The sequence below is a fragment of the Drosophila novamexicana genome, unplaced genomic scaffold (genome assembly GCF_003285875.2).
Source record: "Drosophila novamexicana strain 15010-1031.04,08,12 unplaced genomic scaffold, DnovRS2.1 tig00000387-arrow-pilon, whole genome shotgun sequence".
Taxonomy (NCBI): domain Eukaryota; kingdom Metazoa; phylum Arthropoda; class Insecta; order Diptera; family Drosophilidae; genus Drosophila; species Drosophila novamexicana.
Window position 1 is genome coordinate 555,388 of NW_020824800.1, and position 138,389 is coordinate 693,776.

Sequence of the window (138,389 nt, forward strand, 5' to 3'; positions counted from 1 at the left end):
CAAATCTCATCCGATTTCCACGAAGTTTGGCTTTTTCTTCATGGTTTTCCCTCTAGATTAATCTGGCATTCAAATCTCGACACCGATTTTTTGGTCGAAATTCATGTCCAAATCTTACCCCAAGATTCGTATATAGACATGGGTCAAAAATTACCACCCCCATAACTCGGCCAAATCTCATCCGATTTCCACGAAGTTTGGCTTTTTCTTCATTGGTTTCCCTCTAGATTAATCTGGCATTCAAATATCGACACCGATTTTTTGGTCGAAATTCATGTCCAAATCTTACCCCAAGATTCGTATCTAGACATGGGTCAAAAATTACCACCCCCATAACTCGGTCAAATCTCATCCGATTTCCACGAAGTTTGGCTTTTTCTTCATGGTTTTCCCTCTAGATTAATCTGGCATTCAAATCTCGACACCGATTTTTTGGTCGAAATTCATGTCCAAATCTTACCCCAAGATTCGTATATAGACATGGGTCAAAAATTACCACCCCCATAACTTGGCCAAATCTCATCCGATTTCCACGAAGTTTGGCTTTTTCTTCATGGGTTTCCCTCTAGATTAATGTGGCATTCAAATATCGACACCGATTTTTTAGTCGAAATTCATGTCCAAATCTTACCCCAAGATTCGTATATAGACATGGGTCAAAAATTACCACCCCCATAACTCGGTCAAACCTCATCCGATTTCCACGAAGTTTGGCTTTTTCTTCATGGTTTTCCCTCTAGATCAATCTGGCATTCAAATCTCGACACCGATTTTTTGGTCGAAATTCATGTCCAAATCTTACCCCAAGATTCGTATATAGACATGGGTCAAAAATTACCACTCCCATAACTCGGCCAAATCTCATCCGATTTCCACGAAGTTTGGCTTTTTCTTCATGGTTTTCCCTCTAGATTAATCTGGCATTCAAATCTCGACACCGATTTTTTGGTCGAAATTCATGTCCAAATCTTACCCCAAGATTCGTATATAGACATGGGTCAAAAATTACCACCCCCATAACTCGGCCAAATCTCATCCGATTTCCACGAAGTTTGGCTTTTTCTTCATTGGTTTCCCTCTAGATTAATCTGGCATTCAAATATCGACACCGATTTTTTGGTCGAAATTCATGTCCAAATCTTACCCCAAGATTCGTATCTAGACATGGGTCAAAAATTACCACCCCCATAACTCGGTCAAATCTCATCCGATTTCCACGAAGTTTGGCTTTTTCTTCATGGTTTTCCCTCTAGATTAATCTGGCATTCAAATCTCGACACCGATTTTTTGGTCGAAATTCATGTCCAAATCTTACCCCAAGATTCGTATATAGACATGGGTCAAAAATTACCACCCCCATAACTTGGCCAAATCTCATCCGATTTCCACGAAGTTTGGCTTTTTCTTCATGGGTTTCCCTCTAGATTAATCTGGCATTCAAATCTCGACACCGATTTTTTGGTCGAAATTCATGTCCAAATCTTACCCCAAGATTCGTATATAGACATGGGTCAAAAATTACCACTCCCATAACTCGGCCAAATCTCATCCGATTTCCACGAAGTTTGGCTTTTTCTTCATGGGTTTCCCTCTAGATTAATCTGGCATTCAAATCTCGACACCGATTTTTTGGTCAAAATTCATGTCCAAATCTTACCCCAAGATTCGTATATAGACATGGGTCAAAAATTACCACACCCATAACTCGGCCAAATCTCAACCGATTTCCACGAAGTTTGGCTTTTTCTTCATGGTTTTCCCTCTAGATTAATCTGGCATTCAAATATCGACACCGATTTTTTGGTCGAAATTCATGTCCAAATCTTACCCCAAGATTCGTATCTAGACATGGGTCAAAAATTACCACCCCCATAACTCGGTCAAATCTCATCCGATTTCCACGAAGTTTGGCTTTTTCTTCATGGTTTTCCCTCTAGATTAATCTGGCATTCAAATCTCGACACCGATTTTTTGGTCGAAATTCATGTCCAAATCTTACCCCAAGATTCGTATATAGACATGGGTCAAAAATTACCACCCCCATAACTTGGCCAAATTTCATCCGATTTCCACGAAGTTTGGCTTTTTCTTCATGGGTTTCCCTCTAGATTAATCTGGCATTCAAATCTCGACACCGATTTTTTGGTCGAAATTCATGTCCAAATCTTACCCCAAGATTCGTATATAGACATGGGTCAAAAATTACCACCCCCATAACTCGGCCAAATCTCAACCGATTTCCACGAAGTTTGGCTTTTTCTTCATGGTTTTCCCTCTAGATTAATCTGGCATTCAAATCTCGACACCGATTTTTTGGTCGAAATTCATGTCCAAATCTTACCCCAAGATTCGTATATAGACATGGGTCAAAAATTACCACCCCCATAACTCGGCCAAATCTCATCCGATTTCCACGAAGTTTGGCTTTTTCTTCATTGGTTTCCCTCTAGATTAATCTGGCATTCAAATATCGACACCGATTTTTTGGTCGAAATTCATGTCCAAATCTTACCCCAAGATTCGTATCTAGACATGGGTCAAAAATTACCACCCCCATAACTCGGTCAAATCTCATCCGATTTCCACGAAGTTTGGCTTTTTCTTCATGGTTTTCCCTCTAGATTAATCTGGCATTCAAATCTCGACACCGATTTTTTGGTCGAAATTCATGTCCAAATCTTACCCCAAGATTCGTATATAGACATGGGTCAAAAATTACCACCCCCATAACTTGGCCAAATCTCATCCGATTTCCACGAAGTTTGGCTTTTTCTTCATGGGTTTCCCTCTAGATTAATCTGGCATTCAAATCTCGACACCGATTTTTTGGTCGAAATTCATGTCCAAATCTTACCCCAAGATTCGTATATAGACATGGGTCAAAAATTACCACCCCCATAACTCGGCCAAATCTCAACCGATTTCCACGAAGTTTGGCTTTTTCTTCATGGTTTTCCCTCTAGATTAATCTGGCATTCAAATCTCGACACCGATTTTTTGGTCGAAATTCATGTCCAAATCTTACCCCAAGATTCGTATATAGACATGGGTCAAAAATTACCACTCCCATAACTCGGCCAAATCTCATCCGATTTCCACGAAGTTTGGCTTTTTCTTCATGGTTTTCCCTCTAGATTAATCTGGCATTCAAATATCGACACCGATTTTTTGGTCGAAATTCATGTCCAAATCTTACCCCAAGATTCGTATCTAGACATGGGTCAAAAATTACCACCCCCATAACTCGGTCAAATCTCATCCGATTTCCACGAAGTTTGGCTTTTTCTTCGTGGTTTTCCCTCTAGATTAATCTGGCATTCAAATCTCGACACCGATTTTTTGGTCGAAATTCATGTCCAAATCTTACCCCAAGATTCGTATATAGACATGGGTCAAAAATTACCACCCCCATAACTTGGCCAAATTTCATCCGATTTCCACGAAGTTTGGCTTTTTCTTCATGGGTTTCCCTCTAGATTAATCTGGCATTCAAATCTCGACACCGATTTTTTGGTCGAAATTCATGTCCAAATCTTACCCCAAGATTCGTATATAGACATGGGTCAAAAATTACCACCCCCATAACTCGGCCAAATCTCAACCGATTTCCACGAAGTTTGGCTTTTTCTTCATGGTTTTCCCTCTAGATTAATCTGGCATTCAAATCTCGACACCGATTTTTTGGTCGAAATTCATGTCCAAATCTTACCCCAAGATTCGTATATAGACATGGGTCAAAAATTACCACTCCCATAACTCGGCCAAATCTCATCCGATTTCCACGAAGTTTGGCTTTTTCTTCATGGGTTTCCCTCTAGATTAATCTGGCATTCAAATCTCGACACCGATTTTTTGGTCAAAATTCATGTCCAAATCTTACCCCAAGATTCGTATATAGACATGGGTCAAAAATTACCACACCCATAACTCGGCCAAATCTCAACCGATTTCCACGAAGTTTGGCTTTTTCTTCATGGTTTTCCCTCTAGATTAATCTGGCATTCAAATATCGACACCGATTTTTTGGTCGAAATTCATGTCCAAATCTTACCCCAAGATTCGTATCTAGACATGGGTCAAAAATTACCACCCCCATAACTCGGTCAAATCTCATCCGATTTCCACGAAGTTTGGCTTTTTCTTCATGGGTTTCCCTCTAGATTAATCTGGCATTCAAATCTCGACACCGATTTTTTGGTCGAAATTCATGTCCAAATCTTACCCCAAGATTCGTATATAGACATGGGTCAAAAATTACCACCCCCATAACTCGGCCAAATCTCAACCGATTTCCACGAAGTTTGGCTTTTTCTTCATGGTTTTCCCTCTAGATTAATCTGGCATTCAAATCTCGACACCGATTTTTTGGTCGAAATTCATGTCCAAATCTTACCCCAAGATTCGTATATAGACATGGGTCAAAAATTACCACTCCCATAACTCGGCCAAATCTCATCCGATTTCCACGAAGTTTGGCTTTTTCTTCATGGGTTTCCCTCTAGATTAATCTGGCATTCAAATCTCGACACCGATTTTTTGGTCGAAATTCATGTCCAAATCTTACCCCAAGATTCGTATATAGACATGGGTCAAAAATTACCACCCCCATAACTCGGCCAAATCTCAACCGATTTCCACGAAGTTTGGCTTTTTCTTCATGGTTTTCCCTCTAGATTAATCTGGCATTCAAATCTCGACACCGATTTTTTGGTCGAAATTCATGTCCAAATCTTACCCCAAGATTCGTATATAGACATGGGTCAAAAATTACCACACCCATAACTCGGCCAAATCTCAACCGATTTCCACGAAGTTTGGCTTTTTCTTCATGGTTTTCCCTCTAGATTAATCTGGCATTCAAATCTCGACACCGATTTTTTGGTCGAAATTCATGACCAAATCTTACCCCAAGATTCGTATATAGACATGGGTCAAAAGTTACCACCCCCATAACTCGGCCAAATCTCATCCGATTTCCACGAAGTTTGGCTTTTTCTTCATTGGTTTCCCTCTAGATTAATCTGGCATTCAAATCTCGACACCGATTTTTTGGTCGAAATTCATGTCCAAATCTTACCGCAAGATTCGTATATAGACATGGGTCAAAAGTTACCACCCCCATAACTCGGCCAAATCTCATCCGATTTCCACGAAGTTTGGCTTTTTCTTCATTGGTTTCCCTCTAGATTAATCTGGCATTCAAATATCGACACCGATTTTTTGGTCGAAATTCATGTCCAAATCTTACCCCAAGATTCGTATCTAGACATGGGTCAAAAATTACCACCCCCATAACTCGGTCAAATCTCATCCGACTTCCACGAAGTTTGGCTTTTTCTTAATTGGTTTCCCTCTAGATTAATCTGGCATTCAAATATCGACACCGATTTTTTGGTCGAAATTCATGTCCAAATCTTACCCCAAGATTCGTATCTAGACATGGGTCAAAAATTACCACCCCCATAACTCGGTCAAATCTCATCCGATTTCCACGAAGTTTGGCTTTTTCTTTATGGTTTTCCCTCTAGATTAATCTGACATTCAAATCTCGACACCGATTTTTTGGTCGAAATTCATGTCCAAATCTTACCCCAAGATTCGTATATAGACATGGGTCAAAAATTACCACTCCCATAACTCGGCCAAATCTCATCCGATTTCCACGAAGTTTGGCTTTTTCTTCATGGGTTTCCCTCTAGATTAATCTGGCGTTCAAATCTCGACACCGATTTTTTGGTCAAAATTCATGTCCAAATCTTACCCCAAGATTCGTATATAGACATGGGTCAAAAATTACCACCCCCATAACTCGGCCAAATCTCAACCGATTTCCACGAAGTTTGGCTTTTTCTTCATGGTTTTCCCTCTAGATTAATCTGGCATTCAAATCTCGACACCGATTTTTTGGTCGAAATTCATGTCCAAATCTTACCCCAAGATTCGTATATAGACATGGGTCAAAAATTACCACCCCCATAACTCGGTCAAATCACATCCGATTTCCACGAAGTTTGGCCTTTTCTTCATGGTTTTCCCTCTAGATTAATCTGGCATTCAAATCTCGACACCGATTTTTTGGTCGAAATTCATGTCCAAATCTTACCCCAAGATTCGTATATAGACATGGGTAAAAAATTACCACCCCCATAACTCGGTCAAATCTCATCCGATTTCCACGAAGTTTGGCCTTTTCTTCATGGTTTTCCCTCTAGATTAATCTGGCATTCAAATCTCGACACCGATTTTTTGGTCGAAATTCATGTCCAAATCTTACCCCAAGACTCGTACATGGACATGGGTCAAAAATTACCACCCCCATAACTCGGGCAAATCTCATCCGATTTCCACGAAGTTTGGCTTTTTCTTCATGGTTTTCCCTCTAGATTAATCTGCCATTCAAATCTCGACACCGATTTTTTGTGGCATTCAAATCTCGACACCGATTTTTTAGTCGAAATTCATGTCCAAATTTTACCCCAAGATTCGCATATAGACATGGGTCAAAAATTACCACCCCCATAACTCGGTCAAATCTCATCCGATTTCCACGAAGTTTGGACTTTTCTTCATGGTTTTCCCTCTAGATTAATCTGGCATTCAAATCTCGACACCGATTTTTTGGTCGAAATTCATGTCCAAATCTTACCTCAAGATTTGTATCTAGACATGGGTCAAAAATTACTACCCCCATAACTCGGTCAAATATCATCCGATTTCCACAAAGTTTGGATTTTTCTTCATGGTTTTCCCTCTAGATTAATCTGGCATTCAAATCTCGACACCGATTTTTTGGTCGAAATTCATGTGTAAATCTTACCCCAAGATTCGTATATAGACATGGGTCAAAAATTACCACCCCCATAACTCGGCCAAATCTCATCCGATTTCCACGAAGTTTGGCTTTTTCTTCATGGGTTTCCCTCTAGATTAATCTGGCATTCAAATATCGACACCGATTTTTTGGTCGAAATTCATGTCCAAATCTTACCCCAAGATTCGTATCTAGACATGGGTCAAAAATTACCACCCCATAACTCGGTCAAATCTCATCCGATTTCCACGAAGTTTGGCTTTTTCTTCATGGTTTTCCCTCTAGATTAATATGGCATTCAAATCTCGACACCGATTTTTTGGTCGAAATTCATGTCCAAATCTTACCCCAAGATTCGTATATAGACATGGGTCAAAAATTACCACCCCCATAACTCGGCCAAATCTCATCCGATTTCCACGAAGTTTGGCTTTTTCTTCATGGGTTTCCCTTAGATTAATCTGGCATTCAAATATCGACACCGATTTTTTGGTCGAAATTCATGTCCAAATCTTACCCCAAGATTCGTATCTAGACATGGGTCAAAAATTACCACCCCCATAACTCGGTCAAATCTCATCCGATTTCCACGAAGTTTGGCTTTTTCTTCATTGGTTTCCCTCTAGATTAATCTGGCATTCAAATATCGACACCGATTTTTTGGTCGAAATTCATGTCCAAATCTTACCCCAAGATTCGTATCTAGACATGGGTCAAAAATTACCACCCCCATAACTCGGTCAAATCTCATCCGATTTCCACGAAGTTTGGCTTTTTCTTCATGGTTTTCCCTCTAGATTAATCTGACATTCAAATCTCGACACCGATTTTTTGGTCGAAATTCATGTCCAAATCTTACCCCAAGATTCGTATATAGACATGGGTCAAAAATTACCACTCCCATAACTCGGCCAAATCTCATCCGATTTCCACGAAGTTGGGCTTTTTCTTCATGGGTTTCCCTCTAGATTAATCTGGCGTTCAAATCTCGACACCGATTTTTTGGTCAAAATTCATGTCCAAATCTTACCCCAAGATTCGTATATAGACATGGGTCAAAAATTACCACCCCCATAACTCGGCCAAATCTCAACCGATTTCCACGAAGTTTGGCTTTTTCTTCATGGTTTTCCCTCTAGATTAATCTGGCATTCAAATCTCGACACCGATTTTTTGGTCGAAATTCATGTCCAAATCTTACCCCAAGATTCGTATATAGACATGGGTCAAAAATTACCACCCCCATAACTCGGTCAAATCACATCCGATTTCCACGAAGTTTGGCCTTTTCTTCATGGTTTTCCCTCTAGATTAATCTGGCATTCAAATCTCGACACCGATTTTTTGGTCGAAATTCATGTTCGAATCTTACCCCAAGACTCGTATATAGACATGGGTCAAAAATTACCACCCCCATAACTCGGGCAAATCTCATCCGATTTCCACGAAGTTTGGCTTTTTCTTCATGGTTTTCCCTCTAGATTAATCTGGCATTCAAATCTCGACACCGATTTTTTGGTCGAAATTCATGTCCAAATCTTACCCCAAGATTCGTATATAGACATGGGTCAAAAATTACCACCCCCATAACTCGGCCAAATCTCAACCGATTTCCACGAAGTTTGGCTTTTTCTTCATGGTTTTCCCTCTAGATTAATCTGGCATTCAAATCTCGACACCGATTTTTTGGTCGAAATTCATGTCCAAATCTTACCCCAAGATTCGTATATAGACATGGGTCAAAAATTACCACCCCCATAACTCGGCCAAATCTCATCCGATTTCCACGAAGTTTGGCTTTTTCTTCATAGTTTTCCCTCTAGATTAATCTGGCATTTAAATATCGACACCGATTTTTTGGTCGAAATTCATGTCCAAATCTTACCCCAAGATTCGTATATAGACATGGGTCAAGAATTACCACCCCCATAACTCGGTCAAATCTCATCCGATTTCCACGAAGTTTGGCTTTTTCTTCATGGTTTTCCCTCTAGATTAATCTGGCATTCAAATCTCGACACAGATTTTTTGGTCGAAATTCATGTCCAAATCTTACCCCAAGATTCGTATATAGACATGGGTCAAAAATTACCACCCCCATAACTCGGTCAAATCTCATCCGATTTCCACGAAGTTTGGCTTTTTCTTCATAGTTTTCCCTATAGATTAATCTGGCATTTAAATATCGACACCGATTTTTTGGTCGAAATTCATGTCCAAATCTTACCCCAAGATTCGTATATAGACATGGGTCAAAAATTACCACCCCCATAACTCGGTCAAATCTCATCCGATTTCCACGAAGTTTGGCTTTTTCTTCATGGTTTTCCCTCTAGATTAATATGGCATTCAAATCTCGACACCGATTTTTTGGTCGAAATTCATGTCCAAATCTTACCCCAAGATTCGTATATAGACATGGGTCAAAAATTACCACCCCCATAACTCGGTCAAATCTCATCCGATTTCCACGAAGTTTGGCTTTTTCTTCATAGTTTTCCCTCTAGATTAATCTGGCATTTAAATATCGACACCGATTTTTTGGTCGAAATTCATGTCCAAATCTTACCCCAAGATTCGTATATAGACATGGGTCAAAAATTACCACCCCCATAACTCGGTCAAATCTCATCCGACTTCCACGAAGTTTGGCTTTTTCTTCATGGTTTTCCCTCTAGATTAATATGGCATTCAAATCTCGACACCGATTTTTTGGTCGAAATTCATGTCCAAATCTTACCCCAAGATTCGTACATAGACATGGGTCAAAAATTACCACCCCCATAACTCGGTCAAATCTCATCCGATTTCCACGAAGTTTGGCTTTTTCTTCATGGTTTTCCCTCTAGATTAATCTGGCATTCAAATCTCGACACCGATTTTTTGGTCGAAATTCATGTCCAAATCTTACCCCAAGATTCGTATATAGACATGGGTCAAAAATTACCACCCCCATAACTCTGCCAAATCTCAACCGATTTCCACGAAGTTTGGACTTTTCTTCATGGTTTTCCCTCTAGATTAATCTGGCATTTAAATCTCGACACAGATTTTTTGGTCGAAATTCATGTCCAAATCTTACCCTAAGATTCGTATCTAGACATGGGTCAAAAATTACCACCCCCATAACTCGGCCAAATCTCATCCGATTTCCACGAAGTTTGACTTTTTCTTCATAGTTTTCCCTCAAGATTAATGTGGCATTCAAATCTCGACACCGATTTTTTAGTCGAAATTCATGTCCAAATTTTACCCCAAGATTCGCATATAGACATGGGTCAAAAATTACCACCCCCATAACTCGGTCAAATCGCATCCGATTTCCACGAAGTTTAGCCTTTTCTTCATGGTTTTCCCTATAGATTAATCTGGCATTCAAATCTCGACACCGATTTTTTAGTCGAAATTCATGTCCAAATCTTACCCCAAGATTCGTATATAGACATGGGTCAAAAATTACCACCCCCATAACTCGGTCAAATCTCATCCGATTTCCACGAAGTTTGGCTTTTTCTTCATGGTTTTCCCTCTAGATTAATCTGGCATTCAAATCTCGACACCGATTTTTTGGTCGAAGTTCATGTCCAAATCTTACCCCATGATTCGTATATAGACATGGGTCAAAAATTACCACCCCCATAACTCGGCCAAATCTCATCCGATTTCCACGAAGTTTGAACTTTTCTTCATGGTTTTCCCTCTAGATTAATCTGGCATTCAAATCTCGACACCGATTTTTTGGTCGAAATTCATGTCCAAATCTTACCCCATGATTCGTATATAGACATGGGGCAAAAATTACCACCCCCATAACTCGGCCAAATCTCATCCGATTTCCACGAAGTTTGAACTTTTCTTCATGGTTTTCCCTCTAGATTAATCTGGCATTGAAATCTCGACACCGATTTTTTGGTCGAAATTCATGTCCAAATCTTACCCCAAGATTCGTATCTAGACATGGGTCAAAAATTACCACCCCCATAACTCGGCCAAATCTCAACCGATTTCCACGAAGTTTGGCTTTTTCTTCATGGTTTTCCCTCTAGATTAATCTGGCATTCAAATCTCGACACCGATTTTTTGGTCGAAATTCATGTCCAAATCTTACCCCAAGATTCGTATATAGACATGGGTCAAAAATTACCACCCCCATAACTCGGCCAAATCTCAACCGATTTCCACGAAGTTTAGCTTTTTCTTCGTGGTTTTCCCTCTAGATTAATCTGGCATTCAAATCTCGACACCGATTTTTTGGTCGAAATTCATGCCCAAATCTTACCCCAACATTCGTATATAGACATGGGTCAAAAATTACCACCCCCATAACTCGTCCAAATCTCAACCGATTTCCACGAAGTTTAGCTTTTTCTTCATGGTTTTCCCTCTAGATTAATCTGGCATTCAAATCTCGACACCGATTTTTTGGTCGAAATTCATGCCCAAATCTTACCCCAACATTCGTATATAGACATGGGTCAAAAATTACCACCCCCATAACTCGTCCAAATCTCAACCGATTTCCACGAAGTTTGGCTTTTTCTTCATGGTTTTCCCTCTAGATTAATCTGGCATTCAAATCTCGACACCGATTTTTTGGTCGAAATTCATGCCCAAATCTTACCCCAAGATTCGTATATAGACATGGGTCAAAAATTACCACCCCCATAACTCGGCCAAATCTCAACCGATTTCCACGAAGTCTGGCTTTTTCTTAATGGTTTTCCCTCTAGATTAATCTGGCATTCAAATCTCGACACCGATTTTTTGGTCGAAATTCATGCCCAAATCTTACCCCAAGATTCGTATATAGACATGGGTCAAAAATTACCACCCCCATAACTCGGCCAAATCTCAACCGATTTCCACGAAGTTTGGATTTTTCTTCATAGTTTTCCCTCTAGATTAATGTGGCATTCAAATCTCGACACCGATTTTTTGGTCGAAATTCATGTCCAAATTTTACCCCAAGATTCGCATATAGACATGGGGCAAAAATTACCACCCCCATAACTCGGCCATATCTCATCCGATTTTCACGAAGTTTGGCTTTTTCTTCATGGTTTTCCCTCTAGATTAATCTGGCATTCAAATCTCGACACCGATTTTTTGGTCGAAATTCATGCCCAAATCTTACCCCAAGATTCGTATAAAGACATGGGTCAAAAATTACCACCCCCATAACTCGGCCAAATCTCAACCGATTTCCACGAAGTTTGGCTTTTTCTTCATGGTTTTCCCTCTAGATTAATCTGGCATTCAAATCTCGACACCGATTTTTTGGTCGAAATTCATGTCCAAATCTTACCCCAAGATTCGTATATAGACATGGGTCAAAAATTACCACCCCCATAACTCGGCCAAATCTCAACCGATTTCCACAAAGTTTGGCTTTTTCTTCATGGTTTTCCCTCTAGATTATTTCGGCATTCAAATCTCGACACCGATTTTTTGGTCGAAATTCATGTCCAAATCTTACCCCAAGATTCGTATATAGACATGGGTCAAAAATTACCACCCCCATAACTCGGCCAAATCTCAACCGATTTCCACGAAGTTTAGCTTTTTCTTCATGGTTTTCCCTCTAGATTAATCTGGCATTCAAATCTCGACACCGATTTTTTGGTCGAAATTCATGCCCAAATCTTACCCCAACATTCGTATATAGACATGGGTCAAAAATTACCACCCCCATAACTCGTCCAAATCTCAACCGATTTCCACGAAGTTTGGCTTTTTCTTCATGGTTTTCCCTCTAGATTAATCTGGCATTCAAATCTCGACACCGATTTTTTGGTCGAAATTCATGCCCAAATCTTACCCCAAGATTCGTATATAGACATGGGTCAAAAATTACCACCCCCATAACTCGGCCAAATCTCAACCGATTTCCACGAAGTCTGGCCTTTTCTTCATGGTTTTCCCTCTAGATTAATCTGGCATTCAAATCTCGACACCGATTTTTTGATCGAAATTCATGTCCAAATCTTACCCCAAGATTCGTATATAGACATGGGTCAAAAATTACCACCCCCATAACTCGGCCAAATCTCAACCGATTTCCACGAAGTTTGGCTTTTTCTTCATAGTTTTCCCTCTAGATTAATCTGGCATTTAAATCTCGACACCGATTTTTTGGTCGAAATTCATGTCCAAATCTTACTCCAAGATTCGTATAAAGACATGGGTCAAAAATTACCACCCCCATAACTCGGTCAAATTTCATCCGATTGCCACGAAGTTTGGCTTTTTCTTCATGGGTTTCCCTCTAGATTAATGTGGCATTCAAATCTCGACACCGATTTTTTGGTCGAAATGTCAAAATTTTACCCCAAGATTCGTATATAGACATGGGTCAAAAATAGTTTTCCCTCTGGATTAATGTGGCAATTGAATCTCGACACCGATTGTTTAGTCGAAATTCATGTCCAAATCTTACTCCAAGATTCGTATAAAGACATGGGTCAAAAATTACCACCCCCATAACTCGGTCAAATTTCATCCGATTTTCACGAAGTTTGGCTTTTTATACCCTGAACCCATTAAAAATGGATATAAGGGTATATTGTATTTGTGCGAAAGCCAAAAATGTAACAGGCAGAAGGAAGCAACTCGACCCCATAAAGTATATTTATTCTTGATCAGCATAAATAGCTGAGTCGATCTAGCCATGTCCGTCTGTCTGTCTGTCCGTCCGTCCGTCCGCCCTATAAGAGCTAGAGACTTGAAATTTTAGATTTAGATGCTCCTAGCTCCCGCGCAGATCGAGTTTGTTTCCGATAATCGATAACGTACTCCGTTTCCAAGCAGTTTTGGTAAATAATAAGAAAATCCCGTTTCATAATTTTAGCATTTAAAATAGGCGCATGTGTGAAACCTAAATCTGCTAATAATACCATGCAGTAAGTTGTCTATATTGTTGCTTTAATTTATAAAGGATACGATTTTTTGTTTTTAATATAAGTTAGATAAGATCCATTAAGTAATAGGTAAATAAAGGTATTATTACACGATGGATTAGAGAGAATAAGTAGAGAATTATCTGGCTCTTAACGTAGACCATGTAAATATAATCATTTTTGTACACGAGTTAATCGTAACTTGAGTTGCACGAAGTACATGCAGTACGATTCTCGAACTCGCCTGAGACCTCCGCATCCCGAGAGCACAGTTAAATGCCGTTGCCGATCTCGGACTCAACATAAAGTCAACCATTAGGAACATCGTGGCTACTAAATAAGGATGTCTTTAAGTTGTAAGAAAACACTTTAGTCTCTGAGGGAGAAAATGGAACTTATTATCGGTGACATTTACAGTAAGTTGGGCTTATAAATTATATTCGGATGGGTCGATTCCGATAAATTTAGGAATACTATGGAATTGGTTACAAAATACATAAACTAGAGAAAATCACTTTATATTGCCTTGTACATACTGATGCTATCAATCGGTTTAGAAATTGTAAATGAAAATTTCGGCAAGGCATGTGCACACATATATTTATGTGCATATGTTCTTCTTTTAATTCTATAGAGGAATAGTTAATGCGATTTTTATGCATACTGTTCTGTGGTTATTTCATAGTTAAGAGCCGATGACAAATGGTTGGCTTTAAATATATTTTTTATTTTCCCGCGAGTAAGAAACAGGTGGAAAGTAATGTCTAAATATAAAGATAAAGTCGAGTATTATCTACTAGTCCTACTTTTTAAGCACAAGCTCTTAACACAAGCCTCTAACACAAGCCTCTGGTCCGGACTTCTAGCAACTGATGTGAAAATTGTAAACTACCAATGTACAGTTTTATAGCCAAAAGATAAACATCAAATGTGACTTTTTGACTGTGACATAAAAACTTGAAGAATGCTCCATACACACTTAATTTTCAGTACTTGCACATTTCAATACCCTGTAATCATAAAAAAGGGTAGCTGAAACCCATGTAAGAATCATGTTTACGATTTGAATTTAATTAATTAATTATGAGAACTGAATATCAAAAGCCTTTAACAAATTCCAAATAGGGAATGGAATAGAATAAGTGGGTAGAATGGTTCATTATAGTATAGATAACATAGGGTACAATACTCGCGCGCATAGGGTATATCCGAGTTGAGCACAGTCAACAAAAAAAATTATTATATCTGGTGAATTTTTAAGCACAAAACCGAACGCATTTATACGGGTGGAGGGTGGTTGAATACAATTTTGGGGTAAGCGTTACCTTTTGACGTTCTTAATCTATCAATAAAAGTAAATCAAAGTCAACCCCCAAACCAATGAACGCATCACTTCAAGAGGCATTTCCTGTTTTAAATTGAGGTAGCATCCATATGGCATGTGTGAATATGCTGATATCCTGGGATATGGCAAATAGCATGCTTTTTTTTTTTGCCTCAATAAATTTCCCTTGTCTTGAATTCACTTCTATCCTCTGTTAGGTATGTGTGCTAAAAAGTGTAATTTTAAAAAGTCATAATCGCAGATAAGTGCGGTTTCATTGCCCACGCAAATGCGAGTCTGAGCTATTCATTACAACGGCTGCCACATAAGGGCGGTTATATATCACATATTATATTATCTGAGTGTGTGTTAGTATCTGTTTGTCTGGCTAACAATTTTTTGCACAACTTTTGCCTATAATCTCACCCAATGTTCTGCACAGCCCCGGAAAAAAATTGACGGCATACCAATTTCGTTTATTCCACGTCCATTGTTATTGACATGGTATATGTTGGTATTAAAAGTTATTGAAAAAACTGCTGACAAAAGAAATATAAATATTTACCCAAAGTACTATTTAAAAGAGCCCCACGAAGGATATATATATATATATATAGGTGAACAATGCACAATTGACGAAACGACGTAAGCTTCTGTCGAATGCAAATTATTGCTCTTTGATGTTGAAGGGGATTTTTTATTTAAAACGATCATAAGGACGCAAAGTTAAACAACAGTAAATTAATTAAACTTAGTATAAAGGGTTTAGAAAAACCATAGGAATAATTACACTGTCACAAATATTGCCTTTTTTTCGGTTATGCTACAAAAAAACGGTTAGCTTGTTTTTAATATGAGCCCACAAACTTTGCACTTCCCTTTTCAAATCTTATTGACAATATTAAAGAGCCTACGCCAATAGAGCTCCCAGCAGAGACTCTAGGCACTTCAATACTGAGCATAACAGATGTACAGCTAACCCTGGTATCTGTGCCCAAAATTGACTACAACTGAGTCAACCTGCAATGCCCCAGCAACCGCTAATAAGTCTTCCTATAGTTAAAAATACTACCTACTAATTCCTACTTTTAGCAATAGTTACGGGATTCGGTATTTGGATGCAAGGGGAATTTTCTGAAAAAAATAATTAATAATTGCTTACTCCGATACAAACCAAAATATTTCGAGGTTAATTAATTTGTATGTAAAGCTTTTAAAATACATTTGAAGTCAACAGGACAAAACTAAATCCTTCGCCCATGACCATTAACCAAAAGGTGTGAAACATGCCTCAAATAAATTTTTATAAAGATTTTTAATATGATTAAAGCTGAATAGATGGTGCTAATAGAATATATACTAATTCGTGTGTACTAATATAGATCAAATCATATAAAACTACAGTACAAATTCTGTTCTGTGGTGCATAGAGTTTGGGCAGTACACTAATCACAAATGGGTCAGTCATTTTGGGCAAATATTTATACATTTATAGCTTGTGCCAACGTATACACGAAGGTAAGTAAAAGTTTTGGCCAGAATGTGTAAGTTTTTTCCGATCCCTAATGTCCAAATATGAATAAAGCGTTAGCATAAACCTATGATTTTTTTTGTGGGCACATGCCGTATAATCGATTTAAATATAAATGAATATTTTAACACGTTTTTGTAAAATTAATGAGCTCGACAAATAGCTCCCTAACAGACGAACAAAGGCCTCCGTATAGGCCTGGGCTCATTTAAATTTAAATCCACATGTGTGCGCTTCGTGCATTTAATCTTAATTAAAAACCGGTTTTTCGAGTTCTGTTGTTTTCTCTCATTTTTGGTGGCTTAGCTCCAAAGGTTTGCCAAGAAGTGTTCAGAGTATTGCTGTGGCAGTATAACCCGAGTCATGTCCTTAACGTGGCACATTTATTTAGTATTCATCATATTTCTGATTTATTCAGTCCAAATGAGCACACGTATAAATGTTTATAATTACACACCGAAACTAACATACACGAACATACGCATGGGTGCGATGTATAAATAATAATCCCTGAAAGCATTAAAGGGGATGGTTTCAGTCGCGTGAATGGTTACGTATGTGTTCATACGAAACTGATGGGGTTTATTTAAGTTTAAACATAAACCTGGTGACTCCTTGTTATAATGCTTTACGTAAAGTGAATAGCATGTAGCCATTTATGATGTTTCAAAAGAGAAAGTTTTATCAACTTTATTATCGAACGGATAATGAAAGCTGCACTTAATCAATCTAAAACTGTATACTATATTCGACTGTTTATTCTGGCTGGCTGACTGACTAATTGGTGTTCAACGTCCAATGAAAGGCGAAAGATATAGGAAGCTGAGTAAAGCCTGTATGTAACGTAGGTTAACTTACGTTTAGGTGTGGCATTGAAAAAGTGCACCTGCACCAGTTACGAATCGTGAAAATTCGGTTAGATTAAACTTTCTTGTATACCATTTAATCGACTTCAAAATAAGTTTAATATATCTTTATGACATACCGAGGACACATTTTCTACTTCATTTATCACGTAGAAAGACACATATGACTGTAATAGATTTGGTACATGACATGTTATTGCCAAAAGGAACATCTCGAAATCAAATTCAAGCCATTTTCATTGACAAGGTGGAGAACGCCTAACTCCCTGACGAGACTTCCGTTTCTCTCAGACTCCATCACTCCAACAATTGCATGCTCATTTTGCGGCTGTGCAGCACTTAATTAAATCATAAATAAGCATAAAGCGACGCATCGACAATTAAACAAACATAAAAACAAACCAAGTGGCAATGCCCTCAGCCTCACAAGCAAAACAACCACAAACGGAAAATTGCGCACTCAAATGACCAAAACGCATTCAATATTGCATTTAATTAAGTCAATTCTCGTCCAGCCCTGTCACAAAAGCCATTGCATACTTTTTGGATTTGAGGGTATTTCGCACGGCACGAAAATCTTCAAGAGAGTCCCTTAGCTTAGCTATGAAAGTTATATATATATATATATATATATATATATATATATATATATATATATATATTACTACTACATACAGATTTAGAAATTGCGCAACGATATTTTGTGAAGGCTTTTTCCATTTGCTTCAACCGATAATTTAATATTCCAACCGAATACGTCAACTATACATTGTATTTCTGAAATTTATCAGGGTAGTAAAGCTTCGCTGTAGTAACTGAAAATTGCTAACGTTTTGATTTTACCATCGCAGCAGGGAGATGCACGGTGTAGAACTGATAATGATATGTGGAAGAGAATGATAATAATGACAATGTTACAGCTGAAAACGGCTCTTTCATCGACCATTGACCACTGGCTCGGTTACAATGTTTATTTTAATTACTGAAATTGCATTCGAGTGCCAACTGCCAATTGACCAGGCGCTTGATAAGGTCCAATTCCCACTCCTCATCTCATCTATCCCTCTCTGGGTGCCACTCTCTTGTTGTGTTTGCATCCGCTGCATTGTTGTTGTTGCATTGCATTGTTTGAGCTTCCCCCCGACATTGATGCATTTTACCTTCATTTAAGTTTACATTTGGTTTGGCTTCACCCGTTTGCCTCCGGCAAGCACCAGTGCCAATTCGAACCCAGCTCCATATATCAAAGTTTGTGCAGGTAAAATGCCGCCGCGCAATAGCTGGGAAATGTTATGAGTGTCATCATCAGCATCAACAACAGCAGGGGCAGTTGAACATTCGCCAGCCGTCATTATCTATGCAAGCGCATCAGTTGGGAAGGTAACTAGGGTTGCAACGGTCGGGATCCAGTCTGTTCTTCGTCAGCAAGCACGCGCCTAGTACAAACACTTCGCAAACAGAAATGAAAGCATAATATTGAACGCTTCCAATAGTAATAAGGAAGGGCGAGCGCAAGTTCAGAGACGCCCCGCAGTTTTTAGAGTAAAGACTATGCTACTAACGCAGTTTGAAATTTAAGACCACGAATTTTCGCGGGCAAGCATCTAAAAGCTACAAGAGAAAACAGTGCAGTCGGGAGCATATATCAACTTTCAAATAAAATGGTATAATAGTCTTTTGCCAACTTATTTAACAGAGGGAAAATTCGTTGGTGATGATATTGAAAACTACAAAATGCATCACATTGAAAATATATATTCTTGTATATGATGCTCAGAACAGTTTTATCATTGAAAATCGATCAAATATTATAATAGTTTTGTGCAATTTTCTGTACGTAATAGACAGACTGAGACTTCTCCGACCCTAAACACGTATTCATTAAGTTCTCATGTAGAGCTTCAAATATAAGTTTCAAGCAAATCGGACAAAACCTTAAACCAAGAATAATATTTTCGGATTTAGATGCCAAATTGATCTAGAGGCCAAACCATGAACAAAGTCGCAAACCTTGTGAAAATCGGATGAGATTTGACCGAGTTATGGCTTGGGAAATTTTGGCCTATGTCTATAAAGGATATTTGAGGGTATAATTTTCACATGAATTTGGACCAAAAATAGTGTTGCCAGATTTATATGCCAAATCGATCTATAGGCCAAAACATGAACAAATACGCATATCTCATGAAAATCGGGTGAGATTTGGTCAAGTTATGGGGGTGGAAAATTATGACCTACTTATGTCTTTATAAGATATTTGAGGATACCATTTTCACAAAAATGTTGAGATAGAAAACAAAATTTTGCCGATCTTGCAGAAAGATATGCAAAGAAATGAAGATCTATCGATATTTTATCTATTTTCTATAAAATTAAGAGAGAGGAAGAGCTCGTTCTGATAAAAAAATATATGTACCTAAAGGGTTCGGAAATATCCTCCTTCTGCTTCCTATGTCTGAATGTGTTTACATTGTCAAGCTGGGTACAGGGTGACACTTAGTCGGGCACTTGTAGCTAGAATTATTTTTACTTGCGTCCCTCTCTCCTTTTGTAAAATCTGATTATAATTAAAATGAATTTAAACTCTTTACATGCCGCCAGAAAAGATGCTTTGATATGCAAATTCCGCTATAAAGTTTTGTTTTGCTTGTTTCACTTTTAATGCATAATTCAAAAGTAGCCACTAGGCGCTTCAGTCCACCACAAGGGTTAAGCATCGCGGACTCTACAACATATTTCATATTTCATGGTTTCATGCCCAAATAAATGCAATGAATTTCATCAATTGACTTGATGTGCACACTGACGTCGTCAGAGCTGTCATTACCGACGTGGCAGTCGCTTTAGACTCTACCATTTGCATATAAATTGGTTTTGGGCCCGTGTTTGGTATATTTATACTCTGTAAACAAAAAGGGTATATTGGTTTTGTGGTCTTGAATCTAGAAGCTGGCGGCTTTCATATATCCAAGCCTGAACAAGACGAACCGATATCTTCCATAGTTTTAAAACTACTAAAACTTAATTTTATGGAAGCGAAAAACAAAACTTATCTTCAATTGGAGTATTGCACAGTCGGTTACACCCGATTGCAAACGTTCTTACTTGTTTTAGTACACTTTTTGTCAACTGCTTATCGGTTTGTTGACATCTGTTTGTTGTTGGCATTTGCAGGACAGAGTATTATCAATGGACCCATTTTTAATTGCCACAATTTGCGCTTAAACGGTTTGGCAATTCAACATGGCCTGCAGCAGGCTTCGCCGACACCCATGGTGACAATTATACTCATACAGAGCAATGCAAAGAAGCCCATGTTTGGCCGGCCCTGCCCTCAGGCTTTCACGCTTTTTGGCCTTTAAACGCAACGACAACATAAATAAAAAAAATATTACAAAAATTCCATCTGGATATCAAATCAAATTTTGAATATGAAACAAAATCCCTTGTCGGGATTGCGCGACTAAGAGATGCCTTGAACCCAGCGCCGAGCTGCCAACTTCTTTTGCTTGTTGCATAAAATTAAACAAAACCTTTTTCGATATAAAAATAAGTATATATAAATATATATAGAAATATATACTCTTGCCATGCCGCAATAAACAACAATGCATTATCTAGTTTTGAGCACTAAATAGGCATTCAAACTTGCCATTGTCAACTTTAGAACTAAGTTCATGTTCTTCATTTCATACTTTCATTCAAGCACAGTTTGAAAAATCCCCAACCATCTGCACGAAGCTTTGTAAGAAAATTTCATTTAAAAAAAAAAACGTAGAACGCGTTTTTAAAAGCATACAGTCGGGGGACTCCAAACAGTATATAAACGACAATGGCTGGGGGTGACATTATTTTTCATGTCGATGCCTAAAAAGACCAAAAGTCTTAGGCTTTCAGTGGTTCGCAACGTTTTGTTTGCCCTGCTGATTCTTTGCATATCTGATGCCAGTCGACCTACCGTCTTCCCCCAAGGGCAGGTGATGCTGTTGCGTTTTGTTTCTATTGTCATCAAGTGAAATTGGCTTTTAATGTTGCCGCAGAGATATCTTAAGAATAATTGTTTTGCGTGTTTTTCTTGATTTTTTCGTTCCTGCTGGCCCCGCAGGTGTTTTTTATGTGAAGCTGCCGCGATTTTTAGAAACATTTTATGTTTGTTAAGGGTAATACTTCTGAACGGTAAGAAACTGCTTGGAATGTTTTAATTGTACAAAGGTGCTAAACTTTTTACTAATAGCACTTTTGGAGAGTACCTTGGGTTGGAACACCAACTAGGTACAAATTAATTTAATTGCGAACTTCAGGACCATAAGGATGAATTATAAATAAGGGCAATTTATATGAATAAGTGACAACCTACAACTGATGATAGGAAGCACCTATTGACTCCTCTAGTGCTGTTCAATTAATTAAATTCGCCATAACTTGAGGTCTATGGAATTTTATGCAAAATGTTATGTCTTACAAAAGTTGGAACTAGGCTTAGAATTATGCCATGTCGGACATTCGTTGTCATTGTACTCGTTCTTCTCACTTATACCCTGGATTAATTAAATATAATAAGCATAAATACACTTGAACATTTAAGCAAAGCTTTCCCTTATAAGCCTTACCAATGTGATAATAATAGAAATTCCACTCGAAAATGTGCTATGTTCCGGGTATCTGCAAATCAATTCCTTCCTACACCCTTTTCTTCTACCTACAAATCGACCTGAGTGCAGCTAATTCATTGACTACAGTTGAACACTATTTTGGCAATTTTAAATAGTCACCTAAAAAAGTTGGTTTTTTTTATTAAGCGAGTAAAACTATATTAGCACTGACCATCTTCAACAATAGATACTATATGTCAGACAGTCATATAGGTAAGTTATAAAAAAAATAAAGTATCATCTCTACCAATTTCACATTGTTCCACCCCATAGCCATGAAATTGCTTTCCGCTTGACGCTCCATTCTTGGCCTGGGCTACAAGAATTGTTATCAAGCGCCAAGCGACCCATATAACTGCTGGTCTCGGTGGGAGGGGGGCTTATGCTGAAGCGCCGACGGCAAGAGCAAAAAAATCGCCGAAGAACAGACGCAAAAAAAAATATTTTTTTAAAAGCCAATGCGCAAAGTGGGAAATAAAAGGTTTCGGGGTGGGTCTGCATTTGGTTCAGGGTGGGTTCGGGCTTGTCCCAGGCTTGCCAGCGCCTGCAGATAGGCACAATAATTGTATCAAAAGCATATTTTCCATTCTAGTAGAACGAATTTTATGCCTTTTCAATAAACATTAACCGATTTTGGTATTTTTTCATAAAAGACCAACAACAACAGTAAAAGCACATACCTCACCAACCAAATAGAAATCAAGTATAAATGATCTCGTTGAGAGCGCTCGACTAGAAGTTATCCTTTGTGGAGATCCCAGGTTTTATCACATAATGGAATCATATTGATTAGCTAATCCTCGGCATTACTTGCCAGATAAGTTGTCTAAGTCAATTAGGCATTCCGGGTACTATTCTTAGGTTAATGTATGATATTATTACTCGAAGGCAAAAGTAGTCAGGACTATTAATTACTATGTGTAGGTACAGGGTATAAATATGGCTATCCGCTGGCGTTAACAGCCCAAAAATATGCAATGCTTTCGTGCGGCAATCATTCATGCGTTCATTATTTCATAGACTACGAGTTGAGCGAGTCGCATGCCCAGCTCATCCCCATATATAAATACCGTTGAAATATTTTGATTCCTACTTCATGTACAGGAATATGCAAACTTAGGAACCCAAAACAAAAATGGCAATCAATGAGTTGGAAATATTTTTGTTTTTTTCTATTAGCCAAGCTTTGTTTGTATCTTTTTCTTCGCTTTTTTTTTTTAAATTAATATTAAATTTCAAAACAAAATAATAACGCATGAATGTATATTTTTTTTCCTACATAAAGGTATTTTTAATATTTCCCATTGGAAATTGATTAAAAAGGAAACAGGCAAAAAGAGGTATCTCCGACTTTATAAGGCTTATATATTTTTGGTTAGCATCAATGTTTATCTGTTTGCCTGTCTGTCAGTCCTAAGATCTAGTGATTATTCCCCACGCATATCAAATTTGTTTAAAATGATCGATAACTCACTGAAATATATAATATTCATTTTTGATCTTGGAGCTTATAAGACTAAAGACGCCACCTTTAGGAAGTATGTTCTTGTAGAAAGTAGACAGATCTATAATATTTAATTTCTTGGATACATCCCCCGTTCCGCCATAAATCGTATAAATAAACTTTTAAATGTAAGCACACATATTTTTGGCTTATATGCGACACTGCACTTCACTAAACTTTTTTGTTTACCATCAGTTGGGCCTAAAACTTATTTTTATCAGTTTAAGATCAATACAGAAAGAACAGTGAGTTATTTATCAATTATCCTTATTACAATCAATAAATTACAATAAAATAAAATCAATAAAAAACAATCTAGGGAAGTAAACTCCAGAAATACGCTTCACAAGCCTAGGAGCTAATCAAAATCAAAGGCTTTAGGAAAAGCAGAATTAACAAGGTTGAAAAATTGCTGAGGATTAAACAAAGTTGCAAAGATTAGATTAAAGACGTCTCATATGTTGATAGCCAAGCACAAGAGATGTAGTTAGCTTTTTGACGCCGCAACGAATGTTGAGACGCCACTAGTAGGAGGAGGTAATAAAATCGGAATACGATTTTTCTTTTGGTTTTACATGCTTTTGCTTGAACCTTATCAATAAGGTTGTCTACATACGTCTGTGCATCGATTTAGCAACTTTCATGTTTTGCGGCATAGTTCAATCTTCTCCACGGGTGATGCCTACTTACATTGGCGCAATATAAAGATGTAATAGCAACACCCCACATAATTATGCTTCCCCTGCCCTGCGCGTTTTGTAGACGTCGCATCGATTTTGTTCTCAAGTTACGCTAGCTTTTGTTTACAGAAGAATTATGTTTAATGAGAGACCCCGCCGTCGTCCTTGTCTATTGCTGTTACCCTTGTGCTAGGGTTGAATCGCGCGGCTGGGCTACAAAACTGACAATTATAATTACAAGGTCTTAAGTTTTTCGTGAAAATTATTATTTTAATTATGGTTTGGCGGAGCAACAGTAAAAACAGGGTTGTAATAAAATCCTATATATTTATGGCCCACATCGAGTGTAACACAGATCATAAATCGCTCAATAATAAACATAAATATATGTATGTGTATTGTATATCGACTTTATACGATTGTCTCGCTAATAAAATCGAAAAAATCCTGCACAGTAAATAATCTAATCAACTGGCATAATCAGTTTTTATGGACCAATGCTGACCAGTTCGAAACAATCATAATAATTTTTCATATGAACTGAGTTTTATTTGCACGTCGAACACGTTGATAATTTTTATTTGCCGTTTCGCAGTCAACGCCAACACAAGAACTTGTATCTCCTTTGCAAATAAAATAAATTTCAGCTGTACTTTTATTTTCCGTGTTGCTAAAACAGTCTGAGTAATAATCATTTATTTAATGTGTCCCTCGTTTGTTATTTCTGCTGACCTTTTCCGAAACGACGACTGGGCTTAGACAGGACAGTCAGCAGATGGTCAAAGTTAGATTGGACACTTGCGCAATTTGCGCGTAATGAATCTAATTGAGTTTATCAAGTGGCTACATAATCTTCCCAAGACCCAAAAGTAACTGGTCCCGCAACATTAAACAGAGAGTCACGGACACTACGTTGACGAACACGTCTAATACAAATATGTATTTTTTAAGCGATTAATTTTGCTGTATATACGAGAAATTAATTTGCAGAGGTTCACTTGATTTTGCCACAAATAATGTACTATATAATAAGAAGTAAAATGAAGAAGAAGGTGACATCTCCAACCACATAAAATATATATACACCATATATATTTTTTCCACTTGGCACATACGAGCTTGACAGCATATTATAGAGCATTATATGAAGAATACGTCAAAAAAAAAGTATGGTATAGAAAATGTTCCTGTTATTCAAGACATCATGTCCAATTTCGGCAATTTTGGAACAATAAACTGGAAATAAAGATGTACTATAAAAGTACCACGACCCATATATCTAAACAAACAAGTATTTCATTTTCGACATGACAAAAGTGTCCATTCTTGCCTATATACCTTTTGAGCAGAGAGTAACATTTATTGATAGTAAAAACGTTAATTTTGTTTGCCTTTAACATGATGACAAATATTACTTTTCGACTTTTTCGCCCTCATATGTGTCACCTGTTTCATACGAAAGAAATTATCATGTAAAGGCTAACAACTCAATGTTGTTGGCTAACCAACTGTCAGGGTAAGCTCTGAGTATGAAACCGCAAGTGCCCTTTTTTTTACAAATTCGATAACAAGAAGTAAGCTCATTTGCCAGCTATAGAAACAGAAGCATCCATTAAGTAGCTGATTACAATTCAACACATGCTTAAAAACAATTGACATAGGCAATTAGAAAAATTACTGTGTAATTATAAGTAGCAGACCACAAACGTTTGCAGAGACAGAACAACTCGGGAATATGGCATATCGTTATGGCCTTTTCTGCTTTCAATAGGATGGGGAATGGACACAGACCTCGTCCTGGCGATGAAAGCAGTTGTCCAGTTGACCGCAAAATGTGCCATAAAATTCAAGTCAATTTTATGCCAGCGGCAAGGCATTGAAATCGAAAAGTGAAGCGTATTGAATGCCAAATTGAAATTAAATTGAAATTTGATTGGACTTAGCCACAAAACGAGACAGCAGACCCGCAGGCAAGCTTGGGGGCTGACAGAAACGGCTGTTCACAAAATTGTTGCAATTAAATAAACATAAAATGTCAGCGACTTGGAAAATAATGCCAATAACTAAAACACCGTTTCGGATCGGAGGCCGTCCACCGAAATGGGTGCCAAGCACTCGCTACAGTTTGGGAATTCTTGCGGTCTTTTTAAACAAACCGCAGGTGTTGCATACATTGGCCAGCTTTGCATTAATTATGATGTTTTGTGCAGCATGGAACTCAGCTCCGAGGGTGTGCAAACTATTTGCAGCATAAGCCACCATTGTCATGGTATGAAAATTGTACCATACTTTGGGCCAAAGTAATTTTATTGCCATGCACAGGAAGCTGCATAGACGACGCCATCGTCGTCATCATAGTGCTATGGAGTCATGGGAGCATGCTTCGTGTGACCCGTAAACTTTACAGTTTCTTTGTTTGGACTTAAACCAACGAGCTTACAGTTATTGTTATACCCTGACCCCATTGAAAACGGGTACGAAGGGTATGATGGCGAATATCTATGGAGTTGGCAGAAACGTCTCTATAAAGTATATATACCTGATCAAGACATCGAGACCTGAACCGAAGTAGTATATGCGATTCTGCGTCTTTTTTCATAATATTTATCGCTTTAAGACAAAAGTATTTAAGCATATTTTTAAACTTATATGAGGAAGATTCATATTAAGAACATTTTTTAAATAAAATAAAGTTAAGCAAGAAAGCGTTTCCCATAGTACAGGGCATTTTGGAATTTGTATAAAAGGAAACTAGGATCAGGGTATCTGCTAGTCAGGCACTCCCGACTAGAGTTCTTTTCAGTGTTGTTGCTGTGGCAAATTTGTTGCTGTTATTATTATTTTAGTTGGCTGCTCTACTAGTTTTTGGAGTCAGACGGCGTGTGGGGACCGTAACTGAACGAAGAAAGGCCGCATAAAATGTTATTGTAAAAAACTATTAAATTTCTCAAGAGATGAAAATATGATTAAAATCGATTTATTAAAAGCCACCGTTGTTGTCGTTGCTGTACCAAAAAGGTCCTGCACGTATATACAAACATATGTTGCCAAAAACTTTATGCCAGAAATAGGCAAAGGGCTCTTTCACTCAACTACTCATTAAAGACCGAAGATGTAACTGTTGCCGAGTGAGCACTGTGGATACGTAATACTACAGTTCAGGCCATAATCAATATCTAAGTAACTCATCGATTATTATCATCACTATTCGTAGTAGAATACTAAATACAAAAACTAGAAATAACTTTTCCGTTCCGTCAGGAGGCTAAGAAGGTGAACTTTTGCCCGGGTACTCTCCCTCTGTGTATCTGCCACCTGATAGCTGAGATGAGTCTAATGTAGAAAATAAAAGGATTGGCAGTGCACTTTTTGGAAAGTTAGTGCTATCTTAAGAATGAACCTGGCCGTATCGACTCACCTGCTAACTGCATTACACATTTCGTGCCAAATTATAATACTATATATTGTGGCTAAAATATAATGCATTAGCAATGTAAATTGTCGCATACAAAATGGTTTGGTTTCCCCACTGTGCATCAAGCATTGGCTACGCCCTCACGGTTCGAACAACTTGAAAAACAAATTTACTATGTACACTTAATGTCTAGACAAAGCCTCCAATTACCTTATCCGATTACACGAAGATTTTCGCAGGCAACCCAACGTAACCCGTTGACCCGGCATGCCTCGTATTACTGTCGTCCCTTTGGGCCCAACTCACTCGTTGTTGACGTCATCAAAAATGTTTCAAATTATTTTAGGCAAAAGTAATAGTCTCAAACCTGGCATGCCAAAAATGAAAAGGAGTGAAAAGCACTTAAGTGCCTCGGCCAGGACTTGGATTTTTAAATGAAGTGCTGCAGTGATCGCGTCGTCCTTGCTATTTCCGGTATTGTTTTCGTTGTCCCATTTTGCCCCCATTGCGTCTGTCATGCTGCAAGCAGGTGTAAAGTTAAATCATAAAATGAAATTAAAATAAACCAAAGCCGAGCATAGCAAACGTAATGAAGTGGCCAAAATGAAAAAGGATTTTCTTTGCTTTCCCGCGAGTCCGGGTTAAAAACGTTGTGCATAATTAGCTTAGCATAACATGTTTTTTTTACTTTTCAAAGAAAAATTAGTTGAAAAATTCATAAACGGAGGGCGGGTATGGCAAACCCTTTACAAATTTTATTATTGGCCTGGCCGAATAAAAAAAGGTAAGCAAAGTAGCAAAAAAAATCGCTGCATATTTCACCATATTGCAATATTATTTATTAAAATTCTTATTTACTACGCAAGAATGGCACCGTAACGCAGCTGGATATTTAAATTGGATATAACCACATGCATAAAGCTAATAATAATTATATCAAAGGAAATTGAAAGCCAAAAAGCCAAAAAAATAGTTACATTACGATTTGTGGGCCTAATTTCCCATTACATGTAAAAGTCCATTTCTCAGCTTGCAATCGCAATTGTTCCCGACTGAAATAACGATTTTTACGTACGATTTGGTAATGAACCAAAAAAATTAATTTCTAGTTTCAAGGTCATTCCCAAGCTTTTTTATGAAAAAATATTTAAGTCGTTTCGGGAAAAGGACAATCGTCCAGCTGAGATGCTTACTTGTGCCTGTTCCATACATTTTTACAGTCACCCTTGTACCCAATTTCAGAGTTTTAGACACAGGAGTAGATATCATGTTCTGGAATTCGAACCAATATAACCTAAATTTGTCGTTAGTTATGTATGTGCTCAAAAAGAAAGCGCAGTTATCTTCAAAGTGGCTTAAATTGAGTAGCCTTGCAGACTACCGGGATTTAAACACCGTATTGGAATCCTTTCTATATGTTTACTCCAATTAGATTCATACGTGTTTGGCTAATTAGATTTGATGCAGACACAATTAACATTTTTTTTACAATGCCCTAAAAACTAACGTATTTTCACACTGATTATATTAATGACAGCAATGTTAGAAATGTTTTCCAGCCAATGCACACGATATCCATTGAAAGATGAAAAAATTTCATTAGGTCAAAAGTTCAATTTTAAATTGTTATTTTAAATAATCAACGTATAAGAATTTTGATGTGAATAGAACTTATTCGTCTTTAAGCCAACAGAATTAGCCAAACAAATGATGCAAGAGAAACCAAATGCCAAGCACAGTCTCCACCACGGTCGGGCAATTAAACGACGCCCAACCAAGCTGCTCCCACTACTGGCTGGCGTTTCCCTCAGGCTCTTCAGCAGTGCACGCAGCGAAGCAAACGGAAAATTCATTACAAACAAATTAACAAATAAATCAAATTTCAATACGAAAATTTGTGTTTGCGAAAACAATTTTGAGTGGGGTTCCGGAAGCTTGTTGTATGGGGTATCACAAATCGCATGCCACGCCCAAACGCTTCGCACATCCCAAAAAATAGCGATGGGGCACAACTGACAGCCGGCAAATCGTCTAAAACTGTGGCTGAAGCTTTCCACTTGAGAAATCATTTGTCTAAATTAATTCCTGTCGTTTACATTTGCCAGAACAGAACAGCAACAAAAATCAAAGATTAAGACAAACATTTACTACTTCCAACCCACCACCAAAGGGACGAAACAAAATTGATAAAACCGGCAGGCCTTGCCTCGAAGCTGTCCAACTCTTAAGCTGTAAATGTTATGGTGCCGCTTGCTGTTGCCTCACGCCTTCCTCTCCATGATAAATGACATGATGCGCATTTGTTGGATCAACATTTTGCCGCCGTCGCGTTAATAACTCATTTGAAAATTCCGCCGACAACGTTGCATACGTACATTTTTGCCCGAAAAACAATTAAAATTGTTGCCGTGTTCAGCTTCAGGTAGCGGATAATTATAAATGCTAAATTCTATATTGTATGATATCCAAGAGTAACAGGATTTCAACCCTTTCACAGCCCCAGCTTTCATAGCGCCAGAGTGGCACGAACTGCTCGCTTCTGCCTTCGCTGCAATATTTTTGAGAGCTCATATCACGTGGAAGTCACGCTGGCAGCAAAAATTAGCGTAGTAGTTGGGTGTGAGGGAATTCTTTTCAATAATTAGTATGTCAAAAACAGGCATTACTTAGAATGCACACAGCGATTAGATAATCAAGCTGACTCCGAAACTGGAACATTTCAATAATGTATATGCCATGTGATTTACAAATATATTATACGGAAAGCAAAAGGAAGAAATGAAGAAGGAGTGCTCTGGTCAGGAGATACTCTGAACCTTTTTCTACCAATATCAGAAGATTTAGACACAACTACTTAATAGGCACAAATCTATAGCAAACTAGTGTTGTCCTTCTTCATTAGCCCATTGCTCTTTTCTTTCAGGACGATTACATTTATCTGCTTTCTCAAGACCTACCAGGAATTATCGCCCCTTATTCCTACGTACGTGCAAGACAGATTATGCTCCCCCCATCAGGTCAGGAATTTCTCCCTCTAACCTATTTACATAATATAACTTATCTCTTAATATAAGTTAAAACTATATTATAGATTCCTATCTATATTATGTCTGTATTATATAACAATGACGCTCAATAACTTTACTTTTCAATAACTTCAACTATACCCTCAATCCATTGAAAATGGACAAAATGGGTATAAATGTTCTTGATGCGCATCCGCATTACCCGCATCTGACCTACAAGATTTGTTTGAAATACACGATTTCGATGTCGAATTTATCGATTGCTCAGAAACGGAGAAAGTTATCGAAAAGCGGCAACAAAAACCTAATATCCTTTTTAGCCATTTTCAATGGATTCACGGTAAAACAATTTGCTTAAAATTCTATAATATTAAGAGTTTATTTTTAGCTACTACATACATACATTGATCAAGCTATCTATCCTATTCTATTCTGCCCTGCCATCTAATGTCTTTTTATTTAACGCCTTTTGTATTAGAAGTCTCGCTAAACACATTGCGTATAAACTCTGGCGACTTGCGGGCATAGGCAACGACTAGTTTATAAGGCGATATAAATCGATCTTCTAACCGATCTTTTTCGCAATCGATTTTCTGATCTTCTTTGAGGTTCATAGAGATAACAACGTCAACAAAATCATCCAGGAACTCCTCGTGCAAGGACTTTGGAATACGCTCCAGGAAAGGGCAAACGGCCTTAACATTGTCTGAAAACGTAAGTAAATTTATAAAATAATTAAATCAAACGAAAGGGTACCAGTCTCACCTTTTAATGTGCGCACACCCTCGTAGACAAAAACCTCGCTGCGTAGCTCGACACTGCGATAAACGAAGCCGGCTTCGTTTAAAAGTTTATCGAACTGATTGACAGGATCGTCGCTATAATGCAAGGGGGAAATGAACTGTTCCACATCCTGCATAAAACTAGCCCATTTTCTATCAGTTTGCAGCACCTTGTATACTTCATAAACTGGATTGGTGGCCAGAAAGACAAGTAAGCAATCGCCACCTTCATTTCGCAGCAAATTGTAAATGTTATGCAAAGCGGTCTGCAGATTCTGTACCCAATGCAGGCAGTAAAAAGATGTGACGTGATCAAACCGGCCCTTGAGCTGATCAGGCAATTGTTCACAGCCAATGTCCAGGACTTGAAACTGCGTTCGTGCGTAACGCTCGTATAATTTGTTTGCATAACCCACCATCTTTTTTGAGACATCAGTGCCAACTAGCATCTCATAGTTCTTTGGTAGAAGTGGATGCACAAAGTCCATTAGCACATTTCCTGGTCCGGACCCAACATCCAACAAACTGTCCTGCCCATCGGAGCGCCACTGAAGAATGGTGGCGTACTCATCCAATATGAGCTTCGCATCGTGACGCTGCACCTTGTTGGCGCGTTGGTAGAGCGAGGCCAGGTTCATTGCGCCCACTGATATCGGAAGCATGAATACACTGCTTTTATAGCCGTTTTTAGATGCGCAGAGAGAGAATAGACAATGTCGTCAGCGATCTGTCGCAGCTTTGGTGACATCGCCGCTCAATGTCGGTTTATTTTTGAAGCTTCGAGTGAAACAAGTCTGCTGCCCTGTGTTATTCTCTAATGTTTTATATCTCTCAAATTTCAAACCAAACTAAATTTGTATAAGATGCACGCAGTTTTGTGAAGTTAGAAGACAATTTTCAAAAAATTCCCGTAAAGGCATAGTATTATGTTTGCTTTTTTTTCGGGAATCAGTGAACGTTGTAATTATTTTATAATTTATTTATTAAATTATATTATATATATATTATTTATATTAAACAAACTCGTGGTTCTGATGTTTCGATGGCTACGAAAATTCAGATAAATAACTTTGTTAAATATTTGTACTATACAAATACTTATATTATAAAATAATTAAACTGTGTGAGCATGGAAAAAAGACTTCACGAACTTTCAAGATATTAAATATTGTTTACTTTCTAATTTGTAAAAATGTTGAAAAATTTGTTCAAATAATTAATTAATTATATTAATTAAATAAATGATGTGGAGATTGTCAAATTGACATGAAAGCAAGGAACTACGGATATCTCTGTCTACACGGCAAATTCGGAGAAAAACGAGCTAACTGATCGAAAGTATAAATACTAAGGTGTAGGAATATATCCCTGGCAGTGGGTACAGGGTATAACATATAAACCTACATAATCTAATCGATTATTGATGCACAACGCTAAACATCACAATAGAATGGGCGACCTCGTTAGCTTTGTTACATTGAAAATCGGACAAAACAGTTCAAGTTCTAGGTCACTTGAGATTACCAACGCTTCCTCTTGACAAACTCGAGCCACGTAACACCCCATTGAAATGTAAATCGCCCTATTTACATATGTACTTTTTCGACACTCGCTCATAAAGTGAGACAAGTATCAATGTTGCAGTCCGGTACAGCCGACTACGTAATACTCGATCACCGTCCAGTAACAGGTTAAAACTGGCCATCCGCCAAATTAATTAAGCCATATTGACTTTTCTGATTTGCTCAGGAGCTACATTTTAAATTTGGCTCTTAGACTTGGAAAGATAACGATTGTCTCGAGACTAGGCAAGAAACTGACAGAGACATCGATTGTCATGGCTTGCCTGTAGACGTGGCTTACAAATTTTAAGCTACTCTAAAGATGGATCCCAAAATATGTTGTCTGTAACCAAATCAAAAATCAGATCTTCATTAAAGATCGATCCAGAAGGAGAACGTGCAAACTAGAAAAACCAATAGCTCTTCATTAATTTTGCGGATTATATAAAAATAGGTAAGAAAAGCCAAATGCGATATGTTATGCTCTTTCAACTAGTTCACTTCCACTTCCATTTTTTATGAAATTAATAAGTTTTGGTATTCAAACCAAGCATATCTCGAATATGAGAAGAGCCAAGGGCACCAAGTATGGTATGTAGGCACTACGATAGCATACACAGATCAAAATAAATTTCAATGTTCGACAACCCCCCGTGGCTTACCCAAAATTACAAAAAAAAAAACTCCTTTTGTGTTTGTGCATTGGGTATGTACGGCTATTCTTAGTTAGGAGGCACCAAATCTATACAGTTCAATCACCTTTTTTAAGGTACTGTAGGTCGTTCTATTTTAGTCCTTACACCAAAAATAATATTTCATATATATTGGTATGATTTTACTTCGACTTTACATTTCACCCTATTTGGCACTCGAAGCATAAATTCATTAAAACATTCCATTTGCCTGTAAATGCATTAGTGTAATTATTGTCGAGCTCCGCATACCGTGAGTTATGCTTATCTGCCTTCAAATATGTCACATATGATGACGAGGACCGCGTTTGATGTACGATACTAGAGTAGTGGAGCACCCGCCAGCAGAGTGACATCAAAAAGCCTTTGTCTTTGTTTCCCCATTTATGCATTCCTCGCGATGCTTAATGTATGGGCGTTACAGCTAGTTAATTGTATTCTGGGCAATGATAGAAGTGTTCTCTTAAAGGGGTTTTATGGAAGATTCGTTTTGGTTGGCTGCAGTACTAAAATTAGCTGGAGCTGTTGAAAGGGGTTCCGTGAAACGTATTACCTATTAGAAGCTGCATAATCTGATTTTGGAAGCTGTCGATATCTGGTAATAATATTTTTATCTCTATACATATAAATAATTCCACCGCACGCTTATTTCTCGCTGAACTCTTTTTGCTGGTATTGTCGACCAAAACTAACTTATATAAGTTAATGCCAATTTTTTGACTAAGCAGTAATGCTTACAGAATAATTCAAGAATAATGAAATCTAGTAAAATTATCTCCCATGAACAAACAGCTCTGGAATAATCGATTCTAAAATTTTATTCAGTTTTATTTACTTTGCAACAGAACTAAACTTTCTGTTAGTGCGTTTGATGAAACTGGTTAATGTTCCATAGTCAAATGGCAATTTCATATTTAAGAGTGAAGTATACAAAATATAATAATTTAGATGAGGAAATCTAGGTAGCAGGCAGCAAGCAACATCTTTTAATATTTTATGTTTATATATTCTTCAATTTGATAACGAGCTGCATGGAAATGTTCCCATGTTCGCATATATGCTATGTTTCTTTTAATTTTGTATCTTAGACTCGAATGCTCTCATTCAAATCAATCAAAATTTAGTGTCAATCCCGTAGCCGTAGCAAGTCAATTAATTGTTGGGCCCTTTTTTTTGGGGCGGTGCGGAGTACAGCATATATGGTATGAAGTTAAAATAAGATTACTGTAGGAATAGTGTTTGAAACTTTTGAATAAAGTTCAGAGTATCCCTTGTCACGCACTCTCGACCTGAGCCCTGTTGATGTTGTTGCTCATATTGTTGCACGCACAAAGTCGATAAACAAAACAAGAAATGTGTAACAAAAGGGTTGAGATTTCCTTCTAAGGTTTATAGTTTTCTGTGCATAAACGAGATTTTAATGTTCCATAGGGGAATTCCAGCTATATGCATAGAGGCAGCGGGTGAGCCCAAAGACAGAGGGTGGACATGGATTTAAAATACAAAGTAAACGGTGATTTGTTGATATTGATTAGTGCGAACTTGCCATAAGGGTAACGAAACGAGACCAGGGGAGCACGGTTGCGTAGCAGAGACAGATGCTCCTTGTGTGTATCTTAGGAGGAAGCCACAACTTGATGAGTATTTAAAAGTTTTCCATTGTGTGTTTGATGAATATTTAATTAAGCATAAAAGAGCACGAGCCAGACAGTAATAGCAGGAGGTAGAAGTAAAATGGGCAACGATAAAAAAACACAAAAGTAAAACAAACAAATCAATTTACGCGTTTTTTAATGCGTATCTGCGAAAAGGACAACAAGTATTGATTGCATGATAGATTCCTTCAACTATATTATTTTATAAAACTGTTATCATCAGCTCATACACACAATCTATTGAACAGAGACAGAAAGTGTGCTTATTAATTCATTAAAAATTACTTGTGTTGTGTTCTTTGGGAGTGGAAACAGAGTGTCTGGTTGAGAGGAGCCTGCGAGTGCAACATTTGTGGAGGGAAATAGATTTTTTTTGGACTGTTCATTAAAAGTAAAACAAAAAGAAGCAAAAGGGATACATTAGCCACAAATAGCCAAAAGCGTGCGAATGTTAATGGCAGTCCATACCCGCAGCCATTTCATATACGGTTTCACAATTCTTTGTATATTAATTTGTTTTCTCTTTGTTTCGATTTTGTGGCGCTGAAAATTAATTAAAAATTACATGAATGAACGTTGAAGGATAATGAGCCCCTAAGCTGATTTTGCCCTGGAAATATTTTAAGAAAAAACTGTCGACTGCGCGCCAAACGAAAACAAAGGGAGGCAAAAAAGTACTTGCCACGTACTCAGCTGCTATACAGGTATTCGGCACAAGCAGCAAATAAGAAAGAAAAAAAAAAGAAGAGCAGCAGCGAGGCGTTTTGCTACGTTACCCTTCCCGAGAATATTATACTGCTGTTACGCATTTATACAGTCCTCTTCGTTTTTATAGAGTATATATCTTTGATCAGTATCAATATAGTCAGTCATATTGCGTTGGTTAAAATGAAAATTGGAAATTTACTTTTAATTAGAGTATTCCAAGTTTCTTTTACCAAATCAGATATGCACATAATAAATCGAAATAGCATTCGTTATGTGTCCGCAAGGGTATTCGTTGCTCGACAACGCAAAGATAGATGTTCTTTGTTGTTTTTATTTAATATCGACGAAGCATCGAATAAAAGGACTGTTTGGGCATTGAGGGGAGCGAAAAATTGAAAAATTCTCTTTTGACGCACAAAAATATTTTTATAAAATAATTAAGTTTGCTTTTTGTTTGCTGTAAATTATTTTTAACTGTGTGTGAAGGAAACAATCAACTTTCAGTGGCGATTGTCTTGAAGTGAAATTAAATCTGATAACGATACCTATCTGAATTTAAAAATTCTGTCCGTAATTCAAACTAACAATGCCATTTCATTGCAAACCAGAATGCACCACATAACTTTAATATATTTCAGTAGATAGTATTAATAGCATTGGTAGCAAATGCTTTAATATGTTTGTCAAAGTAACCTCGCTTTCAGATGGGTTAACAATGGACTGCCGCACAGTATCTAATCTTAAAAGACGAGTCCGACTGGGACAAGGGTTTGACTATATCAAAGTCTCTGAGTAAAGAGCTTTCAGTGGATATGAGGTGCAGCTTGGCATATATAACTCATGCGTCTATGACTGAATGCGTGTTATGATACCCAAAAAAAGTTTGAGTTGTTTAAAAAACATCTGAAAACAGATCGGCGATGATCAAAGAGCATATCAAATCAAGAGGCTCTAGTCGAAAGTTCCCGACAAGTAGATACCCTGAACCCGCTGAACCCTAAAGAAAATATTTTCGTAATAAGAAATGAGAAATGTCATATACATGTGCATACGTACACTTATATACACGTCGTTATCATATTATAGAATGCACATAATTATGATTATTATTATTTTTTGATTCTCCTTACGAACAGTAAATAAATCACATAAAATCAAATTTCAGCAATCCCAACACATAAGTATTACCAATAAAGGCGTTATGCCATCGAGCTTGTCCAATACAAAATAACTATAAAACTGAATCGAAAGCCAATTAAAATAGAGGGCTTGCTTAAAGGCTTTCCAACCATTGCCCTTACATTCAGAGAGTCATTAAAAACTTTAATTGAAAATATCACATTATTTTTCAGTTAACGTCAGCAGAAAAGGCTAAGTCACAATGCCAGCTATAGACAGGGCATTCTGACTATAAAGTCAGCTTGCAACATACGCCTTGAAAGACATGCTCGGATGTTGGATGTAAGATTACGCTATACGTAAATAATCCAGAAACCGAAGTATTTTTTTGAGTCATGTTCTTTTTGACAAGAACAAAAAAAGCTCTCTTCAGCTAACAATAAGCAATATAAGCAATATATTTAAGGTATCAGGACAATATTCCAATATTAATCAGAATTTGCTACTATAAAATTATGTAAAATTTTAAAAACGTTTACTGGCTTTTAAAAATCGTAAAAGCTTGCTTTCTTATAACGTATACTGCATATATCATATCATATTTAGTATTTTAAAATAATACAAAATCTGTTTTCCAACACGAGTACGTCGTATCACGCGCCCAATTCCCAATATGGATACACATTGCATACATTTATGTACATCAATAGAGAAACAATGACTTTCATCTAGAGTATGAAAAAACCTTGTGCACAAGAAAGTTACCCAATTAAAATTGTAATGATGTGGCGTTTTCAGAAATTGTCTTAGACAGAAGTTGTCGCCAGTTGCTGGTAAAAGAACTTCGTTGTCGTAAAGTAGCTGATATGGCATTAAAACGGCAACACGTCTAAATGGAGACGACATAGGCATTAAGGATAAACAAGGATTCAGAGTGGACACAGCACAAACACACACACACTCACAGTTGAGACATACGATGAAACCCAACCCTTGGACACCCCCAATATTCCTCTGCATAGTTTACAATCTTATTATCTTTGCAGGCATCTCAAGCCCGAACACACGGAGCTGGTCCCAAAAATATACACCACATCTTGCAAGGCAATTAAAAACCTTCCACAGGCGTTGATGTCGTTTTGCCCCTTTTCGGTTATTTGCTGGCATTGTTATCGCCCTGCCCTTTGGCTGATTATGTGGTGTTTGAGCATAGTTTATTTAACATATTTTGCATAAAATTCACTTTTCATAAGAAAATTACAAGCTTTGCTACCCGGCAAAATAGTAAATAGCTGGGCTAATAGTTTTACTCTTTCCTCACCTTTGGCTAAAATTATGTTTAATCACGTTTTATTTTCCACGCTGTTTAAATCAAAATTACAAATAGAGCTTGGTAAATATGTAATTTTCACAATAATAGTTGGAACTAGCTCCTCGCTTACAATATTTGCATTTGAATATTCTTCATTTTCTTACATACAATAAGAACTGATATTACATGCATAATTAGTTCTTGTTAATTTCTTGAAATATTCAAATTATTGGGAGAAATGGATTTTCTGGAATGTGTTTGAAGTTTGTTGGAAAAAACCTTCCAATTTTCCACTTATTCTTTGGATTGAAGAGTTTTGAAGATAAATATAATTCGGATTAAACGAAAATCTTTTACCTATAAAAGTCCTCAACTTTTCACAAAAATAACCAAAATGTTCCCAAATTTGTGAAAGGTAAGCTTCCCAGCTCTGTCTAATTGGACTGTACGTCGAGACATAGCTCTATGCCTAGACTAGCATGCATTCGCGCGCTGCCACGCCCTTCCCAAGCATACTTATAACCTGAACCCATTGAAAATTGGTAAAGAGGGTATATTTGTTTTCGATAAAAATCGAAAGCACAAATTTTGGGAGATCTCGAAAAATATGACTAGCCGATCATATAATCGATACATTAATAAGGTTGAACCGGTCAAGAGTACTAATTTGTGGGATTTATCTATCGGTTAAACACATTTGTACAACATATATATACCCTTTTCCCTTGTTAATGGGTTCAGGGTATAAAAATGAGTGCTCTCGAATATAATTTTAATATACTGTTCATGGAATATGTTTGTCGTAAACTTGAATCATTGATACTCTCTTATCTAAATTAGCATATCTTTATAAATATGTATTTGTACAACCGACTGACTGATGGGAAGTCAACGCCAAATCAACTTAAAAAAAATCCACACAGACAACCCCAAACAGAGAGAGAGAGAGAGAGAGAGAGAGAGAGAGATCTCGGTCCAAGTTAATCTAACCCAACCAGAAGCCAGACCCAGCAAATCCCATAAAAAGCAGCTCAATGATATAGAAAAATAGATAACGCAAAATTTGCAAAGCATCATGGTAAGAAATCGCAAAAAAAAAATACAAAAAGAGGGAAAGAAATAAGAAGCGTGTCAAAAAATCAACTTTAAACTAAGCCGCAAAAACACTCGAACGGAGCGTCGTCAAGTGAATAATGGGCAAATCCGCAAAGTAAATATGACACATCGCAAAATGGCATTTGGTGATAAAACGGAACACGCCTTGCGACAGCATAATGTCAGCGACAGTCGCATATTCACATCGCACATATTCAATACAAAGGTGTTTGTTTGACAAGTCTCCAGTCTCGTCTCCAGCAAGGGGTTACTCTTGGTTATTCAATTTCACCCTCTCAGTCCCCCAGCGATGAGTATCAATAAAAAAATTGCTCCGCTGGGCATAAGCATTGGCTAAAGTATGTTGATAATGTGAGTGGGGTACCGTTCACCCACACCTACATACACACATATAAACATACAAATTTTTTTGGTTTTTATGCTTAGAAAAGTGCAGCGCAAATGTACATTACATGTACGTACATACACGCACACATATGTATGTATGCATACAAATGTGTGTATTTGTGTGGGTGGGCGAGCAGCCTAAAGAGCTTAGGACCGCTCTCTTTGTTTTGCAATTTATGACTTTCTGACATTAAATCTGTATTTGAGTACAGTGTGCCATTCGATGTGCATTAAGGTTCAATAATCATAAAAATAAAAATATATATATATATACATAACCTACGTCAATTAACCCTTCACACAAGAAATCAAAACACAGCAGAGTTGACAGATGCTGGCACAGAAATCACAGTCACCGGCAATTTCAATGTTCTATGCACGCAATATTAACGTCACATAAATCTTGGCAACACTACTACTAAGTCGCTATTAAGTGAAATTGACCACATATTTTATCTCATACGCACACGCAGACCGGCACCAGACAATTCTGTGCGGGCAAGTTGGGGGTTGGCACGTAATTGGTGCGACAGGCGCATAAAGCAATCTGCGACTAAAATATATGAGACCTCTAACTGGACACATGAAATTAACTAACTGAAATGCCGCAAAAAGAACTTGGCTTGTATAAGTGTGCATGCTTTAACCTAACTCAACTAACCGCGCTGTGTTCTATACCAGCCAGTTAATTGTCAGCCAGCAAAAGTAAGCGCTGCCAGATCAAGCAAATTACATGTTTTTTTGTTCATTTGCAGCGCATAATATTTTACTTTAAATATTGAAATGCATATTTATCTAATGGAATATCGCCCAACGAACTTTGCTTCCTAGTCACTGATTGTGTTTACAATCAGTTTTATATAAAAATTAACAAAGTAGGCACGCATGGTCAAGTGCACTATTCAGCGAACGATCATTTAAGCGTTTTAAGATAATGATGAAATTCAAATGCTGACAAATATACTTTACAAACAAAAGTCAAAATGAAATCTGTTTTGTAGTGTAAAATTCGATATATATAATATTATAGTACAAAAAACTAACCTGCGCTTTGCTGTTTAACCCAAATAACAAGAAATTAAGTAATGTTGCAGATTTAACACTTTTTAGCTGGTGCATTAAACAAGACTTAAAAACCGAAGTGTTTACACATCATTTACTCAATTGGCACTGTAAACACGTCAGTTCTTTTGCCAACAGAATGCACCATTCATGTTATTTAAAAATGCTTACGTTTCTGGGTGCCCACAGCTGTATATAAATGTTAGTGTTGGCTAAATCTCACTTAATACACCCGCAAGCGAGTGACGTGTAAGTCGGCGATTGCACTTTACGTTTCTGCAAACAAATTTAAAGAAGCTAAGAAGTTTAATAAAATAAAACAGCTCATCCAAAAACAACAATGATTCAATTGTTATATGCGTGTAAGTAACTACCCCAATCGAAACTATATGTATTTGTAATCTTTACCTAAACTTACCAAAATTAATAACCAATACGCCCACATAGCTGCGAGCATATTGTTGCTCGTTTCCGGCAGCGCCAGCGCATTTTATTCACCTTCCGACAACGTTGTGGAGCTGACACCGTCGAACTTCAATCGCGAGGTTGTCCAGGACAACGCCATATGGGTTGTCGAATTCTATGCGCCTTGGTGCGGACACTGCCAGAGCCTGGTGCCCGAATACAAGAAGCTGGCCGAAGCGCTCAAGGGCGTTATTAAGGTGGGTTCGGTCAATGCCGATCAGCATTCCGAACTTGGTGGCAAATATAATGTACGTGGCTTTCCCACGATCAAAATCTTCGGCGCCAATAAACAATCGCCTACCGATTACAATGGGCAACGCACAGCTAAAGCGATTGCAGAGGCCGCTCTGGCTGAGGCCAAGAAGAAGGTTCAGGCCGCTTTCGGAGGCGGGGACAGCAGCAGTAAGAGCCGCTCCTCGAGCTCCGATAGTGACGTCATCGAGCTAACCGAAGATAACTTCGACAAACTTGTGCTGAATTCCGAAGACATTTGGCTGGTGGAGTTCTTTGCGCCCTGGTGCGGTCACTGCAAGAATCTGGCGCCTGAGTGGGCCAAGGCTGCCAAGGAGCTAAAGGGCAAAGTCAAGCTGGGCGCTCTGGACGCGACGGCACATCAAAGCAAGGCGGCCGAGTACAATGTACGTGGCTATCCGACCATCAAGTTCTTCCCAGCCGGCTCGAAAAGCTCCAGCGATGCTGAGGAATACAATGGTGGTAGGACTGCCTCTGAAATAATCAGCTGGGCTAGCGATAAGCACACGGAGAATGTGCCAGCGCCAGAGCTTGTGGAGATAACCGATGAATCAACTTTCGACAGTGCTTGCGAGGGCAAACCCTTGTGCGTGGTCTCTGTTCTGCCTCATATTCTAGACTGCGACGCCAAGTGTCGCAACAAGTTCCTGGACACTTTGCGCATCTTGAGCGAGAAGTTTAAGCAAAAGCTTTGGGGTTGGGCCTGGGCCGAGGGCGGTCAACAGCCAGCTCTGGAGGAGTCTTTGGAAGTTGGTGGTTTCGGGTATCCGGCCATGGCGGTTGTCAACTTTAAGAAAATGAAGTTTTCCGTGCTAAAAGGCTCCTTCTCCAAGGATGGCATAAATGAGTTCCTGCGCGACATATCCTACGGCCGTGGCCATACGTCACCCGTTCGCGGAGCCAAGAAACCAGCTATCATCAGCGTCGACCCTTGGGACGGCAAGGACGGGCAGCTACCCACCGAGGAGGACATCGATCTGAGCGACATTGATCTGGACGATGATGTCAAGGACGAACTGTAATGCGGCTTGTTAAACCGAATTAACTCTTCAACAAGACTGCAGTTCATGCTCAATTTTCCAGCTAGCCAACCGATTAACTTAATCTTCTCTAATACTAAGTCAGACAGCGTAACTAAATGAATAAACACTAATCTTTTTATAAACAATAAACGTGTGGTTTGGAAAAATTGTGGGTGGCGTTGGCGGCAATATTTATTTGTCTAAAATGTTAAGTAAAACACAAGTTGCAATATATGGCTTTAGCTAAAAAAAACAATATTGGCCAAGATTATATGAAACATTTATCTTACATGCAAGTATCATTAGGTAAATAAGGTACTAAATGCATCAAATCTTTCAAAATTGCCGCTATGCTAAATGCATAAATTTAAATCTAAGGGTATATATGAATAAAATCAGTATAAGGTGTGTTTTAAGTACAACCAGTGAGCAATTGTTTACTTTAGACTAATTCTAGGGGATCTCTCAAAAGAAAGTTCCCCAAAATCGTGTTTTAATTTCGAGATAAAGATACGCCAGATTGTAAGAAAGAAGCGTGACTTGAATTGTTTTTTCTTATGGTTTTGGTTTTGGGCCGCAACCTGATGAATGTCAAATACCTGTATAAAATCGTGTCTGCTGTCCCCAGCATATATATGTTTGTGTTCTTTGCAGTCATTCTATACGTTAAAAGATACATATATCTGTCAATGATTTAGGCAAGTTGATGATTATGCTTTTGGTCCACGGGATAGTTTTCTATTGACTGTATAGAACGTGATGTGGCTGCCGTGATTGTGGACACGTCCATGAAGCGGTATTTCTTATCCTCGCGGCACAGCAGAGGATAGCACATGATGCCATAGTAGAACGCCAGAGAGATCACAATGCACGTGAATATTATGGCGATAATGCCGAATGTCGAGAAACTCGACTTGCTGTCCAAATATTCCTTGGGCGTTTGAGGAGGCGGCGTTGTCGTCGTTGGCGTCGATGTTGACGCACGCCGATATCCTTGACGGTAGCCGTCCACGTTGGAAATTAGACAAGCGGAGGCTGCGTATATGACAAAGCAATAAAAATGGTGAACGGATTCATTTGGATACACAAAAATATTAAAATGCGTTACTCACCTACAAGGAGCAGGCCCAGCATATATAAGTTACAGTGGCGGAACATTTTCAATGGGGTAAGTACTAGTAGTAAATTAAGTACGGACGCAGGCGCAGTTATACACAAAAGCGATAAAACAGGCGTAAACAATGAAAATGAATATATTTTACCACGCATTACTATCGATACTTCAAAAAATTCACTTTTCGATACTATGTGCCATCGCTAGCGATACCTTTTGTTATCGACAGTATCATTGAACTAAGAGTTATTGTGCTAGTTGAGTTTGCGTGTGCACTTAATTTGTGGAAGTTGTTATAAAATCATTGAACAAATTTATACAAATAACAAAAGTTAAATCTTTTTTATCATATAAAACCACGCCGTACACTATACGACAAGAATGTACGGCCTTAGAGTTATCTAAAAAATTCTAAAGCAAAAATTTGACGCGACGGCGACGCTAATTTTTAGCTGTATTGTCGTGAGCATAGCAGAGGCAGACAACAGCAAGTTTTTAAATTTGCCATAAATAAAACGATTTCAGCATTTAAACGTAATCTGAGAAATAAATTCAACGCAAAGTATGCGACAAAAAAAGGTACAGTGAACATTTTTTTTGCTTGTCAATTCGATTGTCGGCAGCAAACGGCAGCACAAAACGGGCTCAAAAAGAAGCACAAACACAAAGTGAACAGGAAAGAAACGAAGCAACACAAGAGAAAGAAAGAGAAACGCTATTTGGTTGGCATAGTGGTGGTCGTTGATGCTTGTGAGTACATCTCTGTGTGTGTGTGTGTGTGTGTGTGTGTATGTGCGAATGCGTGTGTGTTTGTGCATGTGTAGTTTATGAACATAAACAGTAATATATTTACATATTTAGATCAGTAAATGCTGGAAAAATGTCACATTTGCCATTGGATGCGCGGGCTATACTTCAGCACCTAAATGAATTGGGCTATAGAAATATATCTGCCGAACAACTACGTGAATTTTTAAAAGGTAAGACCATTCACACCAAACAAACTAAAAGCAGCAGTTCCCGCCATAGCATGTTGTCTTTATGTGTGTGTGTGTAAATGCAACGAACTTTTCAGTGTTATTTAAGTTAGAGTACGTTTATTTTTTTCTGTTTTCGTTAATTTTTATGAACGATTCGTCACCATTTGTTCGTATTTTCTCGTTAAGTAGAAGAGAAACAAGCGACGGCGACGAAAGCTCGTAGCTGTGTATAATGAAAATTGAGCGAGTATTACTCGTAATTTGTAAATAACAGCAGAAATAACGAACAATTTTTTGTTTAGACCTCTTGTGTACTTGAAGCGTATACGTATACATCCAGATGCATACACGCATGCATGTATTTGTGTACACACATACATATGTACATTCTATTGCAAGCGTTTTAGAGCAAGACATTTTGTGGTAGCTACGTCTCGCTATGTCGCTGCATGTGTGTGTGCGTATTTGAATGAGAGTGAATATGTTTCGGTCTCCATGGCATACGAAATATGTAAAAACATTCACACAGCTACGTGTGCATATGTATGTACATATGTATTTTTTTTTTAGTAGTTATTTTCTGTGGTTTAGCAGCTTCATCCACAACTTCATGCGTCTGACCGCACATTGCAACTGTGCATACATGTGCACGTTTCGTTGTCTGTTTTCTTGCCTCGTTTATGTTTTATTTATTTATTTTGTATTTTTTTTTTTATCTGTTTTTCGATTTCTGTGTTCCTATTGCTCTGTGATGAAAGAAATACGCGATTTTGTCTTTCCACTTTTTGCTTCTAAAAGTCAGCAACAGAGCCTAGTAATCGATTTGTAGCAATATTTTTTGTATGTCTTAAACATCTCTAGTACTGTTAAAATGGGTTAAAAATTCACGTTGTGAATCAGCTGCTGAAATTAAACAAGATGCCAACGTGTGCTCTTTATTCTGTTAGCAAAACGATCGACATGAAATGGTTGGCAGTAAACCCTGCTCACACATACCTATAAAACGTTTGTGTGCTGTATGCAATATATGTGTACATATATGTGTGCTTGTGTTTGTGTGTACATATGCAGACGACCGGTGCAAATTGGGGAATATAAATAAATACAAAAAAAAAAATAATAAAGACAAACTAAGCTCGACATTTGCTAATAATGACTGCAAAACAACAAAAGGCAAAAAAGAGTTTTCAATTGAGTTGTAACGAAACTTATTAGTGTTTTTTTTTTTAGTTATTCTTCTGTTCTTGATTTATTTCAGTTCCATCATTTATGGGGTAAATAATTGTTGATGCTGTAGACTTTGTAGACAATTTTGGAATTGGGTCCACAGATTGCCAAGTTACAAATCATTTAAATATATCTGTTTTTCTGAATCCAAAGCCATTATCATAGATAAACAATTCTTGGAGTTCATAAGCGAATGTATCATACAGTAATTTTTGGTTCTTACCGCGACCTACCGCAAATTAATTGAGTGAGGAAATCCAGCTGATGCAATTATATAGACCCTCCCCTCTCCATGGTTTTCTGAAGTACATCATAAACAAAAACTCAGAAGGACATTCGAAAGTTAGTTAATTAATTTGATTATTTTTGCTGAAATTGTTAAGTTTATTATTTTTAAGAATTATGTGTTGGTTTATATACGAAGTAGACAATGAAATTAAATTAAGCAACGCTCAATTTTTAAATTAACTTCATGAAATGTGTCCTTTATCAACAACTGATCTAATTACTGTTCAAAAAGAAACAAAAGACATGACTCGCTGATTTATTTTGAATATATTTTGTCTTTAATTTCTTTGCCTTTGAAACTGCAACAGAAAAGCATGTTCGGGTTGCTTATTGGCAATAAAAGGACAATAAAGGACGAGCAAGGTTTATTTTAATGAATTGAGCACCATTTTGATCACCTTGGAAACCTTGAGAATTCTTGAGAATCCTTGAGAATCATACAACTTGTCTGAATTGCACTCATATACGAAAAAACTCGAAAAAAACCTTATTGAACAAGAGTCGTTATATAAAGACAAATTCCATAATGACGAAAAGGTAAAACATGTTTTTTAAGGATGATGATAGTTGATAGTTGGTTGGTGGCTGCTGCTATATGTAGGCTTAAAGCGTTTCAAATTAATTAATACATTTTCAATTTATTTATATCTAATTCTTGGTCCACCAAATTCACATCACAACAACAAATGCAGCTTTTTTGCGCCTAAAGGTATGCAACCACAGTCGGATAAGCAAAGTGCTAGCAAAAGCAATCTCGCAACAGCAAGAGCAAATACTCAGCAGCAGCCCCAGCCAGAGCGTCAGCAACATCCTCATCAGCGCTCCAAAGTAAAGGTCATCAAGAGCAAGCGTCCACTCTGCCACTTTAAGTTTTATTTGGATATTTGCGATCATCAGCTAGCCAAGCGCATTGAGGCGGACATCAAGGCGCTTGGGGGCACCCTTGAATTCTTTCTCAACGACAGTATTACCCATTTCATTACCGATAAGGAAAAAGGCTCGTCGCTTGCAATTACTGATGCTCGCAAGAACACCCGTAGTCAGCTGGGAGCCCATTTAGCACAACCCGCACTTAACTCACCTCAAACGCCGAATACTCCAATCACAACAGTCCATGATAATGGCATTGGCCTACAGCGCAGGACTCGGCAAACTCGTGCCGATGCTATTCTGAGTCGTGTGCGTGCTGTACAGCTGAGCACATCAATCCAAACTGAGCTGCCACAACAGAACCAGCAAAATTATCGCAGCAATACACCAAGTAGCAGCAGGCTTTCACTTGCAACATACACCGTCTGGCAGACAGAGTACGCCCTACGCTTCTTTCAGCGTATTCAGACCGAGCTACGTCAGTATTTGAAAGCATCTGGCACCTTAGGTGGAACACAGACAGGTGGTTCGGCTAATATTCACCTAAAGGGTCATTTTATCAAGATCGAGTCCATCAAACGAAATCACCGACCATACTATCACCTACTTAAACAGCCCGAGGAGTGGCCTAAAATTGATTTGAGCAGCGAAGACAGTGCCTTTCGTTTACAGACCAAGGCCTATGTTCAAAGTATGACACGTAAGTCTCCAGGCTCACGGACTTCGCAACGTCAACAGGATAAAGATCTGCATCACCCACAGACGGTGCCTTTGCAACACGCTGTCGTTCAAGCGCTCAAAAAGCCACCGGTTTCTGTGCATACGCCAGACAGTCCTCGATCACATTGTAGAGAGTTAAAGGAATCCAGCGACAAGCAGTGCGGTGTGTGCGAGATTTGCAAGATCGAGTACGACACGTTAACTACACATTTGCAAAGTAAGGAGCACGAATTATTTGCCAAAAACGTACACAACTTTGTGGCCCTCGATACGCTTATTCAAGTGTCGGCGAGTGTAAACGGCTTTCTTAAAAGAGAACAGCAGAAGCATCGTAAATATTTGAGGAAGGAATCGGAACAAGCTGACGCAGAGATAAACAGCGATATGGAAGTTGATGAGCTTCTCAGCAATAACTCTATTGCCTTTGCCACAAAATCACCTAATCAATCCGATTCCAATGCAGCTCAACAAAGTATTAGCAGTGGCAGTAATAATAATAACAGGCAACGCCCGTCTCCAGCGTTACGTGAGAAATCGAAGCGCATAACTAAGGGCAAGCATTCCTCGGAAAAGTTCAGAGCTACGGCCAATACGTCACCCAACCAGCAGACACCTTCACCCGTTAAGAAAATTACGACACCCTGTAGCCTGACAGAGTTGCAGCGCGTGGAGGAGACGGTCAACAATGCTACAACAGCTGCTGCCACTCCCACCAACCCGACGCGGCGTAAGACGCAGAATTCGGTTTTGTCGCCGCCAATTCGCGCAATGCTGCCGCCATCATCTCTCTACAAGGTGGTCGAAGCTAGCGATGCAGTAGCCACGTCACCTCGTATTAGGCGCGGAGCTACTAATGTCTCTGGCAACGTAATGGACTCGCCCTCGTTAATTGTTAAATTCCAGAAAGTGCGTCAATCTGAGCTGCAGCGGCTCAACGGTGAGGCCGAAAATTTCATGTTCCCCAGAACGACAACTCGCAGCAGTAGCGAGCTGCCTACAGATGTCGATCGGCAAACGACCTCAGATGCGCGGGGTCACCACGGCATTTCCTCGCCCAGCTTGGACAGTACCAGCGAAGTGGAGGTGGTGCCAAGTTTGACTACAACAACCACACCTGTCAAGCTGCAAAATCGTGCCACAGCCGTGGGCAGACGACGCAAAGGCACGGCAGCAGCCCCACCGTCACAGATGCAGACTGCGCTTGCGCAGCTGCAGCGCCAGCTGTCAACGGGTAGCAGCAGCAGCAATGGCGGTGGTGGCCAACAACAGCGCTTTCCGAACGCCCCCATCCAGCCAGAGATGCAACCGCAACTGCTAAGCCAGCGACAGACTACGGCCACGCGTAAGAGTAGCCGCATGGCGACTGCTATTGTGACAGCGGCTACGACCAGCAGTCAACTGCAGTTACGCCGACGAACAGAGTCGACGCTCAACGTGAGGCGCGGTGGCAACTTGGAGGATCGGGTGGGGGAGCAACCGGCAAAGAAGGATGATATCCGTCAGGAATCAGATGAACCAGAGGACGAGGAATCAAACGATGAGTCAAGCTCTTCTGGCAGTGATGAAGACTATATAGCTAAAGGAAAGTTGCGCTTATCCCTGCCTACACTAAATCGATTTGATACTCGTGAGGAACGCGCTGCGAGACGCTTATCGCGGTTGACAATCAACATTAATCGAAGTCCTGGGGAAAAGCATCAGCTCTCTGTGTCGCCGTCAGCAGAGAAAAAGTCACCTGCACGACGATGCAGCAGGAGCCGAAAGCCTTCGATAGCCAAAGCGAAGCAGTGTAAACAGCAGGTGACGCCACCGGCAGCGACAAAAAAAACGTTGACAACGGAGCTTATCTTTGATTGTAGAAAAAGTGAACGATTGCAGAAGCTGCGCTACGCATTTGAGAAGTCACCGGACGCTGATTTATGGCATCGTGTTTTTCAGCGACAAGATGCTGGCGAGGAGCAGTACTACAGTTACTATGGATCCACGCGCTACTGTAAGCTTCCCTACGAACTGGGTCCCATACCCATGGACAGCACGAGCTCACACAACTGCACTCTATGTCGCGGTCAGCAGGCTCAGCGTGATATAGACTTAAAGCCGCAATCGTCGTTGCGGTCCATTAAGATAGAGCGGCAACGAGATATCCTGGAAACGGAACAAATTGCCGCACAGTCTGACAGCAATCAAACCGCCGCAACTACTACATCTACAACGACGTCATCAATGTACAGGCATAAGAAAATGCACCTGCTGCAGCGCTATCAGCAGGAACAACAACAACAGCAGCAGCAGCAGCAGCAACATACATTGAATACTGCTATACTGCCAGCCAAATGTGATAGCAAGGCCAGCACACCAGAGCTGCTGGAGCGCGAGTTTGCAGCGCTGGGTGAAAATACACAGGTTGTGGAGCTGGTACGTGCCACATCCACACAAAGCAACTCGAGTAGCAGCTGCAGCAATAGTCAAAATAGCAGCGCAACTTGCCGCAACAAGCAGTTGGCGAGAATTGCTGAGCTGCCGCCACGTAAGTCACCAAGGGAGCATGCATCCACACTGGCCTTGGTAAGTTGTATTATACGTCAGCGACAGGATTCACAGAGCAAGACAAACTCGGAGGTAGACGAACCGTCGGCGGCACCACCTGCGAATTTAATTACGCCCGTGCTGAAGATGCCTTTGAAGCAGGAGCCAGTTGCGTCCGTTGCGTCGACTTTAACTTCTCACAACACGCGTTCACAAGCTGCCACGCCAGTGGAGGAACTGCGCTTCGCCACCGAAATAAGTGAGACTGTAAAACGTATGCGACGTGGACAAAACAAGTATGATACTCTGCCACCTACTCCATCATCAGCGCCAGCACAAATACCCCCGCCAGCCAGATGCCGCCGGCCGACAGCAGCAGCAGCGGCAGCGGCAGCTGCTGCCAGCTATTCTAGTCGACTTCAGTTTCCCGAAAGAGATATAACCACAAGCGTCATGTTGAGCAAGCGAAAGCGCCGCCAGTTAGCGGCAACGCCTGCTATGCGCCTGCCTCAACAGCAGCCACCGGGAATGGCCCAAGTAGCTGGCGTTCGTAAGCTTCCTAGTAAGAAGGGGCAACTGGAATATGAAATGGAGGCCAATGCTCTGAAGACATTGGATGCGAATATCGAATATGTCAATCCACTGCTAATCTCCTGGCAAATTGATAAATATCTGGAACTGACCGGCCGGGAATATGATCTTAGTGCGGAAGAACAACTCCCGCTCTTACAGCCAACTGCTCGATATTGTGAGGATGTTAATTTTCCTTCCGATGTGCACACGCCCCCACCTACAGATTTCTGTTTTACCAGTGAATTTGATCTGTGCGATTTGTTGGCTGCAAGTGCTGGAAGTGAAGATGACGAAGAAATCTCTGCTGCGCGTTCAGGTTGCCGGAGAAACAGTAGAATGAATTTGTATTGTAGTTACCAGCGTAAACGAAAATGCCTCAAATCGAATCGCACGGGTTGGCCCAGAGCTCAACGGCGTCGAGCGACGGTAATAACAAATTCGAGAGTGCAACCCAGCGAACGGGTCAGTTTCCGTAAATTGAATATAAGGGAGTCCCATGGCGTGCAAAAGCTTCAGGATTTAAAACAGGAACCTTTAGAAACTGAGGAAGAGCAGACGACAACGACTACAACCACAACCACAACGACCGATAAAGAGATCAGTAAGGAACAAGACGATGATAATTACGACGACGGCAGTGGTGGATCGGGAAGTAATGGAAGGACTGCTGATAAAGAAATCCATGCTCGCGAAGTTACTGCGATGACCCCTCCGACCACAGATGTGGAGGAACAAGTGCGATGCAGGGACCTTTCGGGCGATGAGGCTGCAGCGAGTGCGGACAATGAAAGTCAAGCCGATGATGACGATGATGAAACAATGGCTGATTCAGTTGATCAGCTGCGTGATGGTAAGGTAGAAATAGAAGCAACCGATGCGGATGTCGAAGAAGATGATGGTGAAGACGACTATGACGATGCGTTTGAAGACTCTTACGGTGGCGAGCTCACAAATCATGATGAACAGCTTACCGTGCAAAATTTCGCTCAGTCATTCGCTGATGAGCCGCCCGAGAAACGTATTCGCATAATCTCCGAGTCACCCGCCAAAAGTTTAGATGAGAACCATTCGCAAAAAAAGTCTTTGCTCGCAATACAGACCTCTAACGGATGTTGCCTGACTGTCACCTCCACTCCAAACACGCAGCAATCTCGCCAACAGCAGCAGCAACAGCAACGCCGCACGCCACAGCTGAACGGCAGTCTGGGCAGCTGCATTTCTCCAAGCGAAAAGCTGGGCGATAATTCTGACGTGTTTACCGTATCATCCGACGGTCTGGAAACCGACATGGACTTAAGCAACACTCAAGCCGGTGACTCACTAGAACATTGTTCCCATCAGCGGTTGCAGCAGACAACGCCCAAACGCAAGTTTGACATCTCAAAGTATGCGCCCCCCAACAACGCCATGGCCGCCAGCAGCTGTGCCGCCGAGGCGGCTACTGCGGCGGTCAAATCGCTTGCCATATCGCAGTTTCTAAAAAAGGAGGTGCGTGTTACATGCCGGCGACTTCGAGCGCCCTTTCGCCGCTTTCGATATCGTCGCTGATCATCTTTATTGTCGTCATCATTGTCATTAAAACCGTCATTAGTTTAAGTGAAAAAATTGTAAATTCTAAAGAACGGAGTGTTCAAGAAAATTGTTCATTAGGTTATCATAGTCCCTCCATGAGCTGTCATTACGGCATCTGATTCCTGATTCCTCGTCCTCTGTCCCGCTAATGTACATTATTATACATTCATATTCATTGTATTGATTGTTCGAAACTTTATATAATTCCACATATGCAGCTACTTCCCTGACATACTTAGGTATCCAAAACCACACACATAATTAGCATAATTTAAAATGCAATGTCAGCAACATACGTAAGATAAGATAAGTTTTTAGCTTAGAAGAAATTCCGTACTCTTTGATGCGCCCCCTAGCCGACTTCCCAATAAAGAAAATGAAGAAACGATGCGAAAATACAGACATAAATTAGAATTAGCAAAAGTATAGAACGATTAGATTAATAAAAAATTAAAAAAAGAAAACAGTACATTTCGTTTTTAAACAATATCAACTTGATGCTCAAATTATGTATAACACGAATATAAAACCAAAAGCAACTGTAAAAAAAAATAATCAAAGAGTACATTAAAAATATACAATTAAAAATATACAATTAAAGCGACTGCATTTCATTACAAAATTGCTAACATTATTCAAAAGCCTGATTGTCCTAATTATAAATTCTTTGATCCCATCCAGACTTGCGCAGGCTTATTAAATATGAAGAACGTTTGGCGACGAACTCGAAGGAGGACTATTTCAGCAGCCTTTATAAACGCGACACCATAAGTTCGCGCGCAAAAACGGCCGACAGGGAAAAAGAGAATGTACCTCATCAGATTGATAAAGACAAAAGTAAGCAGCAAAACTCGGATGATGACAAGGAACGCCTCAACAGTGGAAAAGCCGCAACGGACACCAATTTGAAGCTGGCAACCTTGTTTCGGGAACAACTTTTGATAGATGAATCAAAAGAGCCGCCCAATTCCAGCAACTGTGCACGTCGCAGTCGCAGCAAAACAAAGAATGGTCCATCCACTAGCGAGGCTTGTCCCAACCAGGACACACGGATCCCACATCAGTCTAAATTGCGTAAATCTCGACCGCGCAGTAATAGCCGCCTTTCAGCACAGGGTATGATACTCGAAATAGAACCTGTTTTTTTGATTTTGATTTTTCTAAAGTTTGTAATCAGGCTAAGCACAAGCGAAGCGATCCTGTGGCCTTGTACCAGTACTATCAGAACGAATGGAGCCATTTCCGTGACCGAATTCCAGGCGAAAACTCCCATACAGACCTACGTTGGGAAATACGTCACAAGCTTATTCCCAAGTAATACATCTACCTTTTTTTCCCCAAATAATATGTAACTGCCGTTAATAGAATATACGAAACATGAATGCAAAATAAACTATGAAAGATGATGTATTTTCATTAACTACTAAGTACATGTTGACCTATCCCAAATTCGTTCACAATTGTTCATCTTAGTGTTTATATTGTCTTTGGTTAACTGAACCCTGAACTGCTTTTGAGCATATGTCACAGCTTTTAAGAGCTAGAGACGTTTAGGATGCAGGTTCTCTCCAGTGAATACATAAATCCCTAATATATAACTTCTTAGAATCCATACTACTTATACCATGGTCAATGGCCCGAGATGGTTGGGTCGGGTACCCGAATACTGCGAACAGTTTGGTAAGGAATATGACCCTCTGCAGAACGTCTCCGCTAAGGAACGTGCATCATTAAAATTTCGTTTTCTTATAGACTAATTCTGGTTTAATTCTGGTTTTTCTTATAAACTAATTCTGGTTTACAGTATCTACAAATTTCGGGTGTGACATCTCGTAGAGCTATACATTTTCTTATGTTTCTGTATGAGCCAGCCGATATGGCCATGCGTTAAGATTGGTTGAATAAATTTCTTATAGGCAAGTGAACCTAATTTGATCAGTTAAGTACTTTTTGTTTAAAAATGAAGTATGTAACTTATATGATATTTGCAATGATGACGTATTTACAATGATAAGTTGACTAGTCCAATCTAACTTAACTTAAGGCAGCCTAGGCAAAAAGAAAAATTCGTTCTCTTGGAAAATCGTATTTGTAGCCCTTAAAAGGGCTTTGTTGAAAAACAAATTCCATTATTCGAAATTTGCATATGCTGAGGAGCAGTTGGCAATTTCAAATTATTTCTTCGTTGCAGATGCAGTCTTCGCTTTTGGCTTCTTGACAGCAGTTTTCTTCGGGGTCGTAGCCGACACGACTTTTTTCGGTTTAGCACTTGTGGTCTTAGGTTTTGGGGTCTTTGGCTTTGTTGCGCTTGACTTAGCCTTTGCTGTTGTGGGCTTGGCCTTTATGGTTCCCGTTTTCTTCGCATCCTTAGCCTTTGCTTTGTCCGCCTTCTTTTTCTCAACAGTCTTTTTGGTTGCTGCGGATTTTGATGGCTTTTTATCAGCGGCACCAGGGGCTTTCTTCGTGGTAGACGTACTACTCTTCTTTTTAGTTGCTGCTGCCGCCGAAGCATTCACCTTCTTAGTTTTCTTCTCGACAGCGGAGGCCTTTGGCTTGGGATCCTTTTTAGCGGATGCAGATAGTTTGAACGAACCAGAGGCACCCTTGCCCTTTGTTTGGATCAGCTTTCCATTCGCAACCGCATTCTTTAGGTACTTCTTAATGAACGGGGCTAGCTTCTGGGCATCGCACTTGTATGTAGCACCGATATATTTTTTAATTGCCAGAAGGGATGAGCCACCACGTTCCTTTAAGTTTTTAATCGATGCATCTACCATTTGCTGAGTTGGTGGGTGCGATGGAGGAGCTGCTGACTTCTTTGACTTTGGTGTGGCGGCTGCTGCCTTTTTAGTAGCCACCTTTTTCTCGCCTGAGGCTGCTTGGGCAATCACAGGAGATGCGGACGTTGCAACTGCGGAATCAGACATCTTAACTTCACTTTATTCTTTCACTGTTCACTGTTCACTTGTACATTGTCGAAACTTATTTCTTGGTCACCCGTTTGCGTGAGAATCGAGGAGGACGGCGGTACGAGAATGTTTTTGGTATTGAACGTTTGTTACTCGATGCGTCGTCATTACATGCTTGTTAAATGGCCATTTACAAAAGTTTATACTTGGAAATCGTTTTAAATGTGAGTTGGAATGTTTTGTTTAATATTCAAACAATACAATATCAATTATTTAGTGTATTTAACATGATTTTATGATTTTTAATTGCCAGTCAAAGTTTAACTTTGAGTCTTGGCGAAAAAGGTTATCGAACAAAAAACACAATTATTAATAAAAATATAATGAAACTTGAAATATTTTTCATTTATCTACAATATTTCAACAATTCTTTAGTCAAATTTAACTATTAATTTAAATATATCTTAAGTCTACTATTTTAAATATCTATTTAACATAACCCTTAGGTGTTAAAATCAGGCAAGTTTACAATGAAATCAATATAAAAACGCTTCAGACAAATCTAATTTTGTCTTTAATATTATATGTATATATTAAACAAAACGGAAATGAAAATTATTCCATTTAGTTAAACAAATAATAAATTTAATTAAATCCAAACTAATAATATATCATGCGACATCCATATGAGATTTCTGTGTAGCAAGAAATCCATCAGACCCTCAGTTGAAAAGATTGTTCCATTTATTTAAACAAATTGTAATTATAGTTGAAACTAAAGTAATAAAACATCATGCGAAATCCATATGACATTTTTGCGTAGAAAGAAATCCATGAAACCCTTAGTTTATTTTTTTTCGTAATTCAGGATATATCAGTATCTCTTGGAACACAATTCATTGTGTGTTGAGGCCCAAACCAAGTGCTTTATACAGATTATCAGAAAATCATCTATACATCTACATATATTATGTCGTTGGAATATAATGAATGAATTTTCGGTTGAGCCAAAAAAATATGCATATGGATTTAACTTTAAGATACAATGAGGTAAAGCAAATATTGTAATGCCATATTTGTTTATTGCCCCTTTTTTTAAGGCTATTTAATATAATGTTGTATTAGGCGACCTTTAAATTTCATAATTGTTTCTTTGTTCAAGACAAAATGAAAATGCAGTTTGTTTGAATTTCAACCAATATGTTTCGGCTGTACTTCGGTATTTAATATATTGATACGAAAATAAGAATCTCCTTTCTAAAAATATTTGGTGGTCCTGAAAAGGACCGATTTGTCGGATATTTATGTATTAGGGACGAGGTAGAACTTAAGCGCGCTCTCCTCGAATACGTCTGGCCAGTTGAATGTCCTTGGGCATGATGGTGACACGCTTAGCGTGGATAGCACACAAGTTTGTATCTTCGAATAGGCCAACTAGATAGGCTTCGCTAGCTTCCTGCAAAGCCATCACAGCCGAGCTCTGGAAACGCAAGTCGGTCTTGAAGTCCTGAGCAATTTCGCGTACTAAACGCTGGAACGGCAACTTGCGAATAAGCAGTTCCGTGCTCTTCTGGTAGCGACGAATTTCACGCAGGGCAACAGTGCCTGGCCTATAGCGATGAGGTTTCTTCACACCACCAGTTGCTGGAGCACTCTTACGTGCTGCCTTAGTAGCTAACTGTTTCCGAGGAGCCTTTCCTCCAGTTGATTTACGAGCAGTTTGCTTAGTACGAGCCATCTTTCTTTTACAATTCTAACTTTACACAGTCACTGTTCAAAACACAATAATCGTGTGTCTCGTTTGTGTTTCGCTTATATAGAAAATGAGTAATAAGTTAGAAAGAGAACGATATATTCGTTGTTCGTCGTTTTGCACAATATGTTACGAGGATAGTGTGTGAGCGAGATGGAAATATGTTTTTACTCGCTCGTGTTTTTGATATTTTTGGTATAAATATAAGCGCTGGCCGAAGAGCTAGCATTAGTATCTCTGTGGCATTCGTGGTGTAAAGTGAAATAAAAAGTAAAAAAGTGAAAAATGACTGGTCGTGGTAAAGGTGGCAAAGGCTTGGGTAAAGGAGGCGCCAAACGTCATCGCAAAGTGTTGCGTGATAATATCCAGGGCATCACGAAACCAGCTATCCGCCGTTTAGCTCGTCGTGGTGGCGTTAAACGTATTTCTGGTCTTATTTATGAGGAAACTCGTGGTGTTCTAAAGGTTTTCTTGGAGAATGTTATCCGTGATGCGGTCACATACACCGAGCACGCCAAGAGGAAGACAGTTACAGCCATGGATGTTGTTTATGCGCTGAAAAGGCAAGGCCGTACCCTATACGGTTTTGGCGGTTAAGAAAAGAAAGTAGAAAGTAGAATTGAAACCAATCGGTCCTTTTCAGGACCACCAATCCGTTTTATTAAGAGATCAAAAACATTTAATTCAACCTTCATGAAACGCGCAAGCACAGATCATATGATTTTCTAAAACGTGGTGGGTGCTGTCAAGCGTCAAACGTTTCTCCATCTCAGAATCAACCGCTCCCGACACTGCTCCAGCAATCGACCAGAATCACCGATGTTGGCTTGTTTTACATATTTTGTGCTTGTTTTTAGTCTACTCCAAACCAACCACCCCAAAGACCGCATTGGACAAGAGAATATTGCACATATTTATTGACTAGCATGATGACTGTACTTTTGAGCCCTAAGATGTACTGTGTATTATTGAATCGATTCCTTAAGCGAATGAAAATACAATCTCTTTTTTGACATTTTTGGTCGTCCTGAAAAGGACGTTTGGTTTGGTTTCGACTATTTACGCTGTGAACTAGCAAATTATGCCTTCTTTTCCGTCTTCTTGGGCAACAGAACTGCTTGGATGTTGGGTAAAACACCGCCCTGGGCAATGGTGACGCCCGAAAGCAGTTTATTTAACTCCTCATCGTTACGGATGGCCAATTGCAAATGGCGAGGGATAATTCTAGTTTTCTTGTTGTCGCGCGCAGCATTGCCAGCCAACTCCAAGACTTCAGCGGCCAAATATTCCATAACGGCAGCCAAGTAGACAGGAGCACCGGCACCAACACGTTCAGCATAGTTGCCCTTACGAAGGAGGCGGTGAATACGACCAACGGGAAACTGAAGACCAGCGCGGTTAGAACGCGACTTTGCCTTTCCCTTAACTTTTCCACCTTTACCGCGACCAGACATTTTCTTATTTTCTTTATTTCGCTGTTTCACTGTTTACACACAAATATGTTTCCTACATCCATCGTGACTATCATATTTATACTTTTTGCAACTAACCACTTCTTCAGTTTAGAGTGGAGAGTATAACGGTTTGTTAACATGAAAGCGTCGCTCGAAAAAAGTATATATGCTAAGCTACTTTAGGGTGTGTGTTAAACATTTGTGAAGTGAATTAAAGTGAACGTTTGTGAATAATAATGCCGCCGAAAACAAGTGGAAAGGCAGCCAAAAAGGCTGGTAAGGCGCAGAAAAACATTACCAAGAATGACAAGAAGAAGAAGCGCAAGAGGAAGGAAAGCTATGCTATCTACATTTACAAAGTGCTCAAGCAGGTCCACCCTGACACCGGCATTTCGTCAAAGGCGATGAGCATAATGAACAGCTTTGTTAACGACATTTTCGAGCGTATTGCTGCCGAGGCCTCCCGTTTGGCTCACTACAACAAACGCTCGACTATTACCAGTCGGGAAATCCAAACCGCAGTACGTCTTTTGCTGCCCGGCGAATTGGCCAAGCACGCTGTCAGTGAGGGAACAAAAGCAGTCACAAAGTACACCAGCTCCAAGTAAAGTTCAGCTATATGTGTGCACATGTACGGAAAGCAAACAAAAGCAAAAGGCCCTTTTCAGGGCCACAAATCTCTTTTTCATGGAATTAAAAATATTTAAAAATCCAAACAATATATATGAATATTATTTGTTTTGTATTATTATTTGTTTGTACTGTTGCGCTTTTCTTATATATAAAATATAAAATAAAAATGTCTAAACAATTATACTCTGCGATCTTTAGAGGAGTGTTTGAATAAATTTCTTATTGGCAAGTGAACCTAATTTGATCAGTTTAGTACTTTTTGTCTAAAAATGTTTTATTTTGCGGTGGAATGAATGAGGAAAGAAGTATGTAACTTATATTTGCAATTGATCTAACTAACTAACAATCTAACTTAACTTAAGGCAGCCTAGACATTTCATTTTTATATTTGCTGATGCAAAAAGAAAAATTTGTTCTCTTAGAAAATCGTATTGGTAGCCCTTAAAAGGGCTTTGTTGAAATACAAATTTCATTATTCGAAATTTGCATATGCTGAGGAGCAGTTGGCAATTTCAAATTATTTCTTCGTTGCAGATGCAGTCTTCGCTTTTGGCTTCTTGACAGCAGTTTTCTTCGGGGTCGTAGCCGACACGACTTTTTTCGGTTTAGCACTTGTGGTCTTAGGTTTTGGGGTCTTTGGCTTTGTTGCGCTTGACTTAGCCTTTGCTGTTGTGGGCTTGGCCTTTATGGTTCCCGTTTTCTTCGCATCCTTAGCCTTTGCTTTGTCCGCCTTCTTTTTCTCAACACTCTTTTTGGTTGCTGCGGATTTTGATGGCTTTTTATCAGCGGCACCAGGGGCTTTCTTCGTGGTAGACGTACTACTCTTCTTTTTAGTTGCTGCTGCCGCCGAAGCATTCACCTTCTTAGTTTTCTTCTCGACAGCGGAGGCCTTTGGCTTGGGATCCTTTTTAGCGGATGCAGATAGTTTGAACGAACCAGAGGCACCCTTGCCCTTTGTTTGGATCAGCTTTCCATTCGCAACCGCATTCTTTAGGTACTTCTTAATGAACGGGGCTAGCTTCTGGGCATCGCACTTGTATGTAGCACCGATATATTTTTTAATTGCCAGAAGGGATGAGCCACCACGTTCCTTTAAGTTTTTAATCGATGCATCTACCATTTGCTGAGTTGGTGGGTGCGATGGAGGAGCTGCTGACTTCTTTGACTTTGGTGTGGCGGCTGCTGCCTTTTTAGTAGCCACCTTTTTCTCGCCTGAGGCTGCTTGGGCAATCACAGGAGATGCGGACGTTGCAACTGCGGAATCAGACATCTTAACTTCACTTTATTCTTTCACTGTTCACTGTTCACTTGTACATTGTCGAAACTTATTTCTTGGTCACCCGTTTGCGTGAGAATCGAGGAGGACGGCGGTACGAGAATGTTTTTGGTATTGAACGTTTGTTACTCGATGCGTCGTCATTACATGCTTGTTAAATGGCCATTTACAAAAGTTTATACTTGGAAATCGTTTTAAATGTGAGTTGGAATGTTTTGTTTAATATTCAAACAATACAATATCAATTATTTAGTGTATTTAACATGATTTTATGATTTTTAATTGCCAGTCAAAGTTTAACTTTGAGTCTTGGCGAAAAAGGTTATCGAACAAAAAACACAATTATTAATAAAAATATAATGAAACTTGAAATATTTTTCATTTATCTACAATATTTCAACAATTCTTTAGTCAAATTTAACTATTAATTTAAATATATCTTAAGTCTACTATTTTAAATATCTATTTAACATAACCCTTAGGTGTTAAAATCAGGCAAGTTTACAATGAAATCAATATAAAAACGCTTCAGACAAATCTAATTTTGTCTTTAATTGTTGTATTATATTATATGTATATATTAAACAAAACGGAAATGAAAATTATTCCATTTAGTTAAACAAATTGTAAATTTGTTTAAAACTAAACTAATAATATACAATGCGACATCCATATGAGATTTCTGTGTAGCAAGAAATCCATCAGACCCTCAGTTGAAAAGAAAGATTATTCCAGTTAGTCAAACAAATTGTTATTATTGTTGAAACTAAAGTAATAAAACATCATGCGAAATAAATATGACATTTCTGCGTAGCGAAAAATCCATTAAACCCTTAGTTGATTTTTTTTTCGAAATCCAGGAAGTATCTCTTGGAGCACAATTGATTGTGCGTTGAGGCCCAAACCAAGTGCTTTATACAGCTTATCAGAAAATCGTCTATACATCTACATATATTATGTAGTTGGAATATAATGAGTGAAGTTTCGGTTGAGCCCAAAATATGCATATGGATTTATCTTTAAGATACAATGAGGTAAAGCAAATATTGTAATGCCTTATTTGTTTATTGTCACACTTTATAAGGCTATTTAATATATTGATACGAAAATAAGAATCTCTTTTCTAAAAATATTTTGTGGTCCTGAAAAGGACCGATTTGTCGGATATTTATGTATTAGGGACGAGGTATAACTTAAGCGCGCTCTCCTCGAATACGTCTGGCCAGTTGAATGTCCTTGGGCATGATGGTGACACGCTTAGCGTGGATAGCACACAAGTTTGTATCTTCGAATAGGCCAACTAGATAGGCTTCGCTAGCTTCCTGCAAAGCCATCACAGCCGAGCTCTGGAAACGCAAGTCGGTCTTGAAGTCCTGAGCAATTTCGCGTACTAAACGCTGGAACGGCAACTTGCGAATAAGCAGTTCCGTGCTCTTCTGGTAGCGACGAATTTCACGCAGGGCAACAGTGCCTGGCCTATAGCGATGAGGTTTCTTCACACCACCAGTTGCTGGAGCACTTTTACGTGCTGCCTTAGTAGCTAACTGTTTCCGAGGAGCCTTTCCTCCAGTTGATTTACGAGCAGTTTGCTTAGTACGAGCCATCTTTCTTTCACAATTCTAACTTTACACAGTCACTGCTAAAAACACAATAATCGTGCGTCTCGTTTGTGTATCGCTTATATAGAAAATGAGTGATAAGTTAGAAAGAGAACGATATATTCGCTGTTCGTCGTTTTGCAGAATATGTTACGAGGGTAGTGTGTGAGCGAGATGGAAATATGTTTTTACTCGCTCGTGTTTTTGATATTTTTGGTATAAATATAAGCGCTGGCCGAAGAGCTAGCATTAGTATCTCTGTGGCATTCGTGGTGTAAAGTGAAATAAAAAGTAAAAAAGTGAAAAATGACTGGTCGTGGTAAAGGTGGCAAAGGCTTGGGTAAAGGAGGCGCCAAACGTCATCGCAAAGTGTTGCGTGATAATATCCAGGGCATCACGAAACCAGCTATCCGCCGTTTAGCTCGTCGTGGTGGCGTTAAACGTATTTCTGGTCTTATTTATGAGGAAACTCGTGGTGTTCTAAAGGTTTTCTTGGAGAATGTTATCCGTGATGCGGTCACATACACCGAGCACGCCAAGAGGAAGACAGTTACAGCCATGGATGTTGTTTATGCGCTGAAAAGGCAAGGCCGTACCCTATACGGTTTTGGCGGTTAAGAAAAGAAAGTAGAAAGTAGAATTGAAACCAATCGGTCCTTTTCAGGACCACCAATCCGTTTTATTAAGAGATCAAAAACATTTAATTCAACCTTCATGAAACGCGCAAGCAAAGATTATATGATTTTCTAAAACGTGATGCTGTCAAGCGTCAAACGTTTCTCCTTTACTTTTCCGCCTTTACCACTTATAAAGAAAAAGGTTCGATATTTTAATAGTTTAGTTAAGTTTAATTCAGTATATAATTATTCAGTACAATAATAAAATGTCTAGTGCAATCCTATGTTAAAATTAAATGTTACTTCCATGCAAATGCAATTTTTGCGGTGAAATTATACGATATTTAATAAGAGGTTTAAACGATAGTCAAAAACTATCAAACGCTCAGCTTGTTGTGTTGCCAATAACAGGTCATGTTACTCATTTGGCTCTGCTATACAAGTTATATTTTCTTCATATGTAGTTTTCTAGGCAATATAACTATTTTCCACCACCGAGAATCGTTTCCTAGTGTAAAACTACGCAGATTGAGCAACAAAAGTCGACATTTCTTTCTAATGGAACAAACGGAACTAAACAACAACCACCCCACAGTCGCAGACCCTCATCTTGAAGAATTTACTCATTTGGCACTGTTATTCGAATTTTATTTCTTAATTATTTAATATTTTAGGCAAGATACATACTCTCCGCCGCTGGACGTTGAGTCCAGTAGTAAACCAAACCAAACTTAAACTCTGTATACATATATATGTGTACATTAATTATACATTTTATTTACCCAGCTGTGCAATTATGATAACGCAATGAAATTGCTTAAATAAATATTGAGTAAGTACACAACAGATGGCTCAGTACATATTTATAATAATCAAAGCAACATTCATCCATGTGTGTATATATACCTTACGATCAGGCTGCATCGCCATGTTACTACGCTTGCCGCTGTTGTTATCGCGTTTTCTGCACAATGGACGGCTGCGGCTGCTATTCCTAGCGCTTATTGTCCTGCTTTTAGGCGGCATACTCTTAAATTATAGATGGCAGTCGGATGTGCAGCTTTGTTTTATTGAGAGGGAGCAAACAGAGTCGGCATCCATTGGCCCTTTACCGGACGCTGCTGTGCCTGTTCCAAAGATTTTGGAAGATGTGCTGTCAACAGATCCCAAGCCAATACCTGGCCGTAGCATATTCTTTCATGAAACAAGTTGTCACAGACCAAAGCGCAAAAGACAGCGTCATGGCCAAAGTCCTGATTTACAGTACAACATGTTGCAGTTGACGGCGCGCCAGGCATGTGCCATCGAATCTGCCGCCTTGCATAATCCGAATTTTCAAGTGTTTGTGCTGTTCGCTGGTCCCACCTATCGACACCTCAGCAACAGCAGCCAACGCCAGCAGCCGATCATCGATGCCATTCTAAGCTACAAAAATGTGCAGCTTCGACAATTAAATCTTTGGCGCTATGCGGCCGGCACGCCCATTGAGGAATGGCTAAAGGATGGCCGCTTGTTTCGGTCAAGGTGAGCACAATCAGATTTAAGTTAACGAACCTCTTTCTGACTGAATGTGTGCCTTTCAGCTATCTTTTTTCGCATATATCAGATTTTCTAAGGTTTCTAACGCTTTATCGCTATGGCGGTATTTATTTGGACATGGATGTAGTAATGCTACGCAGCATGGAGGATGTGCCGCCAAACTTTACGGGCGCCGAGTCCAATACACATTTGGCCGCTGGCGTAATGAGTCTAGCCCCCACTGGTTTTGGTCATGAGATTGCCGAGTCTTGCCTGCGTGATTTTCAGCTGCATTTCGATGGTAGTGACTGGGGCAACAATGGGCCTGGGGTAATAACGCGTGTGGCACAACAGATTTGTGGCACAAAAGATATCTCACTGATGCTGGAAGATCGGAAACGCTGCCTTGGCTTCAAGGTATTCGATCGCAATGCATTTTATGCTGTACCCTGGAAGCATTGGCGACATTTCTTCGAGCCACAGCTGCTCGAGCAGACTCTGGAACACACGAAGGACTCATACTTGGTGCACGTGTGGAACAAGCACTCCAAACAGCTGGCCATCAAGGTCGGATCGAGTACCGCCTACGGCAAGTATGCGGAGCAGCATTGTCCCAAGGCGTATGCAGCAGCGGGTGAATATTTCTAAAAAACTATTCAAATATAGTTCAACATACCAAAGAGTTAGAGAGACTTAGGTAAGTTAAGTTCAATTGTTTAATATGCTAGCAATGCGCATTCCAAATTTTATATGAATTACCAACATTTAGTCAGCACAAAATTGGGAAAGCAGTAAATCTTGTAGTTTTCAAATTTGCTGGTTCAACGGACCCAACATATTCCATTTATTTATTTATTTTTTTTGCCAAACTTATTATTATATTGCATCACATATTACATTAAATGAACGTACAAAAACGAAAAGTATACTTAAATGTATGACATGCATGTATATCAAAAATTGAATTTAAATGAGTTTAAAATATAAATATCTACAGGAATCTACAGCTTTGGCTTGTCAAAGACAATATCGTTGCAAACAATTATGAACCAATTCAATATTAATATTGTTAAATGGCTCTGTTCTTATTTTTTATGAGTAGCTTGGAAAGTTTGACTCTTCTTTTTACCAACTCTTGGCATAGAAAATTGATAGGTCTATCGAAACAACACAAATTTACAAATTGTTTGAACAAAACCAAAATTTGGTGATACAAAATCTCATACATTTTTATACAAATGTCTATAATCTATAAATACTAAATTATGGTACTGTTTGCAAGGGTATTCGAATAAAATGTGTTTTTGACTGTCCCATCAAATGGATTTTTAATAGATTATATATTATAATTTCATGTAACTCAAACATAATCTTTAAATTTATTCGAATCTCAGTACACAGAGCTCAGATAATTTTAAACCTCTTTTGTAATTTTTTTTTCTGTACACCAGTTTTAAAAGTTCTTCTATTATATACAAACCTTTATATGTACAATATGGCAAATAAATTAATCTGTGAATGTCTGTGAATATTCAATAATAAATGTAAAAAAGTATTTTTTGTTATTACTGCCTCACTGTCTACAACCATTTGCTGCCCTGAGGTATACCAAGACTATTCACCCAAAAATTCATTTGTTTTTCAATGATAAGGCAATGGGGGAAGGTATCCAAAAAGTAAAATATTCTGGATCTGTGTGTGCTACACAAGAATCTCTGTATCTTATAGGCTGCGGGATATGTTTAAAAAACGTAAATTCGATATCGATTTTATAGAAATTGTGCAAGATGCAAAATGTTCACTCTGTTTATATACATTTGAGCAAAACCATTATACCCGTTATTTTATTATTAAATAGGTTCAAGGTATAAAAGCACAATATGTTTGAATTGACGGTGCGGCAGGCCTGCGCAATTGAGTCAGTAGCTGGAGGATCACAAACGTTGCGTATGTAAGAAATAATGCGAAAATCGAAATTAATTCCCTAAGTCCAACTTTCAAACATACTATTTATTTCCCAAACTTGTATTTGTACTGTATATCTAGGTATTTAATTAAATTGATTCATACCATCTATAAAGTCTAGACATCTGCGATAAGTCGTTACATGTGTAAGCACAATATCAAGAAGCCATTTGTCTAGCTATAGGGTGCGCAACAAATACACATTAATTGGATACGCATATTACTTGGCTAACACTCTCAGTATTTGCATACATCTCGCAGCATCAAGATGTCATTAAGTTTGACGCTATTTTCTCACAAGTTTCTTCCAAAGGTTCGACCCAACTTAGTTCTAGCGCTTTTTGGACTGCTTGTAAGCGGCATAATCCTTATTTACACATACCAACGAGACGTGGGAAACGCGATGACACATTTCATATGGAAGCAAGCGAAGCTACAATCGATTGGTACAAATGTTCCCAGACCGCTCAAAGATGTGTTGCTGACGGAACCTAAGCCCAAACCCGGACGCACCATATTTTTTCTTGAGACGACCCGCATTGTCAGACCAAAACCAGAGATGATGAACAACATGTTACAGCTGACGGCGCGTCAGGCTTGCGCAATTGAGTCAGCGGCGTTGCATAATCCCACTTTCGAGGTGTTTGTCCTGTTCGCTGGTCCCACCTACAGTTATCCCGAGAACAGCAGCCAGCACCAGCAGCCGATCATCGATGCGATTCTTAGTTACAAAAATGTGCAGCTTCGTCAATTAAATCTTAGACGTTATGCGACCGGTACACCTATTGAGGATTGGGTAAAATATGGGGAACTATTTAGCTCCAGGTGAGACGTAACTAGTTCTTACTTTGTAACAAACTGTATGTATCCGTTTGGTTTAGATTTCCGATTCATCACGTATCCGATCTACTGCGGCTAATAACCCTCTATCGTTATGGTGGCATCTACTTGGACATGGACGTGGTGCTATTGCGCAGCATGGAGGATGTGCCCCTGAACTATGCTGGTGTCGAGTCTTATACTCACGTTGCCAATGGTGTCTTAAGCATGGCGCCAACTGGTTTTGGGCATGAGTTTGCTAAATCTTGTCTACTTGACTTTCAACAGCAATTCGATGGTGATGCCTGGGGCCACAATGGACCTGGTGTCATCACACGCGTAGCACAAAGGATTTGCGGCACCACGAATATGTCACTGATGTTGGAGGATCGCACACGTTGCCAGGGTTTCAAGGTGTTCAATCATACTGCGTTTTATGCAGTTTCCTATACAGATTGGCGCCACTTCTTTCAGCCGCAATATTTGCAGCAGACGCTTGCACGCACCAAGAACTCGTACTTAGTGCATGTGTGGAATCAGGTCTCCAAAGTATTTCACATAAAAGTCGGCTCGCGAACTGCCTATGGCAAGTATGCAGAAAAAAATTGTCCTAGGGCGTATGCCGCAGCGGGTAAATATTTGTAGAGAGATTTTTTAATCTGCTTAAGAGAGATTTCTAAACATTTAAAGTGCGATTTCTTCCAGCGAAAGACAAAAGCTGATCCATAAATATTCCGTTTCTATACCAGCATTACTAACTTAATTATATATACATATTTAGCATGGTAATTTCTGCTGGTATTTTTTGTAACACAAATCTCGCATAAATCTTTTTTTGTTAAAACAAGTTTAATATACTTAGTACTAAAATGCGATTAATTAAATGATACAAATTATAAGATCTATTGGGTAGATATCAAAGAAGAATGGCAGCACAGGCTTATTCCTTACTGTGAGCCATATTTTGTCAAAGATATTTTGGTTCAAACGAATAATGAAAAATGCAGACTCAGCAGGAAACTAAACTTACCCCAGCCAAACTTAAGCCAAACCATTTGGGGCTTGCCGCCCTGGTATTAAGTAGATTCATAATAACTATTACATTTAAAATACTGCTGCTGCAGTAACCGTAACATATTAAATCGCAATTTCATAAGGTCCATTTCTTATTTTTGTTTAGATAGAGTGGGCCAACACAAATAATCATTAAACGGATACGCTTGTGCTTGGTTAACTCTCAGTATTTGCATACACCTCGCGGCATCAACATGACATTACGTTTGACGTGTTTTCCATTGAGGTTTTTTGCAAAGATTCGCCGAAAATTAATTCTAGCGTTTTTTGGACTGCTTGTAGGCTGCATAATCCTGACTTACACATACCAACGAGACGTGGAAAAGGAGATGACATATTTCACATGGGAGCAGGCGCAGCTGCAAACCATCAATACAAATGTTCCCAGACCGCTCAGAGATGTGTTGCTGACGGAACCTAAGCCCAAACCCGGACGCACCATATTTTTTCTTGAGACGACCCGCATTGTCAGACCAAAACCAGAGATGATGAACAACATGTTACAGCTGACGGCGCGTCAGGCTTGCGCAATTGAGTCAGCGGCGTTGCATAATCCCACTTTCGAGGTGTTTGTCCTGTTCGCTGGTCCCACCTACAGTTACCCCGAGAACAGCAGCCAGCACCAGCAGCCGATCATCGATGCGATTCTTAGTTACAAAAATGTGCAGCTTCGTCAATTAAATCTTAGACGTTATGCGACCGGTACACCTATTGAGGATTGGGTAAAATATGGGGAACTGTTTAGCTCCAGGTGAGACGTAACTAGTTCCTACTTTGTAACTAACTATATGTTTCCATTGGGCTTAGCTTTCTGATTAATCACATATCTGATCTGCTCCGGTTTATAACCCTCTATCGCTTTGGTGGTATCTATTTGGACATGGACGTGGTGCTGTTGCGAAGCATGGAGGATGTGCCCCTGAACTATGCAGGCGCCGAGTCTAATTCTCACGTTGCCAGTGGAGTCATGAGCATGGCGCCTCACGGCTTTGGACATCAGTTTGCCAAATATTGTCTACGTGACTTTCAGCGGCATTTCGACGGTGATGCCTGGGGCAACAATGGACCTGGTGTCATAACACGCGTAATACAAAGGGTTTGTCGCACTAAAAATATCACATTGATGATGGAGGACGAAAAGCGCTGCCTGGGCTTTAAGGTGTTTGGCCAAAATGCATTTTATGCGGTGCCTTGGGAGGATTGGCGACATTTCTTTGATCCGAATTTACTGAAGCAGACGCTGGCACGCACAAAGGATTCGTATTTAGTTCACATATGGAACGACATTTCCAAACAGATTAACCGGGTGGGTTCAAGTAGCGCTTATGGAAAATTTGCGCAGCAACATTGTCCCAGGGTATATGCTGTAGGTGCTGAATATTTCTAGGGTATAGTTAAATTTCTTTTTATAAAAGATTCCTTACGGAGGAAGATTTCCAATTTGGCTGCCAAAAATGACTCGTTCGCATCCATCCACAGCAAATTTAATGTAATATAAATACAGCTAGCAATTGTAATACTTAAATATATATATGTATGTGTTAATCAAGGCATTTCCTAAAACGAAATAAAAGTTGGGCCAATTAGAATTGCTGCTTAGATGCACTGCACCTGGGAATAGCGTAGACAGGCACCAATGTTATCCTCTGCACTTCCTTTGCCTTCGACGTTTCCATCTCCAAAATGTACTCCTATGTAGAAAGGTGTGACGGTGCTCTCAATGCGACATGGCCAGACACCCGACGAACAAAACTGGGCGCCGCAGTGCACCGGTTCACAACCCGGCAAGGGGCCGAGCCCCGTACCAATAAAATCTTCAATGATGCACGGCATCGTTATGCGATCTGTGCATGTGCTAAAGAATTGACGTGCTTGACGACGACGACGGTGCCTTAGGCGTAAATCAAAGGCGCTGCGCAGGAAGCCCAACAGATCGAATCCACCCGATGAACCGCCCCCACCACCTACTGGACGGGGACGCCTTGAGACGCCTAGCCTTTCTGTTGTCGCCGCAGACGGATTAAAAATGTTATCTTCTTCACTCCAACCAGAACCCTCGGAGTCATCGTTAGCGGGCGAAGTCGAAGACGAAGGCGTTGCATCTGCAGCAGTGCTTACACTCATGGCAGGCACAGTACTGGAACGCGAAGGCATCGGTGTGGTCATCATGGCTGTCATGCTGCTGGCTGCAGATGTGACATCAGCTGCTGCTGCTGCTGTAGTTGTTGCCACTGTGCTGGCATTGTTTGTTAATGGCTGCGCGGGCCCCGGTGTTGTGGTGCGATTGAGCGAATTGTTGATGATTTGCATGAAACTGGCCATTGTCATGGTATTTGTGGGTGTGCTATTAACAGCTATGGACGCCGTCGATGGCGCCTCCGTTTGCGAGGGATTGGAAGAGCTGCTGCTGCTGCTCGCCATAGTGTTCATGCCGGACATAATTGAGCCACCGCCTCCACCAATGCGAAAGGATTGCTCATCGCATGGCTGATATACGATGGAGCACATATCGGACTCCTGGCGCATACAGATGCGATAGTGCTGATTGGCCAAGTGCCTTCCGTTGTCAGCGAAATTGAAAGTCTGCATAATGCCCTCTACTCCGGTGTGGTATTGTAAACATCCCGCCGGTGCGCGCTGACTGAAGGGTATCTGTGCAACCCGAATCTCCCACAATCGAATGGGCAAAAAGCGTGTCGACAGATTAATACTGATCTCGATGAGCTGTTCCACAGCATTGTAACCGTTAAAGGTGCTCATGTTTGTAGCAGCTGGCGGTCGCAGACTTCCATACAACGTTGTCTGACGCGGCAGCGCGCGAACTCCCACATCGTAGTACACTATAGATATTTAAAAAGGGATTACATATATTTTATATTATTTTCCAATAGCCCGTCTCTCCGTATGCCCGTCTCTCCGTATGCATGACATTTCAAGACTGCTATGAATATAGAAATCTTTTTTCCTTCACATAAATTAAAGCGTGTTTGATCCTCAATCAACTTCTGTACAAGATTCTAATCGGAGCGTAACAGACAAATTTGGTATAGTTGGCTTTGATATACTCACAATGCTGTCCGCTGTTTTGGCCACAGAGCGTAAAGGGTCCACCGGGACCACCGCTGATATTGAAGACGTCTCCATCGCAAACGCCGGTGCGTCGATTGGGTTGACCCAGGGAGAAGTGATATAGATCGAGACGCAGCTGACTTATGTCTTCACTCATCATCTTGACACTGAGCTGGCAACCAGTAAAGTTGCTGGGCATAAAACTGGGAAACTCCGGCGACACAATATACGTAAGGTTATTGCTTATGGTTCCATTACACGTGGCCACAAATACACAGCATACGCCGAAACCCATGGCACACTCGCCTTTGGCCTCTCCACCCTTTTGACGGCATTCGTACGCATTCAGGCAGTTGCCCAAGCGGCGGCCATCATTCGATAGGCACTCGCCATCTACGGGCACTGCAAATAGATGTATTACTGCAATAAGAGAAATATTAATATTAATAATTACATTTTACGGCACAGTCGAAATGGTTCCTCTTGACTATTATTGGGTTGTTGACCCTTAAACTGTAACCCTATATCAGAGTCTTGCATTTCTTTGCCAAAATGTATCATAGGGAATTATATTTGATCTATTTTCAAAAAAGGAAGTCTTTGACCCGCCTTGTGTTGACCTAGACCGACTTACCTTTGGGACGTCGACTGTTGCTGTTGGTTTGATTGCTGCTCCACTCGCCGCCAATGCTGTACACTTCCTGCAGCAGCAACTGCTCATGCGCTGCTGCATCATCCTCAAGCTCATCCTCATCCTCGATCAGCTCGAGCTCCGTTTGCAGTTGCTGGTCAGAAGCTGGTGATTTTAGATCAGCGCTCCAGATATCATATTGACGCAAAGGTGGCCAGGCGGATTCATTTGTGGCAGCAACTGGCACTGAGGCTGGCGCTGCCTCGCAATGCTGAAAGTTGAGCCACAATGTGAATATGCAAATACCTAGCAGCAGGCTCCAAGAAGATTCAACACCAACAGCACTACAACAACCGGCTGGGCCACCAACGACAATAACTTTCTTTTTGGTCGCACATCGTAATAAGCTCACAATTTTATTGCACTTGCTTAGCGGCGACAGAGGCGAAATTTTAATGGCTACCCATTCCATGACCAATGCCAATGCAATCTGCAACTACCGCAAGACCACTCTCTGTGCTCTGCACCGTTTTGCTCCTTTTACAGCGTGTCGATTTTGCGCGTGCGCTCCGTCGTGTTGTTCAACGATAAGTGTGCGCCAGTCGCCAGTTGCCAGTCGCCAGCTTTAGCTGCAGCGACCAGCTCCAGCTGTCCAAGCGGTTTGGATGCTATGCGTGGTTGCCCTGATCAGCTTTCCTCTCTCAGAATTTATGTTGCTGCTGCTCTTGGCGTTGTCATGCTGTGGCTCTAATCTGCGTTTATTTATTTGCTATACTCGGCGGTGTGCTCCATTTCTTGGTGTATTTGTGCTTTGATGACATTTGCCTATCATCAAACTAATCGCAGTATATAGATGATTTCAATATAAAACCTCTTTTCATAAATGCAGAAGTGTTGTGGTTGGTTGTTAACTGTTTTTACGTTAATTGTCAGCACTTGCATAAAGTCCATTTTGGGAGCACTTGAATTGGAAACATCCTATTCAACGGATGGGCTCTAGTAGGTTATAGCAAAATATTTCAGATTCAGAGTAATGCTGATTTCCGAATATTTATCACTCTAAAGCTTTAATTGTGGGTCAATTTATCGGTCAATCTTTAGAAGAGTCATCAGTGATCTACCTATAAAATGTTGTGCTGCTGCAGATCTCGATTCGCCTGAGCTTGTACAAACCAATTTAATAAATTATTTAATTGAATCCGTGTTTAATAAATAATAACCAACATTCCACATATGAGGTGCCTTGCTCTTATAGTGTACGAAATTGAGCAGTTCATTCAGACGGCTGTGGATAGATCAGAACAGCTTCTTGTCCCAACCCCATACAGCCGGTTGAAGTTGATCACATCCCCCTATATTTATACAAAGCAGACAGCAATTGGCTTACTTGTTCTGCATAAGCCTGTGACCGGACAACACGTGAATTAGCTTATATTTGGGTTGGCTTTGGGTTGCATTTGTGCTGCATCATGGCGACTCTGTTGCAGTTGCTTTTGTCAGTTTTGTGAATGAATGCAATACGGTGGCTTCCAGCTGGCGAAAAAAATCAGGTTAAACAGCTCTGTAGTAACTTACGCTTGGCTCAAGCGAATAACAGAAACTCGAACCACAAACAAGTCTTTAAATAGTAGCCAGCAAAGCATAGAAAGCTGACAAGTTCAGCGGCAAAAACGGTGTAAATGCATTTTATTTTATGGTTTGTGGCTTGTCACTAGAACATTTGGATATATTTAAAGGGCAACATGCTGACTATCCACATTGCTTGGGAAACCTTATTTGTTCAGCAACATTTTTAAATTATCTATGATAGCTCTTTATATAAAAACTGTTCGTCCTGACTGACTGACATAGATTGGTGATTAACGCCTAGTCCAAGCCCTAAGAGCTAAGGAGAATGTGCACCATTCGATCGGCCTCAGTCATCTTTTTCCCACGGGTACAATATATATATACAATATACATAAGAATCTTTGTCTTTTTGAAAACGTGTCTCTATTGCAGTGATCGAAAATGAACGTCTGTCGAGTCAGCTTGTTGAGCAAGAATTCCTTCATTCCCTTAATCTCAGTTGCTCTCAGAAGTTTATAGTCAGCTGTTTATCTTGGAGCCAAGAACACAACAACGTTAGGAAGTCCGATCGTGCATACATACGGCAATTGATTTTCTATAAATAAATTTAAACGTAAGCACTTTTATAATAACTTGTAACTTGTTAATATTAAAGTCGTCTAGCTGCCCCTGACTCTATCTCCAAATCTCTAGGAAATATGGATTTTCTATTATACGAGCATACAAATTTTTAATGGTCGGACAGGATGGCGGATATTCCAAAAAAGCAATAAAATCTTTTCAGTTGGTTTTTTAGAGTATTAGAATAAAATGTATTGCATTTTGGTCCAGATAATAAAGAAATATCATTTTATTATGGAAATGTTTGTTGTTTTCTATTTCAAGGACATCTCATACAGTAGTTTAGAGAGCTACTGGATGCGCACTCGGTTAATATTAAATAGGCTTGATATATAACATGAGCAGTGCATTCATCGAATAAAAAATATAACAGTCAAGGATTACAAAAAATAGTTATTTTGAGTATTTCTTTTTTAAATAAAGCGCTTAATCCTAAGTCATAGTTTGAACTTTGTACAATGCGTTTAGTAAGTTTGTTAGCCAAGTTTTTTGTTGTATATGTTGTCTAAAAATGTAAATGCCTATAACGGCTCTAGGGCAGTGGGACCGTGGGGACTCCCTTCCAGCTTACGCCAGACCACGTTGCACATCTCGCGCACCAGCGCCTTCTCGCCATCGTCCATCTGGTCGAGCGCACAGCCCGTCAGATTTCCCAGGCGATCGCGTTCCAGTTGCTCCCTCACCTCCAGGACTTGTAGGGCTCGAACAACAGCTTCCGGTCGGCCAGAAATTGGCTCGGGCAAAGCGGCAGCGGCCGCCGCAGCTGCGGCCACCGCCTGACTTATGTCCTGCTGAGTGTGTGTGTGTGGTGAGGGCGCTGATTTGGCTGGTGCTGCTGGTTGAGCCTGCGGCTGTTGCAGATTAGCCGTGGGCGCAGTGCGTTCCTCTTCTAACTGCTGTATGCGTCGCTCCAGCGAGCGCACGTATTGCAGCGTCTGATCGTTGAGCGTGTGGGCGTTGCGCAAATCCTGCACAGAATTTAGCCGAACATTAGTTTGAAACACCGAACTCTCGTATTTATAGTATTTCCACTTACCGGCAATTGCCTTTGTTCCGCATAGTTGCGCAGCGCTGTGATTGTCTCGTCCGCGTTGGTGCTTGAACTGGAGCCGTCTCCATCATCGCGCAGCGCGTTGCGCGTGGCCGCACCGCAGCCAGCACAGAGTGCATTGGCGGCTACATGGGCACGCTCTTCATCTAAATACAAGCATAGCTCCTTCAGTTCCAGATTGTCGGTGATTAACTCCTGTTGCTTGTCATCCAGCTGCCGCAATTTGTTCTGACAGAAAGTATGCGAGTGTTAATAAAGGTTAGGTATTTATTTAAATGTTTGGGTGACAAAAGCATTTGGCGATCAATTAAAGTGATCAAGTGTCGTTTATTCGAGCTGATATTTTATCGGTATCTTACCTGATAAGCTGCCACCTCTTGACGCATTACACTGGCCGTATATCGTCCAAAGCGCTGCCATTCTCGTGCCAGCTTGCGACCCTTTTGGCGATCATCGTCCAGAAAACAACACAAATCGCGTAGTTCCTGATTGTCATCCAGCAGACGCTGATTTTGCTCTTTCAGCGCGCGGAGCTCACTTACCAGGGACTGTTGAAAATTTGAATAGGTAAGTAAATAGATAATGCACAGATTTGCGTTCACATTACCTGTAATTGTCGATTTTGTTCTATTGTTAATCGTCCACCATTGGCTGTTGGTATGCCCGTGGCCACGCTGGACGTGACCGAAGCACTGGGCGACGGATGTTCCTGTTCTTGCTTACGCACAAACTTCAGCATATCCTGTTGTGCCTTGCTGGACTGTTGTTGCTGCTGCTGCTGGTGCAGATAGCGTGCCTGCTGCTGTTGCTGCTGCCGCTGTTGTTGGTGTTGCTTAACCGAATCAGGTATATATATACTGGATAGCTGCGGTATATCTGGCGGATATTTAAGTGCCAAGTGAGGCTTTAGTATGCTGCCACCTGACCCCGGCTGTGGGGGTGGCTGGTAGCGAGGGGGTATAGAGTGTGCAGGCGCCTTTAGATGTGCAGCCTTGAGCGTTGCCTGCTGTTGCAGCTGGTAGAAGCTGCGGCGTGTGGATGGCAACTGTGAATGGGCTGCCAGCTCCTTGGAATTGCTAGCAATCTGTTGTTGCTGCTGCTGCTGCTGTTGTTGCTGCTGTTGTTGTTGCTGTTGTTGTTGTTGTATGGGCAGACGCGATGCTGTTGCGTGCGTATGTTGCTGCTGCTGCAGGGTTGAGTGTTGCTGGTGTATTGTTGCCACAGTTTGCAGCTGATGCGATTGCCCTGCCGCTGCTGCTGGCGTTACTGTTACGCTTTGCTGCGCTGCTGCTGCTGCTGCTGCTGGCAGCAGTGAGCGTCTTTGCTGAAATTGCTGTAATTGTTGTTGCTTGCTAATTGCATGCGGCGTTGTTGTCGTTGCCGCTGTTGTTGCTGCTGCTGCTGCTGCCGTTGTTGTTGTTGTCGTTGTTGTGGCTGTCGTTTTGTGTACAATTTTGTCAACGCTATTAATTTTTATCAAATTATTGCCCAAAGTGCTCGACGATCCTGTTGCTGCTAATGTATGTTGCTGTTGTGGTTTCTGTTGTAGTTGCTGCTGTTGTTGTTGTTGTTGTTGCTGCTGCTGCTGTTGATTGCCAGACATTTTTATGTTGGTTCCTTTTTCACTTGTTTGTGTTTGTTTGTTTGTTTATTTATTTTGAGTGTCTATGCCCTCGACGCCATGTTGCGTAATTGCTGCCAAATAAAACGATAAACAAACAAGAGAGTGTTCTAGTTAATTATCCGACTAGTCGGTACCCTAATTTAATCCGATATAAATGTAAAAATGCCAAAACATACATATATCGGGGTTTTCAAATGATCTGCACGGGAACTAGAATAACTTTAATACATAGCTTTGTTGTAGGTATCGAGCTCTTGTAGTGTCTGTCTCAGATGGACAGGGTATTAAACAGGGCACAGCATTAAAAAACACTAAAATTATATTTTTTAAAAATGAAGATAAACGAAAACAAGCAGAGCATTAGGAAATGGTATTTTTGCGATAGTTAGGGGCACGCCGCATGTCATTTCCATGTTTACAATAATTAAACTGCCATTAGGCAACCGCTAGATAGAAAGTGAAATGCACATTTTCCGCGACAGTGCAGCCATGACACATGCCCAATGCCACATAAACAAAGGGAGTCGCCTAACAATTTCCTAGACAACTTTGTCTGTGTGTGCAGCTAAATGCAACGAAGCGTCGTAATTTTGGATGAGTCTTACCAATGAAAATGTCACTGTCACTGTTATTGCTATTGTTACTATTGCTATTACTGAACGACGCGTGGTCGTTGACTAAATGGTCGTTTCCGTTTCTGATTTGAAAACCGAAAGCACCGCAGCAGATGACAGATTGCACATGGCTATGCCGTGACTATCACACGTATCTCTTACTTGATTTTGAAAGTGAAAACTAATAAATGGCTTGATGGATGTTGCTATCGGGGTTGTTTTACTGTTATTCTTTTGCAATGTATATTAAATATACAATTGTATATATAAAAAAGCTTGTGCTGACTGACTGCCTGTAATAGACAAACATGTCTATATTAACTGGAGTCTTGATACTTTATCGGGTCGAAGATGTCTTCACATTTCATGACAAGATTATAATATCCTCTATTACTCTCCTTTGAAAATAACAGTACTTAAAAGTTAGCTCAACTAATCTTTGATAATCCGTAAAATAGTGTAAAACAAGTCTCATATGAAACAAAAAAGTTCCATACTTGCCTATCTTAGACGGAAGTGAATACATAGCTAATTTTACAAATATATAATATCAAGTCAATTGCATAGAAATTGTAGCTACAAATTAGTTTGTATTTTTAAAAATATAATAAAAGAAAATACGTCCCACAAGTATGACTTTAACTCTACCCACTAAGCATGGGAAACCGGCTCCAACGATTTTACGGCTCAACACTTTCTCTTGCACAACAACTATTCGAGCTCTCTAATGTAGAAAGAGTGCTTGTAACCTTAGGCTCTGCTTGTTGGCATGTTATTACAACTAGAACATCGCTTGTGAAGAAACAAAACTGAGTAAACGCCTTGTAAGTAGTTAAGGTGTAATAAGCCCTTGGATTTTGTTTACAAGCTGTCATTTGCAAGAAAATGCCTGACATTAAGGTACAAGCACAGCTAGTTATAATTTACGGCTAACTGGCGGTACACAATGTTTTTAAGGGTTACTCGTGTATTTATTTATTTGATTTTTGCATGCCTAAAATAAAGAGTTTTCTATTCTGCATTCAAGATTCTAAAGGATGTCAATCGCAAATAGTGAAAACGGCAGTATGAAACTATTTCGTTTATCATCCGATTAAACATATTTTCAAAGCTTAAAATTCATATTACAACATTTGCTCACTCCTAAGGTCAGAAAATGCGAGAAAACTATTGTATGCACGGGAAAACCCAGAAATTGATGGCAAGTAATATTTAAAACTTAAATAAAACAACCTTGGCGCGGGCAAAGCCGGGTAATTCTATGTATGTACATATGTATTTAACATAAGATTTCCTCTTTTATTTTATTTGTTTGACAAAAAGAGGTTGACTCTAAACGTAAAGTGGGAAAGGGGGGAGTAAAGTTCGCACCATGTATTGGCATTTTCGAACGTAGAATTGAAATCGAGCCCAGGTGCCCAAACCCAGGCTTGGGCTCAGATTCAGCTACGTGAAGGCAATCAAAAGCAACAAATCTACGGCAACAACAACAATGAGAGCAATATCTGTGCTCATTAAGCGTAACTGACACACGAAGTTTTTGCCGTTGTTTTAATATTATTTTCTTTTAGGGTTTCTTCATTTTGCAAATGGCCAAATCTTCGTTGCTCGTCGCCTGTCCGCAGCGGATTCTATATGTGTGTGACTCAGGTAATTACACACACATACACACACACACGTGTACAAGTGTGTGCTAGGTATGTATATAAATCTGACGCTGCCGCCCCCCTCATGATTCGAGTTGGCTTCTCGCATTGTTTTTGCTCTTTACTTTTGGCAATTTTATTTTCGTCTGCCAGCAAGACAACAACGACAACAACAACAACAATAACGAGGGGCGAAGAGAGTCAAAGAGTGATTGTTATTATTTTAAGGTAATTCGATGATTTACAACTGTTGCTTTGTCTTTGTTAGTAGTCTTTCAGAATGCTCCGACTCTGGCCCTCGTGGGGCGATACAAACAAAACAGCAAGAGCAGTATTATTTCGAGCCAGTTACAAGTAAGAACGTTGCAACTGCGTAATACCCTGTTTAACAGTCTAATTAATTAACAAGTTTGGCGACTCGAAGAATTATCTTTAGAAGAGGTAATCAGTAGTTGACCTGTACAAGTTTTTCACTCTAGCCTTAAAACTATGGCACATGTTTCAAGTCAGTTTAACGAGACGAACGGATGAACAGAAATTACACAAAACCAATATACTCTTGTTAACTTTGTGAGGCGAGTATAACAAAGAGACGGTCAGTCAGTCAGCCCACTTGGCAGTCGTCTGCCTGGCCAGGCCTTGCCTTCCAGACTGTTCGCTGCATTCTTTAGTTATTTCGTAATGGCAACGATGCTGTTTGCTTCTTTACTGCAATTTTGCATACACAACAAAGCAGCTAAGAGGAAGTGGTTAAAAACGTTACCCCACGCCGGTTGCTTTGTCCGTGCATGTACGTTGCTGTAAGTTCTGGCAATGACGCGGGACTCTGGAGTTTTACGTTTCACACCTGTTGTCATTTGCCGGCCAACTTTTCGGCGGGCGCGATTTCACTTATCGCAGCTGTTGCGGTTTGTCGGAGGAACTCTGTCTTCGATTGTTTAGCCGACAAGGTGACAGTATTAAAAGCTTCGTGCAAAGGGTTTTAGCAGATGGCAGCATTTGTGTATTTATATATTGAATATACTGTCCTACAATTGACACTAAACACATTTTGTCAGCTGTGAAAGGGATAGCTGAACAAATATGAGCCGCACTTTCGATGCCATTCTCTCTTGTTTTTAGTTAACTGTCAGACAATATGTTAAGTCAAACAACGAGCACAACGAACGAAGCTTTCACCTTTCCAATGCTATCAATCACATGCCCATGTTCAGCGCTTGCCAAACGATTCGCATCACTGTTGATTGCATGCATGCGACTAATTTGCATGCACAGGTGCCAAAGGTTAAAGAGTCCACTAACGTGTTAATTAATAACTACATACATAAGTCTTGTTTATATTTTCCCTACGTCTTGCAGATATGTCGTAAATTTGTGATAAAAAACTTATTTTTCGACTAAAATCATTCAATATTGGATCTATATAAGGCAACAGGCTAATGTTGATCAAATTTTGAAACTATAAATGCCGATGATTGATCCAGTAAAAAGTGGTTCATACACAAGCCTACAGTAAAACCGTTCGTTCCAACTGCACATAAGATCCTATTTTCCAGCGATCTGATTAAACAGAATGTATTCACGAAGCGAAGATCTGTAACCTTTAAGTCAAGGAGTTTACTGCAGACTGTTGTCATTAGTTAAATTTGAATAATGCTTTCGATTCAATTCAATGCTTATATTGATGCTATTAAAACTGAAAATATTCCTTAATCCAACGCTGAAGCACGATTTAAGTACAAACTATTTGACTCTTTCTTTCAGTGTACTTAATTCATTTAATGTTTTGTCTTGAAATTATGACAATCGGCATATTTAGCCAAGGTTTGATTTTTGATTTTTTATTTCTTTGCTCGACGAAGCTTCAAACAAGTGTTTAATTAAGGAAATGAGCTTAAAGCCAAGAGATATAAGCACACATTTACGCACACGCACATGAGCACACATCAAATTAATACTACAAAAAAACAAAGTAAGAAACACCAGAGATTTGATACCCTATTGCAGATAAGTGAGGAGAATTATGAAGCTCGTTGTTGAGTTTTATGAAGGGAATCAAAAAAGCGTTCCACACAAAACCTGTTTCATCGACTGATTCTTGGCACAGAGCTATAATACAATAGCCCGATATTGATAAGAGTTTGCTATTAAATAAGAACGAAAGTAGAATTCATTACAATCAAATCGATGCGGCAATCGAAAGATTGATACGCTTTGGAAAGCAGGGAGGCCTATATTGGATAGTAACAAACGGACTGCATAACATATTTTGTGACAGAATTGCAATACCCTCTGGTAGGGTATAAAAATACAAGTAAAAAATTGGTTGGTATATAAGTTAAAAAAGCTAAAAACAAATGCGTATGTATGAAAGTGTACATACATATGCTTAAAATGTACTCAAGGTTAAGAAATCTCTTTTATAGCACACGCACCGGCAAGACCGACAGCTTTTTGGAAGTGATGACAAGCAGCAACAACAAAAACAAGTCACGGCGACGAGAAAACCACAAGTCATGTGGGTTAAGTACACTTACTTAACAACACAATTCAAAACTGACCGCGCGCACAGACGATGAAATATGTAATGAAAGGCAAGGCTTAAGCTCAGCTCAAGACGGCGACGACGACGACAGCCAACAGCCAACAGGCAACAGCAATACTTGAAATAGCAATTGCAAGCGTGTGCGAATAGGATCAACCAGGGCTGGCAACTTTATTTGTTTATTATACAAGTACGTATTAAGCTCGAATGTGCAAATGCTTGCTCAATGGGCTCGCGGCTTGTCTTTAAGCCTGCATGTGTGCAGGCATCTTAGTATTTCAAAAATAATCTTAAGGTCTAGCAGGACTGATCTAGTCAAAAGTACCAGACTAGCAAACACCCTGTACGGAGCTGTCTCAACAAAAATTCTAATTCTAATTTGTGTATTTGTGTTTCATTAACCAACATAACTAATTTAATGTCTATAGCATATAGTTCGAGACCCTTCACTTCCTGACAATATTTAGGAAACAGAGGCAGCTATCAAAATATTAATCAGTGAATGAATAGTATTGTATAAAAAATATTTATTACAGCAGGCGTTCAAAGCAAATCGCAGGCTGCAAGGAGATTTTTAATTAAAAGCCCGGCGTGACACCCAAAAAAACATGCTACATTTTTTCTTATAATTTGTTATGCCTTGCAATACATAAATGTGCGACGCTTTGAAGAATTCATCTCCATATTGCAATCTTTATCGATAATTTGTACTTAACAAATTCTTTACTTTAATTGATGTTTAGTTAATACATTCCTTTTAATCTCCTTATATTAAAAGTTTCTGATAGGTGTGAGATTAGCTGCGATGTTTTAATATTGTCCAATATTTGATGAAGCTTTTTTCACGTGTCTTAATTTGACGTGAAGTTGGATGCGTGCCCGTACAAAGTGCGAGGGAAAGCCATTGATCACATTTTCCATTCAAAATAACTATCATAGATTATCTGAGTTTTAAGCTACTTAAACCTTAAACTATTGGGCAGCCCTGATCTATACCGACTTTAAACAGTCGCCCACAGCACGAGGCAAACGCAATGAAAATGTGACAAGAAAACTCGCACAAAAAGCAATGTCAAGCAAAACAGACAAACGCAACACCCACGTATTCCTGCACAGACATACAAGGCACGACCGAATGCGACGCTTTCCGAATCTATACGCTTGATTGCATTTGCGTTGCACGCACCAGAAACGAGATATATGTACTATACTATACCATAGCTAAGAGGCACCTACATATGTACATTTATATGTGGATGGACGTGCATGTGTATATCGTTTTTCAAATGTTGCTCAAAAACGCCTTCGTCGTTTGTATTGAATGACAAACGATAATACCATCAGATTCGATGTTGTTGTCGCCATCGCAGTCAGCTCTAAAAAAGACAGTCGGCATAATTTTCATGAATGAACTCTGTGGACCAAACAAAAGGAAACGACAGAGGGAGAGAGACGAGCAGACCAAATCATATTTCAGCGAGAAGCTCATTTATCAAATTTGGTGCGAGGGAGAAGCGAACATAAGACGGTTAAATTGCACGTGACACCGTGACTGGAAAAGCCGCTAAATTTATCAATCACCAACTGCCGAGAAGAAAACCAGTCGAACCAGTTTATATATGATAGTCTTGATGTTAATAAAAACAAGTGTAACCCAAATCACAAAACTTATCATTCAACTAATTAAAAGTTTTGACGACGACGAGCCCAGCCATAAGAATATTAAAACCTAAAAGCCCACCCACGATGCCAGAACATTCTATTTACTTAGTTCTTTCTTCGTTATTATGTTTGATATAAAAAGGAAAATGAATTCATGCTTATAAAAGGCACGCTCAATTTTCAGCGTGCCAGCGGCATTTTTATTAATCCCAAATATCACACCCTAAAACGAGCAAGAGGTTCTAGTCGGGAGCTTCCGACTAGGGGATACCCTGAACCCTCTTCTTCCAACATCAAATGCATTCTCTTTTAGAAGCTATATGTCAAGTTTGGTGACTCTAGCTCTTATTATTTACCAAAATTGCCCAAAAAACAGGATATCGATATCGATTGCTTGGAAACGGAGTAAGTTATCGATTATCGAAAACAAACTCGATCTGCGCGGGAACTAGGAGCATCTACATCTAAAATCTAGCTAGCTCTTATAGGTTCTGAGATCCTTGCGTTCATACATACGGTCGGACGGACAGACGGACATGGCTAGATCGACTCGGCTATTGGTGCTGATCAAGAATATATATACTTTATGGGGTCGGAGATGCTTCCTTCTGCCTGTTACATACATTTGTATTTTGCACAAATACAATATACCCTTATATCCATTTTAATGGGTTCAGGGTATAAAAAGGTAGTGCATATATCAACTCCAGTTCCTTTAAATTGCGCTTTATTTTTCATTTAATTAAATCGCTGAATTTATTTGATCTATTTTATCAATCAATATATATATTTTATGGCTAGTATGTTATTTTTTATAAGTTTGTGATCTTCGATGTGGCAACTTTTGGCATGAAATCCAGAAGTTATTCGATTTGGCCTCACTTTGCCAATCGTTAAAATCAAATGATTCCCATTAACCATAAACAACGCTTGGATATGGATATTTGTGCTGTTTATATTGCGCAGCAGTTGCTGGGGGATTGGTTCTCAGTAATAATATTCAGCATTTGGAACTGTGCGGCTGTAGATCACATGATGAAATTGGGGAGTGTCTCGCACAGACATACAAATTATGCATAAGTGTTACATAAATAACATAGAATCTCATAGCTGTTAACTGGACTGGAAACAGACATGTTTTGATCAAAGATTCGTGTTCATTGAGTCGAAAATATAACTGTTGCAAATACATTAAATTACAGATACATCACAATTAAGTCAAGACCATCTGTCTGAAATGGCAATTCCTGACTTGATTGATTGCTAGAAAGTTAACTTTTGCTTAAATAAAACTGTACTCAAATAAACCCACATTAGTTTTGTCTCCAAGTGGGGGAAAACGCGGTTCAAAGTTGCAACTGCAAATTGCCAATTTTCTCAAGTTTGTGGTGGGATTTTCAAAATGTTGAAAATGCTCATAAAACCTTCTAGCATTTTCATAGTGATGTTTCGATATATGTTGAACCTGGCCACAAAATGGATGAACTCCCCTTTTCCACAATGAGTGTCAAACTCTAATGAATTTCCACAAAGATCCTTGGAATGGGTTTAGGCCGATCGAAACCAAAAATTTTTATAGAAACGTTTTCCGCGATTGCGATAACCAATATACCCATGCGCCAAACCAATATACCCTTCTGTAACTAGCAACATACGAGGTCGCGCATGCGCAATAAATGCCATTGGCAATGCCTAATACCAAAGGCAATGCCTAATACCAAAGGCAATGCCTAATACAAAAGGCCAATTAGTTTTCCATTAAGTGTTTCTATTTTAATCAGTAATCTAAATCTTTAAATCTTTAACTGATTCGATCATTCGACACTGTGAGCAGGGTATTGCATAGTCGATTAGCTACGTTTCTTTTTTATACCAATATTAAAACGTAATAAGCAATACCATTAAAGCGGAAATCATTAAAATAGCTATAAAGATTGCACACGTGTGCGTGTGTGTGTGTGTGTGTGCCGGGGAATTATACTTCCTTTCTTCAACAAAGCGGCTTATATGACGCTCTGGATTCATATGGAACATAATGCGGTCGCTTTTGTGCGACAAAAACTTCCGGATTGAACGATTTTAAATGCCATAATAGGACTTTAGAAGTCGTATATACATACATACTAACATACATACATGTTTGGGTACTCTTTGTACTGTCTTGAACTCTCCTACCCTCAAGTTATATTGTGCTCGTCTCCAATTAAGAGGTTTGCATTTGGCGAAATGTGTAAAACACTCAGATTTTGCAAAAGATTGCTTGTAAAGTAGTATAATTAGAGCAATCGAACATGTTGTAAGGCACCAAAATGTGGTTACAACCAGATTATAACACCATATTTTGACACCTTGGGAAATAATAAACCCTTTTCAACTCTACTTGACATCTAGCAACATTAATAAACTTATTCGAGAACCGTTCGTTTAAATGAGGAAAGAATAAAATTGCAAAATGTGGACATCAGGTAATCCAATACGCAGGGAACCACTGAACCATGGATGATTCAAAATGAAAGAGCGAATTTTATCTCTGTAGCTGTAGCTGGGCTCGTCTTTCAACAGCTGTGCCACGATCCAAAGTTGGCTGCCCTTTGTTGGATGCTGCTTGTTTATAACACAAGTCGCACTAAGCGTATTAATGAAAGCAGATTGTTGGACCTGTTCGTGGTTTTCATCATCGGTGCGAATTGAGTAAGTCGTAAACAAGGTAGGCAGGCAAGCGAAATTGATAAACCTCTGACCGCTGACGAAAATGGGGCCCCACGTACTTGTAAAGGGCGGGCTAATAACTTCACTAGTTGCAGCACGCATCATTGCAGTCGCAGTCCGAACTCTAACGATAACGACAACAAAATGTTGATGGCACAAATTATAGGCCAGAAAACCACAGTCAAAGACTCTGGCAATCTGGCCGAGTCAGTCAGTTGGCAGCAAAAGTGGCAGTAGCTGCGGCGGCTGTGGAAAGTAAGCAAGAAAGTCTTAGCCACTCAGCCGAGGCTGTGGCGACGTCGTCGTTGAGACCCACAATTTCCGCCATTTATGACAGTCACAAATCGAGTTATACTAACACCGCACCGTTCGACGTACTTTCTAATTTCTAAATGTACTGTTTTGATGCTGTCGCTTTGGTTGTCTAATACCCTGTACTCATCCAGAAAACGATGTACTTACCTAACTACATATGTCAATAATATATGTAAAACTAAAAAGAATTTGACCCGAGCATCAGGTTAAATGCGCCTGGTAAGAGTTAGTTAATAGTCTGATTAACTTAAGCAGAGCAAATCACTTTGGGTGCTATAATTGTTCTTCCTCAAACTTGTCAGTCAATTTTTATTTCCGCCCTCTGTTGCGCTCAACAGGGCATTTCAAAGTCGAGCACTCCTACATATTTTCGGTTCGTGCTTTCTTGTCTTCTAACACAACTTTTGTGGCATTATTTCTTAAGTATTTTAGCTCAGCACAAACTTGTTTTTAACGGCAAATAGAGTGTTAATGTTAATTTGTGCATGCGATATTATTTTCTGCCCAAATATCCAAGCCATAGAAACTTTGCTGGCGTTATGTGCAGTTACATTTTATCTAAATTTTCACAGTGCCACGGCACACTAGTAATTACGTGGACATGGCAACATTCCCTGCTCCGTACAATGGAATCAATAGCACAGCATCCGCAGAGCAAAGGAGGTGGCCATTTGTGGTCTGGTAGCCAAGTTATAATAGGTCAAATTGACTGGCCAGGAAGTTAAGCTTGTTATTCCAAAAGGCATCAACAAGTATTTGTGCTTCCTTTTTGTTTCAGTAAAGATTGGGTTCTTAAGTTCTGAGCATCAGACCATTCTATCATATAGCTATTATATGAACGATCTGGTGGCAAATAGAGTTGTTGCCTTAAAAACATTTCTATGTATTGAAATATACCCCGCATTAGCTACATATGTATGTCTGCAGGCTTGGGATGCCAGCTACTGCAGACCGAGCACAAGACTGCTTTCTTCTTGTCTGATGTGCCGTTGTCATTTTCAAGGCGGGCCAATGCAAAAGCTTGCAGCAACATTTTCTGCATTTTGTGGGAAAATGTTGCCAACGATAATGGGCAAGGTGAGGCAGTTGCCGCAAGTCTAAAGGAAAAGTATGTGGCGATGTGTGGTGGCGGCGGTGTCGATAGCTGGACAGGAAGTTAAACAATAACTTGTTCTAGTTGCCTGCCGTGGCCATAAACTGGGACACTTGTTGCGACAAGTTGAACGTTCAGTTGAAGGAAATCAAAGATGCGACCAAGATGACAAGAGCTACACACACACACACAGGCACAGAAACACGTTCACTCATACATACCAAGCTTCCCACACAGCGGCAACTGGGAGTGGTACACGAGGAAACCTATATTGTCTTAATGAACCACGAATCTGATATGCTGCCGCCGCGTTCAACTAAAAGGCCGCCCAATTATATAAAAAAAAAAACAGACACAAAATGACACGCTTAAGAAAAGAGAGCAGAGCTGCGACTGGGGCAGCGAAGTCGGTGTACGCATTTAACGATGCTGCGTGATAAGCCCACAAGAAAAAGAAAGTTTTTTTTTTTTTTGCCAGCCATTGACAAAAAGCTCGTGCAACGAACTTAGCATAACTGTTGTTGCCGCTGCCTGCTGTTTTGGCATTAGTTACACTTTATCGATACACGAAATTGACTTAACATATTTCTAACAGCAGCAGCAGCGCAGCAGCAGCCGACGCAACAGGTTGCTAGCTCGCTCTCTTCTCTTTTTCTCTTTCACTGCAGATTGTCTTGCATGCATTTTCGTATTGATCTGCTGCACATTACATTTCGAAATGCCGCACTGTTTGTTGTTGGCCGCTCAATCAGTTTTACCTGCTGCAGCACATAAAAACATCATCAACAACAACAACATGGAAGGCAGCGTCGGCAGCGACTGCAGTTTTTTATTTGATCTCTCTTATTGTTGAGCCGTTGTCGTGCATCTTTTTCTGCTCTCTTGTTGTTGTTGTTGTTATTTTGTTTTTGCTGCTGCTCCTGCTGTTATTGTTGTGTTTCAATGTGAAATTTATTGGCGCATATAAATGCCTCAAAATTGATGTTATTGTCATTTAACGTTTGACCCTTGTCTGCCTGTTCAAATTCTTCCTCGTATTCTTAGAGCTGATGGCCTGATTTGGAAATTAATTTTTGTCGAAACTGTGTTTGGTTTCGTTAACTATTTACTTGTTCAAATCTTGCCCATAGAACTGGAGGGAAAAACAAAAGACATGCCGCTCCCAATACGCATCCAAGTAGGCGTTACAGTGCGCCAGAATACAGCACTATGTGCGGCTTTGAGGGGAACGGGAAGTGGCAGAATGAACCTTCTTATGCCGCCGATCTATGAGTTAATTCAGTTTGCCTTACAAATACACCAGGCTTGTGGGCGGGCTGTTAGAGATATATGCAAAGATGCCGAGCTAGTCCGTAGGCAGGGGAGGGCGTACTTACCCACGTACATATGTATGTGTGTATGTATGTAAGTTGGTGGCTTGACAGTCGCTGTATGCCTCTCTTTCTTATTTCTCTTTGCTATTTACACAGTTCAGGGCGAAGCTTTTTGGCGTGGAACTTAAATACTACTGCAGCGTGGGGTTGGCGGCGATCCGTTGGCCACATACACAAGAAGAAGCAAGTTAGATTAGACAACTTCGCAGTGTGTTAAATTACACTGTACCACGGTCGCGACATCAGCAACAAAATATTTGAAAACGCATGCGTGTTCCTGTTGCTGCCGCATTCCGATGCAAACATGGCGCGATCCGCGATATATTGTTTGAATAACGAAAATGCTCATACAATTCTTAAAGCAATAACATTCAAGTATCCTTTGTTTGTTTATTGCAGCACAATATAAACACACACATATACACACGTAAAAGCAAGCAGGCACAATTTCGCGCACTTCGGCTTTTAGTATGTATCTTTTATTGGCTTGAATTTTTCTGCCTGCCCTTTATGTGAGACAGAGACGCAGACGCAAAACAAATCAGCGATCTGGTACCTTTTTTCTTTTTGCACAACCAACTTGCTATGTGTACATAAAACTAGTTAAAGGGGCGAGTGCTTGAGGCGTGTGTATTATCTTTGCAATAATTTACAAGCGTCAACATTTTTGTCCGTGACAAGCCGACGCGACCGACCCGCTCAAATTCCAACAACAAATTAAACATTCATGTTATTTAACAGATGTTAACAGCAACAACTTGGTGAGCATAATAGCCACACGAGAGGTTAACATGATATATCGATCACGCGCATTATGACAAAATATTCGACAGTCGATGTGACAACAATTGACAGACATTGACTTTGTCAGTGACAAAATATTAAACAGTTTACATTTGAAGTGTCATGTAAAAGCTTTTCAAAAATGTATCAGTAACTTGAAGCCCACTGCAAGTAAAATTCATATACATAAGCTGAGCAGACCAGAAAAATTGCGGCAAGTTGGCAGCTTTGTTTTGCAAACACAATCAGCTGTTTCAACAACGCTCAAACGATTGCGCTAACAGATGCGAATAGATTTTTGTTTATATTTTTATTAGACGATTACAATGGGTGTGTGCCGTTTTTTTCAACAAGGCTCCTGCCGTTTTGGTACAAAATGCCACAACGAACATTTTGATGTTAAGTAAGTACAGCCATAGAGGCCACACGACTCGAATCTCATGTTCACATTCTCGTTTCTAGACAATACCTTAAAACAGACATAGAATCCTGCATAAATGGTAAAATGTGGCCTTTTTCTGTATATGGACCGTTTAAGGACAAACCCAACATACCCAACTTCATAGAAGATCAGTCCTTCGAGGAGGTGAGGTACCAAGCGTACGAAAGCCGCCGACAGAATTGCTTCGAGCAATTTCATCAGCAGTTCACCAAGGAGGTGCTTGATACAACGAATAAAATGAAGGTCATGCTGCAGGCAACACCCCAAATAATCGATGTCATGATCAAGCTATATGAAAGCCCGGAAGGCAACCAGCCAGCGGCCAATAATAATAGCAATCCGTTTGGTTTTGTCGGCAACAATGCAGCACAAACCAGCTCCATTTTCAGCAAGCCCGCTTTGGGCGCTAGTAGTGCCAACATTTTTGGTGGCGCTGCTGCTGCGCCAAGCTTCGCGTCTGGTGGCAATTCTATCTTTGGAGGTGCCTCCGCCAGCAACACTGCTGGCACTAGCATTTTTGCGGCTGCTCCAAGTACACAAAACATATTTGCCCAACAACAACAGCAGCAGCCAGGCCCGTTCGTGCAGCAACAGGCGCTGGGACAGACGCAGCCCTCAATATTTGGACAAGCGCAGCCGCAACAGCAGCAACAACAGAATCCGTTTGGACAGGCACAAGCGCCAGCAGCTTTCTCTGGTGGCAGCAGTAGCGTTTTTGCCCAAGCGCAGCCGGCAAATGCATCGCCCTTCGGGCAAGCTGTCACCTTTGCGCCGCAGCAGCTGCAGCCATCTCAACCTCAGCCTGGCGGCATCTTTGGTCAGAGCGCAGCTGTTGCGGCGCCAAATACAGGCAATATTTTCGCACAAGCGGCTGCGCAGGCGCCAAGTGGGTTTTTCGGTCAACCGCCGGCTGGCTTTCAGCAGCCGCAGCAACAACAACAAATGCAATCGGAAGCACCACAACAGCTCCATGCATTACAGCAGCAGCAGCAGCAGCAGCAACAACCTTCGCAACCCGACAATAGCTCATCTATATACAGTCGCATGGAGGATCTTACACCGGAGGAGATTGCGGCCTTTAAAGCGGATCAATTTGCGCCTGGACAGGTGCCCTTTAAGCCACCACCAAGAGAGCTTTGTTAAATTTAAATGGACTTGCAACCGTTTTTTCTTTTTTCAAATTTGTTATTAAAGAATAAAAAAAGATTTGTAATATACTAGTGCATCATCATGTTTAATCGTTCCATGTTGATAGAGTAGACAGCATGGGATCCAATGAGGTTTCGATCGCGAAAAGCGCGTTGGCAATCCTTAAGTGTGATCACAGTACGTTCGCAGGGCAAACTGTTGGAATATATGGACAAAATGTTAAGATCTGTCAAATTAATTTGTGGGCAGTTGCTTACACTTGCTCGCAGGCCGAGAGAAAGACAATGTCATCATTTTGTCGCCTCATAAAGTTTGCTGTGTTCAGCTCCTTGTCGTGTTCCAGAGGCGTATCGTCCACCTTTTGACGGGTCACTGTGTTGCGCAGCGAAGGATCCCGCAGTTGGGCGCCGACGTCATAGAAGAAATTGCCCTCGCCGCTGGTTTTATAATGTTTACGTTTTTTTATGATTGCTGCTAGTAAATCCTTGAGCAGCACTTGTACAGCCATGGCCACATAATCAGCCACGCTGTCTTCCACGGAGATCAGGCCGATTTCCCAGGCGCCGATCAGGAAGCGGCCCATAATGAAACCAGCGTCGGGCAAAAACAATTCTTGTGCGCAGTAGCGTTGTGTGGGAAGCTGTTGTTGTTGCAGTCCCTGATCGCCAGCTAATGTGGGCGGGCGTATCACCTGCATGTTGTCCTCCTTAACGAACTCCAATACATCGCACAGCTCAAAATTAATGCGATCGGCAAAGGTGCGTGAGCTGCGTTTGCGTTTTCGGCTGCTGCTACTTCCGGCGCCGCTGCCGCTTCTGCTTCCGGTGGGGCAAGTGGGCTGTAGTGTAGCAATGGTTTCTGGCTCCGCAAAAGCATCTATTTTATTGAGCAGCGCCAAGAGAAACTGATTGTGCAAATGCAGCTTGTCTGGCGTCATGATTTTGCGGGATTCGCAATCAAATTCTTCTTTGGTCCAACGGTTGCGAAACCAGTTTTTCATATTTGCCCTATAGCGCTCCCAGTTGTCACCAAGGGCCATAGCTAGTGCCTCCTTAGTCACAAGCACCTTATCCGTGAGCGCATTCATTTCAAAAGTATAAATGACAACGAACACAAATCTTTTGTATTTTTTTTTTCTTCTGTTTATTTTTGTACACGACTATCGCTAAGGCAATCAAATGTCATTTATCGATTATTTTACAAGAAAAAAGTATGGCCACCTTAATTGAGCGGCATACCATATTTACCAGCTGATTACCATACTGGCCATAGAATACAACAATAATGGAAGTAAGTAAATTAAATAAAAATTTGAAAATTAATACTAATAGTAACTCTACTTTTAGAAATTGAAGAAGTCAAAGACGCTCAAGAAATCAAAGGAAACAGCTCTGGTAGTGAAACTAATTAAAACTCAACGCAAACAGAAAGAAGTGAACCGCGTGTTGAAACTCAAGCATGAGATTTTACTGAAATCGGAAGTTTCCTATCTAGAATATATTGAGATGCGCTCGGAGCTCGAGAGACTGAATACTTTGAAAGAGACATTTACGCGCCGCCTTGAAAAATTAAAACAACTGGCAAAATAGTTGATAGTATTATCAATGCGTTTTCATTTAAGCTTAAACAGTAATTATATTGACAAAATCAAGTGTATATGAAATGAATAAAGAAACTATTTGATGCACGCTTTGACGTTACATGAAGAATATTCAAAGGATTTCCACATTCTGTCGAATTCAGCTTGAAATTGTCCAGTCATTTGCCTGTCCGAGGTAATCACGCAATTCTCACAGTTTCCATTAAAGCCTTGCAATGTCCAGTTGCTCGAGCCATAAACCACGACACTTTGGCAGGCACGTGGTTTCGATTTCCGATCTCTTAGCCACAGATCATCCACGCGTGCCCCTCCATCGATCACCATGAACTTGTGATGCATCATGGCCGTTGTTCGTGGCATGCGTACCTCAACGCCCAATCTGTTCAGACTTGAAACCTTCGAGCCGCTTGAACAGATCATCTCGTGGTCACTGATCACGCGAATTGTGACTCCACGGCGCAGCGCACGCTTGAGGGCTTCAAAGAGCTCTATTATGGTAAATGTATAGATTGCAATATCGATGCAATACTGCGCCTGATCAATTTGATGGACAATGCTCTGAATGTGGCTCTTTGTGCAGTATTTGTTGCGACACTTAAATGGCGCTTTTTGGGAATGCTTTGCGGCACATGAGCCGCTCAGCTCATTAAATATGAGAATGTTCAGGACTTCCTTCTCCGATTTTCTGCTGCGCACATATTTTATTGTCGCGTAAATTAACCGGGAGACAACCACAGTAGCGGCAGCTATTGTGATTGCGGCCCATTTGTTGTTGAACCAAACGTACACTGAAAAGATATATATTATAATCGTACCCTCTTTTCTTTTTTAATTTCAATACAAACTTTTTACCAACAGTTTTCCTAATTGCGCTCAACTAGGGAAACGACTCTGTACGATTAATGATATTGTAGAGGTTAATCCGTTATTGAATGTGGTCTATCGAGAAAGAAAGTTTAATTAAATAAGGGAGCAGTTTACAATTTTCGATTTTCTAATACATAATCAATTATATAAGTATTCAAACGGAATTGTTGATATTGTAGCGCAACTTATGCATTTTTTTATGTTATTGGGTTTGAAATTACATTCAGTATTCCCGCATTGTTATCGATATCAATGTTTCTGTTATCCTAACTCGAAACAGCGACTCTCTAGAATAAGGCAGAGTTGCAACATTTTTCAGCACTGGCAGCAATTCCTGCAAACCGTGCTCAGCACTGCTGCGTTTAAAACAAAGAATTACAATTTTATATATTGTTCATAATGGAAATGGATGATAAATCCAACACAATACTAAGCACTGAGACGCAAGAGCTGCTGGAGGCGCGTGACGTTGAGCTGAAAAAAGTTTTAAAGCTAAAGTTGATATTAAATGAAATTCGCTGCTTAAACCTTGGATCTGAGGAGAGCCCAGAAATCAAACGTGCTCTCAAATTAGTGTCGGTAGCCGATTATGTGCGCCTGGGCGATGATCAGGGACATTTGCTCGGTAAGCACAAAGTAATTGTATATGCGGTCTGATCTGCATTGACGCCTGCCACATTTGTAGACTTGCAGGAATGCAGTAGATGCCCCCCGCTGAGTTATACTGACAGCAAGGTCGTGCGCACACATCTGGCCGCCAATCTCCGAGCAACCCTCACGCCGATTGCAGAAATGGGCGATAGGATACGTAGAGAACTGCCATATGCATTGAGAAAAGATGAAGACGTTGAATTGACACCAGGACAGCACGAGATAATTGGTTTGCAAAAAGAACAGCGTGCTTGCTTGGAAAAACTAGCGCAAATGTCCAGTCACAAGTGCGCACTGATGATGAAGGCTGCCGAATTGAAGACGGGTCCACATCTGGGCAATGAGCTGAAGGTGCAGCAAGCGCACGCGCAGTTGCTGCATACAAAGGCGGACTTGCTACGCATCTACTTTATTAATGAGATTTTCTCGCGTACAGATCATAGTTTGAAAGCTTATAAGGAAGTCGACAAGTATCTTGATGAATTGCTGAGTGCCAATCGCACGCTAACAGAGACTGTACGTCGTTAGAATTTAGTTTGTAAATAAGAAAACGAAATATAACATATTGCTTTATTAGCGTGGTATTTTATTTAAATTCGCGAATCTGGTATTTTCGTAACCAGGTGGCAGCTCTGCCACAGCACAGAAAAAAGTAAACAAGACAAAAGTCGCGCAATTATGGAAAATAGTTCTAGCGAAAGCAAAGAGGAACAATCGCTAAATGGCGATGCCTTAACAGACGAGGCAACGCCGCAAATAGCCAATACGGTTTCGCTTGCCGGCACCGGTGTCGATATTGAGGACACACTCTCGGTCGATTCTGCCAGCGTCTTTAGCACAACAACAACAACAACGCGCAGCAAGAGCAAGTCGCCAAATACGCGAAAGCTGAAAAGGCTGTGCCGGCGTATGAAGGTGCCTAAAATGGTGCAGCCTCTGTACAAATATAGGTGCGCTATGCAGAAACTACACGAAATGAACCCTTTTAGATGTTCGGATAAATTCTTTCCAGCTATCACATCCGCGAGGACCACAATCATCAAATCTTTGGCGTGCAATTCAATCCTTATCTGGATAGAAGCCAATCCGTGTTTGCAACTGTTGGCAAAGATCGCGTGTCTATCTACGAATGCGTCAAGAACAATATAGAAGCTGTGTCCGAAGACAGTGACAGCATACGATTGCTGCAGGTCTACGCAGATCCGGATGTGAGTCAATGCATCTTGGGTGAACAATTACATATTAATCAATTGTTGTAACTTTCAGACTGATGAAAGTTTTTACACTTGTGCTTGGTCGTATGATTCAACTACCGGAGACCCGGTACTGGCTGCAGCTGGTTATCGTGGCGTCATACGAATTTTTAACATAATCAAACACCAGTGCTCAAAGAATTACATTGGCCACGGACATGCCATAAACGAGCTGAAGTTCCATCCGGTGCTGCCGCAGCTGCTGCTCTCCGGCAGCAAGGATCACTCGCTGCGCTTGTGGAATATACAGACAGATGTTTGCGTAGCAGTGTTTGGCGGCGTTGAGGGTCATCGTGACGAGGTGCTATCAATAGACTTTGATTTACGCGGTGATCGCATCATGTCCAGCGGAATGGATCATTCACTCAAGCTCTGGCGCCTTAATAAGCCCGCCATTAAGGAGGCTATTGAACTGAGTTCAAGTTTTAATGCCAGCAAAAATACGGCGCCGTTTCCCACAATCAAGGAGCATTTCCCTGACTTCTCCACTCGCGACATTCATCGCAACTATGTTGATTGCGTCCAATGGTTCGGCGACTTTGTCTTTTCCAAGTCGTGCGAGAATTCAATTGTGTGCTGGAAACCAGGCAAGCTGTTCGCACAGCGGCACGAGATCAAGCCACAGGACTCAACAACTGTTCTCCATCACTTTGACTACAAAATGTGCGAGATTTGGTTTGTGCGTTTCGCCTTTAATGCCTGGCAAAAAGTGCTGGCACTTGGCAATCAGCTGGGCACGACATTTGTCTGGGAGCTGGACTCCAATGATCCAAATTTGACGAAATGCAGCCAACTAATGCATCCCAAATGCGTATCCACCATAAGGCAAACTTCCTTTTCCAAGGATGGATCCATTCTAATATGCGTGTGCGATGACAGTACCGTTTGGCGCTGGGACCGCATTAATTAAGATTCTTATATAAAAATCCTTAGATTTAGATATACATATTTATGCAAAGCCGGACAAAATATAAGTTATCCTGTTTCAAACAAGCTAGTGCTTAAGCAGCATAAACATAATTAATCGTCATCTTTATTTAACGATTTATAAAATATAAAATAACACCAAACATTTATTTAGTTCATAAAAACGATTTTGACTGGGCATAGACGATATAAACTTTCGACAAATTTTTATAGTTTTGAATAATCGTATCAAGCGTTAAAAATATTTAATATTTTTTATGTTAAGCAATCAATTGAACATATATGTATTTATATAGTAATTCAAAATGACCGCCAAAAATGTTGCCAGACGTCCCGATTATATATACTCGATAAAATGTAGAGCTCAGTCGATAGACTACAATGAATAAACGAAGTCGGGTGGCAGCATTGTGCGCACAACACTGAGATGTACAGTGTTGAAAAAGTTGTGAGGCAAAACAATAAAGAAGATACCGAAAACGTTTATAAATTTCTAAAGTTGAGAAAAGTTTCCAAATATTGTTAAAAATGGGTTCTTCGTCTGGAAAGAAACACAAGAAGGACAAAAAACATAGTCATCGCTCCCGCTCACATGAACGGCAACACCGCGGACCGGATGAGGAGGTTACTCTGGATCTCACAGACGACTCGACGTCGACGCGACACAAACACCACAAGCACAAGAAACACAAGGAACATCGCCATAAGCACCACAAGCAAAAGGAGCGAGAGCGACCCAGCGAGGTCATATCTCTCGAGGAGTCGGACTCGGACAGTAAGTGACGCACTGTCCCCAGTCGGCTGTGCAGCCCAACTTAAAGGGTAATTGCGCACTTGGCGAGCACTATTTAAACATGAAAAGCGATATTTATTGGGTTAATTCTATATGCTCTATGCCACGCAATTACCCTGGAGCTGCACTTTTCAAGACTTGAACTCACTAAAGATTTGTTGTTCTTTTCTTCTCTTTATTTGTTGTTTTCAGGTCGACAGACTGTGAGTGTGAGAAAAGAGCGAAGCAAAACAGCCAACAATTTTAATTACAAGCTTGCTATTGAGCAGAAGAAGCGTATATTTGGAAGCTTTATTAAGTTTAAACCTTCTTGTTGCAGGTTCCGACTGCGTGGAGGTGCCGATCGAACAAGTTGCCAGGGCGAAGGTACGTGAACCGTCAGCGAGGGAACGAGATCCGCCAACTCGGGAAAGAGAACCATTGGCACGGGAGCGTGAGCCACTTGTACGAGAGCGGGAACAACATGCTCGAGAACGGGAGCCACCTGCTCGGGAGCGGGAGCCACCTGCTCGGGAGCGTGAGCCACCAGTTCGAGAACGTGATCATGAAATAACAGCCCCACCACCACCACAAATATCGAAGCATGTGGATTATGAGCGCGAGCGACGACGAGAGCGTGAAAACGAACGTGAACGCGAATCACGTAGACGAGGAGTGAAAGATCGTGAACGTGGCCGAGGAAGTTCCCGGTCACAATCACCTACAGCCAGCCACCAACCACATCGGCAACGTTCGCACTCGCCAAAAGCAGACAATATCGCCAGCCGTAAACGTGGCAATAGGGAGCGAGAGCCAGGACGTGAACGGGAGCGCGAACGTGCTCGCTCACGAAGCCACTCGCCCATACCGGAAAGCGGTGCTGGTGATGTACTCTCCATTGCAGAGACAAACAAATTGCGTGCTAAGCTTGGCTTGAAGCCACTTGAAGTGGAAACTGGTCCAAGCAAATCAGCGCCATCCGCCAGCAGTAGCAGTCAACCGGAAAACAAAAGGTCTGCCACCGATAAGGATCTCTCTTCGTACAAGGATGAATGGGGCGAGTTCTTGCATAAGCCAGCAGATAATATAAAAGAAAAAAAGGAGGCCGAAAAACTACGCGAAAAGCTTAAGCAACGCAAAGAGAAGCGTTTCCTCGAAGAACGCTTGGCACGCATTCGCACGCTTGGCGAATCTGATGAGGAAACAGACAATGTCTCCAAGTGGGTGGATCGCAACAAGCGTGTTGTTAATCAGCGTGAAGAGGCGCTGCGCAAAGTAAGTATATTTCAAAGACTTCCAGAAACCAAGTAAATGAAATGAACTAATTTTGTTTCTTCGCTGGTGCAGGCCAAAGAGTTGGAGGAACTTGATGAGGCGTTTGGTGTTACCGATATAATAGAACAGGAAAAGCAAAAGGCTCGTCAATTGGCCTATGGTGATCGCAATTTGAAGGGCTTACGTGTTGAGCACGACGTGGATGACTTTGGTGAGGGCCGAACAGTTATTCTGACGCTCAAAGATCAGGACGTACTCAACGAGGAGGAGGGTGACACTTTGGTCAATGTCAATATGATTGATGATGAACGCTACAAGAAAAATGTGGCTAACAAAAAGCTCAATCCGCTAAGCTATGGCTATAATGTCTATGAAGAGCAATACGATGAGCTTGGAAATCCAATTGAGCGTGCCATACTCGAGAAATACGATGAGGATATCGAGGGGCAGCCCCAAAAGCGAAAAAACTTTTTGATTGGCGAAAACATGGAGGAGGAACGTGAGCATAAGCGCAAGCTATTAGAAATTAAGACCAAATTAGCTGGTAAACGTTTGGAAACGTTGCAGGATACGAATATAAAATTAGCATCAGATACTTTCAGTGTCGAGGAGCTGGCGACGTAAGTTTTGTATATGATCCATTAGATTATGCTTTTACCAATTAATTTTTTTATTCTTGTTCCTGTAGCTTTAAAAAGCCAAAGAAAAAAATTAAGAAACTGCGCCAGAAGCTAAAAGCCGAGGATTTGGAACCAATTGCGGAGTTGTCGGGCTCTTCAAATCTAGGCAGCCGTCAAAGAAGCTACCGCGAAGCCGACGATAATGTAAATATGACAGATGAGTCGAAGCCACAAATCAAGCTGGAACATGATGATGATGATGATTTGGAGCGCGTACTGTCTAAGGCTCGCAAACTTAAGCAAAAGGAAAACATTATCAAGAAACATTTGCCCATCGATGTGACATCCATTACGCACAACGTTAAACCTGAGCCGGTGGATGATGCTACCGACGCTGGCGGCGTGCTGCTTAGCAGCGCCGATGGTAATATTGTGCTCAACGCCACTGCAGAGTTCTGTCGCACGCTGGGCGATATACCCACCTATGGCATGGCTGGAAATCGCAATGAGGACTCCAATGACATGATGGACTTTGACAGGGCAGAGGCGTTGGATGAACATATGGATACCAATCAGGAGGAGCCAACCTTAAGTCATGGCACATGGAATTCGGTTAATCCTGATGAAGTTATGCAGCCCGCTGATTTGGATAATTTGGGCGATGATGTCGAGGAGAGAGCTATATTAGATGAGGAGCCCGACGTGGGCGCTGGCGTGGCAAATGCACTGCGCTTGGCCCTATCCAAAGGTTATTTGGAAAAGGAGGAGAAAAATCGACCGAGTAATACAAAAATGGCGCATCTACAGGCAAAGAACTATTCCATTGAGGACAAAGCTGCTGGGTAAGTAAATAAAATGTAGAGCCAAATAATTTTTTTAATAAACAATTTCTATACTTAGTGAGGATGACAAAATCGGACGTCGCGATCGTTTCCACGCTGGTCCCATTATGGAATTTAAGGACAAAGAAACATTCAAGCCCAATGTCAAACTTGATTATATTGATGATAATGGTCGAATCCTGAACCTTAAAGAGGCTTTCCGTTATCTGTCGCACAAGTTCCATGGCAAGGGACCTGGAAAAAACAAGATTGAGAAGCGTCTCAAGAAAATGGAGCAGGATGGCGTAAGTTTTCCCTGTTGATATCATTTGAAAATTGAAATGTTTTACATATGCATCTTTTGCAGCTAATGAAAACAATGAGCTCCACGGACACGCCACTTTGCACATTAACAATGCTTCAGCAGAAGCAAAAGGAAACCAAAACACCATATGTGGTGCTTAGTGGTAGCAACAAAACTACCGCTGGCGTTAGTGGCGCCTCAATATCCAAGTTTAAGTAAAGAGTTGGGATACAGCCCAGAAATGTTTACAACCAAATGCAATAGTAACTTCCAAAATCACAATTTAAAAGCTTATTGTAGTTCATATACATATAAGTTTAGAGTTCAGAACCATACAAAACGCTAATATGCAACTCAACTTCATATTTATTGATAATAAACTAACCTTGTTCTCAAACGAAAAGAAAGAACAGCCATAAAAGTACTTTTGTTTCATTTCAGGAAGTTTCAAATTAAGAACAAAAAAGGTCCCGGTTTTCAAGAAAGGTTTTCTATAAAGAAAACAGGCGGTTTGAAAATTTAAACAAATATTACCTGAACAAAGATCGTAGAGTATTTGCCCTAAGATGAAAGTAGAGAGAACCACAATGTCCGTCCGTCCGGCTTTGAGTCAAACATCCAGGATCAACGGAATTGAATTTGTGTTTTGATATGTTATTTTGGTTCTGGCCAGGGCTGATCAGTTTAACCAGCTTGGGTCTTGCCGGTTGGAAATAGAGTTCTATAAAAATATTGTTAAGCATTTAAGTATAGTGCACATCTGATATATATCTGCACATGGGTTCCATTCTAGTTTATTCTGCTTGTGATTTATTTTAAGCAATTATCAGTATAAAATGTTCCCCTGTATTATTTTCTTGTGCCTGAGTTCAACACGTTAATGTACATCGTCGGATCGCCCCTATTAAGTGTCACTAAAGCGAAAGGTGAAAGATTTAAATCGATCCAAGCTCAAGTTAATTCAATAGGCATACCATTAAAGTTGTTGCCCAAGAGTCGCCGTTGCCTGCCCTGGATTAGTTCAAAGACCTGATCCACCGGAGATGTGCAAATCATATTGGAGCTGTTGTATTGAAAATTCCAACTGCATTTGCCCTGCGCAAATCGAATGTATTTGACCAGCACTTGGTCCACTTGGGGAGGGACGTTAGGAAGGGTAAGCTGCATTTGTGATGTGTCAGCCACACGGGCAAAGTTGAGTCCACCATAGCCAAAGATGAGGGCTTGCAAAAAGCCGCCAATGCCAGTTAGGAAATTGGCGGAGCCTTTATATCCAATGGGCACCTCGCTCCAAACCTTGAACTCGTTGTGCACATAGCTCTGGTAACCACGGGCAAAGAAATCGTGGGCGCGCCCATCCTCCGTGGTGGATAGATAATTGGCAGCAAACATGGACCAGGTCATAGCCGGTCCATTGGTACGTGTAACCTTCGCGTAATAGTGCAAATCATTCAAATGCGTTGAACTGGAGAGATTTGAGACATGGTGGATGCAAGATAACTATATGGATACCCACCTGGTATCGAATTGCAGCGGATATCCAAGTAGTATTGTGTCCGCCTGCTTGACTGTCTCATTCAACTTGTAGCCCAAATGCTGCGGATGGTAGTCTAGATCTTCATCGCGTAGAATAACCAGGTTGTCTCTGAGGTTGCGCCAATTCTCGATAAGATACGTGCTGCTGTTGCCGCACCTGCCGCCGGTCCATATGGCAAAATCCAATGCTATTTTGGCAACCGCATTGGTGTACACATTGTCATCGACGCTGCCATGATCCTCGTCCGGTCCCATGACATTCAAAAAGTGACAGGTTTTTGGTGCCTGCGTACACGTCGACCGACTGTCCAGAAACTCGGCCACCTCAGCGGCTATGAACCAAGCCTGCTCACATAACCATGTGTAATTATTGGACTGGGCGAAAAACTTTTGCAGTGCAAAGGATATATCTGGAGAAATGTGTATTTCCTGTTGAGCTATCTCTGGACAACAAGGATTGATGACTTCCGTGCCAGTGTAGGCGCTCTCCCAGGGAAATCTAACAAAGGAAATTTCGAGAAATAAAAATACGACTTTTGTTTGTTTAAAGCGAACCTACCTGGCGCCTTTGTTGCCCATCATTTGAGCGTTGTATCTGGCGCCTTCCAGATGATTATAGCGATAGCCGAGCAGCTGTTTGGCATATTCAAAGCCAAACTGTGTGATCACAGGAAGCATCCAAATCTCCGTGTCCCAAAAGTTATGACCCTCATAGTCCGCCTCCAAGTTGCCGCGCGCCAGGCCCGTGGGACTCAGCCCAAAGTAGGGCTCATTCACCTGGTTGCTGCTTAACGTTGGCAAAGAGCTGGCCAAATAGAAAATGCCCGCATTTACAATGCGCGATAGTTCCAAAGCATTGCCAGTTAGTTCAATAGAGAACTGTTTTTCCCAAAAATCAGTCCAGACTTGAATATGGCTTTGCATTAAAGTACCAGGACTTAGCTGAAGCGCATCCTGCAGCTCTTTGAGAGCCACACTTTGCTGGCGATCAATCGAAATGATGACACGATGCTGCAGCTCTCTCTGCCCGGTGGGCCAATCCAGTTTAAGAGGCTGTTCCATTGCCTCGCTGAACAGAACATATATTTCATGAGGGTGCGGCTGAAATTGCTTATGCTCCAACACTTTGGTGCGTCCGCGCATAAGGCGATAATCTCCAGCAGCATTGCTGCCATTGCTGAGCACCTCGAAGTCAAAGTCGCTGCTGGCGTTGCCCGGCTGTTGGGTCAGCTTCAGATACTGCGGCTCTGGGTACAATGATTCAGGTACAGAAAATATATAAATATTAAACCTATTTATGAAACTTGACACAATACATACAAACTTTTTACCAAGACAGTATTTCGAGATTTACTCTTATTTGCAACTTTTAATAACTAAGATTAAAAGTTGCAAATACATTTTTTTTTCGTTCTCACCGAGGTTTAATGGAACTGTTGGATGCCTGAAGGCTAACAGTTCATAGACCAGGGCCCGATTATAATACCTATGTGGATAGGTTCGTTGTTCCAGAGTTAGGCCCATGGATACAAAACTTCTGCTGTGTCGAAAGAAGCCGCCGCGCAGGTCCATCTCATAGCTAATGTCAGTAGCCTCATTGTTTATCTGGCAGCTAAGTCGATCACATAATTCGGCAGTTATATTTATCCAATTGGGAATTCGTGCTCTTTTGCTGTTTCCAGCAGCTCCATTGTATACGCCATTCATAAATATAGCATCGCCAAATACCGTATAGCCCAAATGGCCATTTGATAGGCTGGGCATAAAGTTGCGATCTGTCGGCAGGCTGTCGGAAGAAAACTATATATATTCTGAATTGAACTATGGCTAGCTATTTTTACTAAAGTATCCCCCGGAATTGCCCGGTTAGCGTTTTATTTCTCAAACAGAGATTTGAAAACTGATTATGGCTTAGATCAGGTTGTAATACCATACATTGCCTACATATTTGTATCCGGGAGATAATAATTTAATGTAACATGCTTGTACGCATACCTTTGTGTCTTTAGAAGGTAAGTTTCTGGTGTATCAGAGCCGCAGCTCCAGATGAGCCCGAATAACAAAACAAAACACAATTCCATCATATTCGATTTCCACTGATCCAATGTTTTCGAATGCCTAGGTACTACTGAACTGTATTCACAGTCTTGTTGTTTATTGATAAGTCGGGAGCGGAGAGTGCATCGTATTTGTTGTTGCTTCGAATAATTCAATATAGCTCAGCGCTCCCTTATCAGCTTAAATTGCGATCTATACTATAATCTCTTATTGAGGAGAGCTCAAGTCAATATTATAAATGCAATTAAAAGCAGTTCTTACAAAAATTCAGTGAGCAGTTTTGCATATTTAAGAGCTTAAGAGAGAAAGAGACATATAGAGAAAATGTAGATAATTAGAGTAAAGATAAGGTATGATGCCGAGCGAAAGATGTGCTGTAGAATGGAGACAATTATGGGAAATCTTCTAATGGCATCAGTCGCTCAAAGGAAAAGTCATTAAACGGTTAACTGACTATCGCAGCTGGTTTATCTCAGTTCTTGGGCTCTGGGGTGGGCTAGGCACCCAGCGAGCACCTGCGTATTTTATGCCATAACAATTTTAGTTTTCTCTTTCCCATATACACATTTTTTTTTGTACTATGCATAGTTCTTGGCAACAATTCTTTGCAGCTGGGCTAATTATATGGCATTGTTGTTGGCGCTAATTACGTGAGAATCACCACATGCAGCAAAGCTTTGAGGTTTGTGCGAGTAGAAACCATACAGCCGTAGAGAACCATAGAGGCCTCCGTCCGCATGTACTATCTAAAATCAAATACGACAACGCCTCTACCATCTTTGCCCCGACAGCGAAGCGTAACCAATAGAACAGCCAAAGCAAGAGCAACAGGCCCGTAAGCTGCCCGACTAACTAACTATAACCGATATGGGCTCATGATTTGGCCGGCACTTGCGTGCCGAGCAGGGGGTCTGGCAGCACCGGGAACCCTTTTATCTTAACTTGGCTACTATCTCAACCCAATTTTAATGATGTTACGCCGCGATAGGTTTTCTGCTCAAGATCCATAAAGAAATGCTCAGGTGTTCGGGCTATATAGGCACCAGATACAGTCAGATACAGTCGTTGTTGTTGATTGTCTTCTGCCTCTTTGTGGTTGCTTGGCACGGGACTCGAATCTGGCGCAGATCTATGGGGTCTGTGATATACCCTTTGTTTTGCGGCTTTACTGCCACCTTCCCCCACACGTTTTCTCTCTGTCCGATGCGGACTAGCTGTCTCGCTCTGGCAATTTGAAATGCGCATGTATTGTTGGAGTTGTTGTTATATTTGAAGATGCCTATGCAGAGCCTGCCTATCACGATGTCGTAGCTCGCCGAAGCGTAACTGAAATATTAAAACAATTTTTTTTTGCTTTTCTTGTTGTTGTTGTCTATTCGTCGGCCATTTTGCTGGCGGTTTTGCCGTCAGATTTTGGTTTTTTTTTTTTTGCAGTGCTTTGTATTTTTTTTTTTTTCAACCTGTTGCTCAAAAAGTCGCGTTGAGAAATTTAGGCAACGGAGCGTGGCCAATGAGTTTCCGCTTTTGAGGCACTGGGCATAGGCTTAGTCGTCATCGCCGCACCACGCAACACCACTAAGGCCAACAAGCCTGCAACAATCATTTTACCAATGCTCACAGCAATATGCATAGATGCGAGGGCCGCAACGCATAGTTGTAATAACAAAAGAATGATTCGTTTTGTACACCGGACTTGACTTTTTTATATTGATAAAAAAAAATATTGGCAAGAATTACGAAAAAATAGAATATTCACTTTTTTAACTCAATTAGAACTTAATTTTTGATAGATATTTCCGATAGCAGCTATTTGATATAGTAGTTCGATCCGCCTGACTCCAACATTTATACTGTATGAAGCAAGCTGATGTCAAGTTTCATATTAACATCTTTAAGGCTAAACGACTAGTTGAATACGTTAAGTGAAAAATCTGCATTGATTCAACATACAAAACAAATTATTACATTTTAATCTAGATTGCATTGCAAGTCTGTTGTAAGAAATCGTTTCCGATTTCCAAACGTAAAGTTCTTATTAATTGCAACAATAGGGAAAGTACAACAAAAAATTAAATATTATAAGAAACCCAATATTACACGCATATAAAACAAGCTCACTTGTTACAAAAGGACCTCTCTTTCTATGCGTTATATAAAGACACATTAATTATAAATAAGGAATTGCCAAGCATCCTGTATTCTCGTTGAAATGCAAATAAGAAGTCATATGATAGCTTGAAGTTGACGGGCCAAAACTATTTTTGACTTTGTCTTTAAGAAGTCCAGTAGTAGATTAAATTAGAATTCTGTGTTCCCAGCTTTGATACTGAGGCGTATAAAGCTGATAGGCATGGGCGAAATTGTGTGTGTTAAAAAAGATTTTAAATCGATTGCCTTTATACGGACAATCGGGCAGCGAAATAGACATTGTAGAAAATCAATATACTTGACTTAGAAATGCATTCAAATGCATTCGAATACTTGCAAAAATAGGATTAGAAAGTTTCAGTTCAGATTGATAGGATGATGGCGTGTGGACATAGATTTCCAAAGTAAAAGTAAGAATTAAACCTTTACAAGCACCTGGCGCTTATTGTATTTACATTTGAAGCGTAAGAAACTCATTCTGTTAAACAAATTGATTTTGTACACATAAACTGCATAAACAGCCCTCGCATAATAAATGTAGCTCAAGCCTTTGCTTGTGGTCGTTTTTAGCTCTCGGTTTCTGAACGTTTTTGTGCCTAATTTTTGTGTGTACGCCCGAAAATGAAACGCGTGTGAAAAATGTGTTTCTTATATTGTGGAAAGTAAATGGAACAATGTAAAATTTAAAATACATAAAGATATTTATATATATATATATATTATGATATATATAATTGTCTGTCATAAAGTTGGCAGCAATTATATACTTAGTTTTGCGTATTGTCCAACTGTGCTGGGAGCCGCAACTAAACGTATTTTTCGTAATTTGCTTAGATATATACACGTATTTTATTCATTGCTGCAAGATAATTATGATGATTATCTGTAAAAGAGCGTATTTAAATTTTGGTTTTTGTTTCTAAATAGCATTAAGCACTGCAAACTTGCTCTAGTAGTAGCCTGGGAACCAATTTCAAGACCAAAGCAAGATCAAGAGACGGAGCAAGCCCATCAACACCATCCAGCAGCACCGTATTTGCAACTCAATTATGAGCCGAGCCTCGACTCTATCGCCATTTACCCATCTGCATGTACCTGACTGACCTGACCATTCGTGCCATGCAGGTTGATAATTTGCATTATTTTGTGTGCAGTGCACACAGGTGGCTTTACTCAGTCGCCGTTAAACTCACGCATTGGGCGATCGCGTCAATAACACTGTTACGGGTCCGTAATGTTGCAATAAAACACCATTTTATGTTGTATGTCATTGACCTCGTATTATTTAATTATATTATAAATATACTATTTATTATCAAATTCAGTTCCACCATTTCACCATTCCATGTGTGTGACAGGTCTTGAGGTGAGAATCTGGAATCCGTTTCGTTCATTAAACATTAGATCTTTGGAAATGAATTTGAAACCGATCCGATGGTAAAGCAGTAAGTTTTCCGCCAATGAAAAATGAATGAAAAATCGCCGAAACTCGTATTCATTAAGTTTTTATTTGGAAATAAGTTTGAAGCGCATCGGACAGTACTTAAACATTCGCCCAAAACATCTTTAATCCCCATTTTAAAGTAAGTCTTGAAACTTGTTATGTATATACTTGCGCAAGCCAATTTTAGACCTATTTGGCCTATATCTTCCATAGTTCGAAAAGCTAGATTGGTCTAAATATTAATATTTTAAATACGCCCATCCTGCAGGGATTCAAAATCAGCCTCTTTATATATTTTATGGAGTCTGTTGCAATCGACTGCATTATTCATACTTTGTAACCGAAAGCATCACCTTAACAAAATTCATTAGTTGGACCTATAATTTTTGTTCTTGTTTCTTGGTGTTGCAAGCGGAGCCTCGGATAATTTTGCAGCATGTGTGCAACGTCTGTGACCTCTGCGTAGCTGCTTTACAATTCTCGCATATGGGTACTCGTTCTCGTACTCGGGTACTCACATTCGCAGTAGATAAGTGTCAGCATGAGCAGCAACTTTTGGACGATTGATATGTAAATTCGTTAGCCCAACTATTTTAAATGCGTAAGTCATTTGGGTAGCAACCACCAAAAGTGGCAAATACGGCGCACAGGTGCGACAAACCGCAACGCTTGGCTGGCCTCTAATTAAGGTAGGTCCAGGTTCCGCAGAAGGAGCGTGGGAAATTGATCAAGCAGGATACGCATGTAAAGGCACATGCATTTGGACTTTTTGGTAGTGTGTGCTATGCGGCGTATAAGTTATTTTTTGTTTGTGGCATCAGGCATTTCTGTATTTCTACAGCTGCTGCCTGAGTTAATGCCAAAGCCCTGTGCACAGCCGGAGCGGAACCGCAAGCAGCAACTATAGAATATAACTAAGCTCAAGAGAAGTTAGCTCCGAGCCGCGCCTGGCTCATAATTTGCCTGACAGTTGCGCGCAGTCGGAGCATGATTAGCGTTTTCCATGCAGCGGTTTCAATTATTACACCTGTTGCTTGGGTAAGCAGCAGCAGTAGTAGCTACCTGGCGACCCCTTCAAAGATTTGCGGCGTCGTAGTTTGTTTTTTTTTTTTATTTTTTAATTTTTAATTTTCATAAGATACTGTTGTAGCTACAAAGCGTGCTTCCTGCCACGCAAGTAACCATCAGCAGCAATTGCGGCATGATAGCGTGGCCTATGCCTTGAAAAATATCAATACCCAGTGGCCATAGTTGGAGCTGGGGCCAGCGATAAGATTGCTATTGCTACCATTCATGCTGGAAAGAGTAGCACAGTATCCTCATCAATGATTGCGGCCAGCCATCAGTACATAAATATTTCTCGCTTCTAGATAATCACATGCTCTTGAGTTACTCAAGCTTGTCAGCAGCGCCAACTTGCAACGGCAGCAGCATTGGCCTCGCCACCATTTAAGGTGTGAGCCTGCACAGACAACGATCCAACTATCGGTGGCAGCAACTACATTTTCAACCTCAACACGTTTACGCATCATTGCAACCTGCTGCCGTTGCAAGTTGGCGCTGTGGCACTTTGTGGAAAATTGATTTTAGCTTTTATTGTTCTTAGATCGTTTCATATCTCACGTCATCTTCGGAGATGTTGCTCTGCGCATCTGGAACATTGATGACGTTAATTGATACTGGCTATTGGATAATAATAGAGTTGTTATTGCTTCTTAATTGAAATGGCTAACGTGGCGCTATCTAGCATTTACCATACGTAGCCATACTAAAAACTAAGGAAGTTGCATTTTGAAAAGTAAGAGAGAATTTATTTTCGCATACTTGTAGGGATCGAATATCCTGTTAACAGCTTATTTTATAGCTGGAGGAAACTTCTTTAATATTTCCGATTTCTGAAGCCTAAAAGTAAAAAGTTATATATTTTTTGTGCAATACTGTGGAGTAGGGTGTATAAAATATATATATGTGCTCACTTCTGAGTTCCATTAACCGGACAAAAAATATTTCTTCATTCATTCACAGCTTCTTTCTATTCGGTAATACTTAGTGTCGGTATGTCATATTACTAAATCCAGTAAAATAACTTAACTTCGAATATTTAAAAGATAAGTACAAATATATATGATTAGTCTAGGTAGGAATGCCTATGTGTGTAGTTTGATAATCGAACAATTTCCGTTAATACAAACAGGTGCAGAGCTAGATCTATCTGCTGAGTACAAAAATAGCTCAAATTTTTTTTGTTGCATTTCTTAAACTCTAAGTATTCCTGAATGCTTAGATGCCTAACTTAATGTAGGTGTAGCACTTGTCAAATTTCGGCCGATTTCGATATCAGTAATATATTTTTGTGTCTGTTATCTTTTCTGGCTGTAGAAAGTAAGTTCTATTAACTTTTGAACAATTTGGCATGGTTATTAACTGTTTCATTTTCATGTACACCAATGTGTATCACATTCTGGTAATAATGCAGCTCTTTGAAAGTTTTTCTTCTATCTTCTTCAAGTCGGATCATGAAAACTGAGCCGCTCTTTTTTGCAAATAATGGAAGCGAAGAATGGATTACAGCCTTTTGCAGTAACTGTACCACAGTCGTTGCAAGCTTCGTGCTTAGCACATCATTTTTCACAATTTTCCATTTGCAGGCAGCGGAAAATGTTTGCAGAGTCTTCGACGCTGCCGAAGCAGCCACCCGTTCAGCCATATTGCATGTTTAAGAGATAAGCGTCTGAATTATTATCATACTCGTAGGGCCCTGGGGAACCTGGGGTGGACCTGTGTATAGCTCGTGTGTGGACCTGTTGCTCGTTTTGCCTTTGCACTTTTGATTTTCTGCTCCGTTGACTTTTTTATGTTCCATGTAAGTTTTGGCTTGCCACAAAGACTTCTTTGAATTGCAATTGTACAAAGTAGCTAAAAGGTGGAAAGTCATCATCGTTACATTTGTAATTTGCCATATACAATTGAACGCCTCTGCCAAAAATGTTTTGGGTGGTGTTTCGGGCATGCGCTAGACATTGTCGCCATGTATGCGGCGTACGTAAAAATAATATATTTTTTGAATCGCAGACGATTAGGGCAGCCACCCGTAACTACAGCCACATAACTAGAATTTGGTATACAACTTACAAAAAATAAAAGAGAAATAATAATGATAATATTTTCGGAACGCCGAATATTTAATACGCTTCCAAACATATAACTTATCGTTGTGAAACTTTATTTTCTAGAAATTGTTTTCCATTTTTTATTTTAACAAGCCCGGACCTTGAGCCAGTTAACAAAATATTTTAAAAATAAGGAAATTTCACAAAATATTTGTGCTATCCGGCCGACTCAGATGTCCATATAATAGCATAACATTTGCTTTAACAATGATAGAAATAGACAGATGATACTGATACTGATCAAGAACATATAAACTTTATGGGGCCAGAGATGACTCCTTCTATGCGTTACACATTTCGTGACAAAAGAATAACCCTCTGCCAGGGGCATAAAAAGGAAAGTCAGTCACCCATTTTGGGCTCACTGAAATATTATTGTTGTTGGTCGTAAAATAATTGTCGGCTCATAGCAGGAACGAGGAACAGACGGACAGACGCTTAGAGAGATAAAGAGAGAGAGAGAGAGAGAGAGAGAGAGGAAGAGAGCTGGCAATAGAGCGCGACATATCACATTGGCCCCTGGCTTATGGAGCAAGAACTGCCCTGTAATTATGATGAGGCCAATAGTATAACAAGAAACTGACCCTAAGCGCGGCGCATTTTAAGGCCCCTAGTAATTAAGAAATCCCTCTTTTTTTCTGTTCATAAATTTATTTAATATACTGGGTTTTATTTCGAGCAGCGGCAAAAGTTTCACAGAATTCTGTTTTGATGACTTCACTTAAAAGTCAAAATGGTCATACATGTGGATTATTATTATTATTGTTTCTAGTATTTTAAAGTACAAAATGCCAACTTGTTTTGGCTCTGTTTTCTTTAGCTTGTTGTTTGCCTTTTTTCTTATTTTTTTTTTTATTCCCGGGATTGCGGCAGCTACTGTCGCTGCCGTGCCAGCTCCACATTAAGTGTAGGCCCGTTTTTTGGGCTGGCTGGGCGGTCAATTGCTTTTGACCCGGGCCGGCGGCCCCAGCCCCTCTGATGTTAGGTCTTGCGCATCCGTTAGTTTAGTAAGCTCGGGAAGTTCTGGAAATGATTTTCCTGTTTTGGTGAAAGCTCGTTAGCTGGTAGAACACAGTCGCTGCAGGATTGAAGCAGCAGCTGTTGTTGTTGCACCATATGTTGCAACTTTCACCCGAAATAAATACTTTGAAATACATGCAGCTTTCCCAAAAACAAAACCAAAAAAAAAAAAGAAGCAATTTGCAATTGTTTTGGCCAATAATTGCAACTAATGCAACAAAACAATATCAAAAGCAAGCAACAAAAATTGCACAATTGAGTCGAAAGAAACCGTCGTGTTGCTGGGAGCTCCACTCTGAGTCATTGTACAACCAGAAACCTAACGTGTTTGTATATATCATGTATCTATATACGAAACTGGAGCACAAAGTGCTGAGATGATAGAAAATGCTTGCATAAAGCGCACAACTTCCGTAGTTTTTTTTTTTAATGCTGCAAATAGATCTCCTTGGTTGTATTTAGAAATTTTCTATAGATAGTTTTGTTGCCGCGTCATTTCCTTATCAAGGCAAGCTGCCAAATGTCACCAGCAGCACCCACGGCATAATTAATTATCCCTGTCGCACCACTGATCCGACTACTGTGCGCCTTTTTCCAAGGCAGTTTCAGTTTTTTTAAAACTTATTATTTTTTGTCTGTTTTGTAATGTTTGTCATGCAGGCGCTGATAGCGCACGGCTGTGCACCCCTATAAAGCGTACCGTAGAGCTATAAAGAATTATCGCATGGTCTACAGTTAGATCATCAAACGGGGGTTTAACACTGGCACCAGCTCCAGGCACAGGTACATTACATACAACACACAAAAACAATTCGCCGTCACGGTTCGATGACAATGAAAAAAATATAAAAAAAAAATGCATGAGCTCCGAATACACTATGTATAGAACCTGGGTACCATGGCATTATATGGTATACATACCTATATTTCTATATATATAAAAATATATATATATATTCATAATGAGCCGAAATTGCCTGATGTCTAACCAAAACGCAGGCTATACCCATAATCGTGCACATTACTATTAACTTACTTACTATTTAATTTTCAGCATTGAAACAACAATAGATTAGTCCGATTATTAGTATGTGTGGATATTATTGAAGGAAATAAACGACTTGTGTTTTTCAAATAAAACTAAAAAGCTTTAATAAAGTGGTTCCATAATACTTATGTAGAATGTTAAAAATTGACTGGACATCAAACGGATTGCCCCAATATGAGCTATAGTATTCCGATATTGAAAAGGTTAGACGAATAAATACTATCTTGAGGATATATGATATAGTACTATGATTATACGAGATTGATGATAGTATGTGTAAAGCACAGTGATATCGTGAAAACCAGAAAAGTTCTTCATACAAGAAAAGTTCTGATCTATGTATGGCCACAAAAAGACGCCTTCACGTAAAGTGTTTATTTATATATAGATTTATTTCGGAGTTGACGACCATTAAAAATAAAATGTTAAGGAGTGAAACTTCACAATGAGCTAATAGATTTTCAAAACTGTTGTACTGTACTGCAATCAATAAAATGTACTATTCGAATTTCAAGTTTTATGGGCTTAAAGGATATAAACAAAGTGAATTTGTCTAGTTTATATTATACATGCTTTGATAAGAATGGTGGATAAATATTTTCCTGGATCATTTACAGCTCTCAGTGGTTGCTGATGCTTAGCCGAATGGAAAGCTAAGTGATGGAAAAAACAGCAGCAGCAGCATAAGTTGGAGCTGCAGCAGTAACAGCTGCAGTTTGTTGCTGCAACTAATTGCATTTAGTCAACGGTCACCGGGAACAGATCGTCTAACGGTTGCTTCCGTTAAGCAGACGTAGCATAGCCATGAAATGGCGAATGATTTTCTAACCAAATCAAAGCATAGAGCACCCAGTAACAATCTAAGTAACAGTAGCGAGTAGTTTCCACATGAATGCAGCTGCCGGCACGAGCTCAGACCCGGCCAGGGCGGAAGTAGCGGTCATCGAAAGGTTCAAGCATAGCTCGGTCCAAGTGCCAGGATGATGCTGAATGACGATCGCTGATCATAACGATCATTATTGTAATGAACAATTAGGGCCTGAGGTGCCGTCGCGTGGCGGCCAACAAGTGCAAACTTCCGATTGCAATTGCTCTACGGTATGTGCATGTACGCACACACATGTATACATATGTGTATCTATTGGGCGCTAGTTCCTGTACGTCTTTAATAAGGGAGCTGTTAAGAAGATTGCTCTAAACGATCGACCGTGTATTAAAATTACAGCTGTGATCAGTGTCTTGTAGCGGAAGTGATGTACCCCACCGGTCGGTTCACATGGTACCAGGTCAAGCAGAGGTGATCAGGTACCAGCTAAAAGTTTGAATTCTAGCGAAAAGTCGGAAACGCAGCTCTTAAGCAATATCTGGCCAAAGTAGCGGCAAAAGGGGGCAGCACATGGCGACAATTTGGGCAATGAAACTGGAGTCAGAAACGGAGTGCTTGAGCTAATGATCATTACAATTGACCTGAGAGACGATCAGAGCTAAGCGGGAGAAAGAGAGATAGAGAATGAGAGAGAGAGACACATGGGGAGTATAAGCGTGAGAGCGCCTGAGGAAGCGAGATGGCAAGTTGTACACCACGAACAAGTAATTACACCTGTGCTAATACGCTTCACTGAGCGCGTCATGAGCAAGTGAGATAAGCATAACAGCTGTTGGAGAGTAGCGAAGCCAGCCAGCACCGCGGCGAGGTTACAAAAACCCCGTGCCATGAACGAACCCAGACAAGTCGCAAAATGGAACGCAAGCGAGCGACGTCGCGCGTTCTGCTACAAAATCGCTAACAGTGTGACCAGAGTAAAACTCTACAACAGTTGCAATAGACAGACAGACAGACAGACAGACAGAGAGAGAGAGAGAGTGAGTTGCTCAGCCTTACCTTGTATACGTTTGCTGTTGTTGTTGCTGCTGCTGCTGGTGTTGGTGATGGTGGCGCGTTTTTGTGTACGTTGCTTTTGGTTACCTGTCGTGTTGGCCACGTTTGTGACGATCCGATCAGTGCACCGTCAGCGAGCGGCGCGCGCAGTTTGTGGCTCCAGCAACAGTCGCACAGTCATAGCAACAACAACAACAACAACAACAACAACTAGAACATCAGCTATCGCCGAGAGCAAGAGATAGCACAACAAAGTGTTAGATAAACTGATAATACAATAGAAACTAGAAATGGCCAGAGAAACGTGGCGCATAAAAAAAAAAAAAACAATAAAAAAAAACACCGAACCTAAAAAACTAAAAAAAAAAAAAAAAACTAAATAACTGAAAAGCAACAACAAAGAAAATGCGCAACGTCAACGGCAAACGGCACAGTGTCAATAAAACTCTCGAATTCATTAACACGACACAAAACGTTCTATTAGTAAGCACTTGCAAATTTGTATGAAATGAAATGGAGTCGGAGACGCGCAGAAAGAGACTCGAGCCGAGACAAGCTACAAATTAGCGTGGAGAGACCCTATCGAATGGCGAAGAGGAGCAACACAACAATCGAACAGCGGTTGAAAGGTCTAAGCTATCAAATAGAGGGGAGCCATGCAAAGAGACGCACACTTATTATAAAGCCCAGACCCGGACCCGGACACAGACGCAAATTCTTAAGTCTAAGGCCATAATAATACGTAATCAACGCTGTCATATCCTTGGCTTCTAAAGGGCAGGTGAGTGAACAATAATATTTTAGCTTTCTCATTCGCATAGCTTTTTATTTTGTTTTTAATTTAATATTTTTTTGTTTGTATTGCTATTCACCTAACTGTAATAGCTATTTTGTAGTCTCATAAGATACTGACTTAGTTTAAGGGGTTTCATTAATATAGACATGGAGCCTAGATGCAAAGATAAAGTAACTGCTGTAGTATAATAACATAGGATATGTAAATAGAACGATAATTTTAATACATTAAGGTAGTACATTTTTTTTTTGTTATGACCAAACATTTTAATAGATCATGATTGAATTATTAAAACTTGTTGTACTATATGACGTACATACTTTATTATTGATTTTCTATATGCATTTATATAATTGTTATCTTATATTTCGGGATGTTTTTTTTCGGGCTCTACTTCTTTTTACTTTAGTTTATTTTTCTGCCAGCTGTAACACGAATACTTAGCTACAATCCATAAATTAAAGCCCAGAAAAATGGAGATTTTTTTCTTTTCAAAGACTTTGTGCTCAATCATTTCATATAATAGCGCAAACATTTAGCAATGCCTTAAACAAGTCAATAAACGATTAAAAAAATGATTTTTCAAAAAAATTATCTCAAAGCCCACACAAAAGTCAAACGAGCCCAAAAATATTACAGACAATGCAAAAACGTAAAAAAAAAAAAAAAAAATGAAAAGAGGGGAAAAAATATATAATAAAAGGCAACTTTGGGGCAGTTCGACACATCGGCAATTCTCGGCACTGAGCGTGTTTGTAGCTTTAATTGCGAGCCAAGACGGCAAGTGACATCATTTTAGGCAACTTTTTGGATTTGGCAAACAAGTTGTACTCTAAGAGTTTGCGGCTGTTGGTGTTGTCATTGCTGCTGTGTAGTCACAGGTTCTTCGCGCTTAATTGCTATGACTTTATTAGGTTATCAGTGCTGTGTGTATTTGTGCTGTGGTGTGTGCGGATTTTGATGATGGAGTTATGTCTCATTAGCAACACGTGTGTGCTTGAATCTTGTACTCAGCTCAACACACACACACAGAAACACCTATATATACCTATGTATACATGTATATATACTCACACAGATGTAATATCAATTACAGCATGCCTCAGGAGCAGTCAGTGGAGTCAATAACTGGTTTTGTGTAGTCAGTACAACGAGAATGAATAAAAAAATAACAAAAAAAATGAAAAAAAAAAAAACTCATTGCTGTTTGGGACACCTCCTGCACATTGCACACTCATACAGACGAGAGCTCCTGCAGGTTTCAAGTTGCATTTGCCTTGACTCGAACGCTCCTAAAATGACCCAGAGCTATCGCCACAGTTGTTTTTGCTGCTACAGCTTGCCACAGCCATAAAGTTGCAGCAGGAAACCCGAACAGCAACTACAACAATTTGCAAACTCATGCCAGGCAGCCTTAAAAGGCCGCCTCCATCCGCTCCACTCCGGTACGGCCCGATCTGACTCTGGCAAATAAAAGTGCGTGATTTGTGTCTTGAGCCCAAGTGATGTGCCAACCACCACCAGAGAGACAACCGAGACACGGAGAGCGTCTTCAGGCTCAAGCCTCCGACAATCCATCAAGCAAACACCGCTAACACTGCGGTCTGTTGACCCCTCCTAGGAGCCCAAAGAGCCTGCAACGCCGAGAGGCCCATGAGGCCCATGAGGCTAAGTGCTCAGCTCAGCTCAGCTCAGCCTCAGTTGCGCAGTCGCAGTCAAAATCGCTGCCTCCGTTGGTGGCAGCTGCGCATGTCTAATTGCAGTCAAAGTCACTACACTTAACCAGGCAACGAGTCGTGTGAATCTGCCACCAGTTCAGCTTTACTCCGCGCAGTTGTGATAATTGCCAGCGGGTCAGGCAGCAGCACCACCGCCAGCAGCCGCATCAGTTGAAAGTCTACAAGGCAGTTCAACTTCAACTTAAACTCCAACTTAAAGTTAAATTTAAAAGTCCCTTTATCAGGCACTCGCTCACTTCAACAATTTCAAGAGCGCTTTACTTCGTGCACGATCGCTACTTAAGAATGTTAACTTGCCACCGACCATTAGGGGAATTACAAGAAAAGTACCAAGAATCACAGAAAAGAATTTATAAATGATAGATTGTTAGTATTAAAGGAACTACAAAATGGGTTTATAGAAAAGGTTATTAGGAATCAGAAAAACGGAAAACTTACAAGACATATGAGATATAAATTTGTAGAAATTGAAAAGGAACTTCTTAAGTTTGTTAAATGGCAACTTTTGCTTAAAAAGGTAAAAGTGCATTTTTTGGATATGGTATGTATCTTTGATTATACTAGATATATATTCTTAGTCAGTTTCAAAAGTCGGGAGAAAAAGTTCTAAAATGTAGAACATTTTTTATTTGATCGAGGTCTTTTCCTACGTTTCTATACGATTTAAACTCATAATGTTTGTTTTAAAAGTCTTAACGTTGATTCTTTTTTTTTTGGAAATCTTTTTTTTGCTTCATTTTGTTGTTGTTTTTCATTAGGTTGAATGACATCAGGCCAAGTTTAGTTGACGTTCAAGCGCTTTGCCAGTTGGATTAGTGCTTCGTTTTTTGCCATGTCCAGCACTTCTGGAAATGTTGCGTTTCCTGGAACGGCTCAGGGCAGGTCACACAATCTTTCTCTTTCACATTTCATGTTTTATTTATTTATTTTTCTCTTTTAATTTCAACCTAAGGTTGTTTGCTTTTACATTTTTTTAATGCTGATGTAGCTACCTTTTTGGTTTTCGTTTTCTTGTTTTCTGTTGTTGCTGTTGTCACTTTTCGGCAGAAGTTGTAAAATGTTGTTCAAAGCGCCGCTAACCCTTGGCGTTAATGGTCGCCGCTGGGTACAAAACAGCGCGAGTTTTTGAGCCATCGTCACTGGGGCCAGTTTCTAATAGCCAACCAATTGCTAAGGGCTTTCTGGCTACTGGTTGCATTCACGCAAACAACAAATGGCATCATTTAAAAACACATTTCGCCTGCTCATCATCATCATCCTGGCAGCCAGCTTGCACTTGCCAAGTTAAAGTCAAAGTCTCCATCTTCAGTCGCAGTCGCCGTCGCAGTCGCGACCACAGTTTCTGGCTCAGTCACAGGTGCACAGCGGGCAGTAGTCACAACATAACGCTGCTCATATATCTTGGCCTTTTGGGCGGCAGGTGGAGGGGTGTGGGGTGGGGGGTTGCAACGGGTTGCCGGCTGCTTCAATTGATGCTGACAGCGAATGAAAGGCGCTGCCTGGTGACTGCAGAGGTCGTAGCACAAAACCGCTGTACGCTGCTTCTTGCTTGTACTTCCTCTCCAGATGTGTAAACCAGTTTCAAGCCACATACACACGACGACGACGACGACTCCCCAGATCAATTCTAGCAGATTTCACTTTTTTCCTGATCGCCAAGTCGACTCTCGACTCGGCACTGTCAGTTTTTGTTGTTGTTGTTGTTGCTGTTGTTGTACGTTTTTAAGGTGCAGCTCGAACGGTTGCAACTGTTGCCTGCTGGATGCTTGTCGTCGTTTTGTTTCTGCTTCGTTCACCAGCTTCCAGCTCTCCATTGTAGCTCCAGCAACGTCTGCATTGCATTTTTATCAGAATGAGTCGCGCCAACATGTTGTCGTTGTTGCTGCTGTTGCATGCCACAAATGTGCGATTGGCATGTCAAAAGAATTATGTATTGATTTTTGATTTGGCATCGTGGATATATTTGGCGACGATCTTTGAACCCCAACACAGCCAGTACCCATTGACAGCCCCGTTTAAGCACAACACACTCCCAAAATTCTTATTAAGCGCAAGAAAAACAGTCTAAATACGTGCAACCTGGCTTAAGGATGAACGAAAAAACAAGTTCTCTGGCTGCAAGTGGGCGCCGCTTGGTCGCAAAATGAATGACACTAAACGCTCCTGACAGCGAACATTTGTCGGTGCCTATCGCAGCGGGGCAGTTAATTACTTTTGCACGAAATTATGTTAGTTAATTGATTAAGCGTCGCATATTTTGAGCACTTCTGATTAACCGAAGCGGCTTCAACAACCCAGTGGGCGGTTCCTTTGACGTCCAAGCCTTGCCTTAAAAGCCAACGTAACACAAATTTATGTGTACTTGTTCCTTTTTTTGGATATTGTGCTTGGCTCTGAGGCTGCACCCACCCACGCGCCTCAGGCACAGGCACTGGCAGGCAGGCAGAGATTATTGTTGTAAAGGCAGTTGCTGTCCAAATATGTACAGGGGCGGTGTTTTTGCGATACAGGAACATAATATTACCTGAATCAAATCATAGTCAACAGACTAAGTTGGGCAAACCATTGATCAGATTTTAATTAAAATAAAGTATACCATAATACCCTTGCAAAATTGAAGAATTATCAAAAGCTTACCACTCTACTCTACTTTACTCTACTTTCGGCCGAAAATGAGCTATATGAAAATGTAGAGAGAAATCGAGAGAGTTGGAGAACAAGTGACACGGTGCATTTCCTCTGTAAATAACCAGAAGATTTTTTATTTGTAATACGCTATAGTCAAGCAATAAAACGAGTCGCTCTCATTGTTATTTAAGGCTTTGCCAACACATTGATATTTTTTGTTTAAGCCATAGCAATTGTTGCTGCTGTTGCTGTGTGCCTCTTATATTGTCATCTACATGACACATACACACAGATAATATTACATACACGACTTTTTCATACAGTCACATTTTTTTGTTCTCTTTATGGGTAGAAAATGGGCATGAAAAAAGGGGCACAATAGTTTTGTGCAAATGTATGTGACAGAAGTTATAGATTACTTTCTGGCGGTTGCTGCGTTGAAATAGGTTGCTGACGGGTATAGAAAATATTCACGCAAATATCAAATCGATCGCAAAGTTTCTGTCAAAAATCAGGCGCGGTGGAGGGCAAAACATTTTCAAATCAGATTAGAAACGAAAGGCAGACGAGAGGCACAAATCAAAAGCAACAATAAAGAAAAAGGCAAAATCAACAACTTAAACGGCAGAAGCAGCAGCTTCATCAGCTTTGCTTACACAGCATAAAATAGCCCAAGAGCTGAAGAAGCTGCAGAAGCAAAAACAGTGTAACGGCTGCAAAAACAGATATAATATCTGTGTAAGCTGATGCTAGTGGGGATTATGATGTTGCCCCGTTTGACCAGGCATTGCATTGGCACTCAGACGTCGCCGGGCTGCCAAGTTAATGACAGCTTGAAGTAAGTCTGCGCTCCCAATTCAGGCTTCAGCTTCAGCTTGAGCTTGAGCTTGAGCTTCAGCAGCGAAGTGCGGCTTTGACTTTGACTCTCGTGGCAATTAGTTAAGGCAGCGGCTGTACGTGGCGTATACGTAATATGACCATATATCATCACCTGTGCATATGTGTTGGTGTATGTGTATGATGAGTGTTGAGTGCCGGTCTGGCAAATAATTGCTACTGTTCATCAGCGTCGTGAGCTGCCAACATATATATAATTAAGATCCGTACAGCAGCCATTGGCCAGAAGGGAGCAGACAGCGCTCTTTAAAGGTCGCTCTCTCTTCCTCGCTCTCTCTCTCTGCTATTCTCTTTCACTGTTGCTCCCACTCTCTCTCCCTCTTATTTCCGTTCACAATGCAACATTTCAAATAATTTAATAACGCAGTCAAAAAATACCAAACAGCAACAAAATTGTACATTTGCGCATAACTTGGCACAATTATGAAATACTTGAAAGGCTTCACGCAAAACCGGTTGAAAACTCTACAGAAACTTCATAAATAATAATGAAGGATAATGATGATGATGTTGCAAGCAGTCAGCCAGGGGCAGGGGCAGGGGCAGGGACAAAGCAGCATACCACGCCACGCTGGCTAGCAGACAGTCAAAGCTCCATCCTCTGTTTTCGCAAACCCTATTTCCCCGGATACTTTGCGTAGAACTTGGGTCTGAAAGTGCCGCCAAGATTTATGCATGTAAAAACTGTGTATGAAGATAAATGCAAGGTCTAGGCACGGCATTAAAAGTTAACTCCTTCAAAATGACGCCGAACAGGTAGAGGGTGTCTTCGGAAAAAATGACCCCGCAGGCCGATTTATTTGTCAAGATTAATTACAAAATTTGCGCTTAAACACAATATTCATCTTTTCAAACGGCGGTAAGTGTCAACAGGGTGAGTGTTGCAGTCCCTTCCCCTGATTAACAGCTGTCGTGGAATAACCAAAAAGGGATCTCGAAATATTGAGGGTATTATCGTTTTGTGCAAACTTCCAAAAATGAATATGAAACAATACAACATATCGAAAATTCTATTAGTTTCAATCTGTGTATATTTCACTTGAAGGTTTTTAGTGTATTTTCAATCTATAACAATTTTCCATATAACTCATTTTTGTGCTTGATCTATACTTTGAGCACACATTTTATTACTAGAAGACAATTTTATTATTTCTTTGTGGTGAAAGAGAGACAACATTATTTCCCCAGGGTCCTTTTTTCTGCAGTCAACAGGTGTATGAAGACACATGGCAACCAACTAGGGTAATGAGAGTTCTGTTTATGGGTTTAATTAAAAGAGTTATGGAGGGGGCGAAACGGAGCAGCATTGATGCGCCTTATTAGCAGCAATTTGTTGGTATTTGCCGCCAAAGCATTTTCAACAGATGAGCACACGCTCCCAGAGTGAATCATGGTATAGTTAGTCCATATAAGATTTAGTTTATTACTGTTTGCCTGTGTATAGTTAACTTATTTCTTTATGCATGTGATACGGGTTTCTAGGTGCTATCTAACAAACTGAGCAGCAACTAAATCGTAAAATTCAAATTGACGTATGTATCACAATCAGTGAAAGCGTGTGAACTGAACTTGAGACAGCGCGACACAGCAAACACTACCGACAATAAAATAACCGCAGGTAAACAAGAGCTCAACATAGACCCATTCCCGCAGTTACTTATGCATATGCAAAGAGATTTTGTGTGACAAGGTGTTGTAGAAGTTGGGGTGGGGAGAGGGGAGAGGGGGGGGAGTAAACGGTAGGGCTGGCGACACATAAATCCACACATGTTTACACATGGGCCAAAGGCACTTTGAAGGCTGTATGCTGTAGTGTCTGCCGCTGTTGCCGTCTGTCTGCCAATTGCTACCAAGCTACACAGCATTTCCCATATCAGTTGACAATTTGTCAACTGGTTGCGACTTGAATGACATTTTCCGTACATACATACATATGCGTGTATATGTATAAAGTAAACAATGGGAAACAATAACGGTTGGCGATTCCAATTCATGAAATGCACAATAGTTGTCTGGCGTCTGCATTCAATTGGCAACAGCAACAACGAGAACAACAACAACTGAGGCTAAAAAAAAAAAAAAACAACAGCTGTAATTACTCGGTCGACTTGGCTAAATTATTGATAAGTTGGAGTAAGTTCTGTGCGCAAGTGGTCTTATCAAAGACCTCAACTTGTCTAAGTTACATTTGCACATTGATATTGTGAAGGCCTCAGGTTGTTTATTGTGTGGGTAATTCTTGAGTATCTGTTGGCAGTCGTTAGTTTGTGTGAGTCAGTACTAAGTAAAGATAGTTTTTTCTTAATCTATGCTTCAATTTTATTTAACTCATAACATAAAACTAGTTGAGTTTATATTAAAATTATTCGCAACAATCTAATAGAATATTGTAGTGCTAAAATAATTTTAAATGTTTTATTGGCTGAAACAATTTAGTCTAATATTTCTCATCAATTCCTACTTTGAGTTGGCCCTCTCTAAATCATGACTTCTTTTTGCTTTAATTAACACGATTCCTATCACTTTTTGTCATATATTTTGACTCTCCCCGAGAAATGTCATCAGGGCGAAACACTGCTCCTGCTTCGTCGACTGTGAAGTTTTAAGCCAAAAAATCTTTAAGAATTACTTGCTTGGAATTGGCTTTGAATAACTTTTAAAATTTACCTTTTGCACAGCTAAAGCTGTGACTCGTAACATTCAAATGAAAGATACTTAGAAAGGAGCTCTCATATTTTAACCTTGACTGGTAACTTAAGCTATTCGGTTTTTAAGTTCCCCATGGAACTAGAAACCTGTCTGGGCAGTTTTATGAGTTTTATCAATCAATGGCAAATGATAAGCCCGAAGTGAACATAAACTTAACAATAGTTACGCGAATTTTATAGCCACAGCTATGAGGTAGAACATTCAGTAGTCAGATCTTAGCAGTTAGTTCATCATGGTTCCAGCTGGTGCAATCCTAACTGGGCTTGTAATAGTAGCTCTATGACTCGGGCTATAAATCCGCAGCTCTGGCTATTATCAAATGTTGGAATCAGCAACTCCTGTGCTGCTGAGCCTGTGCCCTGGGTAGTGAGATAAATGTGCCCGCGAAAACTTTGACAAGCGATTAACTTTACAATTTATCGCTTGGTCCCCAAAAAAAAAAACGCTCAATTGAAGGCAGCGCCGGTGCCCGCTGCCAATTGTCGTAAATCTTTTGCGCCCGATTCCAGTTTGAAGCTCAGCCGTAGCCAGTTGCTGGCTGCTTTATGTTGCATCATTAATTTAACTAGTTGTGCAACATGCGCCTGGGTCAGCGCCTTTAAAATACACGCCCTGATTAAAACATCAGCACAACTAACTAAGTTGTCTTCTGCTTGCTACGGCAACCTGCTTCAGCTGCCTCAGCTGCCCCAGCTGCTTTAGCTGCTTTAGCTTCCACGCGTATTTATTTATGCTTGTTTAAACATATTTAATGTCATTACGGGGGCAACCAGGACCAACACGCATTTAATTATGCCCAGCGCATTAAATTAATGAACACTTTTATCAGCGAGCCGCGAACAGAGCTGAGGCACTCGCGACTCCAGAGCCGGAGAGATACAAGTTTGCGTTGTGTCGACCACGCAGATTCAAGAAGCTGTTCCAATATATTTATTGCAACGTCTCCTTTTTCTGCTGTTGTTGTTGCTGCTGCTGTCGTTGTCTTCGTCGCCTGTGCTGCGTTTTAATCGCATTTAATATATCATTTTATTAAGCAAATCGTTGACCGGCTTTTGGTTGCAGGCAGTCGGTGGCGTCTCGATGTCTTCTACGGCTGCTTAGCGTCTGGGTTGTCAATTTGCGTAATGCTGTCATAAGGCTGTCAGTTTATCATTCACTCGCTGCGCTTCTCACTTGGCTTCTCGCTTTATATTCATTTCTGAAATGACTTTAAGCGGCGCCTGTGGCGACATGTGACGACACCTAAGCAAATGCAGCGCTTACTTACTTCAAGTTGTGCGCTTGACAGCTATTTGAAACTGAGCTATGTCTGGCATTTAATTGTGGCATGTGGCAAGTTCCAAGTAACAGCAGTTATACTATGCCAAGTGTTGCAGCTGCAAAACAGCAAACAACATTCCACAGCTCAAGCCAGGCAGCCAGGCAGCCAAGCAACCCAACCCACCAGCCCAATCCAGCTAACCGGCCAATTGTCAAATGCATTTGCCAACAAGCCACCCTACGAGCTCTTTTTGATGCCTGCAACTGTGCCTCTGGCTAGAGCTGAGACTAGGTCCCAGGTTGAACACATAACATACAAGCCGGCCGAGCTGCAGTTAGTAGTTTGCTGGCAGCCTCAGACTTATTGCAGCAGCCAATTTTTGTTTCCTGCCTTTAATGCTATGTCTATTATGTAGAGCAGTCTATTAGCTAGCAGATGATCTTAAAAATTGGATGGCTTTATTGCGCCAAGGAAGGGCTTTAGGTTTTTTTGGCCATAAGTACACGATTTTAGAGAATCATTTATATACTTGTAGATATTTTCCCCTTTTTATGCTATTTAAAAAGTTGCTAAACATTAAAATAAGCTAAAGCGTTTTAAAAATTGAAAAAAGCCAAGTAATAAAGGTTTACGTAAGTCGGATCTCCATTCGATAAAACATAACTAACAAATTCCTAATTATATAGCTTTAATATATAAGTATAAGAACGTAGTATAACTTCTATTCGAGTATCCGCTTGCTGTGATCGCATTGAAATTTATTTATTTATTAACTTATTTTTTGCAGAAATGTGCCTGTACAGAAGAAGTTGACTGCATCCTGTCAATCATGGATCTGATCTGCATTTGCTCGTAGGCTAGCGCATGCTTCCTGTTCGGTAAGTCGATACCTGCCACTTGCGACAGGCAGATTGATGGTTGGTCAAAACAAAGAGAATGCCAGCTCTTTGACAACGACACACACACAAGCACGCATGCAAACACACACAACAACCAGTTGACCCTGACTGTGAAACGCAGACTATAGGCCTGACCTTTGCCGGCTGGCGAGACTAATTTATCAAATGGTTCCAGTGTGGCCTATCAAACCGCCAAACTGGGCACACGAGACGCTGCATAATTAGGGGCAAAGGAGAAAAAAAAACACAAATGCGTTTTTAAACCATTGAGCAACGCCTCATTCTAACAGTTTTCTGTTATTAGTTGGATTCCATTCGCTTTTTGCTCCCTCTGAATATTGTTTGATTTTCGTTAATTGCCGCTTATTATTCCTTGGGCCATTTGAAGGTTGGCAAGTCAAGTCCATTCTAGCCTGTTTAATGGTCTCACAAAACTAAAATTCTAATTAACAAAATATTTAAAAGCCGAAGAAAAAAAAAAAACAGTTTGTAAAGACAAAAAACTATTCTGGCCATTGTTTGGACATCGAAGCAATTAATCATAAAAACAGGCTCAGTCTCAGAATGTGAAGAATCTCTACACTTGAGCTGCTCACAAAGCCTATTCTTTGTGTTACTTTTTTTGGAATGCCCACAGTGCCAAGTTCTAGAACTGCTCTCATCACACACAACTAATTTTCCGTTTACCTGCAGTTGGATCAGCTTTTGAACAATTTTTCGACACTTAAATTAAGTAATAAATCATTTTGCTTGCAGATATATCAAAGAGGCCGCTGAAAAATCTATCAAATAATTAATGCTCTTAAAGAAATTATGATGAAATTAAGTACAGGTGACAAAAATAAAAAATCACTGATCAGTCGTTACAGCACCCGAGATTAAAGAGAAAGGGAGAGAGAGAGTGCGTGAGAGAGAGAGGCATGCCTATATGTATGTATTTAGTTTTTTTTTTTTCAGCAGAAATGCTAACAAGTTTAGAGTTGAAAGTGGCGTCGTGGCCGGGGCCAGATATCGCATGTGATTGAAATGAAATATAAAATTACATTAAATTACCGGATGTAATTGCGGTGGTCGTGCCAGTCGCTCAACTCGCTCAGTAGCAACGGCAAGGCTAGCTCTTACACTGGCCAATGAATCATGGCCAAAACGAAATGCGTCGCAATTGTTGCCAGAGTAGTCAGGCAGGGGCAACAAAAAAAAAAATAATACAAAAATAAAAAAAAGACTCTGCCAACAAACTTGAAGCGTTCGGTGTGGGCGCACGCTCTCATGACCAAAAGAAGGAAGCCCACGCTATATTAAGAAAAAAATGTTTTAAACGAGGGTCCAAGTCAACGACTCGATTCGAGTATCTTATCAGAAGCAAACGATTTTGTCAAATGACAACTGCGGCACATTAAATGCGTCTTTTTCACGCCACACGACATTTTCAATGCGCATTTAGTTGTCAATTATTTTTGATAGCCAGCCGAATGCATATGGCATGATAAAAGCACATGCAAGCCGGGCTTAGCAGGCCAGGCAACCACATCATCTGCCGCATAGTTCCAAGACGCGAGCTAGTTGTTTGTTAAGTGGAAACCATTTGCATACTGAGCGAGCTTGTTTGTCTTGCCTTTGGGCTTCAGATATGGCCAAGAAGATTTTAATAGCACACAGACAACAGGCGTAACAGATCCTGGGCAATGACACAAATCGAATTGAAATTTGTTGCTGTTATTTATTTAGTTTATGGACGAGAGATGTGCTCATCTTCATCTCATCTGAAAGAGTTTCATCACGAATTCGCAATTGTTAGGCTATATTACAATACATAGAAATTTCAATTGTAGCTCGACTTGTACTTATCATTCAAAATAATTTTTGTCTCAACTTTTTGTGTGAAGACGCAATTGCCATTTGGTAAGAAATGCTATAAATATTAAATCGGAAACATTTGAAGAGTTACAGAACTGTCCAGTAGTTCGTTTAAGTTTTCTTAGCTATTTTTGTTGTAGCTCTCATCCCACCAAATAATGTGAATTTAAATTCATATTTCTCTTTGAAAATATTTTTCATTTTGCAGAGATTTTTGAAGTATAACAATTAACCTTGCTGCCTTAGTCAAACTAGAAATTTGAACCTACTTTTTTGTAACTCACAGCGACTGTTTTCATTACCTTTCATACCTTCAAAGATATTTTTTGCTCATGCTTTCTGTTGCCCAATCAAGTAAATGCCTAGCAACTGACCTATATTAAATATGTACTCAATTTTCTCATGTTCGTATTGTTACGCAGGCAACAATTTTCGTTGAAAACAATTTGCGCAACAAATGAAAAAAAAAAAAAAAAATCAGAAAAAAATGAAGCAACAGCAGAAAATACAAAAAAAAAAAAAAATAATAAATAAAAATATTGCTGTGCATATGCCACGCACGTAGCAACAACATCAACGACTGTGCAACAACAATCAGACAATCATGCACATAATCATGCCATCAATATATGGCAATTATCAATGAAATTTATAACAATCCACGAAATGTAACGAAAACATAACCGACCAATAAAAATTTCATTTTCATAAGGCTGCAACGAGGAATCCGTAATCGGCTTTATATATATCGAGGCATTTCGGGCTAGGGGATGGCGGATGGGGGATGGGAGCAGGCCATTCCAGCTGCATTTAATGTGGATGCCGCGTGCTGTGCTGTGCTCAGTTCGTCATACTCAACATTTTGCTGTTGTTGCTGCCTGTGATCTGCATCATAAAAACGTGCCAGATTGATGCGTGATTGAAATGCCAATTGCCTTCAAGTCGAGAGCCGTAGCTGTAGCTGAAGCAGAAGTTGCCTCGTTATTGTGGCCGTTGTCTCGAATATACATTTGAGGCACGTTACACTTGGACTCGGACAGCGCGTGTTCTTACCGTTAAGACTGCGTAAGGGGTCTTTAATCGTGTCTTCAATCTCATCTTCGTTTTCACATTCCCTCTTCGTCTCGGTTTGCATTGTCATTGCAGACAATTAGAACTGGCTCTGATTCCGAGCGGCATTTGACTGCAATTTGCTTAAAAAGGCCGCTAGATAAACGATAAACAGTTCTTACTGTTACCTTTGGCCATATACGAGCACACCGTATGGAAGCAACGAATTTCCGCCGCTTACCGTTCAGTTCTTGTCCATGACATGGTCAAGACCATTACTAGTTTCTTTTCTCTTCCTTTTGTACACTTTGTCGGTGGGTAATTGAACTTTGTTATAAAGCCTGAATTGCATGCGGCTTATAAGACATTTTTTGGTATTTGTCTATCAAATCTTATTTTTCATTTTTGTCAAGTTTTTCAAAACTCAAAATTATAATTAATATTTGTTATTTCTTAAGAAAAACTTAATTCTAAAAGATGCAATAAAATCGCATAGGATAAATCTAAATATTAATTAGCCAATTGCTAGAAATCATTTAAATATATTTTTTTTGCTCTTGGTTTTTTTTACATTTTTTGTGCCATTCATCTTTTTGAAGACATTTTTATTGTGAAATGCTGCTATTTATATAATATTCAGTGTATATTATCTTCGTTAACATATACGAGTTTTTCTTAAGGCATTTCTATTAATATTTATGGGTTTGTCGTTGAAGCTTTGCTGGCCGTGATGAATGAGTGTGTTGAGGCAGCTGCAGATCTTCGAACAGCAACTGGCGCCAGTAGACGGCGACTGGCAGTAAAGTGTTGGCCATCTAGGGCGACTTGCAGCATAGACAACTCAGCGGACCGGAGACAGACAGTGAGAGAGAGAGGGGGGGGGGGGGAGAGGAACAGAACAGTGGGCAAGTTGGAGAACATAGCAAGTATCAATGAGAGGCAGTGGTCTACAAATGAGTCTTATCTCTCGCTGGCAACAAATTGACCATTTCAATTAATGAATAACGCACTTAAACATTAAAGAGATGCTCGGACAGCTCGGACTACAGCTTCAAGTGTTGGCACTAATGATGCGATGAGTTGCGCGCAGATGCGAAAATCGTACTCATGCAGATGAGGAAAGAGTGGCGATGGCTGAGAAGCTGAGATTTAAAAGCAGACACCGCTCACATTTGCATATTTTGTTGTCGGTTTTGCTGACGATAATTATTGCCGGGGCCAGAGATTAAGCGCGTAAATTTGTCGTTAAAAATCATGTTGATTTCGCGCTGCGCTAGGGCAACAGGCAACAGGCGCGGGGCATTCCGCTTAGACAGAGACACGCGATTACGTTGCAGGCTCGCCAAAACAGCAGCTGTTGATTTCAAAGTGTGTGTGTGTGTGTGTGTGTGTGTTGTTTTTGTTTTTTTTATTTTTTTGTATTTATTTGCTTGCCTGGTGCTTTGATTGCAGCGCTTTTTGATTGATGGCTGTCGCCTCACGGTGCCTGCTCGGCATTTCAATAAGGCTGGCTACCCAACTGGCTGACTGGCTGGCTGACTGGCTGGCTGGCTGACTGACATACTGATTTACCGTTGCCTGATAAGCGGCGTGCACACAAAAAAGAAGTGGCAATTACATGAAGTGGAGCAGCATTCGGCATTTCGACATTTGCATAAATTGGCCACAGCGAAATGAAAGACTTAGGCAACAAACTTGATTACAATTTGCCATCTCTCAGCGCGACGCTTTCTTCGTGACTAATTTTAGGCTACGTTTTCCCAGAGGTAATCTGCGAGGCCAAAGGTCATTTGTAATTCGATTTCGGTAAAGCAGTTTTCGATGTTACAATTTGCTTGCATTACATCAATTTGCCTGCCGCAAACGTCCCCAAAAGGCGCCCATCTTCATTTGCCTTTTGTGCAAGCAGCGCAGTAACCACTTCTTAATTAGTTCGCCTAACATCGTAATCATTTTAATTGGCCTTTTGGCTTTCTTTTGATTTCATCGCATATTTTCTGTCTTTTTAGCCCAAATTGAATTGTAATTTTATGCAGCACGCAGCGGCAAAGCCACAGAATGATTTTCACAGCGAATTATGCGGCCAACCGCAGCGGCCCAGACGCCTCAACTCCAGCTTAATATAGCATGCAATGCCTAGGTGGGAACATGTAATTCCCACGCACATTGGCCCCTTTCCTGTCCTCAATGGAAATCAACAACTTCCGCGAGCCGCGCAAAGCAAAAGGAAAAATTTGCGTTTTTGATTAAATCGTGGGATAGAGTAAAACCGCCTTATCAAACAGCGGCACAGGTGAACAGTTAGCAGCCATAACGTGGGATAGATTTTTAAATCTAACAACCCAGATGCATCTGCATGTCTGTGCTATTTCGGGTCCTAGTTCAGGTAAGTTGTTAAAGTTTCTCAGTCTTCCCAGTTCAAAGCAGCATTGTCATATCTGCCAAAGACGTGGGTTAGATCTTTCAATTGGCAAAAATGAAGTTTCTACATGTAGAACAGGCAAGTGACTACTGCTAAATGTTGCTTGCTCTGCATCTCGGCACAGTTAATGGCACTGGAAGAATTCACGGGGTTTTTATAACACGCCCGTGATCTCTTAGTGGCATCTATGGTGCGGGATATTACGTACAACAACTGAAAGCTTCTCTTCGTATTCCAGACATGCTTCTTAATTGTGTTAATTGAGCCGTAAAAAACTTGTAAACGGGTTTCAACATTTTTTTTGTGCGTGATAGAAAACAAACTCTGGCCAGTTTTTTGTCAGTTGGCAACAGGCTTAAGCTGCAATAAATTGGTTAGTTGTTTTGTCGTGATAAGCCGCGCATCTATTGTGGGAAATGTATTATTGTTATTGTTGCCTACGCTCATTAGCACCTAAGCTGAACAATCTAATTCATAAATACCGATTGTAAATAACAAAAAGAAAAAGCTTCAAAAACCTTAAGCCTTAAAGAACTCTACAGCGTTTGTTGCGGGCTTGGGGACTTCAGAGCGCCGGACGTGGCAGCCTTGAAAAATCACCTTTCACACTGGCCGCAGTTTTACAGAGGCATTGCTACAATTAATAGTTCAATGAACTTCAACTAAAGCGAGCGGATGGAACGGTGGTAGCAACAGCAACAACAACTGAACAAAAAAAAAAAAACAGCGGCAAGCGTTTGGAGTGAGGAAAGAACACAAAGTACCACAGCTTGCTAGGCCCCAACCATGGATAATAGCCCAATGGAGTGAAAACAGAACAGAAAAAACAGAAAAAAGCCAGCGCGGAGAGCGCAGAAAAAAAGATAATTAACTTTTTTTAAGTATGCCAACTGAAAGAGGCGCAGTTCGTCAACAAGTTGGCAAGCGACCAACAAATTACAACACATAACTAAAATGCCCGCATGTGTGAGAGAGTTCCATGGGAGTACCAGGAATCCGGGTGCCCAGTTGTGCAGGGTTGCTCCATTGTAACCACAACACTATCTGACACGAGGGTGTTTCCAGCGACCTTCCAGGGCTTAAGTCTCTTCCGACTTGTCAACTGAACGCTTCAACGATTTCATGCATAAATTTTGCTGCAAATTTTACAGACGCCTCACGAATGCAAGAAAATTCCTGCACGAGTTCTTTGATTACGATAATTCTGCACTTGTCCGCCAACAGCAGCACCAGCTCCAGAGAGTTCCACGTTCCGCTTCGCTGGTCTCGGAAGTGCAGCTAGCAGCGTTTCCTGTTTGCGAGCACATTTTACTAATAACGAGACAACTTTGACTATGAATCAACAAACATATCAATTTCCCTAATATATTTTTAAGCATAACAGAAAATAGATAAAGAACTCCTACACATAAAACAAAAGTCGCAAACTAAAACAAAATATGTGCACAATGTGTGTCCCATATAAAAAAACCCCAATTTTGAATCTTTCGCATACAAATTAACAGCTTATTTAAAAATTTTAAATTTTAATTAATTTTTTTCATTATGAGATAAATTTATTAACTTATATTTAACGAATTCTCACTATTTCAAACTCTCGCAATAAACGAAGCTTGTCTGACTGGAAGATGAATATTCCTTTTACATATCTACCCCTTTATCTGAAACGTTTATAATCCAAACAGATCGACAAGTTGAACAAAGTAACATTATAAAATAAATTTAGTATAACTTTCGAAGAGCATTGGCAACTATGACATTCATAAATTTCGGAAATATTAATTAATTTATAACATCAATTAATCAAAAAATACAAAAATTATACTATATATTTTCCTCAGATCAGCTTTATTATAGTACAAGTTAGAACGTTTCCGTTGATTTATGATTTCTGAAAATTGTAAATAGTCTACCTTCCAAATTTAGATGACTTTAGAGTCTATACTAGAAACTAGGCAATATAGCTAATATCAGGCGAATATAGTCGAAAGCCGAACGCGCTTCATTTCAACAATTGTCCAATTTTCCGGCCAACTGGCGATACGACTGGCTGGAGTGTCTAAGCTAGCCGAGATGAAAATATGCTGGCCAACTTGTTGCTGCTCCGTTTAAGTCCATTAAATGACGACAAGCCAAATTGCCAGCCGAGTGCTGTCTTCTTGTTGTTAGTGTCACAATATGCTCGACCATTTCGAAAATTACCTTTAATCGCGAAAGTGAGTTGCCTAATTTGAATGGCCCATAGGCCGAGCCCCTGCAGACCGAAAACTGAATTCAAAGCTGTGGGAATTGTGGCAATTGGCGAGCTGTTGGCCATTTGAAATCACGCTCCAGATTTGCGCATAACACGGCTTGACCGTTGGGGTCCGTTGGGGTCTCGTGTGGGTGGCACTTCTGGCGGAGACGCAGCTGTGCGTTGATAGTTTTTCCTGGGCTGGAATGCGGCGCCATTCGCCATGAGAATTGCGGCAGTTCACACAGTCTCAAGCGGGTCGCATTCTGATTGACGTCCGAGCTTAATTATGTAAATTATAGCAAGACCTAAAAAAAAGAGGGAGCGCAAGAGAGAGAGAGAGAGAGAGAGAGGGCACGCTTAGTTTTTCATCTATGAGCCTCAATTACGAAGCGGCAAATAAAAACAAAAAGAAATACTTTAGCGCAACTAAAAGCTGCACAAATAAAGCGCAGCTAAACTGTTCCTGATGCGGATGCCGATGCCGTTGCAGTTGCAGTTGTTGCTGCCGGTAAACCTGCCGCCAACAGTCCGGCTTTTGCAAATGATGATGAGGCCACAACCATGGCAACAGTAAGAACTACAATGCCAAAGACATCCATGTGCCATGACAAACGACAAAGTTGTCGTTAGGTCCAAAATTAGAGGCATTTACATGCCGGCAAAGCGAAAGAGACAGAGCCACAAGCTAGAAAGAGACACGGCCACAGATATGCGCTGGAGGTAAACATTGAGAGCTAAAATTGAAGACGCATCAATGCACCTGGCCAAGATTTGTATTGGCAACGGCCGGGACTGCAACTGCAACTGCGACTGCGACTGCGACTATGGCTTTGGACTATGTAAATATTTTAGCAGCAATTTTCAGCTTAAATGCCTTTAAAGCGAGGCGTGTCCTATGGGCGAATAGGGCGCTTGAGCTCAGTTAAGTTAGCTCTTTGCGTATGAAGTTACTTTTCACAATCAGAATCAAGAGATTAATGAATAGAGCTATTATTTGCATATAAAGCCAGCGGCTGTCAGAAGGCTGCTTTAATATTAAGGTTGCAAGTCCAAAAGAATTTTGTTGCTGGTGCGGCTCACGCCTTAAGGTTCAGTTCGAGAACCTGGCTTTCTATATAATTGAACCTAGGTTTTGGTGCGCCGAATTTTCGTATTTACAAAATAAACATTTACAACTTTCGTTCAATGGATGTAACATATGTTCAGTAGGGAAGTCCAGTTCCAGTCCAGCATCGATGTTTTCTCCTAGAGTCTAGAGGGATTTTCCCTTTTTATCTAAGTCGTTTTGGATCTGTTCGCATTTCGCACGTTTTCCCCATTGTCGTTAGCTGCTTTCAAATTGTTTTGTTTGTTGACGAATTTACAATTACAAAAAAGCAAAAAAAAAAAACTGAAATGCGCGTCTACACGTGATTTCACAACAGACACGAATTTCTTGAGTGCTTTGCAAAATAAAAAATCAAATAAAAAATTCTACGAAATTCAAGTCTCACTTTTCCTTAGGAGACCAACTAAAAGAAGTGTTGAAGGACAACAATTTTTGCAAATATATAATTTGGATGTTGCTTCGGTTCATAGAAATAAACATTAACAAATTCGGATTCCTACGGCATACCTAAGGTCCATTAAGTAATAAATAGAAAGGCCTTTTACCCAATGGGTTATATCAGTGTTTCTGATAAATTACGATCGATTACGAAGGATCTGCATTAAGATCGATTAATAGCAAAAACTAAAACGTTATGAAGCTCAGGTTCTCAATAAACTGAATGATTAATAATGATTAATAAGAATGATTAATAAGAATAATTTGTCTTAAAGCCCAGTACCCCGATAATTTTTCCACTTATCTTAAGTCGACTTCTTCGAATCCTCGTGTGATGGCAATGTACCATATGATTTGCCATATTATGTTGTCATATTGACATATAGTCACATATTCGCACTGAATAGTTGGGGAACTATACAACTTACCACTAAAATCAAAGATTAATTTTCGAATGGATGTCAATATTATCAAAGGTCGTTCCAAATACAAATTTAAATTAAATTAAATTAGGCTTATCATTTCTCATATAAGAGTTGCAGGTCGCATATCTATTCGTATTACGTTCTATATGACATGTTAAAATATATGAGATATCGTGTCAGTTATTACCACAAGAGAGAATATGTCATTTATTGCATATTTACATGTATTTAAAGGGAAATTCAACATTTGTGCGCTGTGTAGGGGGTATGTCTTAGTCGAGCGCTCCCAACAGGGCACTTTTACTTGTTTATTTTCACTGGCAAGCTCCCTCCTTGCCTGTCTTCGCTTTGGGGGATTTCCAACTAATTAGCAAGCCACAAAACACGTGATGACTCTCGCTATCGGTTCACAGAGATCAATTCAGCATTCAAAAACTCGATGCATGCGAAATGAAATGACTAGCTCGGAAAGCTCATACCTAGACCAAAACGTACATATATACATGCATATATGCATGTACCTAAATAAACGCCATATCAACTCACACTACACAGACACACCGCATGTGGGGAGGTATTGATATCGTTTTTTTTTCGTTTGGCTTGTCCCTGAAATTGTGCAGCAACCCCGCAGCTTGTTTCCGTTATGGCGTTGTAAGGCGTATCAATTGATTGAATGCGAAACTCTACTATGAATTTATTAACAATTCAAATTTCGATTTCAAAGAAACTGAAAAGGCAGAACAAAAAAAAACAGAGGCCAAACAGTAATACGATATTTATTTGAGTGACAGTTTGGGAGTTACTGTTTGGTCGGTTTCTGTCGCCGCTAAGAATGCACATCAAAGACTGACACCCAGTTGGCGAGCACGCTGCGGTGTGTGTACGTGCTGTCTGTTTATGTCTTCGCTAAGGTATTTGGCTAAGGTTTTCGTTGTGTTTACTTTGTCTCATCTTTATCCGTTTTACACTTCGCTAAATTGTTGTCAGTTTGCTTTTCCTCTGGTTTTTCACCTTTTTCCGTCATATTTAACTCCTTGTTAAACTGCTCACATTTCTCTATAGTTGCTTTGAGTTTGGCCAACTCTTCTGCCGATTTGGCATCTTCTGTTTTGTCTGCCTCCTGGCCGGGCTCTTGCCCCTCTCCGGCCTCAGCTTGCCCTTTCGCTTTCGCTGGCAGCGCGGCTTTATCCACTGCTGCTTTGATCAGTTCCTTGCAGTCGACTGATGCCTTGTTTTCTTGCCCCGTTGGTTCACCTTTATCCTTGCCTAGTTTACCTTCACAGTCGGTTAAGATTTCGGCTATTTTTTGGTCAATTGTCGTTTTGATGTGATCTTCTTCTTTCTGTTTTTCATTCGACGTATTATCTTGAGTTAATTTTGATTTGTTGTCTGATGTCAGGTTCAGATTCTTGTTCTCGCCCGACTTGTTGGACATCTGTAACTCGGCCAACTCCCTCTGCTTCTTCTCTATGGAATCACACCAGGCTTTTAGCTTGACATTCTCAATATCCTTTGCCTGAGCAGCGAGCTGTTCGTCGCACTCAGCCTCTCGCTGCTTAATTGACTCCAAGCTGTCATCAGAGCTGTCTTCTTGTTCATCGGCCTCCGTTATCACCTGGACGCCGCCACCGACGCGACGCTCGTCTCGCACCTCCAGCGACTGATTCTGCAGTACCACAAAGCTGAAGCGATGATAGCCAAAGTATTGGGTATTCTTGTATTCCTTGTTCTTGCCAGCTCCAGGACCAAGCTTTTCTTCCGGATGGCTGAATTGCCGAAAGGCTTCTGGATTTACAAAATCGGACACCTCAATGTCTTCATGATTCACACTTTCGGGCGCATAGCCCTCATCGGGCGGATCCTTGGGCGGACGCGGTGTATTTGAGGGCTTGCTGCTTGATTTTGAGCTTTTCTTCGATTTGTCCTTTGAGGACATGTCGCTCCGAAAGCGTAGCAAAAGCATTGGTCGAATAAGCCGTAACATCTTGTCATATAGGAAAATATTTAGTATTTTCCCCAATCTATATTAGTTAAGAAAACTATCGAAAGATATGGCAAAGTCACCTTTGATTTATGTAGGCGATTGTAGTGGCGCTTGAAGAAAGAACAATTTGTTTGAGTTTAAATAAACAGCCCAAAAATAGGTCTTCTACTATGCTTACCCTGATTAGCAAAGAAAAACTAGTAAGAGGTACTAGTCGGGAGCTCCCGACCAGGGGATACCCTGAACCCTCTTCTTCCAACATCAAATGCATATATATATTCTATTTTAGAAGCTATATGCCAAGTTTGGTGACTCTAGCTCTTATTATTTACCAAAATTGCCCAAAAAACAAGATATCGATATCGATTTTTATCGATTGCTTGGAAACGGAGTAAGTTATTGATTATCGGAAACAAACTCGATCTACGCGGGAGCTAGGAGCACCTACATCTAAAATTTCAGTCACTAGCTCTTATAGGTTCTGAGATCCTTGCGTTCATACATACGGAAGGACGGACGAACGGACGGACGGACGGACGGACGGACGGACGGACGGACGGACGGACGAACGGACAGACAGACGGACATGGATAGTTCGACTCGGCTATTGATGCTGATCAAGAATATATACACTTTATGGGGTCGGAGATGCTTCCTTCTGCCTGTTACATACATTAGGTTTTCGCACAAATACAATATACCCTTATACCCATTTTTAAAGGGTTCAAGGTATAAAAAAGTGCCAGACCCAATCAGGGGTAAGTTAGATTTTTGCTAGACCTGTCTATTGCAGGTATGGCGCTTCGTAATATTCTCATGAACAAAGTATAATAAGATATTGTAGTCTTTCGACTTTCTGCAATTAGCAGCGGCAAACATTTCTTTTTTTTTTTGCCTGCCGAAACCCAAAATATGCAGAGCACCTGTAATTGTCATCTAATGATGAGGCGAATTAATTCGCCTTTTCGCGAATAGCTTAATCAGCTTCGTCCAGCTTTATCGCAATTCGTCAAATCACGTGCGTTCTCTCTAGCCTGCTCGAAAATGGGAGTTCGAAAGTCGAATTAGTGAGAGATGATTGGCGTCGCCGAAACTCCTAAATTAGTTGGAAGTCGTTCCCTGGTGGCTGACGTCGTCAAAGCCGGCTGCATTTATCGTGATCGCGCAATCATTTTCTATATATTGTATATATGTATATATAAGCGAACCGAAATCTTTTTTTCTTTCTTTTTTTTATGTGTAGTACGATAGTTATGTGCGAGTTTGTTTTTTATTCTTTTTTCGGCAAAAGAGTGCGACCGCATGGTCAAATTTTTATTGCGC

The 138,389-nt window shown here is 40.3% G+C and overlaps 24 protein-coding genes across 26 annotated transcripts; 12 read left to right on the forward strand and 12 right to left on the reverse strand.

Annotated features, from left to right (window-relative positions):
• Positions 1–31,105: 31,105 nt before the first annotated feature.
• On the reverse strand, positions 31,106–32,338 carry LOC115760150 (juvenile hormone acid O-methyltransferase). The gene is made up of 2 exons (XM_030701361.1): positions 31,471–32,338; positions 31,106–31,411 (listed from the first exon to the last, which is right to left on the reverse strand). Exons 1-2 carry the CDS (start codon positions 32,147–32,149, stop codon positions 31,161–31,163), a joined length of 930 nt encoding a protein of 309 aa, XP_030557221.1. The 5' UTR covers positions 32,150–32,338; the 3' UTR covers positions 31,106–31,160.
• An 8,716-nt stretch (positions 32,339–41,054) lies between these two features.
• LOC115760149 (protein disulfide-isomerase A6 homolog) lies at positions 41,055–42,989 on the forward strand. Its single transcript, XM_030701360.1, has 3 exons — positions 41,055–41,120; positions 41,290–41,462; positions 41,548–42,989. The coding sequence occupies exons 2-3, from the start codon at positions 41,441–41,443 to the stop codon at positions 42,837–42,839; spliced, it is 1,314 nt and encodes a 437-aa protein (XP_030557220.1). The 5' UTR covers positions 41,055–41,120; positions 41,290–41,440; the 3' UTR covers positions 42,840–42,989.
• Positions 42,990–43,088: 99 nt separating this feature from the next.
• LOC115760151 lies at positions 43,089–44,703 on the reverse strand. The gene is made up of 2 exons (XM_030701362.1): positions 43,952–44,703; positions 43,089–43,874 (listed from the first exon to the last, which is right to left on the reverse strand). The coding sequence occupies exons 1-2, from the start codon at positions 44,106–44,108 to the stop codon at positions 43,534–43,536; spliced, it is 498 nt and encodes a 165-aa protein (XP_030557222.1). The 5' UTR covers positions 44,109–44,703; the 3' UTR covers positions 43,089–43,533.
• A 153-nt stretch (positions 44,704–44,856) lies between these two features.
• LOC115760144 (protein chiffon) lies at positions 44,857–53,560 on the forward strand. Its single transcript, XM_030701352.1, has 3 exons — positions 44,857–44,933; positions 47,141–52,625; positions 53,391–53,560. Exons 2-3 carry the CDS (start codon positions 47,160–47,162, stop codon positions 53,478–53,480), a joined length of 5,556 nt encoding a protein of 1,851 aa, XP_030557212.1. The 5' UTR covers positions 44,857–44,933; positions 47,141–47,159; the 3' UTR covers positions 53,481–53,560.
• A 1,179-nt stretch (positions 53,561–54,739) lies between these two features.
• Positions 54,740–55,642, reverse strand: LOC115760068 (histone H1.2-like). The gene has a single exon (XM_030701248.1). It carries the CDS (start codon positions 55,634–55,636, stop codon positions 54,884–54,886), a length of 753 nt encoding a protein of 250 aa, XP_030557108.1. The 5' UTR covers positions 55,637–55,642; the 3' UTR covers positions 54,740–54,883.
• A 1,303-nt stretch (positions 55,643–56,945) lies between these two features.
• Positions 56,946–62,355, reverse strand: LOC115759944 (histone H1.2-like). Its single transcript, XM_030701084.1, has 3 exons — positions 61,930–62,355; positions 60,115–60,712; positions 56,946–57,360 (listed from the first exon to the last, which is right to left on the reverse strand). The coding sequence occupies exons 1-3, from the start codon at positions 62,336–62,338 to the stop codon at positions 56,946–56,948; spliced, it is 1,422 nt and encodes a 473-aa protein (XP_030556944.1). The 5' UTR covers positions 62,339–62,355.
• On the forward strand, positions 57,657–57,968 carry LOC115759841 (histone H4). The gene has a single exon (XM_030700935.1). It carries the CDS (start codon positions 57,657–57,659, stop codon positions 57,966–57,968), a length of 312 nt encoding a protein of 103 aa, XP_030556795.1.
• LOC115759839 (histone H2A) lies at positions 58,451–58,825 on the reverse strand. The gene has a single exon (XM_030700933.1). It carries the CDS (start codon positions 58,823–58,825, stop codon positions 58,451–58,453), a length of 375 nt encoding a protein of 124 aa, XP_030556793.1.
• On the forward strand, positions 59,043–59,538 carry LOC115759840 (histone H2B). The gene has a single exon (XM_030700934.1). The coding sequence runs from the start codon at positions 59,062–59,064 to the stop codon at positions 59,431–59,433; it is 372 nt and encodes a 123-aa protein (XP_030556794.1). The 5' UTR covers positions 59,043–59,061; the 3' UTR covers positions 59,434–59,538.
• Positions 59,646–60,734, reverse strand: LOC115759838 (histone H1.2-like). The gene has a single exon (XM_030700932.1). It carries the CDS (start codon positions 60,726–60,728, stop codon positions 59,976–59,978), a length of 753 nt encoding a protein of 250 aa, XP_030556792.1. The 5' UTR covers positions 60,729–60,734; the 3' UTR covers positions 59,646–59,975.
• Positions 62,356–62,638: 283 nt separating the features above from the next.
• Positions 62,639–62,950, forward strand: LOC115759945 (histone H4). Its single transcript, XM_030701085.1, has one exon. It carries the CDS (start codon positions 62,639–62,641, stop codon positions 62,948–62,950), a length of 312 nt encoding a protein of 103 aa, XP_030556945.1.
• Positions 62,951–63,592: 642 nt separating this feature from the next.
• Positions 63,593–65,130, forward strand: LOC115759751 (lactosylceramide 4-alpha-galactosyltransferase-like). Its single transcript, XM_030700793.1, has 3 exons — positions 63,593–63,781; positions 63,867–64,473; positions 64,533–65,130. Exons 2-3 carry the CDS (start codon positions 63,878–63,880, stop codon positions 65,113–65,115), a joined length of 1,179 nt encoding a protein of 392 aa, XP_030556653.1. The 5' UTR covers positions 63,593–63,781; positions 63,867–63,877; the 3' UTR covers positions 65,116–65,130.
• Positions 65,131–66,680: 1,550 nt separating this feature from the next.
• Positions 66,681–69,870, forward strand: LOC115759750 (lactosylceramide 4-alpha-galactosyltransferase-like). 2 transcript variants are annotated; one of them, XM_030700790.1, is made up of 4 exons: positions 66,681–67,257; positions 67,314–67,882; positions 68,608–69,076; positions 69,133–69,870. In XM_030700790.1, exons 1-4 carry the CDS (start codon positions 66,701–66,703, stop codon positions 69,710–69,712), a joined length of 2,175 nt encoding a protein of 724 aa, XP_030556650.1. In that variant the 5' UTR covers positions 66,681–66,700; the 3' UTR covers positions 69,713–69,870. The 2 variants fall into 2 exon arrangements, with proteins under 2 accessions (XP_030556650.1, XP_030556651.1); XM_030700791.1 differs by lacking the exon at positions 69,133–69,870 and having other exon boundaries at positions 67,957–68,685.
• Positions 69,871–69,909: 39 nt separating this feature from the next.
• Positions 69,910–72,976, reverse strand: LOC115759947. Its single transcript, XM_030701090.1, has 4 exons — positions 72,947–72,976; positions 72,029–72,107; positions 71,395–71,814; positions 69,910–71,165 (listed from the first exon to the last, which is right to left on the reverse strand). Exons 1-4 carry the CDS (start codon positions 72,974–72,976, stop codon positions 69,922–69,924), a joined length of 1,773 nt encoding a protein of 590 aa, XP_030556950.1. The 3' UTR covers positions 69,910–69,921.
• Positions 72,977–74,447: 1,471 nt separating this feature from the next.
• Positions 74,448–89,591, reverse strand: LOC115760198 (transcription activator MSS11). 2 transcript variants are annotated; one of them, XM_030701430.1, is made up of 5 exons: positions 89,404–89,591; positions 75,874–76,961; positions 75,626–75,814; positions 75,252–75,494; positions 74,448–75,183 (listed from the first exon to the last, which is right to left on the reverse strand). In XM_030701430.1, the coding sequence occupies exons 2-5, from the start codon at positions 76,867–76,869 to the stop codon at positions 74,737–74,739; spliced, it is 1,875 nt and encodes a 624-aa protein (XP_030557290.1). In that variant the 5' UTR covers positions 76,870–76,961; positions 89,404–89,591; the 3' UTR covers positions 74,448–74,736. The 2 variants fall into 2 exon arrangements, with proteins under 2 accessions (XP_030557290.1, XP_030557289.1); XM_030701429.1 differs by having other exon boundaries at positions 88,851–89,591.
• Positions 89,592–89,734: 143 nt separating this feature from the next.
• On the forward strand, positions 89,735–91,245 carry LOC115760200 (nucleoporin-like protein amo1). Its single transcript, XM_030701433.1, has 2 exons — positions 89,735–90,033; positions 90,093–91,245. Exons 1-2 carry the CDS (start codon positions 89,957–89,959, stop codon positions 91,213–91,215), a joined length of 1,200 nt encoding a protein of 399 aa, XP_030557293.1. The 5' UTR covers positions 89,735–89,956; the 3' UTR covers positions 91,216–91,245.
• Positions 91,246–91,253: 8 nt separating this feature from the next.
• On the reverse strand, positions 91,254–92,377 carry LOC115760201 (transcriptional adapter 1-like). Its single transcript, XM_030701434.1, has 2 exons — positions 91,479–92,377; positions 91,254–91,416 (listed from the first exon to the last, which is right to left on the reverse strand). The coding sequence occupies exons 1-2, from the start codon at positions 92,306–92,308 to the stop codon at positions 91,290–91,292; spliced, it is 957 nt and encodes a 318-aa protein (XP_030557294.1). The 5' UTR covers positions 92,309–92,377; the 3' UTR covers positions 91,254–91,289.
• Positions 92,378–92,419: 42 nt separating this feature from the next.
• Positions 92,420–92,886, forward strand: LOC115760204. The gene is made up of 2 exons (XM_030701438.1): positions 92,420–92,511; positions 92,568–92,886. The coding sequence occupies exons 1-2, from the start codon at positions 92,506–92,508 to the stop codon at positions 92,808–92,810; spliced, it is 249 nt and encodes an 82-aa protein (XP_030557298.1). The 5' UTR covers positions 92,420–92,505; the 3' UTR covers positions 92,811–92,886.
• Positions 92,876–93,748, reverse strand: LOC115760203 (mitochondrial cardiolipin hydrolase). The gene is made up of 2 exons (XM_030701437.1): positions 93,667–93,748; positions 92,876–93,609 (listed from the first exon to the last, which is right to left on the reverse strand). Coding segments are annotated over exons 1-2 (714 nt in total). The 5' UTR covers positions 93,668–93,748; the 3' UTR covers positions 92,876–92,896.
• Positions 93,749–93,930: 182 nt separating this feature from the next.
• On the forward strand, positions 93,931–94,894 carry LOC115760202 (augmin complex subunit dgt2). Its single transcript, XM_030701435.1, has 2 exons — positions 93,931–94,313; positions 94,374–94,894. The coding sequence occupies exons 1-2, from the start codon at positions 94,088–94,090 to the stop codon at positions 94,865–94,867; spliced, it is 720 nt and encodes a 239-aa protein (XP_030557295.1). The 5' UTR covers positions 93,931–94,087; the 3' UTR covers positions 94,868–94,894.
• A 103-nt stretch (positions 94,895–94,997) lies between these two features.
• On the forward strand, positions 94,998–96,641 carry LOC115760199 (polycomb protein esc). Its single transcript, XM_030701431.1, has 3 exons — positions 94,998–95,289; positions 95,352–95,547; positions 95,606–96,641. The coding sequence occupies exons 1-3, from the start codon at positions 95,018–95,020 to the stop codon at positions 96,500–96,502; spliced, it is 1,365 nt and encodes a 454-aa protein (XP_030557291.1). The 5' UTR covers positions 94,998–95,017; the 3' UTR covers positions 96,503–96,641.
• A 315-nt stretch (positions 96,642–96,956) lies between these two features.
• Positions 96,957–100,732, forward strand: LOC115760196 (U4/U6.U5 tri-snRNP-associated protein 1). The gene is made up of 6 exons (XM_030701426.1): positions 96,957–97,294; positions 97,632–98,566; positions 98,639–99,186; positions 99,255–100,028; positions 100,087–100,312; positions 100,375–100,732. Exons 1-6 carry the CDS (start codon positions 97,048–97,050, stop codon positions 100,528–100,530), a joined length of 2,886 nt encoding a protein of 961 aa, XP_030557286.1. The 5' UTR covers positions 96,957–97,047; the 3' UTR covers positions 100,531–100,732.
• Positions 100,733–101,142: 410 nt separating this feature from the next.
• On the reverse strand, positions 101,143–103,965 carry LOC115760197 (protein-glucosylgalactosylhydroxylysine glucosidase). Its single transcript, XM_030701428.1, has 6 exons — positions 103,843–103,965; positions 103,266–103,633; positions 102,407–103,094; positions 101,828–102,346; positions 101,286–101,776; positions 101,143–101,225 (listed from the first exon to the last, which is right to left on the reverse strand). Exons 1-6 carry the CDS (start codon positions 103,929–103,931, stop codon positions 101,161–101,163), a joined length of 2,220 nt encoding a protein of 739 aa, XP_030557288.1. The 5' UTR covers positions 103,932–103,965; the 3' UTR covers positions 101,143–101,160.
• Positions 103,966–135,783: 31,818 nt separating this feature from the next.
• Positions 135,784–137,126, reverse strand: LOC115760250 (fibrinogen- and Ig-binding protein). The gene has a single exon (XM_030701506.1). It carries the CDS (start codon positions 137,064–137,066, stop codon positions 136,020–136,022), a length of 1,047 nt encoding a protein of 348 aa, XP_030557366.1. The 5' UTR covers positions 137,067–137,126; the 3' UTR covers positions 135,784–136,019.
• Positions 137,127–138,389: the final 1,263 nt, after the last annotated feature.

Excerpts from the sequence above, each read along its gene's own strand:
- LOC115760149 (XM_030701360.1), top strand. The coding sequence starts at position 41,441 with ATGATTCAATTGTTATATGCGT. Across the intron at positions 41,463-41,547 it reads GATTCAATTGTTATATGCGT|CTGCGAGCATATTGTTGCTC; the intron begins GTAAGTAACTAC and ends ACGCCCACATAG.
- LOC115760200 (XM_030701433.1), top strand. The coding sequence starts at position 89,957 with ATGGGTGTGTGCCGTTTTTTTCAACAAGGCTCCTGCCGTTTTGGTACA. Across the intron at positions 90,034-90,092 it reads AACGAACATTTTGATGTTAA|ACAATACCTTAAAACAGACA; the intron begins GTAAGTACAGCC and ends TCTCGTTTCTAG.
- LOC115759750 (XM_030700790.1), top strand. The coding sequence starts at position 66,701 with ATGTCATTAAGTTTGACGCTATTTTCTCACAAGTTTCTTCCAAAGGTT. Across the intron at positions 67,883-68,607 it reads TAGGGCGTATGCCGCAGCGG|GCTGCATAATCCTGACTTAC; the intron begins GTAAATATTTGT and ends GACTGCTTGTAG. Across the intron at positions 69,077-69,132 it reads GGGGAACTGTTTAGCTCCAG|CTTTCTGATTAATCACATAT; the intron begins GTGAGACGTAAC and ends CATTGGGCTTAG.
- LOC115760198 (XM_030701430.1), bottom strand. The coding sequence starts at position 76,869 with ATGTCTGGCAATCAACAGCAGCAGCAGCAACAACAACAACAACAACAG. Across the intron at positions 75,815-75,873 it reads AACAAAATCGACAATTACAG|TCCCTGGTAAGTGAGCTCCG; the intron begins GTAATGTGAACG and ends AATTTTCAACAG. Across the intron at positions 75,495-75,625 it reads AAGAGGTGGCAGCTTATCAG|AACAAATTGCGGCAGCTGGA; the intron begins GTAAGATACCGA and ends ACTTTCTGTCAG.
- LOC115759944 (XM_030701084.1), bottom strand. The coding sequence starts at position 62,338 with ATGGCTCGTACTAAGCAAACTGCTCGTAAATCAACTGGAGGAAAGGCT. Across the intron at positions 60,713-61,929 it reads TATTCGAGGAGAGCGCGCTT|TTGCAACGTCCGCATCTCCT; the intron begins AAGTTATACCTC and ends CTGATTCCGCAG. Across the intron at positions 57,361-60,114 it reads CCCACAACAGCAAAGGCTAA|AAAGATGGCTCGTACTAAGC; the intron begins GTCAAGCGCAAC and ends GAATTGTAAAAG.
- LOC115760199 (XM_030701431.1), top strand. The coding sequence starts at position 95,018 with ATGGAAAATAGTTCTAGCGAAAGCAAAGAGGAACAATCGCTAAATGGC. Across the intron at positions 95,290-95,351 it reads CAGCCTCTGTACAAATATAG|CTATCACATCCGCGAGGACC; the intron begins GTGCGCTATGCA and ends AATTCTTTCCAG. Across the intron at positions 95,548-95,605 it reads AGGTCTACGCAGATCCGGAT|ACTGATGAAAGTTTTTACAC; the intron begins GTGAGTCAATGC and ends TGTAACTTTCAG.
- LOC115759838 (XM_030700932.1), bottom strand. The coding sequence starts at position 60,728 with ATGTCTGATTCCGCAGTTGCAACGTCCGCATCTCCTGTGATTGCCCAA.
- LOC115760151 (XM_030701362.1), bottom strand. The coding sequence starts at position 44,108 with ATGCGTGGTAAAATATATTCATTTTCATTGTTTACGCCTGTTTTATCG. Across the intron at positions 43,875-43,951 it reads GCTGGGCCTGCTCCTTGTAG|CCTCCGCTTGTCTAATTTCC; the intron begins GTGAGTAACGCA and ends TCATATACGCAG.
- LOC115760144 (XM_030701352.1), top strand. The coding sequence starts at position 47,160 with ATGCAACCACAGTCGGATAAGCAAAGTGCTAGCAAAAGCAATCTCGCA. Across the intron at positions 52,626-53,390 it reads CGCAGTTTCTAAAAAAGGAG|ACTTGCGCAGGCTTATTAAA; the intron begins GTGCGTGTTACA and ends GATCCCATCCAG.
- LOC115759839 (XM_030700933.1), bottom strand. The coding sequence starts at position 58,825 with ATGTCTGGTCGCGGTAAAGGTGGAAAAGTTAAGGGAAAGGCAAAGTCG.
- LOC115760197 (XM_030701428.1), bottom strand. The coding sequence starts at position 103,931 with ATGATGGAATTGTGTTTTGTTTTGTTATTCGGGCTCATCTGGAGCTGC. Across the intron at positions 103,634-103,842 it reads TACCTTCTAAAGACACAAAG|CCTGCCGACAGATCGCAACT; the intron begins GTATGCGTACAA and ends TTCTTCCGACAG. Across the intron at positions 103,095-103,265 it reads AACAGTTCCATTAAACCTCG|AGCCGCAGTATCTGAAGCTG; the intron begins GTGAGAACGAAA and ends CATTGTACCCAG.
- LOC115759840 (XM_030700934.1), top strand. The coding sequence starts at position 59,062 with ATGCCGCCGAAAACAAGTGGAAAGGCAGCCAAAAAGGCTGGTAAGGCG.
- LOC115760068 (XM_030701248.1), bottom strand. The coding sequence starts at position 55,636 with ATGTCTGATTCCGCAGTTGCAACGTCCGCATCTCCTGTGATTGCCCAA.
- LOC115759947 (XM_030701090.1), bottom strand. The coding sequence starts at position 72,976 with ATGGACTTTATGCAAGTGCTGACAATTAAC. Across the intron at positions 72,108-72,946 it reads TGCAAGTGCTGACAATTAAC|TTGCTGCTGCAGGAAGTGTA; the intron begins GTAAAAACAGTT and ends GCGCATGAGCAG. Across the intron at positions 71,166-71,394 it reads CCAAAACAGCGGACAGCATT|TGTACTACGATGTGGGAGTT; the intron begins GTGAGTATATCA and ends AAATATCTATAG.
- LOC115759751 (XM_030700793.1), top strand. The coding sequence starts at position 63,878 with ATGTTACTACGCTTGCCGCTGTTGTTATCGCGTTTTCTGCACAATGGA. Across the intron at positions 64,474-64,532 it reads GGCCGCTTGTTTCGGTCAAG|CTATCTTTTTTCGCATATAT; the intron begins GTGAGCACAATC and ends TGTGCCTTTCAG.
- LOC115760196 (XM_030701426.1), top strand. The coding sequence starts at position 97,048 with ATGGGTTCTTCGTCTGGAAAGAAACACAAGAAGGACAAAAAACATAGT. Across the intron at positions 98,567-98,638 it reads GTGAAGAGGCGCTGCGCAAA|GCCAAAGAGTTGGAGGAACT; the intron begins GTAAGTATATTT and ends TCGCTGGTGCAG. Across the intron at positions 99,187-99,254 it reads AGTGTCGAGGAGCTGGCGAC|CTTTAAAAAGCCAAAGAAAA; the intron begins GTAAGTTTTGTA and ends TTGTTCCTGTAG.
- LOC115760201 (XM_030701434.1), bottom strand. The coding sequence starts at position 92,308 with ATGAATGCGCTCACGGATAAGGTGCTTGTGACTAAGGAGGCACTAGCT. Across the intron at positions 91,417-91,478 it reads CTCTCGGCCTGCGAGCAAGT|TTTGCCCTGCGAACGTACTG; the intron begins GTAAGCAACTGC and ends ATATTCCAACAG.
- LOC115760202 (XM_030701435.1), top strand. The coding sequence starts at position 94,088 with ATGGAAATGGATGATAAATCCAACACAATACTAAGCACTGAGACGCAA. Across the intron at positions 94,314-94,373 it reads TGATCAGGGACATTTGCTCG|ACTTGCAGGAATGCAGTAGA; the intron begins GTAAGCACAAAG and ends CCACATTTGTAG.
- LOC115760250 (XM_030701506.1), bottom strand. The coding sequence starts at position 137,066 with ATGTTACGGCTTATTCGACCAATGCTTTTGCTACGCTTTCGGAGCGAC.
- LOC115759841 (XM_030700935.1), top strand. The coding sequence starts at position 57,657 with ATGACTGGTCGTGGTAAAGGTGGCAAAGGCTTGGGTAAAGGAGGCGCC.
- LOC115760150 (XM_030701361.1), bottom strand. The coding sequence starts at position 32,149 with ATGCTTCCGATATCAGTGGGCGCAATGAACCTGGCCTCGCTCTACCAA. Across the intron at positions 31,412-31,470 it reads GGGTGTGCGCACATTAAAAG|ACAATGTTAAGGCCGTTTGC; the intron begins GTGAGACTGGTA and ends TTACGTTTTCAG.
- LOC115759945 (XM_030701085.1), top strand. The coding sequence starts at position 62,639 with ATGACTGGTCGTGGTAAAGGTGGCAAAGGCTTGGGTAAAGGAGGCGCC.